Genomic DNA, 144,179 nt, shown 5'->3' with positions numbered 1-144,179 from the left:
CTGTAGTTTAAGCACAGTGACAAATACTTGATTTGTCACAAAATTTTAATTCACATTTTAAAATTTTAGTTATTTCAACTTAAAAATTATCCATCACGAATATTTAACTGCTCTGTTAAGCTGATAAAATTTGGAAAGAATATTTTTTTCTTTATAAAACTTTCTATCACATACTCAGCACCACCTTAAATAACTATATGTTAGATTCCATTATTTTTTAAGGTATGACCAGGCTTTGCCTCAGCATCTCCAAACTGATAATGAAACTACTCTCCACTGCTTTTATGTTATTGTGATTTTTAAGTCAGAGTATAGAGTGATAATGCAGGAAAAAGAATCAAAACATGTAAGGGCAAAAAAGGTAAAGAATTTAAATTATCTAGAAGATGTATTGATTTGACATAAGATATAATGTATCCTTGCTTGCACTACATTCTATGAAATGTTATTATCCAGCCATGACATTCTTGGAAAATCTTAGAAATATTCACTGGAGCTGAGATTATGTGAATTATACTCACATAAACCAGGCCAGACTTCCATTAAGGGGGAACTGTTCAGTCTTTCTAACCTGGTGAAGAGCTGTGGAGGTGACAATTTTAAACACACACACCCTCTTTTTGTTTTCCTCAGCTTTATAATATCTTGCTTATAAAATGCAATGAGTCTTGACAACAAAAATTATCTGTATAAGATGCTCACATGAAGCAGAGAAGCAGCATTAATTTTGAAATTTGAGGATACAGGACTTTGCTAGATCTCTACATTCAGATCCTATATCCAATTGGAAGCTCATTTTGATATTTCCAGGACAGAATTTCAAAAATAGTTTTGAAGCATATGTAATTTCCTTCAGAAGCACAATAAAAACGAAACAAAAACACCCTGAGTACCACAGATCACTCTTTGGCCATCTCTAACCTTGTGCATAGACAAATTTTCTTGAAAAAATTGGAGTGGCACAAAATGAATTCAAACACCCATCAAAGGGCATTTAGGATCAATTGTCTGCTTTTGAACAATATACTGAATAATATACCTCATTTATATGAGATTGTCACATTAAATTTCAGTTGTCACCAGCCAAAAAAAGGTAATATAATGTGGGGCTTGTGCAATTACCTTGATTTGACAGATTTCTATGCTTGGACATTTTTACGGTCTCAAAGAATTCCTGTTCAGTTATTGGTTTCCATCTGAAGGAAAGAAATAACAATGAAGGCACTGTTGTGAGGGGTTTTTTTCCCTTCTTTTATGTGCAACAAATACATTTCCACAAATAAATATCTTAAAAGCACCATTCACAACTGGTTTTCAGAATGAAATAGCACAACATACAGAACATGTTGGAACATTAGTCTGGTTTCATACAGTGCTTTTCAAATGCTGTGGTAGGTGGTCTTTTCAAAACCAAAGACTGAATGATGGAAGCATATTGACTTGAAGGAGAGATCTGCCTTTTTTGTTATTCCATGTGTCATTACAAGTTTTAGACATTAGAACAAGTTTTATATAAATGATGCACTCTGCAAAAACTGCCTTCACTCTACAAAAAATGTCAGAAGCCAGACAAGATAGCTAGGCAAAAAGCAATCTTATTTAAAATCTGTCAGAAATAAAGAGCCCCCATGTGGAGATACTCTGTGAAAAGGTCTTAGATATGCGATCACATCCAAACCCCAACTTCTGTGTACAAGTAACAGCTTCAACTCAATTGCTTTAATAGCCCCTCATTTACACCAGAATTCAGTTATATCTACTAAAGAGCAAAAACTTTATCACGGGCTGTGGCTGAAGAAGCAAGTGCTGCTGGGTTGTACAGAGACTTAACCAAGACAGTAACCAGGGTAATTCACCTTTAAAGCATTCACTTGGCAAAGGCAGCAAAATACTGTAATCAAAGTCAATAGGATTACATCAGCAATCAGGACTAGAGTTAGATTCTCTGCTATACTATGCCAAACAGATTTGTGCATCTACAGAACGTCCACATGGGGAATTTTAAGCAAGATCTGAATGGTGGCATTTTATTTTGTGGTGTAAGGCATAAGAAGCATAGCAGTTGTAGAAATGGTATTCACTTCTTTATAGCCTTCCTGGATGATAAATCTTGTCCCCTGGTTGAACATTTTGCATCACAGAGTCCAGTTCCCTGTTAACACAGGCACCTATCACTCTCACTCGTGTGTGTAGCACCATCTGCAAAACAGCTCATCTCTTTGCTCTGGTGCTGTGATCAGAGACAGCTGCAGAACATCACAGCCATTGCAAATCCAAGCTTTTTCATGGCCAGTCTACACCTAACATTAAGTAAGATAACACAAAAAAAAGCAAAGCCCTTCATGGTTATTATTATACTTTAAAAATATTTATTATAAACAAAAATCATTTTTGAAATGATCACATAAAAGTCCAGGTTTTATTTGTTACATAACCTCCAAAACATTTGAGGTTCGTTAATGGCTGTTAGGAGTCTTTCTGTTCTTTCATATTGGTATCTTATTAAGTGGATACCAAAGCCCAGAAGCTTCCTCTTCTATTCCTATTATAGTAGGACAGAAGTATTTTCCCTCTGTCATGGAGAGAGGCAATCATTTCAATGATAGACTGGAGAACACATGCTGATGCAACAGCAAAGAAAAGGTGAGCTCTCTAGTATTCCCAGCCATTCCTGTTTGACTGTAAACTCTGGAAATCTTCACCAGAGTACAAATTCATCATAAACACTAACCTATGGTGATATCTAGGGTGCTGGAGAATGACATCTTGTTCTTTCAAGATCACCAGAATTCTCTCACAAAATGTGAATGTACCTTTAATCATAAAACCTGCCCTACCTCGGATTTCTCATCCATCCTCAGATTTCTCATCTCATTTTCTGCTGAATTCTGAAAGGGAATGAAAATTATTTGCATAGCTGCCCGGTTAGAACTGGGCTGAGATCTCAGAATTATCCTTACACAAAGAACAATCTCTCAATGTATAAACTTATATTTTAAAACTGAAAAAAATCTGTAAGTACAGAAAATTCAAATCTTCTTCACTTGTGAAGACAGAAGTCTTTATGAAATTCCACTCTGGTTTCTTTTCAAGGAAGCTAAAGTTTTATATATTAAATGAAAGTGATGACAAGTTTCATGACAATTTAATTAATATACTTAGACTGGTACGCATTCAAAGTCATTTGACCTGTTTTTGGAGTTGAAATGGCCTGTAAATACACTTTTTTCTTTATCTTGATTTCCTTCAGAAGGAGCTAATAAAGTAATCTCAGACTTAGACATTCAGGTTTTAAATGTCTAAGCTCTAAGATGTGACTCATGTTCAAGATACTGACACTCAGAGGAAGGGCCTGCAATGATAAAAATCAACTTATCCATTTGCCTTCTTCCCAGGTGCCCCTCCAAGGCTAATAGTAACAGTGCCTCAAATGTTTGAAGCCAACTATCAAAAGGCACATCAGTGAAATGATGAAAAAATTGTGAAAATAAACACCAAATCCAGTATTAAACTAGATTTATTTATTTCTTCAGCTGATTCTGTGCATACTCCACTTAGTCTGCAGACTTCTTGGTTCTGCTGTCCCCAAGACTTTTACAGGTCTGAGGATTTTACTTCAGATGTTTCTCCCAGGTTTCACCACTATTCAAGTGACAAAAATCCATGTTAACTCTGAGCCTGAAATTCAAGTATCTGGAGACCACAGAATTCTGTGCTAAGTTTTACAGAGATCCCACATTGTCATCACTGTCAATGCTGGACAGTGGGGAAAACAAGACCCTACTGTCCCCAATACTGTGATTCCATCCTCAAACCTAATGGCCTTGGTACTGTCATTTAGTTATTTTAAGAAACAGAATAAGCCATAAACCAGGATCATGACACTGGAAAGTGAAGTCAAAGGAGACCACAGATCTTATTACCCTCTTTCCCCATCTGGACAAGAATGTGCCATGTCCCTGTATTTTCCCCACGTCAATCACTGTGAATTTATTCCATCAGAGCAAAGGAAAACAAGGAAGGAGAAGTCTAACCCCACTGTAATCAGACAACACCTTTTCACTTTCTTTTCACCAAATTTCTAAGACAATCCAGATCCCAGCATCCAAATCCAAGAAATTCCATAGATGTTGAGAAGGCTCAAGCAACATGCACAGCCATGTAATAGTCCCAGTGTGCTTCGAATTAATTATAAACCCAGCAGGAACTCATAAAGCATTGCACAGAACAGCAACAACAATTATTCTTAACCGTAGGCCCAGCTGGCTCCCAATCTTAAACCAGCACGAGTTTTGCTAATAACCATGGCAATACCAGCAAAATAAATACCTTTGCTTAACACAATCATTATTTACTTGCTTCCACCCCACTGATGTAATTTAACTTGGACTCTATTCTATCTGCTCTCCTCGTGTCTCCCAACCAGGGTATCCAGAACTAAAGGATGTGCTGAATAACTGCATTGCTCCAAAACTGCAGAAAATCCACCAGCTAGAGCTGGGAGCACTGAGTTGAAAAGGAACATGGGAAAATCTGTATAGGTCTCTATTATTTAATTAGTTTACCTCACAGACTGAACATAAACTTGTGTATAATCTAAGGAATGTCATCAGTGATGAAGCATTGGGGATTATGATTTGTGTCAGGACAGATGATCTCATAGCAGGTTTCTAGAATTTAATTTTTATAAAATGAATAAAAAATACAGTTTTCCACTCATAACAGTAAAGTTTTCAAGGAATGGGAGAAAAAAAGAATACCAAAATCCAAGTGCAACTGAGTCAGATTATAAAATTTTCATGTCTCCAGGCTGTTAATTCAAAAGAAGGTGTAGACTGGAAATTACTAGAAATCAAATGGAAAGTTAGTTGTGACATTCTGTCAAATTTCATCTGCAAGTGCAAAATACTGATAAAAATAAACTCAGCTCAACCCTTCTGCTTCCACAATGCATCAAGAATAGAAGATTGAGGTTCTTTTCTCAGTGTAATAAAAATTAATCTCTTTAATAGGTTCAAACCGAAAGACATGTTTTGCAATTCTAACTAGAGCATTAATCACACTTCCTATACTCAGGAATGCAGAGTAACATTTCAAAAAGCGTCCAAGATTTTTCACTGGCCAGACATTAAGTTCTCTTTAAAAGTTTGGGTTCAGATCAAATGAAATGTGCAGAACAGCAGTTCCCAAACATCACTGGTCCTTAAGTAACAATTCTGTGAGTGCAGCATTTTTGTAGCAGCCCTGCATTGTGTCCATCCAACTGTGTTCAGTTTTAAGCTTTCATTTGCCTCTGAATGTGAGCAATATCACAGGATCATACACAGCATTTCCCCTCAATGTGCAAACTGGCTTTGAAACAACTTCAAGAGAAACAAATGAATTTAGATATGTCAGTTTTACTAAAGGTATCTTAGACTATTAGAGCTTTCCTTTTAAGTATGTGCATTCATTGGCCAAACCCAGTCATCCAAGGTGATACATGAAGATGGGTTCTAATTCTTCCATGGAACCCCACCAATTTCTGTGAAGCTTTTTTCAAGCATCTAGTCATATGACTAACACAGCTCTTTGCACCTCCTTCTTTCTGAAACAAAAACAGATAGGAAAGGACCACTTTTCTGTATAGCTATCTTTTATTGGCTCTAATATAGCAACATTACTCTTAAGATTCATTGCACTACCTTCTGTTTGTTTACACACAAAATATGTATGCAATATAATGGAATTCTTTAAGATAAACAGCAACATGTTTCTATTCATATAACACTTATTTAACTCACTCTTGATCATCCTTTGTGCTTTTTTCTTTAAAGTTTTGCAATTACATATTTAGATTTTTTTGTAGAATTATTTGGCAGAATGCCATTGCAGTGACTTCTGCAATCTGTGCAAGATCTTTGGTAAGTATTATTAGTTCTCAAAAAAAAAAAGGACTTTTTGTGACCCAGAGGAGTGAAGATCTCTTACTCATTTAAAAGTAAAAAAGATTTTTTTTGGAAAAAAAAATCTTTACACTTTGTGTCCCACCCAGAAAACAGGGAAAGGGGGCAGAAAACACCCAGAAGACAGGGAAAGCGAAAGGAGGTTTTTAATGTTTCCATCAGATGGTATACACCTTGCAGGCATTTCTGGTGAGATGCTAGCACACAAATCAATTCTTTTTAGATAATTTATGACTCTCCCCTCTCTACTTGAGATTTACTGCTGCAATCTATCTGTTGTAAGTATAATGCTTTACTGGACAGAATATGGGCACGTCATTGCATGTATCTCATGTTCTTATATGCTTATAGCAGGGGAAGAGGAAACGAGGGAGTGGATTAGTTTACTTACTGCACCAGCTTAAAAATCAGTATAAATTCCCAGTGTAGGTAACACCTTTCATAGCACAGTAAGAGCCAGACTGCTCTAGACTCTTGCAAGCTCTGAGAAGGCATTGGGAAAACTGGGAAAACACAACAATGAGCAACACTGGAGCTATGTGAGCAACCAGAAAACTCCTGAGTGCAGAACACCAGTTAGTGGAAGTAGACTACACAGTTAAAATGCCTAGAAGGACTTTGATTTTGTGTGTAATAAGAGTAAAATCTATTACCATATACTAAAAAAAAAAAGTAAATGTATTAAAGTGGGTTATATCCAAAACCAGAGAGATCTATTTTTCCTTTACAACACAAGATCAGTGCTTCAGCTGACCTATATTCCTAAAGGACGATTAGATCAAATGTCAGATTTAAGTGACCTAAATCTCCATGGACGATGCAGACAGTCAGAACTGCACCATTGAGCAAGGAACATACCCTGATCTTGCTAAATTGATGTGAAATTAGGCTGACAAACATTCAATGCTATTCTATTTCTTTCCAATAGTCCATTAAATCACTTGTAAATAGCAAACCACCTACCTTCAGGAGGAAAATTGAGAATTAAAAAGTACATTAAAACACTCTAAAATAAGTAAGAAATGATAGAATTAAGATTGCCCATAAAATCTTGATAGGCTTCCCTGTGAATGGTGATGACCCCTTGGTCCTCAGGACATCTGTCTCATTAGTTCCTAAAGAGGACTACTAATTAATTGAAAGAGCATATATACCATGCCTTATTTTGCCATAATTTAATTTTTTTCTAGTAATTTTTAATTCAATAGCTGTAAGGACTTAAAAATCACAGTTGCCTGTCTCACACACTTAAAACCACAGAAGAACTTTGCAGAATGGAGCAGCAGGGTGGCACTGCTTCCAGACAAGGGTTCCCTCTATGGCAAACTGGGTGGAAAAGCAGCTCCCTTGTACTCATATCACTGGTATCACCCCAAGTTATGGGACTAGTGGCATCTGTGACCACCAAAGCCCCCTCCCCACACACACTCACTCCCGCTCCCAAATATGCCTCTGTGGATTCCTGGAACCTGGACTGTAAGTTAAGCCTCCTGACAGGGACATGAGATAAGATTAAGGTGGTTCTATTGACCAAAGATGCTGTGGTTTAACCCCAGCCAGTAGCCAAGCCCCAGGCAGCCATCTGTGGGGAACTGTTGCCAGTGGGATGGACTCACACTGGAGAAGCTCATGGAGAACCATCTCCCATGAGAGTGACCCTGCATTGGAACAGGCCAAAGACTCCTCTCCCTGAGCAGCAGCAGAAAAGCAAGTGATGAACTGACCATAACCCCCATTCCCTCTGTCCTTGCACTGCTACTGGGGAGCAGATAGAGCTGACAATGACCAAGGATAATTCCCATTTTACAAATAGAGAGGGCAATGAGATGTCCAAGCCAAATCTCACCAACTCTGTACTCTTGGTTTGAGGTCCTAAATACTTGACTCCTCTCCTAGGGGTTTCACTGAGCACTTCCCCACACAAAGCACAGATGTCAGAGGGTGGCAACCATTGCAAACTACAATTCAAGGCCTCCAGTTAGGGCCCAAGAGACAAAATACGAGACATTTGGGGGTCAAAAAAGACTGGCTTTAGTGGCTTGCCTACTATCAAAAGGAGCTCTATGAGCAAGGCAGAATCAACAGTCACTTCTTCAAGGTGAATGTACATCATTTGAAAGAAGGCTTGACTTGAAATGTCATCCTGTTCCATGGATCCTTATAACTGAGCTGGGGAAACCATAAACTGCACGGTCCTTGACCTGGACATGTAGACACCACAGACCTGAATCATGATTACCCTGGTCACAACCCAAGACTACATACTGAATAATTAAAAAGCAAACTTAATCCTAACCTATTCTGATTTACAACTGTGTAGCATTATAATTTCCAAATTTAAGAGTTCAAGCATGAATAAAAGAAAATTTCAAAATAATAATAAAAAAAAAGCCAGAACAGACAAATCACCATACCGCAAACTGCCTTTTTTGCAGTGTTTTGGAGTGGTATTAGAACTTTCACAAAGTCCTGCATTAAAACACTATTTGTTTCCAATCAGCCTAGTATATTATTCAGGATCTTTCATTATACAGGAACCATTTTTCTAAAATATATGTAGAGATATTATATATAAGTTTTTAATTGATATGGAATTGCCTAGCTGAGGAAATGTGAGCATTTTTAGTTGCTTTAAGCAGGCTTGGATTTAAGACTTTAAGGATTCCTAGTCTAAAGAAACACATCTCCCAACTTTTCTGGTCATTTCTGAGATCTATTTTGAGACAAGTTACAGAGAGAATCACTTGAGACAGTCTCACCACAGCCTCAAGTTACTCCCCTGAAATTTCCCTCAAGTATTTTTTCCAAAGCTGGCCTCTAGCCCTCTGACCATAAGAATGCCTTTGAAGCTCCATAGCAGAGCTGTGGAGTCTCTTGCTGGTGTTACTCAGAAATCCAGTAATTTGAGGAGCAGACCCTGAAAACAACTCGATAAAGCTGCTTTGTTTTCACCCAGTGCAGTTTCATCGGGTTTGCCTGTTGCTTATGGATTTTGCATTTTCTGTCCTGGTTTTAGGACTAGATGAAAGACTTTGGGACAATTAATGATTTCAGGTGGTCCACAGAGATGCAGGAATACTTTCTTTAACACAGTAGAGCCGTTGTCATTATAAAGATTTCCCAGATCCCCTGTGCAATATTGGATGGCAAATAAGTTGCACCCACACGGCCTTCTGCCTGAAGATACCAACACACTGTAGGGATGGTTAAATTTCTTCTCAGAATGTTCTTCATCAACCTTTTAAGATAATATCTGAAAGCAGTGGTAGAAAGCTATATAGTCACGCAAAAGAGCAGATATCTTGCCCAAAAGTCAAATTAGTATGAGTCACTGAGTCAAGAGTAGCTCCGTACCAATAAATGTAATTTGCTTTATGTATTGGTGCATGGTGTTGGTTTGGTACCATGCAGGATCATGTCTATTCTTTAGTTTATAGATGTATGTCCTGCTCATCATGACATCCCTTGATAAAAAAACATGTCCCACACCAGGCTGATGATAATCTAAAGTGGCAATAGAAAATGAATCGATAAAATGTTATTTCTGATTCTTTTTGGGGAATCAAATCTGTCTCAAATCATGCTAATGTAAATTACTGTGGCAAATGTGACATCTCTGTCTGAGAGCATGCTAATGTAATTTACTACAGTGAATATCACATCTCCATCTGCTAAAGCAATCTGTTAAAATTCACTAAGATTATTATCTTCAAGAGGAAGAGGGTTTTAATCTTTCAGGTTGTTGTTTTTAAGTTTCTTCTGATGGAAATATTATCTAACATGTGATGCTGACTGACAGAATTTGATTAAATTAAAAATGGAGTATGCAAATTCCTAGCTCTTACCAGATCACTGTAAAACAGCAGATGATGGAAAGTTAAGGCCAAAATTTCAGTAGTCCAAAACATTTAATTTCAGACAGGATTTCTTCATGAGTGGTAGATAGGCACCTGAGCTATGAGAGTGATATGATAAATTTTACTTTTGCCTGAATTGCATGAACTTTTGACGAGTCTTTGCTTGCTATGAGAGACCAGAAAAACTCCAAGGCAAAATGTTCTACCTCAATCGGCTACACAAAAATAAAAATAAAATTAGTGAAACAATGTAAAGGAATTGACTATTTAATTATTAGAATTATGCAGTGTTTAAAACATAAAAATAAATCTTTCAGGTACTGCCACTGTGGAAATCAGGAAAAAAAGTCTGAAATATGTCAAGGAATCACATATCTTTCCTATGAGCTAACTGAACTGTGCCCATTATGCCTAATCTATAATAATGGGGAAAGAAAGATGTTTTTCTACTAACTGAAGAGATTTCAAAGCTGAATCTAGGAGGATATCATGTAACTTCCCAAAGTATTACAAGATTCTATTTCACAAAGGCCTAAAATGGGTAAAAATAAAGTGAATACTAACTTAAATGCTGAAATTTTTGTTGAAAACAAATTTTACTTCAGTTTTTTTTTTATTTTTTTATTTTAGCAACTAACAGGTATCACAGAAAACATCCAACAGTATTGATTAGAATAGCTCTTTTAGGAGAAAAATATATAGGATGCTATAGCACATCAACAGCTTTGATCAAAGTCCATTGCACTGATCAAAATAGCCAAGTATCCCACTTTTTCCAATGTTTGGCTCTGGATTTGGCCAGAATGGACAGGGAGCACAGTGGAGCTTAAAGACTGAAGTCAGAGACCACAAAGCTTTGCAGTTCTGAGGATGGAGAATAAAAATGCTAGGATCGGTAGGAAAAGAAACTGAGGAGATGCATACTGTGGTAATGGAGGGTCCGCTTAATTTCCCTCTCCTCTTCCCCCTCAGAAGATGGTTTCCTTTCTGCTGGTGACAAAGCACTTCACAAAGTCAACTTTCAAAGTGAGACACCCAAAATACTTACACTCGCTGTTCCAGCCTCTTTCTAACTGGATCTGGCTGCTGGGCAGCTTCTTCACTTTGGGGTATTGACACCTGCTGGCCGACATAAAAATAGCAAACTGTTTTCTCAGGAACACAGTCCCAGGGCTGTGTGCATATGGTTTCATGTTCTCTCTCTGCCATATGTTAGAAACTTTCTGATTCAAACTGGTTGCAAGTAAAAATCATAATTCTAAAACTATCTTTAAAAAGATATCTGGTCTGGATTTTGTTTTGCTACAAATGCCAAGACACCCTGAACAATAGAAACATTACCAAGTCCCTACAAATTCTCCAGTATGAGAGAATTTACATTAAAGAAAAAATAAACAAAATTATTCCTTAAATTCTGATTTTCACGGATTCCAATAAATCCAAAGAACCACATACCCCAGATTTTGCTGGAAGATAATTTGAAATGAAAGAAAAGGTCCATATACTGACTTTTATATTTCTGCTCTTCCTATGTTTATGAAAACCTTCAGCTCTTCAACTGTTCTATATTTATTTAATTTTAGAATCTAAATGAAGGACAACATCCTTTTAAGCACTTATACAAGTTAATTTTTTTCAGTGAAAGACTGGAGAGATTCATGAGGGAAAAACTACCAAGGGTCAGTAATTGCACAAGAATTACATTTAGCTAAATTTTAAAAAGTTTAGAATCTGAGATATCATCTGAAGAAAAACTGATGTTATTTCTGCTTTCACTCTTTGTACAAGTTTTCTGGGCATCCTCCTCTGGTTATCCTCAGTGGCAGAAAACTGGGTTAAATTGCCTTTTGGTATGATCCCATATGAACATTCTTTACTACTGAAAAATGTCTATTAACAAATACATGAAAAATGTCATGACCAGTGTCCTACCTCTTGCAAGTCTGGGCTTACTGACAAATTTATTTGTGTTCCTCTGTAATCCTGTTGAAATCTGAATTTCACAAGAATTTTCTCCTTAGCTCCATGTCTAATAATCTCCTAGTAAGTGATATTCCAAATTCTAAAAATAAAGCTTTATACTAGATATCCTACTATTGATAGTCACTTGCTTCTGTTTAACAGACAATGTTAAAAATTCTAAAGAGTAAGACAAACACATAAAGGGACTAAATTCTGTTCTCATCTTTAATGTACATTAAATCCCTACACAAACATCTTCATTTAAGCAATTGGAGAGCAAAATAGTTTTAACTAAATGCAGAATAATCCTTAGAACATTGACATTGCCTTCATGATTTTCATAAATTTTCTTCAACATTTCTAAATGCTCCTTTTTAACCAAAAAAAAAAAAAAAAAAAGGAAACCTAAGAAGTGTTACCTTTGTTTTCCTCAATTTTTATTTTGGATAAACTATTGCATTCAGTGAGTATAAAAATTAATTATCCATGTTACTGAGAAAGACTGTAAGATGATTTTCATCATGTTTTCTCTGCAGGCAAGATGGAACTACTCATTTTCACCATTTCAGTTCACTTTATCTCATCCAAACATTCTGAGTTACTGCAAACTGAAATGTCATGATGCATGACTGAAGGGACATTGCAGTGAAGTACTTTTTAATGCCAGCTTTTTTACATTTCAATTTATACAGAAGTTTCTCTATCTTCTCTAGATTTAGCAGACCATTTTTGTTCTCTCCTTCATGAGAAGAAAGAGGAGGAATTATAGCCATTGCTAGACAGTGAGAGGCAGGAATTGAAACATTAATCAGAATGGGGCAAAAGGGGAAATGAAAGTCAAAGAAAATTTCTTTGCAACCTTCATAAGTGATAATAAAATGTTTAAATATTCAAACAATGTAAATCCAGACTGTGAACAAATGGAAGTGTCATGTTTCTCACTGTTAAAAACTCATAGCCTAAAACAAGGCAGGACAAGTAAAAATCAGTAGTATCTATGGAATATTAATGAGGTGAAAGACAGAAGAATCCTAAGGAAGAGTTGGGTGGTCAGGACTGATACACTGGCCATCAGCAACCTGAACAATGAACCACTGTGTATTTTGGCAGACCTTAGTAGACGGATCCTTTTAATACTCCACAGGGGTTGAATAAGTTTATTCATCATCATCAAGAAGATCTGTCCATAAAGATGCTCTTAAAAATAAATGAATAAATAAAGCCCAGAAACAAATGGATTCCTTGCAACACAAAACACTGGTTAGTAACTTAGCAAAAAAACAAACATGTAGAGATGGCTGACTTTGAAAAATAAGCACAAATATGGCACGTATGATAAAAATTATTGCAAACCACTGTGACTGGAAAGATAAGTTGTAACTGATATGAATGATTCTGATGTTCACAATGTTCTCACTTGTCATATTTTAATTTGCAATTCTTTTATTTCATGGTTCAAAATATAGCACTGTTTCACCCTCATCAATGGTTTCAGGTTCCAGGTCTTGCTGTAACCTACCAGAATTGTCAGAAGGGAGCTAAGTGGAAGCAAATGCATAACCATGACATCTGGGGAGTTAGCTGAATTCTCAGTCTGGTGTTAGAAACTCTCTGAACAGCCAAATGCTCTTGGTTATCTTTCCCTGTTTCTTAGCTGAACTGTTCTTGCAATAAATGGAAAGGAATGGCATTTGGTTGCGTGTCATAGCTGGAACAATCCCAGATGACACTTAAATATTCATTGCTTAGAAGAAAAGAGTTCTGGTAACACTGTTGATTTGCTAATATTTTTATCACTCCTGATACCCTCACTGAGACAAAGAAACAAGGAGTGAGAAGACATGAATTTAATACATTTATCTAATTCAAACTTGACATACCACTTGAAAAGTGGTAGTTTTCCACCTCAGTCTGCCGCTTGTATTTCCACAAAACCCTTTCACAACTGGACAATAGTATTCTTTACATTATTATTCATATTCCTAATGACGAAAGAAAGGAGCTGCACTGTTTGTAACTAAGAAATCCTCAATATATTAAAATTCTCTGGTGTGGAAGCACCTACATGAAAAATGCAAACTACTAATATCATACCTTGGGAAAATTCTGAATATATCAAGTTTTGCTAATGTTTATGGTCCACAGCTTTGGTTTCCTATCTTTTGACAGATGTGCTCCTTCTCTCACATGCAGGCTCTTTTGGTCTTCAAAAGCTACGTACCCCAGCCCTACAGCCCTAAATTTCAGTTTAAATCAAATTAAATACATTCCCCATTAAATACATAGATGTAAGAGAAAAAAGTGCTGCCAACATGATATCCTAGCCCAAAACTTTCCTCTAGAGAGCAGGACACCTGAACTTTCCAGATATCAGAGACCTGTCACCAGGCAAGTAAGCCTAGGGTACTCCCACTGCCCCCAAAAGAACAATGTGGTTACCAAACTCTGTTCTCATGAGTACATGGGGACTTTTTTCTGGTTGGTTTAAAATGCATAAAATATCCTTAGGAGCAAGGAATTTGGAGTGGCTATAGCCCTTTCCCCATTACTCACCCTAACATTTATGAAAAGGCATGCTCCCTCATGCATGTCATCTTACACTGTCCCTTGAATCTTGTTTTGCCAGCTGCATAATGGTTCAGATTTTCCAAAAGATGGGAAAATTACCATTTCTGCCTACCCTGTCTGTACTGATGCTCTTCCATAACACAGTAGATGTGCCTAAAACACACAGTACCAAGGAGTGCACAGCCCTTAAAATGACTGCTCTGCTGGGTCCCAATGAACCTCTTACATGACAAGAATAATATCACTTTGGTTTGCATTAAAGGAGCCAGGGATGTTCCAGACAGTCCTGCCCAAATGGATTTCCTCAGTAATGAAGCTCAAGTAAGGCAGAATCTCAGGAAGGTGCTACTGTGACACAAGCTGTTGCCCTATTTAGGCACCTGGCCTTTGGCTTGTGCTTGTGAGTCTCAGTGTAGGCCCTGTGAAGGCATGTGCATCACAGTACTTAAATCTCCTTTTCTATCCAGAACTTCTGGAACATTAACCAATATCTACTTAACTGTATCATCAAGCTAATTTAAAAATATTAATTTTAACTTTTCTATCCCATAATAGACTCTGAAATATCTTATTTCAGCAGTTCAGAATTTTACAACTTGTTTTTAATTACTATTGGATTATAATTTTCATATCTTCTCTAATGTTAATAATTTGAAGAGATACAATACTGCCAGAGGAGAGAAAACAATGTATTTACAAATGCTGTAATATGATAGTTTATAAATCAAGAAAGATCTTGTGTTTAATTTGTAATTTTTGTTGGATTGCTCATCTGTCTGCATGCAGGCTTTGCCTTTTAACTTTCTGAATTTCCAGGAGGATTTTGTTAATATACACACTGACCTTTAGAAAATAATGTAGGGAGAGAGGGGGAAACATTTAATCAGTTCAATATAAATTTCAATCACTTTAAAGGTTTCATGCGACCCACAAAATATATAGCTTAAAATGAAGGTTGCTAGTCTATATTGGCGATGTGAGGTGTAATACAATAGCCATCTATATACCTAATTTACGGAATGTGGTTTTATAAGCACTATTTCTCTTTTCCCTGATAAAATACACTACTTCGTGAAAGAGAAGATTTTCCTATTCATTTGGAGTTTCAGCTTTTTGAAGCATGCAATAAGGGAGTGAAGAGGAACCTGAAGTTTACTTCTGAAGTTTTCATGGGTTAAAACAACTAACCTATTTTGGAAAACAGTATGAAGAATTTCTGACAGCTTTTTTCATGTGGCACTTGGCTACAAGAGTATCATAGGAGGCAAAGATCAGTAGCCACAATATGGCTCCATGTACCTCTATCTAAAAGTCACTGAAAAAATCCACAAAAGCTGTGTGTGAAGATTTAGGATATTTTTTTCTATTACAAGGAACTTTTATTTAGTGTAACCTTACCATTTTTGTGTTCCAATATCACACAAAACCTTAGACTTCTAGCTATGACATTTTAGTGTTTTTGAACTCTGGTTAAATTAAGTGGTTTAACCAGTATATTTGATCTTTGCAAATTAAGTAGGGCAGAATTATTATTATGTAAGTTTTTTGGATAAGTATTTCATACTCTTACACAGCTGGATCTAAATTCATTCCTCCCTCTGAACTCCCTGGATAAACAACATTTGGCTTCCTAGCAACCTCATTTATCCTCAGTCATTCAGACAAATTACTGTAACTCAGTTTTAAAACAGTTTGATTTGAAATTATAAAAAATACCTGTGTTGCAGATGTACAATTTCTGTGACTGCAAAATTCTTGCTCTATGCAGTAGGAACAGGCAGGAGGAGATGCTTTATGTACCCTACTCTGTTAATTTTTCTCCTGCTCCTCACCTTCAGTAAGAGGAAGCATACCCAGAAAAAAAGAAAAAAAAAAAAAAAGCAAGCAATATCCCTTGTCCTTTGTGGTTAACAGAAACTTTAGGAGGGATACAGAGATGTAACAGTGAAGTGAGCTCGCCAGAGGCCCGACAGATGGACAATGGGCTGAAGTTCATGGCATGCAGAGTGAAGCCAGGTTTATTCCGTTTTCAGGAGAAAGCACATGGTGACCTAGCTGGAGATGCTGCCTAACAAAGCAGCAGGATGATGGAGTCAGACAGTCCTTGGTGTTGCACAGCAATAAGGTGATGGGTGATAGATACAGGTATTAAGTAAAAATCACAGTGTAGGTGATCAGCCACAAGAACAGCTTACCCAGCTGATTAACATTCCTTCTTGAAGGTATTCAAAACTTGACAAAATCATGAGCAAATGCCTTAGACCATCCCAGATTTGAGTAGGGATTGGATGAGCACCTAAAGAAACCTAAAGAAACCCCTTAGCTACTCTATAATTCAGCTTTTGAACATCCTACTTTATCTGAAACAGCTGTGTTTTAACTATATGGATGTGCTAGACGATGCCTACTGTACAGAGCAGCTCCCTCATCCTGAACATTAGTCAATTTGGGGTTCTGCAAGTCACTTCAGCAGAAGAAGACCCTAGTTTCTGTTTCAAATATTTGCATTTATTCATTGACACAAGTTTGCAACTTTTGATGCTCATGAAGAAATGCTTGAAGTTGTTTACTAACTCTTCTACTTGATTTAAGGCATGTGCAAGAGCAAAGTAATCCAAATTCAAGTGACATGAAACTGCTGTTAATCTCTTTCCATGATGAAATAGTTTATTTCTTCCCAAAACTCATTTAATAGCTGTGCTTTTCTGTCCTGCATTTGCCTCCATCCCTACACTTCATTTTTTCCATGGTTTTTCTCTGACACTTCAAAGAAAAATAGAGCATGCAGTATAAATCAGAATAAGTTTTGCCTTGGTACCTACATTTAAAAAAAAACAACTAGTACAGAATTTCACAATTTCCATGGCTGCTACGATCCTCCTGAGGTCAATACCTCAAGAGAACTCCAATAGAAACTCCAAGAAATAGTCAAACACAGTCTTGTCTGTGCACTTCTAACTCTAGGTTTATAACATTTGCTATTGCAATACTTGGGTTATGTGTTGCCATTGTTTTATGCAGATATGCCTCAAACCTCACTCAGACTTAAAATGACTTTTGGCAAGATTTAGAGAATTTAGAATCTCAAGTTTTTATATCATTCTTTGTATCTTTTTGAAGTCCTTCACTCCACTGAGCTGTAAAAAGGAGCAAATAACTCAGATTGTGATGACACAAAAAGACCAGAATTTCTCCCAATAAATATACACCAGGCAGGGAAGGAGAAGAACAAAAATATGTGCAGAACCAGCACAGAAGCATTCCCCAGGCATGTTGTCTGATGATAGAAGCAGTATCAGTTTAGATGGAGTCAGTAGTTGTTACAGCTCCTGTAAGTCAATGTAAATATGACCAATTGCTTTAGGAAGAGGAAAAAGTGGTATGGTTACACTGGTGGCACTGCATTCTCCTGTAAGGAGCATCCAATTTGTTCCAATAGATTTCCAAAGTAATGTGTACATAAAGGTCATCCCTCTCCAGGGTAGGCTGCCAATCTGAGAGACTGAAGAAAATCTGTGTTCTCCCTGTTTTTCAGGGTAAAATATGAACATACTAAGTCTGCAAGAATTTATAAAATCAAGCAGTATTTCATGCATGTATTTGGACAGTGTAATTCAAAATCCGCTTTTGCTTCAGTATAGTACTATTTTATATCTGAAGATGTTAGTAAATAAGGCATTTCTGAGTGTGTTAATGACATTTTTAAGTGGCAGCTAATTTATCTCTGGTTCACCGAATCCCATTTTTTATGAAATTTGCATTTCACAATTTCATATTAGTTCCCTAAAAATGATGCTTCAAGAATATCTTCATAAACATTTTCTCACTACTCCTAAACATCATAATTTCTTGACATTTATAGGCAAACATCACTGGTGTAACCATAAGTAGAGTTCTGACTAGGAAATTACCGTAGTGCTGCTAAGGACAAGGATATAGTGGAAACCAAATGAGATGAAGTTTTTTGACACCAGGTGAACAAGTGTGCCTTACGGGTGCACATCCAGAAGAACATCCAAGGTAGAAGATTGCAGTTGTCTATGCATCCATATTTCCTGCAGCAAAAACTGCTAAATTTTACTGCTTTTAGTAATTTACCTAGCCTATTTCCACCACAGATATTCTGAATATTTCTACATTGCTGTGGACAGACCCCAGCTTACTAGGTTTTGTGCTACTGGACCACATGCTACTGGGGTATGAACTAGAAAATTTAGTTGTAAGGCTGGAAGTTTTACTACTATTTCTACTCACCCAAATCTATTCTTGCCTTATGCAGAGCTTAGATAGAAAAGAGAACCTGTCAGAAAATAGAACATTAAATATTTTTCCAGTGATAACTGAATTTTTAATGGTGACAAATCAGAAATACACAGATTTTTTTAGATGAGGAAGCAGAGCAATTACCCTATTCACATAGCATAAGGAATATTGACAAACCTACCTCAAACCCTGAATGCTGAGGTACACAATTTAAATGCAAGACTACTACTCTTCTCACATTAAAAAATGGTGATAATCATCTTTCAAAGTTGAGAGACCAAGGGAAAGCTGTTTCCAATCTTAGCAGGACTGGTTTTTTACTGGTCTTACATTCTCTCACTAAAATAAGTGAGAAAACTTTTTATGTCTATTTGCCTTCCTTTGAATCTCAGTATGCAGGACTGCAGATCTCACCTTTAAATGCTCCAAACACTAAAAACTCAAACCACTAATAACTTCCTATTGTGTCATTTTCAGGATGTGACCAAGGTATTTATTCTATTGACTGCACTCTTTGAAGTGCATAGAGAGATATCCTGCAGAGATTAAAGCAACTATATGTACTTCCCACGGGTAAAACTGCTGTCATCTTTCTCATATTGCCACTAAAGGGCCTGATTACCCTTACAATGGAGCCAATTTTGCACTGGAACTATTCCACTATCTTCAAAAAAGGTTGTCTTCATTTAAATTTAATCTGAGAAGGAGTGTCAGGCTCCAAACATTATTTAATCCACAGAAAATCATAAGAAAGTTGAAGTGAGTCTGTTTAAATCTCAAGCTATTTGATTCCATCTCTTTTAAAAGGAAAAAGTCTAGCACTGAAGAAGCAAAGTCAAGAGATTTATTCATCATAATCATTTGAGTTACATAGGCTGTTTTCTCCACTCTATACTCCTATGTTACTAAGCTTCTCCAGTTTTCTGCTTTTTTACTCTTCTTCAAGGAAATGAAGTTAGCACTGAACAAAATTTGTAATTTTCAGGCTTGAGGTCTCAAACACAAAGCATTTTGAATGCTCAGCAGAAATCCTCTAAAGCTATAACAGTATTACAGAAGTTCATCAAGGCAGAACTAACAAACAACTGTTGAGGATCATTCAAAATGAATTAATGAAACACGAACTATAGTACTGGAGGTACCTCATATTAGATGCATTTATTAGTCTTTCAGGGCTTCCTTTTCTCTTTCTAAAATGTTAGCATGATTTTGTAAGTAGAATCAGTATGGTTCTGAGCATTGACGACACAGCATCTCAAAGCCCCAATTACAAAAATAACATTACAAAAAGATAGTAGACTCATGATGAAAATCCTAAAGATATTTCTAAATAGAAAAATATCTAATTTTTTGTGAGGGTGAGGAGGGAGGGAAGGAGAGCATGTGATGTGTTAAAGAAGAGTGTGGCCATCACTTCCATCCAGAGTTATTTTCTAAGGAGAAACAGCAAACCTCAGTGATCACTGAGTGTGCAACACAGCAACACTCCCAAGGAACAAAAAAACATATTTTGCTTTCATCCTCTCCAGACCTGTCCTGCCTCCTGCCCCACCACTTTGACAAAGCACAATCCACCATGCAGCTGGTTGATTCAGAGCTGTGGATGTAATAATAACTATTCACAGATTTCTTGTGTGGCTGATTTCTGTTTGGTCAGCTCAGTTAACATCTGCCTGCAGCATCAGCAAGAACAAAAATTCATACCTGTCTCTAATATCTTGAGAGGTTTATACCTTTAAGTTTTTCTCAGATTTGTCTACGCAGGCCAACATAAAAAAATTACTGTGGTGAACTGAAGACAGGCAACATGTCCATACAAGCCTGATACTATTAAAATGTTAGGCTAAAAGCACTATCACTTTGCTGTTGCAATCAATGCTGTTCTGTTACACTTTGTCTCATTTGTGTTGGGTTGCTGAAAAACTGCAAAATTACAGAAATTCTGAATGAGTATATCCTGTAAATCCCAACAAAACACTGTTTATCATACTCTTGAACTATTTTCCTCTTCTGACTCTGGGAAAATTTTTCATGATGTTCTAACAGCTTAATGCAATGGTCCATGTAACTTAAGCCTTAAATTAAAGCAGAACAATGGAAATGCTATGTTTGCAGTATTATTTATTTGACCTGAGATTGCCTTGGGGTTTTATTGTAAGTTTGAAGGCTGCAGAGCCCTGAAAGAAGCTTTTAGCAATTAGCTAATTTACTGTCTTTGGACATATCCTGAAAGGTACAGATACACAATTCATTTTTATTTCTTAGCTCAGACTTGGACTCTTATGTGCTTACATTGGCAAACACAAAATCATTTATAAGCAGAATAAATAAAAACTTTCCAAGAAAGTAGTGAGGCTCAAAAATGAAAGGACTACAGCAGTTATCTAGAAAAGATTACATTTAGGACTATTATTACTTAATTTCACAGTGAGCGACATCTTCAGAAAGAAAAAACAAACAAGAAACACTATTGTTTCAGTATTAGAAAATAGAATAGAACACATCAAGAATTTCTACACCTGTGGAGTAAAAGCTACTCTTACCTAAAGTATGATCCACCTGAACATGTCTAATGTACACCTGGCATGTATTTCCCACAGAAATAGCTTCCATAATCTCTTAATCAATTCAAGTTCTACGGTTGAAGCTACTTCGGTTAAAATTCCATGTCATAACTCAAGGAGATGAACCCATTTGAAAGAAAATATGAAGCTGATGATCCCAACATAACCTCTTTGCCATTCAGGTCTCCCTCTTACTCTTTTTTTGATTAAAATAGTCCAGCCTTGATTAAATAATATTTCCCATCAGATTCTGCATGTGCTTTTTCAGGAAAAGTCCAGTTTTGTTGAAGTAACACATTCTCATGTAAAAAGCCTTTCCTGTGGGAAGTTCCACACCAACACTAATCCAATTCTCTTCCTTGAGTCCCAACAAGATTCATTCCTGCAATGCTTTTACCATAAATTCAAACTGGCCATGGCTGCTGTCCTAGAAGCCCTGAGTCCCATAAATGGCTGCCCCAGATTTCTTTAGCCTATCTAAAAGCCAGATAAAGCTGAAGCTTTCACCCTCCCTGTATTAAAATGCCTGTTCTCAAGGCTGATGTGAGCAGCAGCCACGTGGCAGAAGTTTTAAAGCACTCAGAATTCTCAGACATCCTTCGTGCCACCTCTTGCCCTGCAGCACACGAACAGCTCTGCAGAACTGCACAGGGTCTCCCAGCAGCTTCCCCTGCTCTCCCCAGCCCTGAGACTGCAGTCTCAGCACCAGTGGGGCTGATCAGACAAAACACAGCTTCTTGCCATCTATCCTCAGATGTGGTGCCTCCTCCAATCTAGCTCAGCCTTCCTACGAAGTTGCAGCCATGAATTCCTCCTCACCACCACTGGCAAGGCAGGTGTTCTTACAGTAGAAGCTGCTGCAAGGCAATTCTTTTAAAAGGCATGGGGTTTTTTTTCTTCAGAGCCTTATTTCCCTCCTACACTGCTTCATTACAGCTTAATTCTGATTTTATGCCATTGCAAGTTCCAACAGGTTTGTGCTGCCCATATAAACTAGGACGTCTACAAGCTCCTAGCAGTGCACCAAAGATGGAAGATGACTAGGCTTGTCTCTTCAAATTTGTGGCATAGCTATAAGGAAGAGTTCTATAAAGTATTTCGTCAAATTAATATCTTTTCATTGTTTCTTATTGGAAAAGAAAGCCACAAAATCTACTGTGAGACTGAATTGAGACATGCCACCATCCAAGTTCAGTCAAAAAGAAAAGAAATTCAACACTCAATGAGTAGCGTTCTAACATTTACTTTTTTGGGAGATATAAACCTCTGAAACCATAGTATTCAATATATATGGCATAGGCAATACAATGCCATGTGAAAGCTTATTTATCTGACAGTGGCCTTAACGATAAATAAAATGGACTTGACAAGGACAGACTTAATGATGTGGCACTTCATTCAAACGACTCTTCTGTCTCAGGACAATGGATAAGAATTCATCCATTCCTAAATGGGTCCTTCTACGAAGGACTCCTATTAACCTCCTGTGAACCTTTTTTAAACTGAAGAGTATTGAAAATGTTCTAAACCAGTAAATGGTGAAAATGTGAGATAAATGTTGCAGAAACACAAATCCACTAGGATTTGTTCTTTGAAATTTTTCACTTTGCACGGATTTGAAGCCAAGGACTTTGTTTCCTTCACAATAGGTATAATTTTAGTCATTGGTCTTGTGACTGAATTGAATTTAGTATTCTTGAAATATGCTTTGTTTAAGACCCTAATATATTTGAACCTACTTCTGTTTATAGCTCAGTAACTGCTCCACTATCTTGCTTTCAAAAATGCAACAATTTTTTTCCTCTGCTTATCATCCATTTCTCTAGAAAACTATGTATCTTGTTTAATGATTTTCTTCTCAAAATTTCTTTCAAGTAATTTAAAACTTTTTTTCTTGAATAAAAAATATGTATATTAAGAAATGCAATAAAAATTCTTATCCCAAGGGATTGCAAGTCTTACATTCCTATCCAAATAAAAATTCTCATCACAGGCACAGCACAGTCCTTGATTCACAAATCCAATGGGATTATTGGAAAGCATAAAAATATATACACATGGTCATACTTCTAGTCAGTAAAAACACACGAGAGAAATTATATAGCGCAGAGAAAGGACACAACTCCTGAGTTTATGGCTTCATAGAATGAAACATAATCCACAGAGAAATAAAATGTTTTATTTGTTTAATTTGTTTTTATTCCCTGGAAGACATTTACTGAACAATTAAACAAACTCCAAAACAGCGTGAGAGCCGACTCACCATGGGTCTAAACCACAGCAGAAATGGAAGGATGGTCTTTAAATTTTAGATGTATTCCAGGATTAAGATGACACTGTAAACAAGTAAGATGAAGAAATTTATTCCCCTCTTTCTCACCAGCTGACTTTGTAACATCTCTAGCCATCACGACTCTGACATGAAGACACGTTTACCTATTTGTCCTAAAGTGCAGCCATGTATAATTATGTTTTCTATAGAACATTCTCTCTTCACAATATATAAATGTCACATTATTTTTACCTTCAAAATTCTGTGGAAATTGCTCTTTTATCTTGGATAGTTTTTATACTGAACATCCAAATAGCCTCTTGGCTCTTCCAGTCTTTGCAGTCTCATTTTCAATAGCTTATTTAATTGCTACTTCTATTCCCCTTTTAATCATTCATACTGCGTTCAACTCAGGCATGGAACATAACATATTCTCTTCAACTAAGTCTCTGTTAAATTCAAGTGAGAACACCTTATTAATTTTTCCACATATGCGCATATTTCTTGAATTTATAAAAATACTCTGCCTCTTTGACTACTTTTTATACCATTAACTCTTTTTAGTGGACACCATGTTAATTTATATCAGAAGCTGAATTAATATTTGTACATCCTGTAAAATCACAATAAATGTCCTTCATATATGTTGGATCATAAACTGAGTTCTGCATTTTCTGATCACGAGGATTTCAGGTATTTTTGAGTTTCCAGTACATATTTGGCACATTTGGTGTTAGGCAGTGCTGGTCTGTTAAGAGATGTGGTGGCTTTTGATTAGCTGGTCAAATGAGAAGACAAGTGGCATAACATTCACAGCCTGAATATTTTAGGGATGTTTTTAGCTCATGTCACAGACAATCATATTTTGGGAGTCTAAGGCAGGCAGCCAATTGAGAGCCACATAAGCAAAAGAGTCAGGCATCTCAGATGGCATGGCACTGCCAGTTACCCTTCCCACACTAAGCTGTCCTGACTTCTGCACCCGGGGAAGAAGGACGTATGTCAGTTCCTAACAGGAGCAAGGAGACACTATGTCCCAAAAACAACTTCAACCCTTCCATATGTCCACAGTACAAGACCAGCAAACTCAATCATCTAATGTGCTCTCAATCTTACCCCACAGCCTTGCCATGATAAAATGGAATGCATCCACTTCCTTGAAGCACTAAAATGCAATTTTAACAGCTTTTCTGATAGATCATAATCCAACAATCTCCCCACATTTGTATTGCATATATCCAGTAACCATGCCTGGTATCCAGAGTATAATAATAATTTAGATTAATCTAACATCCAAAGCTAGCAGTGATTTTTGGATTTTTTTTCTGTCTACATTAGGAAAGGAAGACCCAGGGAACTACAGGCTGGTCAGTCTCACCTTCATGCCAGTTTATAACTCCATAAACTCCAGCAAGTTTATGGAGCAGACTGTCCTTGAAACTGTGCTAAGGCAGATGGGAAATAAGGAGGTGACTGGTGACAGCACTTCTAAGGGTAAATTGTTACTGAAAAATTTAGTGCCATTCTATGGTAGGGTTGTGGATTTGGTGGATAAGGGAAAAGCAATGGATGTTATCTACCTGGACTAGTGCAAAGAATTTCCCACAGTGTCAATTTTTCTTTTCTCTAAACTGCAAAAAACGTGAATTTACATTTGATGAATTGACCAACTGGTGGATTAGGAACTGACTGGATGATCACTTTCAAAGAGTTGTGGTCAACAGCCAAACGTCCAAGTAAGGGTCAGTGATGGCTATGTGAGTTGACAAGCAGGAAGCCACAACAACCACAAAACCACAGCTGAAATGTGGTTTCAAAGAGTAGATTCATTTCCTTACCTTGTTAACCAGAGGCTCCTTAAGCAACACCCAGGCAGACACGCTCAAGAGGGAACGTAGGCCCCACCAGGCTTAGTCCATCCTAGCAAAAGGCGGGGCTGCTCTTTGCACCAGTTTATCAAGGGCCCATGCACGCATAATTTGCCAACATGCTGTGACCTCCCCTATGCTTTTTATGATCTCTGAGCTTTATTTTTCTTTCTCTCAGAACAGGGAGCTCATGCATGTCCATGAGAGTCCCTCCAAGTCTCTCAGAACACCTACATTATCTCTACGCAGATATTCTACTTCTCAAAACAGAGCAGGAAGAGCAATAGGCATAAAATATGGGCTTTCCCACACCCTTATTCTCCATTCTTTGGCATTCCTAGCTGCAAGGCAACTTAAGAAAATCTAGCATATTCTACACCATTCTTCCACTTTTAACCCTTTCCAGCCAAAAGTGGCATTCCTCAAAGGTTACTGTTGGGACCTTTGTTGGGTAAATGGTCAGTGGGATTGAGTGCTCCCTCAGCAAGTTTGCCAAAAACACCAAATTGAGAGGTGAGGTCAACACCCTGAAAAGAAAGGGATGCATCCAGAGGACTTTGACAGGCTTGAGATGTGGGCCTGTGAGAATCCAATGAAGTTTAACAAGGCCAAATGCAAGGTCTTGTGCCCAGGTTGGGGCAGGAATAGATTGAGGTCTGACCTGGGCAAAAGGACTGAGAGATGTTGGTTGAGTAGAAGCTTGACATATCTTGGCATCACATGCTTGAGCCCAGAAATCCAGCTGTACTCTGCACCAAAAGAAAGGTGACCAGCAGGATGTGGAGCGGCTGCAGCAAGTCCAGATGAGGGTCACAAAACTGGTCAGAGGGATGGAACCCTGGAACAAGTTGACCAGAGATGCTGCAGATGCTCCATTCCTGATAATGTTTAAGACCAAGTTGGAGGAATCTTTGATCGAGCTGGCCTAGTGGAAGATGTCCCTGTCCATGGCAGAGAATTGGAACAATATTATTGTTATGTTTCCTTCCAACCCAGGCCATTCTGTGATTCTATGATTAACAGTCTGTCTTTTCCCAAATGAAAGTACAAGAAAAACACAGACACCTCACCCTGACCACCCCTCCAAGATATTCTTTGAATTACCTTTGCAAAGATAGCTAAATATTGAAGAGCAGCTGTGGTCTTCCATTTTACAGAAAGGAAAAGACATAAAAAGAGAAGAACTCTACACTGCAAATTATTCCAGGAGCAGGACTTGGTGACTAAGTCCAGAACACAGAAAATCTGTGCATCTTCCAAGATGAGAAGGAAATAGAGAAGGGCACTCTCATCCCTGAGTGCTACTGTAGTATCATGCCTTCTGTGCTATGACATTATAGAGTTAACAAGCATCACTGAACAAAATTTGTCCATCTTTTAGAGAAGAAAGCTCTGTACTCAAATTATTGTGGCTTTGCTGCAAGACCTCAAAGAGACCATGTCAGACACTTATGTGCATTGTCCAGCTCAAGAATTCATTTGTCCTAATGCCTTTCATAATGTTTTGAGAAGAAACACATAAACGAACCTAATCTCCCTTCAGGAGGCCTACTGCTCCCCCTTCAGATAGTTGGGAAGAATCTCAGTCTGCACTGCTTTAAGACAAAGAAAAGACATGAGAACAAACATGTTGCATTTAGATGACCATATAGAGTCTTTTTAATACAGTGTTTATTTTCAAATAAAATTATTTTCCACATTTTCATTCTTGAATTCATTGGGCAGGTGTGTGACAGAGTAAATCAACATAAACAGAACAAATAAAATATAAAACAAGATTAAGAAACAATTAATAAAACAAAAACAGTTGGCGAGAAAATGACAGATTATTTGGGGCCTGATATTTTTCAAAGGCTAAAGCATAGTAGGTGGCTGAGGTTATTGTATTTTTCTATTAAGGAAGAAGAGTTTCTTGTCAGATTCTGTAGGCAGTAAGCATCTCAAAGGCATTTTTAGCTTTGCATGCAATTAGGCTGCAGAATTTAATGGGAATGTATAAACTCCCCTGTGTAGCTCATCCTGCAGGGACATATTTATCTCACGTTTTTGTGTTATGCAGCAGTACAGCAAAACCTGCTTGTTCCTATTAAAAAAAACCAAAACCTTAGGAAACATCTATATTGAAACATTCGTATATTCACTATGAAATACTTATTTCCCTTAGAAACTGCAAAATGTGATTTTCTGTCTATGTTAAAGAAACTGCAAAGACATTACATTATCTTAACAAACAGGCTGCTTCTCCCATGAGTTCAGGATCATACTCACACACTTTGAAGGTATTTGGGGTTTTTTTTTTTACCTCTTTTTGTCTCTCAAAATACAGACAGCTGAGAGTATATGAAGAAAGTACACACTTGTCCAGCTAGCAGTGGTGCAATTATCTGACAATTTTCCCATCACTTGTGCTTGAGGGCACCACTAAAAGCAGGAGCAGTGCTGAAAGCAGAGATTGGTTATTTGTAAAAAAATAACAGGTCAAATCAGTAATTTAACTACAGGCTACACAGCTCTTCAGAAAAACCTTGAGATGGGCAAGTATAAACCTAAAGTTTTAATAATGCCTAAGATGAAGTTTGATTAATTTCCAGAAGACTGAAATACATACCCATAAACTTTAATAAGGAAGCAAGACCTTAATGACACAAGAGGTGCCTTCTCATACATTATCTACTAGAATAAATTAATACATGAAGGGTTTTAAGTAGTATTCAGCAGGAGAGTAAAGGCTGCAGCAGCAGGAAGCTCTAAATCTATACCATTTGGTTGTAAATTCACCAGACCTGGCCCCTAAGCATTCAGGATTACAATCACGAGAGGTATTTCTGTGTGCCATGTACTGTAACAGCCATTCAGTATTTATTGACTTAAAAGGGAGGTAAGCAATGAAACCTCTTTGCAGATCTAACACTTAGCTCTTATCAAAGAATAGAGCACTCTAAATTACTGACATGGAAAGGATGCACTCAGTCTTTTGCTCAGGCTGTAGCACCATCTTCAAAACTGCTCAGTGTGTATATCATTAAATAGCAGCACATCTCAACTTGTGGTCTACAAACCAGTTTTGCTTAATTATCAGAAAAAACATATCTGTGCACAAGACCATTGTCATCCTTTGCAAGGTCTAAATAAATTTCTTATCCAAAAACCTAGCTGAAGAGCTCTGACTGTGGTTTGCTTTGTGCTTTAGTGTTGCAAGAAGCTCCACTTACTATCAGAATTTGATGCTGCTTTTTCTAATAGAGCACCAGTTGATATCCCAGAAAAGCACAACCATCACCTTGTACAGGCTGCTTTCTCTCTGACAGATTTGACAGACCAAAAGTAAAAAGATTATAGAAGATAAACAGAAAATAAATTAGAGTTAGGAGGCTGGTGAAGAAGACCTTCTGTAACATCTGGTCTGATTTTTAAACAGGACACAGCACTGGAGCTCTGACTGGAGAAACAGGTCTAGTGGTCTCAGAACAAAGTGATCCTGGATCTCAGGATTCTCTGGCACTGGCATGGTAGGAACCAACATGAAATACCCAAGGAATAATACAATGTTTAGTGACTTTAAAGAAGCTGAAGAGGGAAATCAGAAGATTTAGGAGACATTTTGCAAAACTGAAACAAGAAAGAGGGAAAGGAAGAAATTTCAGATCATTATGTGTCTTGGTTTGAAAAGACAGATGTCTGCTAAGAAAGACAGAAACTTCTTTTGAAATGGAAAAACGTAACTCACCCCCCCTTCTGAATTATAATCTTGAAAATTAAGGACTCTAAGGGAAAGATATGGGAATAGGAATAACAGTCTTTTACTAGGAAAATTAAAATAAAACTGCAGTAGTACAGAAAAAATACAAACCGCTGACAGAGTCAGAATACAACCTGACACCCTGGTGGTCAGGGTGTTGGCAGCAGTCTGATTAAATGGTGGCTGCAGTCCTGGAGTGACAGATGTGGTTCTGTTGAAGCAGTGATCCTGTAGAAGGGTGCAGTTTTCCTCTGAAGGTTCAGTGGTGGTGTAGAGGGGTCCTGTCTCTCCTCTGGGAATCCAGTGGAGAAGGGCTACTGTGGTGTTATAAGTCTCAGATTATATCCAGGTAGGAATGCTTGGTTCCTCCCCCTGGGTGGAGCATCTCCCAATGGGATGATGTCATTTTATCAGTCATGCAGTGAGACTCAGTGGCCCATTAATAGAAGATTTCCCCCTGGATGGAGGATGGGTCATGGAGGAGATAAAGAACACTGACACACCTGTTTTTAACAGATGGTAATAGAGTACATACTCCTGGTTACATCTTGTACTGCAATGCAAAGACATTACACAAGTAAAAATTAATAACTATATAGTCAATAGCACGACTCATGAATTCTCTGGGTTGACACTAAGTTGGAGGTTAAAGGGGGGTAAATTTTGGTAATCTAGTGAAGAAATATGTTTCTCACAACACAAAGGGATTGAGGATGCAAAAGTCATGGGTAACTGGAGGTATGAGTAGATGCCATCCTCCTTGTTCTTCTTATACATGCACATAGAAGGAAGCAGAAGAATGGGATTACCCTGGAGCTCACAGTTTCTAGTCCCTCTCTATCAGTCAGGTGCCCTTAAAAATACAAGGTCTTTCCTAAAGACCAAACAGAGATGTATAAACAAGCAGGAGAGTTATAACTAAGAACTTTTTCAGGATTTCATCTGAAGGAAAAGCGACTGCTGATCTGCTGCTCTATAACTGGAAAAACTATAATTTTAAAGAGAAATATAAATCTTCTCTCTCCCTGATAAAATTTACTGCTCTTCATAAACTGCTTAATCATGAACTTACTAGTGCTTTTGATTAATGGCTGGGGAGAGAAAAAAAGTCATATTTTATCTGAATAAGAAATGGCAGTTTTGTAGCAGTGAGAACCATAACAAAGCTAAATCTATAACAGAAAGGAAATGGCTTCTTTCCAGCTTGTACAGCACTGATTGAGCTTTTAAATACTAAATAAATCTATTTTTCTAAACTGCAAGAACTGCCATTTTTCCAAGAACAAGCTTAAACCTGATATCAAATATATTAGCAAAGTCTAATGCAAGAGGGGAAAAAAGAAGTGCTCTATTTTAACCATCCTTTTAAATTCTTCAGGTGTTCTATAAAAGGTTTTTTTCCTCCTTGAATATAAATACTAGTGACTTAGAAAAGCAACCATTTTACTGTATTTTACCACCAAACATGTCATATCACCATTAGAATCTCTTTGTCTAGATTTCTGTCCAGCACACTCTACTGCAGTCTGAGAACATTAACAGATAACTCCTAAGACACAGTATTTCAAAGACTTATGGACATGGTGAACTTAAAACTAATTACATCACTTTTTTTTTTTTCATTTACAAATTCAGTGAAGGAATTCACCTTTTTTGAAAGCTATCCATATGCACCTATTCCAGGAAAACAGAATCAAAAAGCATGAAAAATAGAAAAATCACTAGCGCAAGTAACTGTCTTTCTCAACAGTTCTATGCCTCCAAGAGCCATTCCAGTGGTACTTAGGGACACAGGAGACAGACTGATGCTTCAAATGGGTGCAAGCTTACTTCAGACCATTGAGTTAAAGAAAGTTAAACTACCCTTCTCCTAAAATTAACTAGCAGCTGTGTAGAGGTAACCTTAAAACTAATGAAATACACTTTTGTGGAGAGCTGGGAATATTGAGGTAAAAGAGATAATGAACTAAAATGAAGAGAAATCAGGTAAGCTTTAAAATACTGTTGTTCTTAGCAGTCTCCAATAGATGTAGGATTTTCTTATCTGTAGGATGGAAATGTCACAATTGGATGCATTATTTTTCATTAGGAGAGGGTAACAATCTCAAGTAACAACTTATCAATTTAAAATTTGCAAACAAAGAACACCTTTTCCTTCACATTGCCCCCCAAAAATATTAGCAAAATGGGAATATGAATCCTTCATAGCATTACCCAAACATAAGTAAACCACTTCCTGCAAACATAAAGTGAATAGAATATGACAATAAGGGACTTTTTTTTGCCATGAAATATCCTTCTTTTAAAATCTATCTCATTGTATAATGGGAGTGTCTCTAGCAACACCAGCCTCTACTCCCTTGGAGCTGATCACATTTTAGCAGAAGTATAATCAATGTTATACTTGCAAAAGGGAGGTCCAGGAGAAACTAGAAATGGAGCCTGGCTTGCTTATAGAGTGATTGCTCTTCTGCTTTTTATTACTGAATTAAATGAACTGCTAAATCAAGTCCATCATTAACACCAGACCCTCTTGAACTGCAGGCCAGTCAGGTCATGACTACTCTTGAGTCAAGGCATATTCAAAGAATTTTCCATTTGACTTTCACTCCTACAAGTTTTATGTATTTTCTCCAGTAAGTGGAAATGAAATTATTTATATAAAATTTCCCATCTTTACAAGGGAATTTACCAGTCTGCTCTATGCTTCCCAAATGATGGAAGTGCAGGTCTAACACTTGCTCTGGCTCTCCTTCTAATCTTTTAGTTATAATAGATACAGCTATACTTATTCAACGGCAGATGTTGAGGATAGTTCTTTTCATCTTTACTAAAGGTCAGCCTTGTGTTGCAGAAGAATGGGAACTGTGAATATGAATCCCTTTTTGTCAGAGGTCAGAACCAAAGACAGGTCCTGGATTTAAGCTTATGCTAGAATTCACTAGATAATTGCTCCCTTTTAAAAGAAGATGAAAAGAAAAAGTAGAAGCCAGTACAGGGCTTGGAACAGTTTAATTATGTTAGACACTACTTTTCTGAGACAAACTACTTCCACAAAGAGTTAATATTTCCTAATGTGAATGTTTCCATGATGCACTGCCTCATCAGAGTGAACTGGAGGGTTAAGTACAATTAATAATGAATTCAAAATAAGAACTTCTGTTCTTTCCACCAGAGGTTCCCCCATCCAAACAACTTATTTGTCAGTTATGACAACTCTAAAAGTTACAAAAAAAGAGCTAGAATTTAAAAAAAATATACACTGGTCTTGATATCTGCATGACAGGAAAAGCCTCTTCAGACAGTAATTACTTTTAAGGAGAGAAAAGTACACAAAGAAAAAATTTAAATGTTTGATGGACTGGCTGAAGCTGGGGTAAGTCCCAGTTCAATGCTTAATCGATTATATCAAACTACCTCCATGTTTAAGGTGCTGGTTTTTTCCTCTGCTAAGGCACTGTTTTTGCAGTACTCAGTTTGCAGTTTGTTGCCATGTTGTTGACTAGATGAGGTAGCTTGTGTTGGTGGCATGCTTTAAATATTTATGTTAGCAGAAACATAAGGCTTAGCACCACTGCAGTGGGAATAGGATGCTCTGAGGGTACAGAGAAAATATGATGTGTTTAGAAGAATGCATTACACACTTCTGAGAGTTTTCCTTCTTTTGATAGCACAATGAATTTCAGTTTTCCAGAAGAGATGCAATTTATAACCAAATTCCTATTTCCATTTCTCTCAGATAGAAACGCTAACATACACAAGTGTTAACATCGCTTGCATAAAAGACCCTAAATGTAAAACCCACTCTTCCTCCCCCTCCCCACAGTGATCATTTGCTTGTGAGGGAGTACAGTGGCCAAAGATGTTTTTCCTTCACACTTATTTCTGCTCTTCCCCACAGGTACCTGTCTTGCACCTCTGTGTCCTTTTCCATCTAAATTAAGCCATGTCATAATCTCCATAGTCCCTCTTCAAGAAAGTATGTCAAGCTCTTATAACTAAAGCAATTGAGAAGTAGTCTTAAGGAAAAAAAAAAACAAACAACAAAACTAGGGGGATTGCACCAGTTAAGTCATCACATTTGCTTCTGTTTCTTAAACTTCTCATCTTTATTGGAAAGGGAATCTTCAATAGCCTACAAATACTGAACTTGAAATTTCAATTCTATCCTGATCACCTTCAGGTATTTTTTAGTGCAAGAAACTATTTTCTCTCTCTTCCTCCCCACCCCCACTTTACTTCTATAAGAGAATAAAATTGCAGACTGTTGAGATGATATTGGACAGAAACCTGGCACCAAGAATGAATGAGATTATATATTGCAAATGTTCTGAGTAAAAAACATTTATTTCATTGGTTTGTTTTTTGTGTTTGGTTGGTTGGTTGGTTGGTTGGTTGTGGATTTTTTGCTTTTCTGTTGTGATTTTTTAAAGAAAGAATTCTTGAAAGAAAATTTCTTTAAAGAAAAAATGGGGGCTCCTTTTCACCTCCTATTAGATGATTTTGAGTTACAAATTAAGGATTTCTACTTAAACCTTATCAAAAATATGAGACACAGTTGTGGTTCAAGAATATATCTTCTTCTTATGTACAATGAAGTTTCCTTCCCCTGATGCACTCACACATGTGAAAAACAAACTCACCCAATGTTTTTTTAGTTTTATTTAAGGGAATGAAATTGATTTTTACCGCTCTACCATCCTTGCTATTCTGCATAAGAGAAGCAACGATCAGTGGTTAAGTAAGTAAATGATAACCCTCTAGTCTGGTGTGAAAACACATAAAAATAGTTACTAGAGAATAACACTTTCATTTTTATTTTGAGTATAAAGATACATGTAAAGCAGTGGTTCTGAAATCAACACCACAATAGCAAAATTTTTAACAACAAGAAGCATTCCAGATTAATGTTATTTTATAAGGCTTGAAAACAAAGCAGCAGAACCACATTTTTTGGGAGTCTTGACATTTTACTGAAATTTTCAACAGCCTACTATTTTAGTGTGCTTACACAGTTCAGAGGTCTTACTGTTCCTACTAGCATTTGAGGGAAAATAATTTTACCAAAGTGACTTAGTTTTCTTAGTCTTGATGTAAATGCCCTTCAGGCAGAAAAAAATTACCTGTCCAGTAGTTTTCACTGAAAGTTTTTTAATTTGGTGCAAAGGCAGGTCCACACTGAAATGCAGGCTCCAGTCCAGGAGTCAGACTTTTCAAAGGAAATGGTTGTCTCCCCTCCCTATTTTCCTCTTGGGGCTTCCTACTGAAGACATTCAGCAAAGGAGCCCTTGTCGACTTTCCTACTGTAAACAAGTGCAGTGTGTATTCACCAAAAAAATTTACCAGTACAGAATGATGTTTGGGCTCATCTCACATTCATCATTGTTAGAGAGACAAGGGTTTCTTGTACAGCTTCTAATACTGTTTAATTCCATACCTCTAACATCATGGCATGGTTTCAGCAGAGGTCAGTCTTCATTCTTGGCTTTGGGAAAACCACACCAGAAGTATTTTTGGTTGTTCAGTGGTAAATAACCTTTTGTGGTTAAAACACTCTCTCTTTTGTACACTCTTTTATTCATATTGTTGTGGTTATTACCATTTTTTAGCAAATTGTGATTACATCTTCTACTTTCTCAAAGTGCTTCATCCACTATTGAAAAGGAGGAAAGGGGGCAGCTTGAGTAGGTCTAATGCTCCCACTGGGTTTTAAACCAGCACCAGCATATTTTGAGAAACTAGAATTTGAACTTCATATTTTGAACTACTTCAGTCTCCCTTGAAGTGCCTTACACACAGAGTGTTTCCCCTGGGAAATATCCAGCAGACCACATACAGACAATTTCCCATCTAAATGCTGTGGCAGAGAATTTATTTCCTTTTATAGCAATCTATTCTTCTTCATGGAGATGAAAAATAGGAAAAGAAAGGGGACTATGACCTCAGCAGTATAAGGTTACTAAATGGCTGAATGTAGCATGACACCATTGGCTTTTAGGTTTTGTTTCTGACACAAGAGTGACCTCTTACACCTTCCAAACAAGCACTGCTTACCCATGAAGGTGCTTGAAAAGACCCTAACTCGCTGGTTCGAGATTATGTGATCTTCCTAGCGGGGCTGCAGGACATCTAATTCTTTCAGTGATGTAGCCTTGGCTGAGAATCCGCCAAGCAGGTTTTGCCACTGCCTTTCTGAAGGGTCCAGACCCAGAGACTAATTTTGGATACTTAAGTGAAATATATACTTTTGGATATTTAAGTGAAAGAGACACTTTTGAGCACTACCTTAGCACATAAAGCTTTCTCATGTGATGAGTCACATTTTAGGCAGTGACAATGATGTTACTAAAGAAATTCTGCCCATAAGGACATGTAAGAAATACAGGCATAAATATCTATCGGTGGTGCCTTTTCTTTTCTGCTCTGAGGTGAAAAAAATATGCCAAAAGAAAAGAAATTAGAAAAAAAACCAGACACGCTAAGGGAAATGTACCTTCTACTAGTAGACAAGAACCTCTCCTCAGTATTTATTATGCTTGCAGGTGAATGTCATAACTAAACATAAGGAGGTTTTCATTTTTCTTCTCTCTTAAATCCCACTCCTTTGATTCACATGTCACTTTCATCAAAAGAGGTCACTAGAAAAAAGTGGCATCAGCCATTATAATTTTGGCAGGCTGACAGTCAATTTTGTCACCTCCTACGACCCACACATCACATTACAGCACGATTCTATGACCATATTCAAAGCTAGCCAGGATCTGGTGCAGGCTCTGAAAAATGAGTCCTTGGGATACGGCTCTCAAGTTAACTGAGCAATTTTATACAGAGGAATATGAAAAGGAATAGGAAATAACATTCTGTCTTTTTTCAGCATATTTCCAAAGAAGCATTCTGATCTCTTTTTTGTTGTAAGCTGAATAAATCCTATGATCAGATTTTACAAATAAAACTGATTTTGAAAGGAAAGTCTGCATCCCTTGAAGGCCAAAACAATCAAGATTGTTATGTATTTTCAGATTCCTCCAGACCATAAGATCTATTACTGCCTCAAACTTAGGATGCAGAGGATTTGTGCCAGCATATAAACTGCAACATATGAGAAGCCTTATGAATCAGTGTAAAAATTAGATAGAGTAAAATGGTGAAGGAATCATCCTGTAAGTAATCTTTGTAATTTCTAGAGATACCTCACTGAAAGCTAAAGCTGTAGTGCATGCATCTGGCCATGACTGTGATAATATGCCTAAGGAGACATAATTCCAAAGAAAGCATGAATTAATTTTCTTTATTAAGGTATAGTTAGTTAGAAGATATTATCACCTCTGTTTAAGAAAGAAGACAATAAATAGATATGAACAGCCTGAGCTCCAAGCACAATTTTTATCTGAGGAAAAAATAAAGTCTTTTGACAAAAACCTCATCATTAAGGAAGACAGGTAAAGTAGTTATAATTTTAATTAATCCACAAAAATAGTGAAAATTGTCAAAACGTACACTGTAGAAAACCAAAAATTATGAAAAGTGCTAGATTCAGCTTTTGTCTGACTACTATCAGAGCTCTAAAGAAAGATGTGCTACGCTTAGCTGTCCAGATCTTTGAATCACAAATATATACTGAAGAAAGATACCTACAAAAAACATCTGCACACTACATTTTGCATCATGGGAATATCTGAATAGAAATGAAACCCAGGCATTGATCTTTTTAAAATGTTACACATGACTTAATACAAAATAAAAATTCCAAGTGATATCTATTGATCTGTACATTCAAACAAATGGAGCAACTGACACTGCCTTTGGAAGAATGAAAATCAGTCCTTGGAATTCACTCTATGCCTATTAACTACATTGGGAGTTTAATCTGCACACACAGTGCTTTCAAACATTTTATTAGAAGTTCCAGGTAAAAAAAAAAGATCAACAAAAACCAAACCACCTTGAAAAATAGTCCTGAAAAAAATCTCTTCCTATTTAGAATGCTCCTAATTATTCAGAAAGTCATGCTTTTTGTATATTCTTATGATTTAAGTACTGCACTGTTTAAGAATAAAAATAAAATCCTTTAAATAAACATCTTATCAAAAGTTTGAAAAACCAATGCATATGTCACATTGTTTTACTGGAAGAAAAATATTTCCCTGAAGAAAAAAAAAAGAGATAGGAGGTAAGACAGGATATACTTTCCTTTTAGCTAGAGAATATATGAGACAGGCTTGAAATCTCTGTACCCTCTGGGGTTTACCATAAATACAGCACCTAGTAAGCCCTGGCCAAAGCCCATGTAGCTAAGCTAACTGCACACAGTCTATCTTCTTTTCTGCTGCTCTCTTAATCTTCTTAACAGTGCATCACGGTATTCAGTTCCCTGAAGTGCTTTTAGCATGTTCAAAATGTAGTAAAAATACCTCGATTGCCATTGCACATAGAAGTAAAAAGATGCATTGAAGCACAGTAGTCATTTTACCAGGGTCAGACAAGATTTTCTACCTCTACTGGTATCAAAATACAAGTTTTGGTGTAATCTGCTTATTATTTACAAAATCAGATCATATGAAGGGGTTTTAACAGTCATTTAATTAGTCACCGACTAAGCAAACATTCATTAACTGTGGATGTTAATAGTATGGATATTTCCACAATGGCACTTTCCTTTTAATGTTTGCTACATTCCTATTTCATGCCTCTTAATTATAAATTATATACCAGCATAAACATTAAATTTACAAAAAGCATTTAAACATATTGCTTCACGTTTCTGAAAGATGACTGGGCATAGTTTTGCAGAAATTCTTGCAAGAGATACGTATTTTCTTAAGAGAGATTACATATAAATATGTAATATTTCTATTAAAAAAGATACACATTTTCATTGCATTATGGTTTTCTTATGCAGAACTTTGCCATTTTTAATAAAGAAAAAACAAAACTACCTATTCTAAAATATTTTGGTAATCAAGATTTTTTTTTTAATGAGAAAGCAGTTGCCCTCCAAAAGGCTGAATATTCATATTTGGTTTGTATGTGGCTATTGTTTAAAATTTCCTGAACTGGTCAATTGAATCCACTAAAATTTCACATAGTAAAAGAAAAAGTAACTTTTATTCTAAGATTCTGCTGTTATGAGGAGATGTAAAAACTCACATCCAGAAGAAAAGAAGCTACCTATTGTCCAGACCTGCATAAACAGTGAAAATACTTTAGATATTAATTTATAATTTACTCATTCAAACACTAATTTTAAAAACAGAGTGAAAGATTAGCATGAATTGCATTTCTTTTAATCAGGTCATTGAGGCTAATAAAAGGGGGAGGTTCTAAACTCTTGCTGTATCTAATAACTGTGGAATAATCATGCCCAGGGGGAGGTTCTCAGTTACAGAACTAAGTCTGACCAACTATTATAAGGTTTGCTTCATAAGTGTCATTGAAGGGAAAAAACTTGTAAACTAATGAATAGTGTTGGTTCCTTCTTACAGTTACTACTATGATAGGATTAAAATAATGCCAAATTATAAACCCCAAGGAGGGACATTTTCAATACTTTGACATAATTGCTAAATATATCATTTAAGGAATAACTCAGAGGAGTAGGTTTCTGTATTTCTTGGTGCCTTGGTGATCAGCATAAGTAAATTGTAAGCTTTTAGCTCAAATTCAAAGCTCAAAGAGAAGACAGACTAGTAATACATAAAGTGAAATTAAGGGTAGAAAGAGACAATTAATTTGTAAAGATCCTTGGTAACAGGAGCTTAATCTACATTGCATTAAAGATGCTTAAAACTAAATTTACCTATAAACTAAACCATACCTGATTTATATAGGATGACCTAAAACCTACAGAACTTCAATATCAGATCCCAGTTATTAACTTTATTTTACTAATTTATAGAATTACCACTCACCTAACACTTATTCTCATCCAAATTCTAGCTAAGCAAAAAGCTGTATTGCCTGTAAACACATTAGAAAATGAAAGGAATATTTGTCCATGTTTTAAAATAAGAAGAATGAGACAAGGTAGAAAGTTGCTAAAAAAAACACCAAGAGAAGACCTTTTTGTCATTCACTTAAAAATAAGTTCTGGACTGAAAAGAAATTAAACTTTTTGTGACATCAGGTATTGTATTTTTGGTTATTTATTAATTAAATATTTTCAATTCCTGGTTAAACTACAGATATGCTAACAACATAAAACCTTATCTCTGAACATGAATTAAATGCTTAATATCCAATACATAAAAGATTAGACACTTGCTTATCCTAAAAAGACAAAAATCACTCTCCTCTGACATTTTGCATGAAAAGTGGAACTGTATATGATGCACCTGTCAAGACTAAAAATAACTTACAAATAACTTATTCTAAAAGATAAAAAGAAAAGAGGCTAATGATGACCAAAAAAGGTCACTGAAGTAGACCGTACAAGAAATTTCTTTAAGGCACTAATCAGACCTAAACCTGATTAACTGTCTAATTGGCTTGATTACTGATGGCAAGAAAACATGTGCTATAAACCTGTTCATGGTAAAAGACTTATTGAAGCTTCAGGGCAGCTGAAGGGGCAAGATGTTCAGAAAACTAAAATCAGTATTTTCTAGACCAAAATTAGCACCTGAGATAACAGATTGCAAGAATGAAGGTGCCCCTCCACCACCAAAGGCATCAACAGGCCAGGTATGGTTTTACTTGTCTATTATAGACTCACTAATAGTATATTTTTGTTTGTAGTAGGTATCTATGTAAGTAAATGCCAAAGGTTAGAATTTAAAATATACTTACTGAATATGCTATCAATCTTTATTTAGATAAATGAAATAAATGTCTTTATTCTCCTACACCCTACCATCTTTTTTTTATGGAGAAAATATAATTTTCTCCTTTTGAAAGCTGCTTTCAGCTAGGGCTAACCTGAAATAGTACAGGCTTATGAGAGGTCGTGATCAACATTGCAAATGGAGAATTAGAGATACAGGTACTGCTGCTGCTTTTCATATGATGATATATTTTTATGCATTTTGTTTCCTTCTGGCAAGAAATGTCAGTGTGTCCTTTCTGAATATTAGAATGTCATGCAGGTATATATCAGCCTGCTTCCTGATAATCACTGGAAAGACAAAGTTATTTAGTAGCTTTTTAAGGAGGTCTTTTTTTTCAGCTTGGTTTTGATAATGTAAATCCTCTTGGAAAAATAAAGTCCTATAAGTTTACAGTCTCTATTTTTATATAGTATTTCTTCACTGTAAAAGTTAATTCATTCTTTTCTATTTAATAAATGAAATATTTTAAACTGAAGCAAAAGGATAAGTACTCTTTCTCTCATTGCCTTTGAATTTTTATTTTTTCCCAATAATTTCCCAAGAAGTGTTTGTTTTTTCCAGCTTGACATTATCAGAACTTTACAAGACAAAATGGCAATGATTTATGGTTTCAGCAAATAATTAGGGAAGTGAAAAGGGTTCTTTAGTATCAGCCTGAGCTACTAATCATTCATGCTTATTGAAACAATCAAAATTCCTCCATTATAAAGATAATTTTAAGTAAGCGGGTGTATCCATACTGCCATCCACAAAAAATGGCAAAAATATCTATGTTCAATAATCTTTATATACTGCATTGTTCATGCTTCTTTCACAGTTCAGTATTCTTGTGTCAATAAAATGCTGTTTTAAAAGAAGAAAGCTCCTGAATATTGACAGGTTAGTTCTGTGCAGGCTGATACCTCACTTGGCAAAACTCTCTAGCAAAACAGATATATTTAGATTTCTCTGGGGACAAGGATTACTCTTTTGGCAAGAATAATATCGTACATCAGGGCAACATTCAGGTTGTATCACCATCAGCCTACACTCTTCAAAACACTGCTAAAATGGAGGCACAAGAATGGATTAAGGATTAAGACATTTCCTGCCTGCAGGGAGATACCATCTAAAGAGTAAAGAATAAAGAGAAGTACATAATATCTGGTAACTTATTACTATACTAATTAATGCACTGATTTATGTATTTATGTATTAGGAAAGAGCTTGAAACAAAGAAAACAACCCTTACAACAAAACATCATGCAAGAACCTTGAGTATGCACATACTTTGATTGGAATTTTAATATACATACATATAAATATATATATAAAATTTATAATTCAGTACTCTATACATATGTACATTAGAACTTCCGTGCATGGTTCTCCAAATAAAAACAGACAGGAAAACACAAATATTTTCATAGGAAAAAAACAAGTCCAAATTTAGTCTCAGAAACACAAACAGAAGGATGGTCACTGACCTAGGAAAGGAAAAAATAAAAAGTGCATGAAGACCTGAAACCTCCTGATGCCAAATAATTTTTCCATATGCTGATACAACCAATCATCCTTCCATATTCATAAGTAAGCTGCACAGCAGGAAAACTCATCCTATATGGGACAGCAAATGCTCATGGGCTTGATTAGCACAATGCTGTTATGTAGGATTGTGAACGCCTAGGACTCCCCATGCATATCTCACTCCTTCCTCCAAAGGCCACCCTGTTAAAACTGAGATGAATCAAGGTACAGGCACACAAGATTTAGTTAATGTATCTAAGTCAGCAAGTGTGGGAGGAAGTTAATTTTTTGCAGTGAAAGTTGATACCACCTCAGTATTTTGTAGAGATTGAAACCTGTCGCTGTGGTAAGGCAGCTCAAAGTACACCAGGTGTGCTGGCCCAACAGAAGGTTTAGGCAGAATCATGTCTAACTCAGAGATAACACAGTGGCTTGTGAGAGGCAGAGCTGAACAAGTCAGCTCTGCCAACAGGCAGCAGCAGAACTCCAAGCTAAGAAACTGGGTTTGCACTGAGGATGTGAAGATATCAGTTTTTAATTTCAATATCCATCACAAGTCCTTTGGCAAATCCATCTGGAAACACGCAGAACACCCAGGAACAATGGTCAGTGTTTGGCAGCTCAATCAAATTCCTACAAAAACGTTGCAGACATCAAACCACCCTTATTATTCTCAACAATGACAATCTATGGTTTCTAATCTTGTGTATTTTTTTAAGGATGAAAATAAAACAACAAATGAACCACAGAAAGCAGAGGCCAACAATAAAGCAGAGCCTGTACCAAAGCAACAAGGTCAGTAATAAGCTATTTATGAGTTTTCAATGACTACTGGGACACAGTGTATGTATAGTCTATAGGATTGTAAATAAAACTCTTGCTCTTCCTAGTGCTCTGCCAGGAGCTCTTATTTTTTATTTGTAGAAGAAACTAAGATTTCTGAATTGTCATTGACCCCAGGCGAATGATTTGGTACAAGTACAGGAACAGTATCCAACAGTAACAAAAGGCAACAACCTTTCAAGCACAGTCCCCCACCAAAATGAGCTTTCCCCCTCTGATCAGTTAGTTTAGGAAGCTCTGTTTTTCCTTACTGCAATTTGACATCTTAGAAATGTTAAAATAAAGGTATTTAGCAGCTTAAGAAGAAAAAAGCATATTTTTAATGGTTCTTTAAGTGATACTTCTCACATGTACCGGAAAAAACAAGACAGACTTGAAACTACCTGACATTCAAATATTTCACTGAACAGCCATTCCAAACCAAAAAACAAACAAACAAACAAACAAAAAGCAATGCTGCTAAAAATATTTGCAGCAAAGCAAAGACTGAGGAATCTTCAGCTTTCTGTGATTAAAATAATCTAAGCAGAGTGGAGCAAGTGGAAAAAGATTATAAGGAAACTTTCATATTCCTTACTTGTGTTTATGCAATCATGGCAAGTGTCATAATTTCTTTCCTCATATAATGAAATTTCAAACAAAGTCAATTTAATGCAATTATCCTGTTATATAATGGCTGTAGCACAAAATCAAGGGAAAACAAAGTCTGACATGAATTAACTGTAGTAACAATGGAAAAAACCAAATTTTATATTAGACTTTTTAGCGAAACTAAGTCACAGATACTATCCTATCACAGAATGGAGTATCACTGTAGAAATTATTTTTATTTCTATTAAAAACTTAATGTAATTTTACAAATCAGTATAACTCATTAAGATATATTTTGGAGTTTTAAACTACTTTTTTTTTCTTTTAAAATGTAAGTGTTGGTATAGTAGCAACTACACCATTAATTACTTCAGGAAATTATAATATCACAGGCTCCATGTTTTTTGGGGGCATTAATTAATTTAATTAATTAATTAATTTTGGAAAGCACTTCAAGTCTCATTTTCAAACAGCTGCAAGACACTGAGGGTATTAATGAGTTAGACAATGGCTAAACAAGCCAGAAAATTTACACAGGAACCACACCTAAAGAGAACCTTAGGAATTTCACCACCCTGAATGTAAGTCTCTGTCATCTGAGCCAAATAAGGAACTTCTTTATCTCTGGACAGAAAATGGAGGTAGGTCTAAAGCAGTTCACAGGAGGGTCTAGATAAAACTTCTGCAAAATTCTGTGACCTGATGTCAGACGTAAAATCATGTGGTTATCTTCTGAAAGAAGAAAATGAGAATTTGTGCGGGTAAGTAGAGGATGAGAGACTAGAGAAAGCATTTTATTCTGTATGTAGAAATTTGGAGACAATTATTAAAAGCACAGCCGGGGCTCAAACAACATTAGTTAAGGCAGATCAGCTAAATGGAGAACTTCAAATGTGTTAGAGAAAAGTCTTTCCAAGGTCTTTCATTACTTTCTCTGTTATAATCAAAATAAAATATACTAGTAAAACCCTTAATCATAGTATCAGTTTGCAGCACCATCGTGCTAAGTACAAATCAACATTCTGAGTAGAGCTTATCTTCACCCCCACTTCTTTTCACATGACCAAAACCAGTCATTACCTTCTCCCTTTCTCCATGTACTTCACAAAACAGCACGTTTCCAGAACACATGATAATCCAGCAGGAAGTACCACTGGAGCCTGTTTGATTAAAACTTGGCCACTTAGGTCAGTGAGGAACATCTGGTACTTTTGGCTTCTTTGTTGGCTAACCCTATCTCCACCTCTTCAGTTGCCCTCTCTCTCACTAGCTTGCTTTGCATAATTAGTTCACTATGTAATTAATTCTTTGTGCTTAGTCAGTTTGTTCCATAATGGATTAATTTTTTTAATTTATTCCCTGAATTTTTTTTTGTGTTCTTAACAAAGTGTGATTCACCTAATTACAGGTTCTCTGTGATATTGAATCCAATTGCTATAATTTCTTTGCATGTTTATCACCTCCCATAATTGACTGGCTGTACAAATGCTTCCCTTGTTTTACCCACTGCTGTTCAATAGCTCTCTTGGTGGTTATGCTCTTTAAAAGGACACATCCAGCCTCCACCTGCTAGCTGGTGACTGCATTATCATTCTCTGGTTTATAATTTCCTTCATCCTCCTGATGGATAATTCCAGTTTGATTCTTTCCAATTACATTTTCATATTTTTTAAGTCTGTCCTCATCTTTACATTTTTCCCGCACTAGAAATTAATCTGCTTCCAATATTCTGGGTTTTGATCTTCTACTAAATCACAAAGTTATTAAGTAGAGACATGTGTCACTTGAAACAAGTGTCTCAAATATGTTTTCCAGAATCACAATCACATTTGTTCAGCTTTTACTAAAGTGCATATTGACACTGCTTTTTTCTTGGTAGGACTTGAGAAAGCTAAAATAAAACCACCATAGGTATTTCTACACATGCTGCAATTGCACCTCTGGATCATAAAGCAGACAGGACCTCCCTTCTGGGAAATTACCATGTTAATCTTCAGTGATATTTAGTATCTTCAGAGCCTATATGCTTTGGAAAGTATCTCAAGTAAGCAGCGCAGCGCTGCAGAGGAAGGGCTGCTCAAAAGGAATTTCAATCCTCTCCAGACCCTCTTCTGTTCAGGTACGTGAGGAACAGTCACTCTTCCACTAAGATAAAAAGTAAAATCAGAAGCTGCTGATAGATGCTCCCTCTCATATATTAGCCTACCTGTTACACCTTGCCTCTTTCATAATAAGAGTTCAAACCCATCTCTCACACTCCTGTAGAGCTGCCTAACTACCTGTGTAAAACCTAGAGAGGTGTGGGAGGAGGTTCCCTGCCCTTGCCAGCCTCTGGGCCATCATGCAGAAACCTATGCAAAACCCTGTGAAATCCAAGAAGTCAGAATGTGACATGGAGCATGGAACTCACCTAAACATGCATCATGGAATGAACCTAGAAGTTAATCAAAACAGTAATCATGCAGGAAGAATGAAGGGCTGTTATTTCAGTATGTATTTATATAACAATTGTTAAATAATTTAAAAAGGTGGGGGGGAAATCCTCCTAACAAGTATTTGACCCTATTGCAAATAAATGAGGCCCAGAGCCAAGATCTTCTCAGAGAAGAGTCTAGATCACTAGCTGTTACACAGAATATGGTTGCTCTCTCTTCCTGGAAATAGAAATAAAGCAGATGTATTTATTGAGCGTACCAAAATCCTGTGCTGTAAAACCTTGGCTAATTCTGGTTAATTAGGTACCCACTCACTCTGCATGGACTACAACTGAGTTAAACCTCTGAGAAGGGCAATTTGAATTAAATGGGAAATTTTGCCGCTAAAAGCCTCTGTTTGGCCTGTTATGAATTTGACTCTTAAGTTGTTCCAAAGCAGCTTTACAAAGCCTGTCCCTTAGCACCAGGAAATCCACAGTTAAATAAGCGGTTTTTATTTAAAAAAACACAAATGAAGTATGTGATTTTATAAGCTGCAGCCCAATGAACTAAACCTGCCAATCCAAAGCAACTTTGAAATAATCTTATTCCTTGTTGCCTTATCCTTTATGCTTGTCACTGGCACTCAGAAAACAGGCAGCTATTATTCCCATAAAATGTTTTTTTTTTTTTAGAGATTATCAAGGACTTGAATATGTTTAATCAGCTTGCTTCCACTCCTGCTGATGTGAAGTCTTTTAATTCCTCTCAGATCTTCATTTTTCACATGAGCGACAGATCTAAATGCTAGGAAAATAAACTAAACTTTTTCATACAATCTTTCTTTCTTTATAGAAAATAAATACTTTTGTTATACACTGAAGATGCTGGTTGAGTTATGATAGACCTACTTGCTGATTGTTTTATTTCACTTCTGCTGATTTCTGGACCTTTTCTTCCCTGCACATAGCATTTGTTCAAAAAATGTTGCTTTTAAATTCACAAAGGTGTGCATTTTTTAATTTCAGAGCTGAAGTCTTTTCTGTCTTTCATCCATAGGTTTCTTGGTTTTTTAATTTTTTTCTTGAGATCTTTGTGAGCCTAAAGACATTTTTTTTTATTTTTTTGGATTGCTCAAGAACATCTCTATGAGGCAAGGACAATCAGGCAAGTGGCTAACTATGTCAGAAGTATCACAGGGAGTTTTAGACTGGCTCTCTTATTCCCATTCAATTTCTCCAAATGCAAAGTCAGTCTTTACTCCAGCTATTCAAGAAAACCTGCTCTCTATTACTTTGCAGGCAATACCAATTAAAAGACAATTTGAGACTTCTAGAATATTTTGAAATACTTAACACTTTGCAAAAAGAGGAAATGTCCCCAAAAAATCACTGATTTTAAGGGCTTAAAATTATGTTTCTAAGGCATATACATCACTTCTAGAAAGAACAAACTACTCAAACATTAATCACTCTTCCTCCTACTAGCAGACTCTACCCATGTCTTTATATAATGTTTCCTGTTTCAAACAATGCTGTCTACCCTCCAGTGTTTCCATGAACCATTAAAATTGCCACTGCTGTTTGTATATTGACTAAATTAATTTCATCATGTAAGCATGTTGTAGTTTAGCCCCAGCCAGCAACCAAGCCCTACACAGCCTCTTACTAACTCCCCAACTGGCAGAACTGGGGGGAGATTGGAAGAGTAAAAGCTATAAAACTTGTGGGTTGGGACATTTCATCGGTTTTTTAGGGAAGGCAAAATCCATGCACACAAGAACAGCAAAACAAGGAATTAATTCACTTCCCATTGCCAGGGATGTCCAGGAAAGCAGGGTTCTAATCCTGTGCAACTTGGGTAGATGGATACTGTTCACTCCAAACTTCCGTCCTACTTCTTTCCCCCACTCCATTTACTGAGCAGTATAAAAAGTGTAATATGGCCTGGAATATCCCCCTTTGGTGAGATTGGGTCAGCTGTGTCTTTCCCAGCCCCAGTCTCTTCTCCAGCATGGCAGTATAAACAGCAGGAAAGGCCTAAGCCCTGCTTAGCAACAATAAAAAACATCTCGATGTTATCAACCCTGCTCAGCACAAGTCCAAACGTGGCCCCAGCACCAGCCACTGTGAAGAAAATTAACTACCCCAGCTGAAACTAGCACAGAGCACAAACATCAAGCTACACAAAGTCTTCAAGCAACCAGCCATGTATTCAGCAGAAGAAATATGAAGTATTCCTTTATCTTTGTCTTTTTGTCTACCATGACTAATTCTCTTCTGTGTTTCTGCCATGTATTGGAAAACAGGTCAAGATAGTTCAGGCCAATCAGATTTGCGGGATTATTTTTCATTGCTGAAGGAACAAAAAGAACAACATAAATGTTCTTTAAATCAACTTTGCTTACATTAATCCTGTTAATAAACATCAGAAATGAGTGGAAACATTTACAACTGTATTACATACATAGCAACTCTATAATTAGTACTGCGCTATCATTGTGCAATCATATAGTAGTTTTTAAGTATCAGCGTATTTTAAAATAACATTTTTGCAAAAGTCACTAAGTTAGCAGTAGAAAGAAGTATTTGACCATATATATTTAATTAATATAAAATAGACATTATGCATGGGTGTTCTGATGGAAAGACTGCTTCCACCAAAGAAAAAGAAGATAAATGTGAGTCAATGTTTTATGAATCACCCTGTAAAACAATATATTGTGGATTCAAAATTAAATAAGATTATGTCAGCTGATGATTAATTTGAACTAAAATGTGCTTTTGAACAGACAAAAGAAGAAGCCCAGGAAACTCTTTATTTTTCTATTAGTAACTGCGAGCCATGACAAGTTCTACTTTTACATACATCCAACCAGGGGAAGCATAGATGTGATACTGGTCAGATTGGTAGTGAAGGCAGTGGAGCTGGCTGGGAATTCTAGGAAAGAAATTCTTCCCTTCCTGAAGTATAGCAAAGCAAAAGCACTTTTTCTGTTCTGCACTCAGAGTGCTACTATCCAGCTGCTGACGTTTATTCATATCTTAATATCTAAAAATTTATCTAAGAGAGGTAAACAATAGGTCTAATAAATTGCATCTTGTTCCTTGTTCCTTGGGCTCCTAGGCAGATCACTGGTATGATTTCAGTAGACCTCTAAATTTAATCAGATTTATTTGGAGGGATTCCATTAAGCAGTGTTTTTCCCACAAAATAATACTTCCACAACTGTCGCTTTCCCCTTCAATCTTAAATGAATCAAATTTATCCCAAGACAGTTTTAAACTATATTATCCTTATGGGAAGGCCAAGTACCTAAAATGTGTGGACACCAGTGGGCTGCATTCCTCAGCTCCCACTACTAATGCATTGGGAACTTCATCCACCTACATGCCAGTACAATGAGAATGCAAATAATTCAGAGAAACTCAAACCCTTTATTTTGTTGAGTAAGCATGGATCTGTATGTTTTGAAAATTGCATTCATTGTTGGTGTCTTGGCATGGATTTGCCTTTTTTCTCACTCATGATTTTACCACCTTGACCAAAGTTATGCAAAGCTGTCCTGCAAGCCCACCACCTACCCAATGGATCATTATTTATTCTGGAAACCAACAGTTGTATTCTAATTTTTCCCTTAAATTACTGCCACACTGTTCTTAAGGGAATTTCTTTTGGCCTGGTTTCATAAGTTAGAAGACTACAAGCTAGATTCAAGTGAAGAGCAACGGGTTTGGTTTTTTTTGAAATGTGACTATGCAGATAGACCTTTCAATTTCACACAGAAAGAGAAAACTAAAATTTGACACACAACTAGTAGTGGTGCTAGACCCTGATATCCTAATATGGACACAAATAATCCCTGCTAGAAATTTATGAATCCTCATATGTGAAAATTTGGAATATTCGTGGGATTCCAAGGTTTTCCTTCAGTCTGAATGCAGTCAGCATTTAATGGTCAGTGTGGGTTCAGACATCAGACTGAATACTTTGAGAATATCTATCAAACTTAGAAGTTATTATCCTCTGCACTGGAATGTTTATGTGCAAGCACCATATATTTTTTACTTGGTGATTTTTGCTTCTCACACATGTCACTCCACAGTCTTATTCAGGAGCCTGTTACGCTTAACAGTGTGACTATGCTGGTATTTTGTTACAATGAAGAATGCCCTTCTAACAAAACCCTCTTCCTTGTCCCTTGATTTTCTTTTTTTTACCACCAAAAAGAAACCCCAAACACTTTAGGAACTCATTATTGGATTCCTTTAGAATAAAACCAAACCAGGAGAATAACTCCACAAGTCAAACTACTTTACTCAAGCTGCTGATTGTCACTAATTTCAGTGGATCTCAATACACCTCATTTGAAATTTATCTGCCAGATATGCTGGATATTTATATCTGACAGATAACAATTCAATGCCATGCTTTCAGCACCATTTCACTGCTCTAATTGTTCATATCAGATTGTGTCCCATGTTAGTATAGACACAGTAGAAGTAACTACTATAACAAAGAAAATTCCCAAAATGAGGTGATTACAGAAATGTTGAGATTAGCTTAGCTGTCACTCTTCACTGAGTACTTGGCTTTTTGGATTGTGGAGTCAAGGCAGGGAGAACTGTGATACTACAAACCATGAATTCAAAAGGGAAAATAAACTGCAACAAGTGCTGGAATTTTTAAATCCTTTTAAAGGAATGACTCTCTAAATACGGAGTTTAGCTATCAGAAAAGCAATTTTACACTATCCATCTAAAATATTCAAGGTTTGATTTTCTTTGAACTGTCTCAAAATACAGCACATGCAACAGGCTTCTGATTTATTTGCTGTCATGCTTTGCTGTCAAGCTTTTTCCTCTATCATATTAAGATATTTGTGAAGGCTGAGTCTGTTCCTCCATTATGCAAAGTGTCAGACTGATGAGAGCTATCAAATTATTTTTCAATGTGAAAGTTTGAAAAAAAAGACATGGGACTAATTATAAGAAAGCATTGCTTAAGGCCACTTAAATGTCAAGAGGTCATGCCATTTACTTCAAACTCTTCAGACTTCCCACTTAGATGACTTTCAAAAAACTGATAGTAACAGAAGTTAAGAAATATGCTAGACAAAGTACAACATACATCCTTAATGCTGTATTTCAGTCATAATTTACTCAACAATGAACAGTACTGTTCTGGCAACTGAAGCAACATCTTAGATGCAGTTCAAACACTGAAGTACAGATAATTTTATTAGCATTTCTATTCATAATAAAATTAGCTACTCTTCATGTTGCCTTCTTTATTTAATAAGGGTTCCTGGACAGATGTATCTGTCCTCTACCTTTCTGGATGACTTCTTGTCCCTCATAAATACAGAATTGTCTAAATTGACCATTGTTGAGCTGGCTACTGATGAATCTAGTTAAAAACTATGAGTAAATTACATATTTGAAAATGTGTACTTATCATAAACATGCTGTGAACAGATAGCACTGAAATAGATTTATGCAGGATATTGTTCAAAGGTCATGTCCCAGAAGCTGGGTTTTTTGTACTTATCTACTGAAGAAATAATGTCAGACAGGCTGTGATTTCTTCAAAAGTATTATTATAATTCTTTAAAAATTAATTTTCAAAATTTAAAACCTTTTTTCTAGATACAGAATCAGCGAAAGCACCTGAGCCTTCAAAACCTGGAAATTCAACTGAACCAGCTAAGACAACTCAACAGGAAGAGCATGAACTCAAAGATGGGAAAGAGAATGCTAAGTGAGTAAATTAAAAAAATGTGAAGATTCTACCTGATATCCTGACTTAACATTTCTGTGTGCCATATTTCAGTTCTTTAAAAGTCCCTCCTCTAAGGTTCTAATGAAGTTTATTTCAATTTCAAGGTAGCATATATATGAGGCATTCATTTATTATGTGCTTTTGATTGTTGTGTATATCATCCTAAATTGCTGGAATGAGGAAAAGAATTTGCTCAACTACAGTTATATGCTAACTTTAGCAGTGCTGCTGCTGAATTATGACTATATCTTAGCAAAACAGAAAATCTCAGAATTCTGCCCCAAACCTAGAATGTTTGTCACATCATTCTGACTTGAAACTTTTTACCCTGTACTTTTGTTGTTTTTTTTTTTTGTTATACCATTAAATCAGCATTAGCCTCAACAATAAGAAGATTAGTACTATCTCTGCCTGAGAAAAGACAAATAAATGAAGCAGTAGTATTCCTTCAGGGGAAAATCTAGGGTCAATGAACCTTTGTAAAAAGCTGCAGTGACTGTTTTGTGAAAATAGAAATACATATGAAGCCTAGAAGAAAATAAACTTGGAATAGTCAACAGTAATTTCAGAAGCAGAGATTCATAATTTCATGGAACCATAGAATTCTTTGGGCTGGAAGGGACCTTTAAAGATCATCAAGTCCAACCCCTCTGCAATGAGCAGGGACAGCTATAAGTGGATTGGGTTGCTCAAAGCCCCATCCCAGCTGAACTTGAATATTTCCAGGGATGAGGCATCCAACACCTCTGGTAACAGGTGCCAGCGTTCCACCACTCACATTGTAAAAAATTTTTTCCTTATATTTAATCTAAATCTGCCTTCTCTAAATTTAAAACCATTAAACCTTGCCATGTCACAACCCCTGATAAAATTTTTGCTCACATCTTTCTCACAGGGCCCTTTTAAATACTAAAAGGCTACCAATGAGATCTTCTGAAGCCTTCTCTTCCCCAGGCTGAAGAACCTCAACTCTCTCAGCCTTTTCTCATAGGAGAGGTGCTCCAGACTTCGGATCATGTTTTTGGCTCTCCTTTGGGCCTGCAGATGACACCACCCAGCTTGGTGTCATCTGCAGATTTGCTGAATGTGCACCTGATGCCTCTGTCATGGAGGTTCCATAGTTTCTCTGGGCAATCTGGCCCACCTTTGACCACCTTTATTACAAAAACTAAATGGAATTAAATTTTCCTTTGCTTTAACTTTCTTCTTTTGCCTCTCATCCTCTTGCTCCGTACCTCTGGCGCTCTTTCTAAATCAGAGTGTGTAGTTAGACTTCATTGCTGCAAGAACACACTGTGGATTTGTGTTCAATTTGTCATCCACCAAGACCCTCAGATCCTTTTACACAAAGCTATTATCTAGTCAGTCAGCTCCAAGTCTTTACTCTCACATGGCCTATTTCTATGCATCATGAAGTTTCTGCCTTTTGAGATCACTTTGAGTGGAGAAAAACACGTACACTCAATAAAAAACAGGGTAGAAACTCCTGCTTGTCTTTGCCTTCTATTGTTTTGATTATTCTAATGGAACAATGAAAAAGTCTTTCCCTGACATGGAGTTAATTTATAGAGATGATTACCTGTTTCCTCCCCTTTACTAAGACAAACTTTGTGCCTGGAATTAATCAAGCAAAATGCTAGTGCACATGCCTCGATAAAATAATAGATGCAATTAAAAATAACTCTGACTAGAAAGAATGGAAAACTTATAAATAACTTAGTCACTTCAATGTGAACCACTAGGTCAAAAATTAAAACTTAGATAAGAATCTCCTTTTTTTTTAATCATACAATATGTTATTCAATGCTTACAGTTCCACTGGTAAATCTTGTAACCATGGTTAACATAATTGCTATGTGCTTATGAAACAAAAGGGTATGTTGCTTATTAGTAGAAACAAAATCTGTCTTTTAAAAGGAAATTAAAAATATTTACATTAAACTTTGCTTTCTCAGAGGTGTTCTGACTCAGAAGTATCTATCCAGATATACCTAGCCAGTCTGATTTGAGCAAAAGCTTCTAAAAATACAGTAAATATTTGGTAAATTCTACTGCTAAAACAGCCACTAAATTCTGCAATAGGGTCTGGAAGTCACGGCACTGGTGTCATTGCACTGGCATGAAGCTGAACTAATTAGATTTGTTTGACTGTCAGAGCTGAAGGGAGAATTATTTTTAAATGTACATTTGAGAGAATTTAATTCATTGCTTCTTCAGGTTCATGGCAGTCTAGACACTGCTTCTGATCAAGATTACTGCCTTATTGAGTCTATGTATTCAAATTTGCTAACTAGAATATTTTTAGGGAAGTCAACTGCCTTTATCAGGTTGAGAAAAGCTGAGAATTTGAGTCAAATAGATACATGTGAGCTACAAAAGTAAATGAAACATGCTCAAACCACTGTCTAGCACTGAGGCCAACCAATACAAAATGCCACCTGAAGAGTTTGGTTATTGCTAATTTCTAGTTATTTCCATACCTGGGAGTTATTAGGAAAAGTGCTAGTTATATTAGTCAAAGCCATATCAAGGCCTGTTAGGACAGTCAGGATAGTCAGCTAAGAGTCCCAATGTCCAGGAGTTTTCTCTTCTGTCACTGTTTAATCCATATTTGGATACTGCTCAAACAAAGATCAGTAACAAGTGCTACCCCTTGGGCAACACCATGCTGTGTGGTGCAGCCTACAAACTGGAGGGAATGGATGTCATCCAGAGGGACCTTGACAGGCGTGAGAGGTGGCACAAACCTCATGGAGTTCAGAAGGACCAAGTGCAATGTCCTGCACAGGGGTCACCCTAACCACCAGTATCTATACAGCCTGCATGATGAACAGATTGAGAGCAAACCTGCAGAGAAGGACTTGGAGATATACTGGTGAATGAAAAATTAGCCATGGGATGGCAATATGTGCTCTGAAGTCAAGATCCACCTGTATCCTAGGCTGCATCAAAAAAAGTGTGGCCAGCATGTCGAGGGAGGTGATTCACCCTCATCTACTCCACCCTGCTGAGATTCTACCAGAAGTGCTGCATCCAGCTCTGGAGTCCTCAGTACAAGACATGGACCTGGTCTAGAGAGAGCCACAAAAATAATCAGAGAGGAAAGGCTGAGAGAATTGTGATTGTTCTTGCAATTCTACAAGGACTAATGATTTTAAAGAGGGCAGATTGAGACTAGATATGAGGATGAAATTGTTTTGTGAAGAGAGTGGTGAGACACTGGTTTGTCAGAGAAGCTGTGAGAATTTCCCCATTGTTGGAAGTTGTTCAAGGTCAGATTGGACCTGACACGGCTCTGTGCAACTTGATCTAGTGGGAAATGTGTCTGTCCAAATGGCATAGACTAAATTATCTTTAAAGGTCTCTTGGAAATCAAACAATTCTATGACTCTGTGATATTGTTATGGAAATCAAGATTGGCAAAATAGTGGTAGAATTTTCTTACCTGGAATTTCAGACTTTGGCAAGCAGAGCAAGATCCTAGCAACAGACTCCATCAACAATGCAAAGTGGTGGACCAGGTTTAGTGTCCATCCAGGGAATCCAGTCGGGAGCAAAAAAGACAGGGTCAGTGACAGGGCTGGAAACAAGGCTGCAAGAGAGGTCCAGAGTCTGTCTAGGAGACAGAACCAGAGACAGAACGGGAGGTAGACACACCTGGACATAGCTCAGGCAGTGGCCAAGGCCTGACCTGAAGCGGACAGCAAAGACCCATGGGCATAGAGTGTGGGTGGAAGTTCCACTGGGAGTCCCAGTGCAATTAATTTATGTAGACTATTCTCCTATGCTAATTATCATTCAAGAGTCAAAGTTTAATCAAAAGTCACCTGATTTGCAAGAAATCATACATATGGCCATTAACTCTGAGCAATATACTTAATGAAATAAGGTTAATGAATATATATTTTTTTCACAATCATATATATCCAGAGCTCATCAACTTCCATGGAAACATTAATAGAAAAGTTTTCACCTTATCTGCTGTTACTGTGACATTTAACTTTTTAAAATGCATCTGTGCAGGCCCAGATACATAGAATAAGGAAGAGGGAAAGAAGACAATTTTACTGTTTAGAACAGCACATTTTTTCGTTTCCTGTTAAAGAGCAATTTATTGTTTTGCTTGCTAAGTGAATGAAAATTTCGACAAATACTGCATTTGGGGAACTATAAAAATAATAATAAATAAACTAATATGGGAACTAAAAATTCCCACATAAATTATTTGTCTGCAAAACAAACAAACAAACAAACAAAAATCTGTCTTCCCCTCTCAGCACATCCTTGTTTTTAAAACACTCCAGTACATGGTGATGGACATCAATAAGGAGTAGAGACACACAGCTCTGGTTTCAGCCACTTGAACACTGAAAGAAGAAACCCACAGGAATGGATGATGTACCAAGCACTGAATTATGGCTTAGTGACTGAAACATTTAATATCTGCTTCCTAATGACTTGGATAGAATTGCACACAAATTGGCTCTGTCTGCCAATATATTTTTTCTCCCCTCTATCGATAATGTAATAGAGCGACAGGTAATTTTCATTAATAGCTCTTTGCAGAGCAATAATAACCTCTGGAAGGGTGGGCTAAGACTACCCTGTCTCTTCACAGCAAGAAATAAGGGAGCAGAAGTGCTCATTTGCACTCTAATAGAAGACAGGGAGTCTTATTAACAAGAAACTAGCACAAAGGTTCAAGGTATGAGACAAGTTGCATCAAGTCAGAAGAGACAGAGTATGGAAGAAGGTAAACAAAGCATCTGACAATATAGAACAGAGAAAATGAAGGAGCACAAAGAGCTTTTATGACCTCCTCTCCGTGTCTTTTAAAAGCCTTTAAGCCCTGTTGAATTTGTAAGAGTATTTCATCTTCCCAGATTACCAAAGAGATTACAATGTACTATTTATATTAAGGCACTGAAACCCCAGTCAAAGATCATGAACCCCTCTGTGCAAAATACTGCATAAAATAATAATCCACATTTGAAGACTAAATGTTCAAGACCACACAAAGGAAAAAAATTGCAGTAGGTACCTGGGACTTTCTGTGCTTTTAGATTTTATCTTTTAGATTTCACTGCATTCTCTGTTATGTTTAGAGAAGAACAAAACATTTTATCTGATATGCCCCCTTCAGAATCTAGCAATTACAAATAAAATATAAAAATAAAATATAAAATATGAAATACATTAAATAAATTTAAATGAAATACTAAATTTATAAGAAAAAATAGCATTCCCACACAGAAAGCATACTTGCCTGATTCTGCTTTTTCAAATGCAGAAACACAGCTTTCAACATTTCCAAAGAAAAGTGAACTCCAGTGCTGCAAACTTCCATATGACCATGGCTGGTTCAGGCAAACTGAACTTCATGCTTGTGGTTTGCCTTTCTCATAGCCACATCCTATTACTTAATAGACTCTACCAGTCCTTCTATAAAGATTTTTTTTCCCTCTTTAATTTGGCTAATAGCAAGAAAAGAGAACAAAACAAAGATTAAGATGCAATTTGCTATGTGGTGCATAGCCAGGTTAATAAAGAGAACTCCTGCTGGTAGCATGTTCCTAGTGAGTAATGCACTTCATTTACCTCAATAACCTCGAACAGGAAAATTACTGTGCTTATTAGTGCTTGCCATCCACTGGTTACATCAATTCACCAAGCAGATGCACCTTACAGAAGCTATGTCCTATCACAAGTACAGAATCTCAGCACATCAGTGAAACAGACCCAGTATCAACCCTCTGCAGAGTCTCTAGAAATCCTTGATTGGTGTAGGAACACCAGGGATGTAAGAAAATGATGCTCCTGGCAATAAACTCCAGTCTCTGAAGTCAAGATCCACCTGTATCCTAGACTGCATCAAAAAAAGTGTGGCCAGCATGTCGAGGGAGGTGATTCATGATGAAGTAAAACAAGGCCAATGCTGGGCCTTACGAAAAATCCCAGTTTAAACACAGTCACAAGTGCGTTTTATGGAGAGTTAATACATTTCCTTAGTTGTCTCCAGCTAATCACTGCAGTACTTGAAATTGTAAACAGATATAATGCATCTAGTATATTTATTACACCTGACTGAAAAGACATTAATGTGTTAAAAAGAAAAATACTTTTCTTAGCACTTATATTCCCTCTGCTTAGGCCTTTTTTCTTTTGCAGAGCCTGTCACTTTACTTCTTGGACATCAGTTTCTGAAATTACTACATTGAGAACCTACAAATTAAATAGAAAGGTGATGGTGTGCTGTCTGTACCAAAATGGATTAAACTTGCTGTAATCTTTGCTGAATTGCATTTTCCCAGAGCCTTTAAATTCTATCCGATCTGCAGGATGCAGTTACCCTTGCTATTTAATTTCACTCACTCTGCATGGCAATCAAGTAGGTAGCCTGAAATTAAAAAGTAGAAGATTCAGAAGTTTTCCATTGAAGAATAAATGAAGCGAGGAAAGGATAGGAATGTCATTATACAGACTGAAATGCTGGGGGTTTTTACCCTTGCATTATTTCAAATCATATACTCATAATATTAATATATATTTATTGTTAACCATATCAATGGAAGAAATTGGGATTTTTGGAATATTTAAAAAAGGATGGATATAGTTTGTCTTAATTTTCCGCTGATTGATTTCTTTGATTAAAAGCAATTTCTGTGCATTTTGTGTAAATCTCCCATTCACTTAATAGTTTTCAAAGTAAGAAGAAACCTTTTTGTAAATGGAGAAATTAGAATTTATTCAAAATATTATCCCTGCTATTATATGTTGAGTCATTTTCAGAGAAAAAAGCAAAACAATGAGCATTGTGACAGGAACACAATGTGTATTACTATGTGTAATATAAAACTTTATATTTAAATTGCACTTGTATTTAAATCACATTTTTACCAAATATTTGTAAATATATCAGGGCCTTTCTTGACAAGTCTAAGAGGTATGTAGATCTAAGACATAATGCTTATCATTTAGTAAAGGAAACTGATTATTACTTCCTGACAAGTGTAAGTATTCATGCCTATGTTTAATCTCGTCCAACATATTTTATTAAAACACCCTGTCCCTAGTTATTTACTCTTTTTCCAAATCCTAGCAATTTAGGATGAAAACATCCCATGCTGTACAGCCCAGGAGAGGAAGAGATGAAACAGTGACAGGAGAGATATGAGGGTCAGATGAGAAGTCAAACACATCTGGCAGCCCGGTTTTATTCAGAACCCTGGGTAAATGATACTCAGGAGGAGAAGAGCAGTGTCTGCAGGGAACACACCTCCTTTGGTGCTGCTTTTGGAAAGGAGTGTGCCAGGGTCCTGCAGAAGGGGAAAGGATGGTCATAAATAGCGGGAATTGGAAGTCACCTCAGAGGAATAGGTTCTTTATCTCTGAGTTTCTTTGGGATCCTGGGAAAGGTAATCAGTTTCTACACAGGCTGCTGCATAACAGTTCACCCTAATGAAAGTAGATTTGCAACACAGATGGTCACACCAAGGTAATTTTATATAATTAGCACAGGCAACAATGGCCCATGGCATGAAGTTTTGGAACAAACACTGAAAATTATAGAATTATCTGACATTCCTAGTAATCATACAATTATTATCCTTGCAGCAAATCCTTTCCATTTGGAAAAAAAAAAAAATAGAAAACTGAAATGTGCAAATGGCCAAAAAAGTGAGATAAAAGAGAAGGGACAATTACTTTTACCCCATGTTCAAAATGCATAGGACAAATTGTACCAAAAGAGGAATTGTACCATTGAGGAAGAAGAAATTGCAAAATGAAGCTAGTGAAGCACAGAAATAAATTCTTTGGGAAGATTATGGAATAGCCATGACTAGACATATTTCAGAAAAGGTTAGATAAGAATCTTTCAGGTGTACCTCATTCTGCTTTGAGCTGTGAGGACGGGATATCCCAAACTTTTCTACAGCCTTATGGTTGTATGATTATTTTAGGGACTCTATGAAAACAGATAACAAATGAAGACATCCATTGGAAATTAAGTTTTTCAAATCTGAGACTTTTTTCCAGCCTTTGAAAACATTCACAATGGGAAATTTTATAGAATTTTTATTTTAGTTTTTAATTCCCTGCACATTAAGAAAAACTGAAAGATAGAAAATAGGAAGAAGGGTTTGTGCAGTGCTTATGAACTCTGTACAGCACTGTATCATACTCTGATTAAATTATTTTACATAGCCATAAATTAAAGGCTTATGTAAATAAGGTATGTGTTTGTATTTAAATATTAAAATGTTAAAAATTCCTGATAAGTGGCAGATGCCCAGACAGATTTAATTACTTACAGATAAGAAAGCCCCAATGGCACAATAGCAACAGATAAGGAAATAAATTAGAATTATATCCTTAGACTATTATACTTTTGTTCTAAAGCAATTAGTATTAGAAATTATTCTGTCCTTATTTTTCATGCCATAGTAAATACTGCAATTAAACAACTTGATATTACCACTTACCTTAAGGAAAGGTGACTTTTTCATAGGTAATTGATATTTTCAACATTCATACTACTTTCTTTCTGCTACTTTTACAGTTCCTACTGCAGAATTTTTAATTAAAATAAAATCTTATTCACATTTTAATATGGTACCTCAGTGAGAGTTCCATGTGTTCAGCATTGAGTCAGACTTCTCCTTAGAGAGTACTGTAAAGAAGATTAGAGGATTCACAGATTGTTGTGATTGAATAACTAGGAGGATTGTCAAAGAAGCTGCTGTTAAAAAAATTTGAGTTAAAAAGCAGGAATCTCTGCAGCCTGGATAATTAGATTTCAGTCTGCATTGCATCAAGAAGTTTATTCTGAGTTCAATACCAATGGATAAATCTGAAAGATAGTGCCTTTCTTGAACACTGTTGCTTCCATATCTCTTTTTCTTTATGAATACAACATGAGATTTGGGAAATTATTTATCTATGCATTTTTTTTTTCAAGAACATTTTCTTAGGGCCCAAAAAAGCATGATCTCTGTACAAAGATTCTGAGCTACAGGAGAGTCATGAATTCCAATGGAAAGATTTTTTTATATGTTGCCTTTATGAAGCTCATAAATGCTTATGGCCCATTCTTGCATATACATGCATAAAACCAAAACCAACACTAATATTGTGGTATCACTATGTTTAAATTAATGAAACAGGTAATAAAATATATAGTAAGACAAAGGAAAATCAGTTTAAAATAAAATTGAATGGTGAAGAACAACTTAATCCTAAAATGAAATTAAATAAAAATGCGATTTGTTCTGTTTTATTGCAAAGAAAGGTCAATATAATGCCAGTATTTAAAAAAATGCAGCAAATAGAAAAGGACATAATCTTCTATATCAGTAAAGATGGGTCTTTATCAGACACTTTCCCTTGCTAGGCGTGGTTCAGATTAGCTTTTAGGAAAAAAAGTTATCACTGAAAGAGTGGAAAGGCATTAGAATAAACTGCCCAGGCAAGTATCTCAATGTGGCACTTCGTTTAGGGATAATTATGATGGTGCTGGGTTGGCTGCTGGACTAGATGATCTTGAAGTTCTCTTCCAAATTTGATGATTCTGTGATTAAAGGAAAAGATGATGGGTCGGAGGAAGACACTTTTTTCAAGACTGTTAAGGAAAATTAAAATTTAATTAAGAGCTTTTTGAAAGTCCATGGAATCTAATGTGTGAAGAGCTTGTTCCAAGACTTTAAGATAATATATTTATCTTAGAAACTTCTTAACACTGGAGCTGTTAAGATTTTTGAAAGAAGAGTCAGGTGGTAAATATACAGGTTAAGTCACTTATCCACATTTATATATAAATATTTATATATTTCAAAGTTTTTTGCTAAAAAGGATTTCCTGTCATGTGGCATACATTCTTATGCTTTCTTGGGAATCACAGCCTACAACAGTCTTCATGATCTTAGCTAATATAATCTTGAAGTCTGTCACACTTGTTTCAACTGCCCCCACTCATAGTAAAATCAGCCTAGAGTTCTGGTCATTAAAGGCTTGGAAACTTTCTTCAGACATTTAACTCATGATAATTCACTGTGCCTCTGTTCACATTTATTCTTCTCACAATAATTCTTCTCAGCTCAAATACCTATTTTCCCATGGTTCTCCACCCAAATTAGATCTTATAGACAATGATCTTATTACGTCTAAATTTGTTTATTTGTCCTTTTCAAAGTCATGTTCCCAGCAGTCTTGGCCATCCCAAGAGACTTTCTTGAGTCTCCTGTGGGAATACACCCTTTGAGTTTGGCTGGTCAGAATAATTCTCACATTGGCCTCTATCCCAAAATTAATGCTAATTTCCCTGGCATTCTACAGTTACTTTTACACCAGCATTTTTCATAGCCAGATTGTGTATGGCTCATAAGCAGCTTCCCTTTGACTAAACACTTGGACATTTATCCTTTTGTCACCTGCAACTGATGATCCCAGCATTTACAAAAGAAATTCTTACAATACAGTTCTAAGTAGGTGCCTGCAGTATGGGACATTAGATTTGTCCTCATTTCTATTACTTGGACTAAATAATTACAATTTTCCTGCATAGAAATCATTCCTACTTTTTAATCTTCCAAATTCAAGGTCCTATTAAACCTCATTAGTACACTACTACATTTTGTACCAAAATCATGAAGAAGAACATTAAAGCTCACTCATAAAACCCTGTCGGCACCCTGTGTGGATAAAGGAGAAGAATAGTCCCTCTTCACAATCAATTCAGAGCAGAAACTTATCTCAGTCATTCTGAACCTCTCCTCAGGGAAGCCTTTTTTTTGGACTATAAAGACAGTATAATAAAAATAGTGAGTTATCTTTTTGGAATACCTCTCTTGCTGTACCAAGCAAGTGACTAACATGTTTGATTACTTCTCTTACAAGTTTTCCTAGTAATTTAGGATGACTGATCTTAGGCTTGGAACTCAGGGCTTCTTTGGCATTACTTACACTGGGATTGTCAGCAAAAATTGAGGATGTGTTTTTGAATCAATACATTTCATGATGCCTTGAATTATATTTTTCTGTCTCTCCAAAATCTTTCTCATCTGTGCCATCATGTTTTGTGTATTATCATATCCATCTGAAAATTTATTATCCGAATTAGAGGGCCTCCATAATTTATTCAGAAAAGACAATTTATTTTTTCAAGACACAGATTGCAAATGCAATCATAAATCACAACATCAGAGCTCAATAAAAACATTGAAAGTTCTATTGCAAGACCAAGGACTCTATTTCCATGTAATCAGAAAAAAGTTCCTTAATTGCTGCAAAAAAATATTGGGTTATAACTGAAATGAGAAAAATGACTTATGGATATTTTCCAGGAAGCATACATTTATGATATACATGTTTTCAGGGGTCATTTGGTAGATAAAACTGAATTGAACCCAGGAATTTGGTATTTGTGGCCAGAAAAGGAGAGGAATTAAAAACCCAGCTTGTAATTTAGTAAAGGGCAGACCTTCTGAAATAACTATTGCATTTCTTATCAGTGTTTGTTTGAACTCTTAACACAGAAAACTTCCAAGCCACATTACTTAACAGCTGTTGCATACATTGGTATTCTAATGTACTAAATACTGTACTAAAGTACAGTATTTCCATAGCCTATTTCAAGGTTATATTCTTTTACTATGCTATAGGTGTCTAAATATCTTGTGGCTTGGGGAGAATAAAGGCACTGCAATTTTATCACTAAACAAACAATATAAATCTAAAAGTTACAAAAATAAAATCTAAAAATGAAAAATATCAGAAAACTACATTGTTATACTTCTCATGTTACATATATTGCTATCATTAAACAAAATATGTCTAAGGTAGTAACAAGACTGTGTGTGCATAGTACATGAGTTGCCATCCTGATTTTCATTCCTTACTTGCACAGGGAGTAGGCATTTCCACTCTGTAAAGGACTACATGGAGAGTAAGTAATATAGACCTGGACCTATTGTAACATACTGCACAAAAGTCAAAGATAAATTGCTTAAAGAAAAAACATCCTTCAAGAATAACAGCTTAGAATAAAATCCAAGCAGCACATGAAGCGAGAGAAACAGTCAAGTTTAATTAAAAGTGATTTAGTGAAGTTTAAATGGGCTTCATTAGCCCAGTCAATTTAAAGTGCACCCCCCCCTACAAAGTACATATACAATAAACATCCTCAAATTAGCTGTGTTCAACATGAGGCTTCTTCCATCTGTATTAGCCAAAGAAAATTTAAAGTAAGCATTTCATTACAAGAAAATAATGGAGTAGGAGTTAATGCAAGCCAAATGAGAAGTAGGGCAAGGAAAATCAATTTCTCATCAACTGCGGGGCAAATAACTTTAAACTAAGTCACACAGATTCCAATCAGTACCAAACGGAAACATGGTTCCTCTTGCTACATTGCACCAAATCCATGATAGAGGAGATTTTAACTTTTGTTCGAAAATCTGAAATAAGAGGAAAATCTTAAGCTTATTTAAATTTGTAGCTTATTCCTAGAAAGAAGATAGAAGGGGCCTTTGGCACGACACGTGTAAGTGGCACCTAACTATAAGATAGCTAATGACCTGAGCAAAAATACAGCAACCTCAAAGACTAAGAACTATTTTAAATTCTTTGCACAGAAGAAAAAAAACTAATTGTGAAATGTTAGCTCAAAACAAGAAAGGATGTCATTACATTGCAGATAGCCTGAGCAAAGGGACAACGTGACACAAAAGGAACTGTGATAAGATTACAAAATGCATCAGAACTGTTTTGATTAATCTCCTGTCTGAGGAGTTTTAAGAAATAGACAGTATACAAGACTTCAATTAGAGGAATGACAAGCATATACTTCCAAGCTTTTGCTTCTGTTGTTACTTCTAGCAGCATATCTCCACTTTATCCAATGGTTTAGTTGCTGAAGGATTTTTACATGCTTAAATTATACTTCCTTGGGGACTGTGATTTGTGTTGAGTCTCCAGAACACTGCTTCTCAAAAAGCTACACACATCCCACTCTGACACTTTCCTTTTTTAGCTACAGCTCCTTCTGTTAGAAATTTCAAAATAGGTTTAGGTCTTGAGCAGACATGGTGTTTATTCAAAGATCACTTTGCAGTGGTGTTTTCTTCCCTATTTCTTCTATGCCATTTCTTCTCTACCCAAGGTACTGTTATACCACTTTCCCCCCTACTCACATTTGGGAAGATTTTCTCACAAATTGGACATTTCAAGCATACGTCACTTTTGGTCTGCTGCTATTCTTGCTGAAGCCACATTGCTGTGGTACTTGGGACAGAATTGAAAGACTGCTGAGAAGGAAAGAACAATTTCCTGCTGTAGCCCCTATATATATTCCTATCCTGTATGCCCCTATTGGGCATAGCTTTCAGGATTTCAGTACAGGGGTGGTAATTGTGACCTGGCTGGGAGGAGACCTTGAGCTGCCCCGTGCCAGTCACAGCCATTTCCAGCCATCTCTGACATCCCTGTGTCACATCAGCTGAGAAGGGTGGAGTCAAGGATACAGAAAAAAAAAAATCCCATGTCCAGGTCTCTACATAGAGGAAGTCCATATGTGTGGCCCAGCTGCCAGCTGAGTTGCATCCAAAAACAACCCCAGTCTGCAAAATCAGACAGTAGCAAGTAATCAAGGATGAAATTTCAAGTAAGAATAAGCACAGAAGAGTTGATCAAGAATCACTTTCACCTAGATTTTCTATTTGACTGTCAGCATGCATAAAACCTAATGAAAGCATTAGTTACAGTGCTGAGTATGAGTTTGCAGGTGTTTGAAAATCAATAGTTCTCAGGTTTGAACAAATGCTGTGGGTGCTGGAATATCAGCTTAGTGTTACTATGAGCAAACTCTTAGCAGAAAAAGAAGAAACCTCAGCAAGAAGGGTTTTGCTTCCACTGAAAACAGATGCATTTTTTTCTACCTCATGTTACCCATAATAAACCATAAAAAACACAGATTAAATCAATTTTCCAAACATTAGGAAGTGTAAAGCAAGCATAAGTCCCTCCTCTTCTACCTGCATTTCCTGTCATCATTAGGATATTTCCATGTAACAATGAGCACATTTTTATGCACAGATGTGAAGAGGATGCCTTGTAACTTAGTGAAGACATCAGGTAAGCTCTGGGCCTTGCACAGCCACAGTGGGACTGGGTGAAAAGCAGCAGTGCAATAGGCTAAACAGGGTACCCTGACCTTCTCTACTTGAAATAACACACAGACTGCTGCTGACATGAGCAGCAGGCAAGAGCAGGTAACAAGCCTTTTTTCTCCTTTTGTTTTAATTAGCACACAGAAGCCAGCACCTCCAGGTTTCCAAACAAATGAGTATGCTGATGCCCAGCTTCAAGAGATTGTCAAAAAATTGCGTGAAAGGGCAAATGTGTATAAGGAAAAGCTGAATGACCCAGTGATATCTTCACCTGAAGCAAGTCCTCCAGTTTGTAAGTCCAGTTTGTATTCCTAAGTAAGCCTCTAGAAATAACTGTGCATTTGTTCAGCTTAAAACTGAAAATAATTTTGTGGTAACAATGCGTTAATTATTTTTTTTTAAATGTTTTTTATCCACTGGAAAGCATCCCTTTGGGCCCTATGAAGTCAAGTTGTTCCTATTTCTCTACAGTAAGCCAGAGTCCTTAGGTACAACCTCCCTTTGAATGATATCACTGAAGAATTTGGGGGAAAACCTTATAAAGGCAGTATCTAGAATCATTTGTGTCAAGAAGTTTTCTGGATTTTGAAATAGCTCCCAGAGATGTTTACTCATGGAGATGAATCGGAAACATATGAAGAAACATATATATATCTTATGAGTGGATGTTAGTCACTTTGATAAGGGATCTTGTGTGTAAATAAAGTAAATAAAATTTTAGCCTTGACAGAAATCTGGACATACTGAAGACTTTAAGTCCATGCTTTAGGTAGAGCTAACTCATCTGACATAAATGAATCATTTACTTTTGACAAAATATTAAACATAAATCAATTTTTCTCCTCTTCAGAGGAAAGCTTGACTTTCCTTTTCGCTTCCACAAAGATTTGAGTGTGGTGGTTTTATGTTCTGGCGTTTTTTAGAAGCTGTTCATTGAGTGTGTGTTTTTTAAAAAGCTCTAAAAATGGTGCCTGAAGGAAAATAAAATACACCAACTGATAATTTATTTTTTTTTTAAATTGTTTCTTTGCTGATCTACCTCATTTCCAGGGAAATTCAGTAATATAGATATTGCACTCTGTAACATAACTGCCCTTTTTATGAAAGCAGTTGCACATGTTTATACCAGTGGTGGTTTTACTCTTCAAGTGTTTTTCTATGTATTTAATATAGTGAATTTAGCCACTGTCCAGTGTTTTTAGAAGATATTTTAATGTTATGAGGCTTTTGTTCATGTTAAAACAGAATGTATTAATTGAGCCATTATTAAAATACCAATATTTTTGGTATTTTTGTCTAGCACCAAAGAAGGCTCCACCCCCACCAAAAGAAGAAAAAAAAGATGAAAAAAAAGAAGAAAAGAAAGAGGAGGCAGAAGCAAAGCCAGAGGAGGATCATTACTGTGATATGCTGTGCTGTAAATTCAAAAAACCTCCAATGAAAAAATACATGGAGTACATGAAGCTACCAGAAACCATTGACTCATACACAGGTACATTTAAAGCTGTGTAATAGAATGGGGTAAGGTCATATTGAAGTGACCTGGTATTGCATGGCACCTGTGTGCTACCATAAGATACATATTCCAGTTTGCAGCTCCCAGGGACACAAAGGTCCTGTCCTAAACAACATTTATTCCAAACAGGGATCATCAAACATGAGTTGCAAAGATGGTATTCACAAAGGTGTACTGACCAGGATTAGAACCCAAGTCTTCTATTTCTTGATGTGGAATTTGTACCATCCATTAGGGGCAAACAGTTCTTTTGTCAGTTATAATACAGATGAGCACCATGCAAAGTGATCACATAAGTTTCTTCAGATGCACTGAATTCTATACGCTCTCATTTTTGCATGTTCCTTCTGTGACTTCTGTTTCCAAGCTATGTCACTTTAGCAGCATTCCAGCTGCAAAAGGGAGAATGGGAGGTTGGTCCCAATCCTGGGAGACCCATTCTTCCCAGAGACTGCAGCAGAATGAATGTGTCTGTACAAATGACAATAGGCTCCAGGTTCACGCCTCGACACTCAATGCTTTTATCTTTCAGATCGCCGTTACGTGGCGTGGCTCATGCTTGTGACAATTGCCTATAACTGGAACTGCTGGTTCATTCCCCTGCGCTATGTGTTCCCATACCAAACCCCCAGTAACACAATATACTGGCTTGTCATTGATGTAATGTGTGACATCTGCTACCTGTGCGACTTAATCATTTTCCAGCCCCGAGTGCGGTTTATCAGAGGGGGAGATATAATAGTAAGTATTGGAAGTGGGACTTCCATGGGCAGTAGTTGTGTGTTAGAGTATAGAAATTCATCCAATCTGACAATTCTTTTTTATCCCTATGTCAAATCTATGTAACTTTTTTTATTTATTAAAGGATACATATATTTTTCATCACTGACCTTCCATTCTACACTGACATTCCATTATCCCCTGTAGGAAGAAACATATCCATTACCTGAATTTTTAAAAATCAAAAAAAAATATTTGAAAGTAACAGATGAGAGCAGCTGAAACAGGCATGCAGCTCTAAAATTCCTCACGGGAATCAGTGATCATAAGTAGTCATATAAATATATATGTCTGTTTGTATGTTTGTGTAAAATTTTCACCTATTTGCCTTGTACCAGAATCACAACTGAAGATAGGGCATATTCTTCTAGGATTGGACAAGATATGTGTGCTTTGTAACAGATTGTGAGATGGTGGGGTTTAAAATCCCTGTAATTTTAGGGTATTTAGGGTATTTAGGAAATAATTCATTTGAGATAATCTCTTTTGGGGAAATAAGTATGTTAAATTTTTATTGCTACAATTTTTGTGTTATCTTTTTATAGAAAAATGTAAAATAAAGTTTTAAACAAAAATCTGAAAGCTTGCCCTTATCCTACCAAAGGGTATCTAGAACATTAACTTTTCTTTAAGTCTTTCCTGCTTTTGATTCTTTGACATCTTATAGAAAAAAGATAATAATTCAGAAAAAAAAAAATTGATATCTTCAGCATGACATTACTGTGCCCAACAGACAGAAAATTAAAAATTATATATCTTCAAATCTAATTTTGAACTAGCTTTAGTTCAGTGCTTTAACAAAAAAAATTATACATTATACATACATGATATTACTGATACCTTTACAGACCAAGCTGTGCAAATATCATTTCAATAGGTATTAAATGCAGTGCAGTGGAATGTATTTTTCCACACCAAGACATTCAGTAACTGGATCTTGCCTAAATCCCACAAAACTCAATTTTTATGAACAAAGTTAAAACTCTAACACACATAGCTCAGCTTGTATTTCCCTTGAAGCTGTTTCTACAATTCACAGATTTTAGTGCACAGAAACCATTTCCTGCCTGATCTCCTGCATTTAGCTTAATGTTTAAACTGATAATAGTGAAAGTTGGAATGGAAATATGATTAAGAACTTAAAGCTATTTTTAAAGTTTTCCTGATATAAATACAGAAAGTATAATAATAGATGAATTTCTTTATATACTCGTGATTACCCTTTCTTATTATATTAGCATCAGTTTCCGTGAAGAACAATTTAAAAATAAAAAGCTAATCATTACTAATGAATGCAGTGTTGATTATTGTAATGCTAGTAATGCTAGCATGTTAATGTTAGCATTCAAAGAGCTAATTTTGTACAGCACCATTAAAAACACTCTGAATTTTTTATTGGAATCACTGCAGATAAATGCATTTTTTGCCATGAAATTGAAGGGGAGTTGGGTTGAGCATGAAGTAGTACAGATGTCTTGAGAGGGAAGTTTTGTGGAAAAAATGTAATGTGCTTTTCTAAACCAACATCCAGATTGGAAAAAATCAGACAAACCCCGACTCTCATTTTTTTCAAGTAGTTCTAATAAAATCTGATCTAATGTAAGCTAGACTAATACTGTTTCTCAGAAATATCTACAGATATTTCTCCATTCATGCTTTTAGGCCATCATTAATTTGTCATTGCCCCTACTATACTGTGGAGTAGCAGAGGCTCATCCTTGACATTCTGATCTTGACTATGTCTTTTTCTCCTTTCGCTATCACTTTAGTCAGACAGAGCAGAAACGGAAAAATTCTACCGGAGCACTGTGAAGTTTAGGGTAAGTAAATCCTGTGTTACTGATATCAATATGAAGTTCTGGCTCTACTATTTCACAGGACTTTTTTTCAATCACTGAAAATCACTGTTGGTTTAAGAATATCACCAGAAAGCATTGGATCAATGGCATATCAGTGCTCACCAGCTGAAGACTGCCATCTTCATAAACAGTCTTTAAATGCAATTCTAAATATTATTTTGGAATTATAATAAATTAATAAAATAGAATTTGATTAGTTTTTGTGAAGTCATCCCAGCACACACTAAAGACAATAGCCCCATTTGCTAGAGATTCATTAAAAAATGTTAAAACTCCTGAAGAGAGATGATAACTCTATTCTGTAAACTCTTTTGAAGTACCTCATTCTACTGAACAGTTCATCACTCACAGGAGCAGTCAAAAATTCAGAGATGCTCATGGCACTTCATAAAAACAAAGATGTGTTTGATTTAGGAAAATTGTTAATGTTGCTCCTAAATGTTTGGATTATTTTGCCAGTGGAAGATAGGTAGTTTTTTAAATTCCTGATGAACGTAGAGCTCTGTGACACTAGGCACACATCTCAATTATTGCCCTCTCCACTTCTGCACCTGCCTTCTTCAGAGTTAATTTTTTCTCAGTGACTGTGGTATCATTACTTAAATATTTGATATTAAGCTATGCAAAAGTGCAGGATATACACCATAGAGTCAAATGAGTTCGACGGAGTGAAACCTAAAGCAAGAGACTGAAATGGATTGGTATGGTTTTATTTTAAGTTCACACTCGCTGTATGTTTAGGGCTCTTGATTTCTGGAGAAACTAAGGGGAGTTGAGGGTCTAACCACATGCAAGATATAGATATAATGTGGGAATTTGTCATATGACTAATTACTAATTAGCAGTTACTGATATTAATGCACTTTAGACTAAATTTTCCCTCTTAGACATGTGTCTGAGAGCAGGAGAGAGAGAGACCATAAGAGGCTGTTTGTCTCAATCAATTTTTTGGTTTGCTTTGCACACTGTTCAGGTATTAATTGCTCCTTACTTGCATAGAATAAAAGGTCAGTGCTGCAGGCTGGTTGCTGCCAACACAATTTTCACCCCTCATTGCAAAGAGATTTCAGATTACAGAGAGATGAAGCCCAGAGTTCCACATCCCTCTATTACTCCCAAGCAAAAACAGCAACAAAGTAAGGCATCCCAGGATCTTTAAAAAGGAAAAGATAAATGTTCCCCAGCTTTCCTACTTTATCTTAGGAAAGAATAAAGCATGCAGATAAGAGTAATCACTTAGCTGATGGACTGCAGGGAGATGTTGGAAACCTTAGTGTAACGGGAGGAAGCAGTATACAAATATAATGGAAGAAAAGAATCTATTAAAAAAAAATTAAAAACCCAACCCAGCCAAACAAAGAAACAAAAAAACCAGCCAAATTTATCGTCCTATGATGAATCTGATGTTTGGAACACATACCTTCTGCAGGTTGCAAGCAAGAAATCTAACTCACTGTGGTCCCTCAAATTGCTTTAGGTAGCCTTGTTCTAAAAGCTGAATGGCTTTTAAGAAGTGCTTGTGTAGTGGCCTCCCCACCTCCACTCACCAGCCACATGCCAAACATTTTAGTCTGGTCAGAGCTACAACTGAAAAAACAGAATGTAATATCAAATTATAATCAAATTATAATTATAAAAATAATAATCAAATATATAAGATACTGTTAATAATCCACACAAAACAGATTAAAATCTCAGGCACAGGGGACTCAAAAGCAGGGCAGAGCCAAGCTCTTGGTGTTTTCAAGGAGATAATCTTATATGCCAGTACTTAGGAAGCTACATGCTTAGCATGCTGACTCTTCAAATATTATTGCAGTCATGAATCAGTCTAAGCAGGTTTTTGACAGCAAATAAATACATTATGATTACTGTGAAGTTTAAATTGACCTCTCTGCTCTTCAACAGCTTGATGTGTTATCAGTGATTCCATTTGACATTTTATACTTCTTCTTTGGATTTAATCCAGCACTTCGAGCAAACAGGATGCTAAAGGTAAGATCTGTGTTAGTGATGGATGGCTCACCATGCCTAGATGTTTTTGCAATGCAACACATTGTTTTCTAATATTTATGAATATGAAATTTAGAAACTGTAAATACCTTCAGACTGAGGTACAAAATAACTAAATAAAGAAACAAAAAAATACCAGTCATAGTCTAGCAAAATTAAGCCCTAATTTTCTTATTTTTTTTCTGACTTTGTTATTTCCTAATTTCAATAAGTAATTTTTGACTAAAGCTAGGTTTTTCACATTATTTAAATTAGGTTAATCTCAAATTACCTGCTTATTTTTCAAAGATTAAAAAAATACAAATTAATGCCAAAGTACTTTCCCCTTCTATTGTTTATGTCAGGTGTTTAAAAGCAAAGGAGGTAATTTAAAGGACAAAAATTATACACAGAATACCTATAAAGCACGAAGTTACTTTTGTTGTTGAGTCCAAAGACACTTAGAGTTGTGTAATGAAAGGTCTGAGAAGGAATTAGAACACAGCAGAACCTAGCAGGCCACTCCTGGTTAAATACATTTCTCTGCACACAATCAACATTGACAAAGAATTGATTTTCATTTAAAGCTGGAGGGGAACACAAGAACTCTAACAATACAATGAAGATGCTCTTCACTTTGATATTCAATAAAACTTCAAAATTCCTTCAATAAGAACCAAAATAATATGAAAGAATGAAAAGTTAAATAGTACTTTGCATTAGAAAACAGCTGTGTACTGAACAAAAACAAATTAAAAAGCTACATTCGGTCACTAAACATCAGCTGCAAATACTAAATAGGAAGAATTCAATACAGCTGCCATTGGTACCACAAAGTATCCTCTAGTATGTGGCTGTTGATACATATGATCGCTCACTAAAAATTACTGGAATTTCAGGAAGAGAAAAAATGCCTGCAATTCTTTGTGATCATGTTGCCCAAGCAATTATTTATGTCTGAAGAAGAAGAAGTTGTTCACCTGCAGTACTCTGACCAAAATAGCAAGGTTATTTCTGTAATCAGATTAAGGGGATACTCAACACCCAGAAAAACACTTGACTGAAATTTATCTTTGCTTTTCAGTTCACATTTTGGTTAAATGTTTGTCATGGTTTAGGAATAGCATTCTCCAATTTAGTACTCCCAATAAAACTGTATGCTGGTCCCTCTCCCCCTTCAACTAGAGGCACAAAAGGCAATGATCTCAGCTTGAGATAAGAACAATTTACTGGAAACAAGGAGACAAGAAAATGAACACTTACAACAACATTGCTAATGACAGAGGGTATAAGAAAAGAAATTATTCACATGGAAAAACTCCCCAGTAATAAACAATACCAGACAGCTCCCTCTGCTAGATTTTCTCAACAGGAAGAAACACCTTTCTTCCTTGGATGAGACAGCCCCTTTATCCCACCCCCAGCAATGCCCAGAGGTGGTATGGAATAACATCCAGTCCTAGCCATGCCCCTCCCAGCTGCTGCAAAAATTAACCCTGTCCTGGCCAGAACCAATATTTATAGAAAGTTTGATCACTGAAAAATCCATTTGCAAAATGTGCATGTGAATTGATGCCAGTACTATTATAAAAACAATGTGTACTGAAAAATAGTGATTGGATTACTTTCATTTGTTTTCCATTCAGCATAACACATTCTTTGAGTTTAATGATCGTTTGGAAGCCATTATGGAAAAAGCATACATCTACAGGTATGTGCTGATAAAACTCAAGTAGCATGCAAAGCTTGGCACAGAGTGCATTTCAAGTGACTTCACGAGTTGTCATTTAAGCATTGGGTGGAATATGATACAGCTTTAACTGTTCATTTTAAAGGCTTTTTTAAAATATCTGTCTTTATGGTAATCATTAAAGTAATATATATAAGGCCTCACTTATGTATGAAATCTAGCTCACTTCAGCTGGCCTAGTTCAGGCAAAATGTTCACCAAACAGAGGCTTCTGAGAAAATTTAATTGATCAGAAGTTTCAGAAAGCTTCTTTGCTGAAAGAGCTAAAGGACACTTTCTTTAGGTTGCTAATAGCTGTTCCAAATCCTCAGTAGCTGTTTATTTGTACGTAATAGGAGTTATGAGCCTGAGCCTGTGTCAACATTTTTCTTCAAACATGCTCTCTCCATGAACCTGGCATATACAGAAACTTGATCCTTCACTGCACTGACTACAGTTGGAAGGAGAATCAATTCCACACAGTTCTCAAATAGTGATTGTAACTGTAGACTGCTGAACTGTGTTCTCACCTTCTCTACTGACAGAAAGAATTTTGGATACAGCTCAAGTAGACCATGGACATCACTATGGCAAGTTTCATAGGCCCCTCAGCTGTCAGTGATGCTGCCAAGGTGCTATGAACCCATCTGCTTTGTCACCATCATCATTATTGTCAATGTCATTAGGCCTAGTTTATCTTGGGTAATACCTACACCAACAGTTCCTTTTCCCTGTCCCAGTTTTGGGGCATGTATTGCTCCGGTCTGCTGGTGCTGCAGAAATATGTTGGTTACCATCTTACTCTATTTCGGAGATTATTGCACTTAAACAGTACACTTGATATTAATACATTCAAATGAGATATTTTATGGTATTATCATAATAATAAGTATATTATTATGGGATTTTAAAACAAGATAAATTTCAAAAAGAGGTTCAAATCTCTTTCATTTTTTTTCATGTACCTGTGAAATAAAGCAAAACTTAAAAGTTTGAAAATTCTACTGAAATATTTTTGAGATGCTGACCTTCACAAAACTTATTCTTATACTGCCCTCTCTTTTCACTCATGGAAGATTCCTTTTTGGTTTGATTTGGGTTTTCTGTTTTGTTGTAATTTTTTTTTAATTTTTTTTATTTTTCAATTCTTTCTGTTCAAGAGAGGAGTGAATTTCCACAAGATGAAGAAATTTCTTGTCAGTTTCTGAATCTCTCCCTTCTCTGGTTTCTAATTTCATTTTAAAAAATGGGCCTTCATCTGTTTATCATGTTTAACTTTTTCTACTATTGATGAGATTCAAAATTAATTGTTTTAAAATTAATTATTTTCCATATTATATCCTTTGCTTTTTGGATTCATAATTCAATGATTTTTCTGTATGTCCTATAATACTTGCTGTGAGTATTGGGAGATACAGTATATATAATATAGATAGTATATAATAATATAGACCATTCTGAATCAAGTAGTTTGTATGTAACAATACTGCTGTGTGTATGTGGATTTCAAAGAAATGGGAACAAATTTAAAACTCATTTTCACCCAAATAAAGTTTTCCAAGGGACAGATTCCCACTATTATCAAAATACGGAATGGGAGATGAATGTCCAAAGGACAAGTTGTAAAGGGGATGTGTATTCCTTCAAGCTAGATCGACTTTGAATGATATGATGTTCATTTACATGTCAAAAAACAGGAAAAGTGCTCATTCAGAAAGGCTGACACACAGAGCAAGATCTCACTGGTCCTGTAAAATGTATGCAGTGGAAAGACAGAGCCAGCTACTCTGCCCTGCCACAGAGGTTTTACCATCATATTGGTTAAGAACCACCACTGTGTGTTGTTGCTTGTGTCTTTGCTTCCTGGTCAAAGGCCCACTCATATTTCCAATTTAAATCACTTGCAGAATGTAAACTTCAGAATTTAAATATTACAAAGCTAATCTATTTTCTAATTCGCACTTCAGAAAGCACTGACTCCTGGTTTTGGTCATTGACAAATGGAGAACAGAGGTAGTTATACAGAAGGGTAATGGAGGAGCTAAAAAATCTTAAAAACCTCAGTCTTCTTGTGCAAACTACTGCATTTTATTTTAATGTGGCAATCTTGTTTTGGTCTGAGATTGGTATAGCCACACCTTCAGCAATAAGGCACCAATTAACTAGATCATATCAAACTAAGCTTCTACACAGCAATTACACAAAAGTGGGAGGATTTTCTTCTCAAATTAATTAGTTTGAGTTTGTATGAATAGAACTAGCATGAGTTACTTACATCTTCTCATTGTGATATATTCAACATGTGTCTGGAGAAATATAACAAAGCAAAGGTTTTCTGAATCTTCACTCAGACCTCAGGAGTCCATTTTCATGGATTCAAACTTGAACAGAAGACCTAGCACGGGCAATATTGCAACATTACTAGCTTACAACAGCTCTCTGCTGTTGTCTACAGCTTGCAATACTAAACAGAGCTGTCCTGGAAGCACACCAACTTTTAAACAGAGAAACAGCATTCATTTGTGAGCATCATAAAGAAGTAGAGTACATTTAGGTAGATTTATCTAATGGCATTGAGAGGCCAACGAGGGCACACAAAGGCACCTGAAGAAGCAGCAAAGGAGTGCTTAATGAAGTAACCACAGAGATATTAGCTCCCTTTAACTTTGTTTATAGACCAAACTTAGTTAGATCTTATTAAATTCCCATAAAACCACTTTCTCAGTTACTCTGCACTGCATGCTGCATTGAATTCTAGCTGTAGCAGATAAACTCATTAACTACCAGCCTGTGTTTAGGCAAGTCCTGCACTTTTCCTGCTTATTTATCCCCTGCTTGCATGAATATTTCAATAGAGATCTAAATCCAGGAGATCTTTCTTTTGATCCCCATGCACTGAACAGGGGATATACAATGAGATCATTATTGTATTAAACAGAAAGCTGCTTGGTGCTTAAGCAGTTCATCATTGGTATTCTTCAAAGAATTGGCCATAAGCATAAGAACTGGGATTAGGAATGATATAACTCCTGCTGTAGCAACTAAATCATACTATTTAGAGGGTCTACTGCAGGTTTATACTCTAGGTCTTGTAAAGCGGTTAATTTCTGACCTCAGACATTTCTTGGCTTTGGTTCACAAGTTTAGAGTCTATCTTGGATAGGATTTGGGAAACACATTATTTTTTACCCTATATCCTCATTAATATAGCTTCAAATTTCTGGAAATATTCATAGGCATTTAAAGAAGTGGACTATAAACTCCTCAGGGAACCATAATTTAAATATTACCCCTTGTCAAATAGGCTAGTGAAGATATTTATTTGACCTTGGACAGAAGTGAGAGATGGGAAACTGCCAGCTATTTTTTCATAAAATCAATACAGGTGGGGAACAACTTAGTGTGTGCTTAACATTAACACTGTTAATCCAAAAAAGTAATGGTTCTATATTTTTTTTAAAAAGGAAAAATTTAAGTTGTTTAACAGGAATCTGTTGACTTTTATAGGGTCATTCGAACAACTGGATACTTGCTGTTCATCTTGCACATTAATGCATGCCTGTATTATTGGGCTTCAGACTATGAAGGAATTGGCAGCACTAGATGGGTCTATGATGGCGAAGGAAACATGTAAGTCTTTTTCTTTTGCAAGAGATTTTTTTTTTTATTTTGTTCATTCCTGCCTCCCCATCCTTCTCCCATGCCACTACTTGCAGGGTATGCCCTTACTTTTTAAGTGCTTGAATAGCAAAGTTTTATCATCATGACTGCTGATCAGCAGCTTTCAATACTAACATATATTTGGAGGGCAGGTGCAGTGAATAATCAGTTCACCACTTCCAGCTTTTATAGGTTTATGAGTCAGTGCTAAGTGCTAACTTAATTAAACATTTAGAAAGCAACAAGGGTCATAAATTAAACTTGCTGGTTGTATATGCATATGGGAACTGTTAAAAGGATTGTATAGCAATCCCTCACAGGAAACACAGGGAGAATTTGGGAGATTTTTTGCTGCCACACAGCACCATGTCATTAAAAGTGCAACATTTTAGTCTCTCTACACCATGGTGATTGGTATGAAAAAATTCCACCAGCTCTCTCTGATCTTTTGAGAAGGTCATGCTTAAACATGTATCAGAGTGTCTTCAGCTGAAACAACTGGATTTTAGCACAATTTTCCACAAACTCCTTGTGACAGCACTGGTCAGGTGCCAGGTAAGGACCATTTACTAAGATGATGAAGTAAGATAAAAAAGCAAAGTCATAATATATTCTGTGTAGTTTTGTAAAGATGTATCCAGTAGGTTCAGCTGTATGAAAATTTATTTCTTCCAAAGGCCATAATATAGTTAAAGCCATAGAAGCTCAATTTGCTCTTTGATTACATTCCTTTCAAAAACACATATAGTATCCTACTCTGTCATAAATTGCCTTCTAAACAAATTTTCACCTTTCTCTTGGAGATGTGCTCCTCTTATTTGTAGTTTTGTCAAACTTCACAAGTTTGGTGTCAAGTCACTACCTTGAAGGATAAGAAAATAGGCTTTGAGAGCAACACACACTTTGTGCAAACCAGCACTGATATTTTATAAGTACGGTTATATTTTTTAATATCGGTTATGTCTTGAAAGAAAGACGTGTCAGAAGTTTCCACACACCGTTAAAATACACACCTTGAGTACTGCAGTCAGACATGTGCAAGCAGGGTCATGGTGCTTAGTGGACCACTAATGTAAGTAAAGTTACAGATGGGTGTTCATTTGCAGGATTGAGGTTTCCAGAAATCTGACAAGAAAAATGCAGAAGCAATTTCCATTATAGTTATTTTCTGTTAATGTGATTCTTGGAAATACTTGCCTCATACCCCAAAAAAATAAGGTATGTAAGAATAAGAAACCTGAAAACTCTGAACTAGAGAGTTTACTCAGTGTTCAGAAGAGGCAAGAAAGAATTGCCTGCGTTTCACAGAGAAAAATATTTCACACTTTTCTCAGAAAAACAATTGGTAGAAATTTACTGGCTTTACCACAGACAATGCAGTTGTACCCTAGCAGTGGCCAGGATTTTTAATATTTTGTGATACCTTTCCATGAGGAGACAGGAAAAAGTTCTCAAATGAAGTCGCACTGCAATCACATGGAATGTAGAGAAGATTTGTTTTATAAACATGATAATAAAATGATAATTCAAGTTCTGCATTAAACTGAGATTCTTAAATAAAATGCATGTTTTGATATCCAAATAGCCAAATACAAGAAAAACATTATCTGTTGGAATGAGTCCAGAGAAGGCCACTAAGTTGATCACAGGACTGGAGAACCTTTCCTACCTACCTTGGGATCGTACAGCCCAAAGTGAAGGCACTGGGGAGAACTTCTAGCACCTTCCAGTACCTAAAGGGGAGCCTACAAGAAGGCAGCACAGGGAATTTTTACAAGGGCATGCAGAGATAGAACAAGGGGGAATGGCTTTAAACTGAAAAAGGACACCTTTAAATTAGATATTAGGAAGAAATTCCTTACTATAAGGGTGGTAAGGCACTGTGACAGGTTGCCCAGAGAGACTGTGAAGACTCCCAATCCATGAAGGTGTTCAAGGCCAGGCTGGATGGGGCTCTGAGCAATCTGGTCTAGTGGAAGGTGTCCCTCCCCATTGTAGAGGTGTTGGAACTGAATAATCTTTAAGGTCTCTACCAACCCAAACCATTCAATGGTTCTATGATATATCCATCTAAACCTCATTAAGCCATTAATCCACTTCATCCTGACAATTGTTTAGTGAGTGTATGACTTTATTCTTTTGCCTGTATCTAACTCATACTGGAATATATAGTGCCATGAACATGGAACCCCAAAGAGTATTCTGCAATGAGCTGCATTTCATAAAGTACAGCTTTGTATCCCACTAACAGCAAATGCTGACTGTGTGGAACACTCGTGGCCTTTGAGAATTAGGCATGACAAATGTTTGAGGATTTTTTCACACACAGAGGCATCGTGTGAACATTAGTTATAACTGGAGATGTAAGTGAATTTAACCTTATCAGACAACATACTTCTAGGTATATTGACTCATTAAGAAAGCAGATATAAGAACAATTGATCAGGAAAGGTGGCTAGTACTGCAGCATATATTATGGCACAGCAGTGAATTTACAATCTGCTTTCACATAGCATTCGGGGTTGATAATATTTGAAGAAAAATCTGCCAGTAGTCTCACAAAGAATGGAAACATATTCAGAAGGAAGATTAGGGAAACATAGATACTTAGCTAATTTTAAAAAATGACTGTAAGTAGCTTGACAAGTAAACCAAAATTCTAGCTGTCTCAGATTACACCGACGCACAGAAAATGATCTGGCACTGATTTAGTGGCGTTATGTATTATTAATGCTTTATGTAGAATCCCTACCGTGTCCATAAAAGATTGCTAGTTATGGCCAAAACCAGTTCTTAAGAATGTCAGCACTCCTAGTTGTTTTTTTTTTAATTCTCAGGCTAAAAAGAATTAACAGACAGCAGTTTCCACTACAAGTTTGATTACATACATGCTCCTGAGCAGGCACACTAGCTGGTGAACTAAATCTATAGCTAACAGCTATACACAACACTCAAATCACAAGCAAAATTATCAAAATAGATCTTCTGCAAATTTCTGCAAGCTCTATTCTTTTCTGGCTCTTGTCCAGACTCTAAAGTGTTAGTGTCAGTCTATGATTTGAGTACTTTTGTACAGCAGCCTTCAGTCAAAGCCTTTGACTTGAGATGCAAAAGGCAGTCAACTTTACCTCCCTGCAACACACCCAAATTAGCTACACACAGTGTTTCCAGCATTAAAAGTGCACTCATGAGCTTGGGTTAGGTAAGACCTCAGTCTCTCCTGATGCAGAAGCACAGCATCACTAATGCAACACCAGAGTGTAGAGTTTATGCAGGGACAGTAGCAGATATTCAAAAAGGTTTCTTAAGTGGACAGTTTCAACTGTATGTGTTTATTTACAATGTAATTTAACTACCTAAGTAAAAGATCAATCTCCCTAATTACTGAGGAAAGTGGACAAATCTTTTTTCAGGGATTCAGTGTAATGTCATTGCTCTGAATTGTTCCAAAGAAGTACCTCTTTCATCACTGCTCACAGAGAAACTAAAACTAGGGAGCTGATATTCTCATGCAAACCCTCCAGGTCAGCAGTAAATTTAGGCAAAACGAATCATTTCATTTTGCTCACGGTATGCTTCTGCTGTTTACAAGTCATCCACAGGCAGTCTGCAAAATTATTTGGCAAATTTAAGACATCTATTTGCATCCCAATTATGTTTCTCTGTAGTCTGCCTTCCTGTTCTGGGCACAGACTTAGTGGATATCTGCAAGTCCCAGAAAACGGTTGCTGTACGTGTCTAGAACAAATCAACTCCTTTGGTATGCATTGCCCAATGCACAGTGAGACTGGCAAATCTTGAAATGTGTCCCATGGGTATCAGCTGTGCATTGCTCTTGCAATAGGTCTGATGTGTCACGATCACAGTGCTTGCTATGCAAAGACAGTTTTGTGCCTCCAGACAAGCTGTGAAAGCACAGCCCAACTCATATGTCAGACTTTCAGACCTGCTACCCACAGCCATACTTTTTTAAGTAAAAGTTTTATCGTTCGCTCCACTGTGTCTGAGATCATCAGACCCACAGACACCTGATGAACACGTCACTCTAGAGGAGGGACCAAGAAGGAAGTCATTGGTTTACAAAGACTGCAGCTTTACTCTGCTTAAACCCATCCTGGCTGTAAACTAAGAGTCAAACGTGATAGTCCTGAAACCATGCTTCCCTGAGCTGAAATGAATATGTAAATACCACCTCAAGAGCTGAGAGACACATGCACAAAGACTTGATTTACCTGTACTAACCAAAACCATGAAAGATTAGCGTATTCTGAAGTGGACTTTCCTTCAAAAGATATTTCTACTGATGGAATATTACATCTTATTTGCATTCTAAATGTTTTCATACTTAGTATTTTTTTTTAAGGAAAAATCTAGTAGTTTGATTGCCTGAAGGATAAACATACTGTCATGATGTGCAGAGGAAAAAATCCCTTTCTTGTCTCATGACTGTTGTTTACTCTAACAGTAATTTTATAGCAGGCTGGTAAACTGTATAGTGAACAGTGATAGTTCCCAGACACATGCTGGTAGGAAGCAGAGCTGCTAATACTTTTGAAATACAAGTTCTTTTTTCCTGGCTTTCCTTAAACATAATTTACAATCTCATTTCCCCCCTTCTTAGGGAAGAAGAAAGCTACTCTGTATTTCAACTGTGCAACTTTCATTTCAGATTAAAATAAAAACAAAAATGCATAAATGTAGAAAACCTGTTCCAAGGAGATAGAGAACATCATGTGCCTTGCCAATAGAAACTTTCTTTTGAAGTATGAAAGTATGAAGTTTGAAATCACAGTATATTAACTAAACCTTAATAAATGGTTCGAAGAGACTAAAAAAACCCAAAAAAACTCACATTTTGGACATACAACACTGCAAAGAAGAATGTGACCCCTAAATTCCTCTGAGGAGCTGCTTTCATTCTTTGTAGACATTCCCAGAATAAAGATTATAATGTCTATTATGGTGGAGTTTACAGACTTGGCACACAGAGCCATTGGGGGTGAGGGAATCACTTAATTACTTTTTGTTTCCTAAAGTAAGTATCACAAAAGTAATGTTAATTTCTTTACTTTTATATTACCCAATTATATATGTTTCAAGCACCACAGCATTCTCAGTTATGGCAAACCAATATGATATCATGATATTAATATGCTTTACATAATTCCCCTCAGCCAAGCTAAAAGCATCCTTTAATGCTTAAATCTGTAATTCTTCCAAAACAGACCTGAATCCTTTTCATATCATTTGTTTATGCTACAGAAGTCTAAGTAAAAGCTGCCTCTTATGTACACTTTGCTGGAAATACGCATATGTGATTTTTTTTATCCCAAGTGAAAATATTATTGTGGCATAATACAGCAGTTCATTTTGCATCCCTAACAAGGAAAAACGGTAAGATGGAAAACATGCCATGAATTTTTTATTTAAGGACTGAATGAAAATGGCCAGTTCTGATTGTTAACATCTAAAACTAGAAAACTATCAGAAAGTGATCATTGCATTTTATTAATCTGAAACCAAGAAAAAAGGGACTTTGTAATGAAAAGTAGATATCAATTGCTTGGTAAAGCCTTACATTTTGGGTGAAAACTTGAAAACACTTTCAAATGATTTAAGAAAAAACAAACCTCTGGAATTGGTTGTTTTTGTGAGTTTATTTTCTCATCTTTACACAAAACCAACCCTCCAGTTGTATTATTACGTGAACCTCTTATTAGAGCGGAGTTCATGTCTTAAAAAGAGAGGAGTCTGAAATACCTCATGTCTGCAAGCAGACCAGGTGGCCTCAGGTTCAGAGCAGGCATGAGAAGACTCATGCAAGACTTTCTACTTCAAAACAAACTTCTCTCCAAAAATATTTCTTCTGTGTCTTATGTTTGGGGGCAGGAGTTGTCTGGGTTTTTTTTAATTATTATTTAAAATGCAATAAAATTCAACACACATAAGGAATAATCATTGCTTCAGAAGCAGTAGTCACAGCTGAAGTAATAGAAAATCCCACTTTATAATTAAGGGAGATGAAGTTCCACTCCCAGTCTTCAGCAAAGCTGAAGTCTGATTGTATAGAAATTTAGGAAGTCACATTGTAATTAATAGCAGGCTTTTAAAAATATACCTAAACCAATTACTTGTTTGCTCAGAAAAGAAGGAAATTATAGCATTTTCACAACAATGATTTGAACTACTTATTCCTCACCACAATGCTGCATTGCTTGTGGTACCATGTTCTAGAATGAAAATTAAACCAGAATTTTTGAGATGCCAAGGCACTTTTTTAAAAGCATTCTGTTCAGGTTCTTTATTGCTTTCATGAGCTTGTGTTATCATACTAGTAGAAATACACTACTTGAACACAAAAGGCTCTGTAGTGAAAAAGGCAAGAAAGAGCTTGTTAAGGTGACAGAAGGAGTTGTGGAGACTAGCAGCTAGGAGATGTTAATAGAGGAGTCAACCTTTCAGTGCTGAATTAGTGAAGTGGTTTGGAGGAACTGGATTATCACACACATTGTGGAAATATGTCATTTTTTTGACATAAACCAGTACAGCCAATGAAGGATGCTCAGAAGCAGAGTGGGGGGAAAGACCAGCACAGCAAAAGGAATAAAAGTGAACAAAAGAAGAACAATATTACATTTTTCATTCCCACTATAAGGCTTTGCACTGGTGTCATCAAATGAAAGTCATGAAGGGGACCTTCAAGTGTTTGAGCATCTATTATGCTGCTACAGAGAGACTCTGGAAAGCCTCTAACACTTTTACACTGCTTTTGACCATCTTCACTAGTAGTATTCTAACATGGTAATGTCCATCTTGGCAATTTTGTACACAAGCCTTCTTTAATGCTACCTAGAGCTACTAGAGAATAGTAAATTGGAGCTGAATTTCCCATACATTCTTATTTTGCTATCCATGAAAACACTCAGCTCAACTTGACCAATGTAACTTTGAATTTAACTATAACTATACGAATTTATCAATTCATAAACTTCTCATAACCATTTATAAAATGCTGAAAGTCTTTTGGACTGAAAAGCATCACTGAAAGGCCCAGTTCAGGTAGGCATATGCTTAACTTCAAACCTATAAGAAGCTGCATTCTAACAAAAATGCTGTTTGTATTCACAGGTACCTGAGGTGTTACTACTGGGCAGTTCGTAGTTTAATCACCATCGGTGGCCTTGCAGAACCACAAACACTGTTTGAGATAGTGTTTCAACTGCTGAATTATTTCATGGGCGTCTTTGTCTTCTCCAGCTTAATTGGCCAGGTACATAAAAAAATCAGTAACAAGTTATATTCAAATTATTGTAATGTAGTGGTGATACATTCATTTTAATGGAGTTTAGTTCTAGGAAAAATGTTAGTTTCTGTCCTTTATTTCAATGTCAAATATACTTATTTTTCTGATAAATACACATATTTAATCAGTTGCCTGTCTTGCAGCTCTTTTGCACACAAGCTGTTTAAAAGCCAAGACTGTGCAGGACATCGATGACTTTTGAAACTATGTATAGTTCCTTTTTTTCCTTACAGCAAGGAGACAAATCATTCACATTATACTGTTAAATCTGAAATAAAAATTGTAACTGTTGAATAAGTCATGCTTAGTACTACTACCAATAGGATTCTGTTAATGGAAATCCCATTATTTTTGTCAAACTAGAACTGATCTATTCTCACAAATTACAATATATTTGTCAATCTGAAAACTGGTTTCTATTTATCTTGGTTCCCATTTGGCAAGAGGGAAAAAAAAAGCCCATAGCACAGCAAATAAGTTATATTTTCAAATGAATATTATTTAAATATTTCTAGTTTGTAACTATTAAACTGGGCTTTAGATCACAGGTTTTAAAACACATTGCCTACAGAAAAAAAAATTCTGAGGTTTCTGAGTGAGGCTGTGTCTTATCAATTTCTGTAGAAACCATTCCAGACTTTTTGATTTGTCCATCCCTGTTATAAATTATTTTTTTAAAAAAGAAACAAAATTAAAACTGAAATTTAATTCTTATTTTGAATACAACGTTTGAAAAGTTCAATCAAGCAGTTAGATATTGCATATGTCTCTTGTTCTTTGGAACTGCAAGAAGGGGCAACCATCACACGACTCTTCCTTATAGGAATTAAATTCCCTCCATAAACCAGAAGTACCAAAAATAAAACAAAGCATACATAAAAAGTATTTCTTCTGGAAAACTATTCAAGTCAAGTATATATAATTAAACTTCAGAGTTTGTGTATTTATAATTTTTGCCTAAATTTTATGACTATTAAAGAAAGCCTCATTTCCCCAAGAAGATTCTGCAGATCACTTTTTGTAACCAGCGTAGTCATTTGCAGTCTCAAACTTTAAATCTTAGCACACAAACTGCTTCATTGCATTTTGTTTGTTATAACTCCTGTTTACAAAGTTAACTTAAAATTACTGAGTTATTCCCACATCAGGACACCTGCCTAAAAATTGTTATTCCCATTGCAATCAATTACAACTCCGCAATAAAGAGCAAAATTCAGCCCATGGCACACTAATCCCTGGAAGCTGCCATATGAAGCCATTTCACTAAAATCACATCTGAATACTTACTCTTTTGAAGAAGCAATATCTATGAACATTAACTCATCCACTTCCTAAAGAACTGAATCACATTTGAGTAGAAATGTTAAATGATGTTCCTGTGCTAATAGCTTTAAGGTCACATTTCAGCTCTCAGAGGTTAGAACTGATCTCTTAACTACTTAAAAAGTGGCACAATCTTTGTTCCAGTGGTGTCAGATGATGTAATTACTGCAATTCAGCCCTGTTTGCTTCGCTTCTGATTTTCATTCTGTGCCAAATGCAGAGTAGCCTTACTATGGATTTTTAAGAAAAGTAGTATTTATAATTTTCATCCATGTCCAGAAATACAAGAGAGAAGAATAAGGTAAAACCCAGAAACAATTCCTCTAAAATCATGTTTCACTTTCCAAGATAATCAGATTAAAACTGCAATGTTTCTGAAAAAGCAGATGAAACACCTATTTAAAACATGCAGCCAAATGCACAATTAGTCCATGATTTTGCAAAAAGTATTTCATTATTTTTATATGTTGCTGACAAGATACTAAAATCAAGACTATTTTTTTCTGAAATGTGTAGTAACAACAGTTGATGTTTGCAGATGAGAGACGTAATCGGAGCAGCAACAGCAGGACAGAACTACTTTCGGTCCTGTGTGGACAACACTGTCTCCTATATGAACACTTATTCTATTCCAAAATTGGTGCAAAATCGTGTTCGAACTTGGTATGAATACACATGGGACTCTCAAGGAATGCTGGGTGAGGATTTTCAGTTCCAGTTGCTTAGCATGTCTGAGTGAGAGTGGTTGTAGAGATACAGATAGAGGGTGAAATTCACATTTCTCCTTTTCTGAATTGCATGTGGGAAGTGAGAGGAGGCCGCTCAACTTACTTTGGAAAAGAAAGACACTACAAAGCGATATGATTCTTACTACTTTACAAATTATATTCATTAATATTTTTGTTTTTATATGTATAATGTTTTGATAATAATTTTAGACAAGATTTATTAAGCACCTTAGTAAAAGCATATTAGCTGACTCCTCACTTGAACTCATAAGTGTTAGAATAACTCCATTAAGTTATTTATACTAATTTTTGTGGACATTCTTTAAATTGTCTTTTTTTTTTCTTTTTTTCAGATGAATCAGAATTATTGGAGCAGATGCCAACCAAAATGCAATTAGCTGTTGCAATTGATGTGAACTTTGCCATTGTCAACAAAGTGGACTTATTCAAAGCAAGTAGTTTTACAGGAGAATGCAGAAATATGTGGTATTCCATACAGAAACCTTGTTCAGTGCATCTTGCACTTAAGTGAATGTTTTGTAGTATGAAAGGCAAAACAAGTCAAAGAAATGTCTCAGTGAATGGAGACATCAGAACAAACCCAAGTGCCTGCATTTGGATTTTTTTTGTGTCAAGGCAGTGATCTTTAAAGAAAGCAAATGAGATTAAAACCAAGTCCTGTTATGATGACATCCTGTAGCTGATGGTATGGTCAGACTGTGAGTGACTTCAGAGTATAACTAATCTCAAGGGTCAGACAGAGAATAATCTAATTTTTGACACAGTCCACTCTGCTGTAGCCACGCAGGTCTGCCTGAGAGATCACCCATGGTATGTGTTCTGTCAATGTAACATTGGTGTAGAGAAAGCTGCATCATAGCTTTTGTGCAAAGGAGCTTTCTCTTTACTTGCCCTGGTAGTTTTACAGAGCTACAATTTCAATGTATACTTAAAATTAGATTTCTGGAACAAAAGCAAGGAGACCTTGAGTTTTTAGAAGTACTCATAGAAAATCTTGTTAGGATATTTGCAAGAAATCACATGATATACCTGTATAAAAATTACATGGCTGTACATTTTCTTCTACATGTGCTGAAGACATGAAATTACAGATTCCTATGAGAATTTGACAGGATCTGTTGTTTTCACCTCGATCAGTTAAAAAAAAAAAAATCCATAAAATGCCCATAAAAGACAGATAAAGCTCTGAACATAACACTAACTGAGCTTCCTCAGAAAATCTAGATCTACAGAAACTCACTTTATAAAAAAATGAAAATATGTTTAACCCACAGAGGACTTCATAAGTATTTGAAATAACAACTCTTTCAGTCCTTTCTTAGCTTTAATAGCTGATCTTTATGATGTTTGCATTCCACTTATGGAATTCCCATGTCATTCCTGTATTGTTGGATTTTGAGGCACTAATAATCACTTTTAATACTGAATTAGCAGAGTGATCAACTCTATTTTTACAGGGCTGTGATACCCAGATGATATATGACATGCTGCTAAGGTTGAAATCCATTGTATATTTACCTGGTGACTTTGTCTGCAAAAAGGTGAGCATTCTTGTCTAATTCAAATAAGAATTATATTATGTATTTTAGAAAAAGAGTTCAAATATCGGTCAATAATGTCCTTTAAATAAAATTAATCCTGACTGAATTAGAAACATAAAAGTAATTAAGCTACTCTGTGGAATAACAACAAATATGCTCTCAAATTTCAATCTAGAACAAGGCAATATGGATTTTATTACTTATATTACCAACCATGAAATTATAGTAATATGGGAAAGTATTTAATGTAAATATGGCTTATCTAATGATATCTCATGCAATTTTAATACTTAAAATGGATCAAACCTAATGTTTCTATATTTCTACACATACAAACCCAGCCTACAGATCTCAGTCTATCATGCTTTGTCTGTGCTTTATTTGTGTACTTAGACACGCTTAGGCAGAATTATCTAAGAATGTAGAAAATACACTGCATCCCATAAAGCTCTTTCCACCAGGAACTGGAACCTTCACTCACAGCTCTGAGCCATCTCTAGGTTTCCAGCTGAATGCTGTCACACTGTCTCTCAGCAAAGATGTCTATCTCATCACAGCATTTTGGCTTAAACCTGGCCAGACAAGTAGTTCACAGGTAAATAGCTCAGCTTCTGACCAGCGAGCCCAAGTCTCTTTCCAGAAGGCATGTAAACACAGGACAAAGTTACAATTAAAGCTTGGAGAGAAGAATAGTAATTATACTACTATATATACTATAATTTATACTACTACTGTTCTGGCAAGAGACCCACAGGTCCCACCACTGACACAAGTAACCATCAGAACCCCTTAACTTGTCTTTAGCAGTCCTGGTCCAACATGTTCACTAAGGTCCTGCTCCCTCCAAGGGTTAAGCATACAATCCTCCTCCAGAGTGCTGGGCTAGCTCCACTGACTCCACTGTGTAGAAGTTAAACATTTGTGAATACACCAAAGGATCAAGAGTGTCCCTTCAAAACCAATCCCAAAATTGCTGTTGGCTAAGAAGGGTAGAAGAGTAGTTTGGTGTGTTTGCTTATACAATACACAGCATAAAGGGATCTTAGACTAAAGCTGGGACTCTGACACAACAAAGAACAGCAAGATTTAATGTCCTGACACTGCAGTCTGAAGCAAACAGGTATTAATAAAGACAGGTTATAAGAAATTGAAATATCAACATTTTATAGCTTGATTCAGAGTTAAAATGCCTCTCATTTGTATAAGTCTGCTACCAACAGCCATAGCAATCTTTTTAATGCTGCAACATGTAGTGTGGAATGTTGGAACCACCTTCCCCTGGATGTATGTTGGTCTCACCCTACTTCACCAAGGAGGTGCTGCATGCAAGCTTGGAGGAACAAGTGAAGAGATGGGAAGTGAAAGTCCCTAAATTTTCAGTCCTGGCTCTGTTGCTGCTGCTTTTTCACTTTTAAAAATAAATTGCTGCTTTGCCTCATAATAGTGGTACACCCTCTGATCATGAGAGAGTAGAAATGTAGTTAAAGAAGAACATGTAATATTATTCTAGCAACAAAAAACACTGCTAAAACATGGGTTCTTTATGTGTTCCTATGCCCAGGGAGAGATTGGCAGAGAAATGTACATCATCAAACAGGGTGAAGTTCAAGTCCTTGGAGGCCCTGATGGTACCAAAGTCCTGGTTACACTAAGAGCAGGAGCTGTATTTGGGGAGATCAGGTAGGTCCATCACTATTTTTAATACTTTTCTTTAGAACTTGTCAAATAATCAGTTGTTGTTTAACTTCTCTGTGGTAAGCATGACAGCTATCAGGAGGTGACAGGCTAGAAAGTGGGTAGGATCAACAAAGAGAACACTGAGCAAGAAGATGCATGTAAGTGAAGGAAAATCTAAGTGAAGCATCAGTGATTAATAGGGTAAGATCTGCGACCAGTGTTTTGATCAATGCACATAGAGATATAGAGACAAATTTCTTCTTTAGCATTTTAAAGATTTACCACATCTCCCTGTTATGCTGTCTGCAATACAGGAGGACCAAAGGCAATTTATTGTCTGTATAATAAGACTAGGTGCCCTTAAACAGCAGCTAGAAAATATGAAAATTAATTTCCAACAGAATAGATACAAAAATCTAAAATAGCAACTAAAAATAGTTCATTTAAGAGCTGATTAAATTGCTGAAAAATCAGACAGCCCGGTTTGAAAAAGTATTAGCATACAAGACAAGAAAAAAGTGGATAGACCAGATTTTTTTGTCTGAATTTATCTGGATGAGAATTTTTTTCTGGTGGCTACAAATGGTTTTTATATTCTGCATGTACTTTCTATGCAAAATCCATTAACTCTTATGTGCTATGTTCCCTGGTTAGCCAATCAAGAGCTAGTTTTTAGGCACTTCACTCCCCTGCTGGGGCTGGTCCAAGGAAAAGTAATAAAATAAATGTGCTGCTCCAAGTGATAAACTGAATCCTTGATTTCTTCCAGCTTCCTTCCTGTTATTGTTAATGCCCTTGCTGGTAGCTTTAATCTGCCTTTTGAAAAACAATAATCAGCTCTGTGCCAGGTTTGCGTTCATCCTCTTGTTGTGTCTCCCTTTGTAGCAGGAGAAACATTCCTGTTTATCCAGAGATGTGCATACAGAACTTGCTTAGACCTCAAGCATCTGATATATCTCATAGTTACAGAACTTGTTCATTAAGTGGGAAAGTGAAATTATATCAGCTCTTTGAGAAGGTTATTTGGAAGGTATTTCTCTGAGTGACAATATAATTACCTGAGCAAAGCCTTCAACCAAAAGACTATATTATGAGTTATGCAGAAAGACTGAGAATGAACTCACCAATAAGGGCTGAATAATGAGAAGGCAGAAGGAAAAGATAAAGTAGGCCCCATATGTAACACACACATGGTTTTCAATTATTTATTAGTCTGGTATTTGAAGTGAGAACTTTGTATTTTAAACTGAGAAATGATAACTGTTAGTTTCAAAACAAGGAAGGGAATTTTTCACTTTTGATCTAACACAGGTAAGTGCTTGTTTCCATGTGAGAACCACACAATGACCTTTAAGGATTCATTTCCCAGTACGTGTTACTCTTTACATAATTGCCAATATGACCAGCAAAACCCTCAGCAATGCTATAACACTAACACTTCTAGTCTTGTTTTATTCATAACTGACCTACTGCAGCAGCAAACCCATTCAGACACGTGTAATTTGCATATAAAATGTCAGGCAGTGGATAAACTCAAGGAGAAAAACCACAGCAACTAGCAGACATGACACATCAAGTGCATCAGTGGAGATATGCTCTTCCTAGTGGCAAGGTGCTAGAAAATAATGAGTTTGTATTGTGCCTTTATATATAAATTTTGTCAAGGTCTTCTGAATAGAGTTTATCAGAGGAAAATGGAAAAAATACTCTTTAATGGATTACATACTACTTTTTTTTAGGACATCCAAGTTTTCCTCTTACTTCATAATGGTTATAACCTGACCTCAGGCTGATTTCCTTCTGATTTCCAATCCAAGATTTGTTTGGAGAAATATGTCAGCTTCCTTCTGAGTGTTTTAGGTACATGATTTATAAGATGCTTGCTATTTAATCTCACTCTGTTCAAAATGCTCGTCAATGATGCTTAAAAGTCTCCAGGAGCAAAGGAATTCAAGAAAATAAAAACTGTTTATTTCTAAAAAATTCCCTGGATTATATTAGAAAGCCAATGCAAGAGTAACAATCAAACATGTCCCTTGCCAATTTCATCCTTGAAAATTATTACAGAAAGAGATTAAGTAATAGGAGTTCCAATTAACATTTTATCCTCATTGCAACTTTCCTGTATAAATAATATCAGTTTGGGGAAGTAAAATAATTTCAGAACCAGAAGTGAACAGATTGTTGCCTTAATGAGAGCCCGTCAGCAAAGACAATTCAGAGCAAGGGAAATTCAGTTATAACAATATTTCAGTAGCCCAGAGAAAGTTATACTTGAAGCCAGATGTCCTCATTCATCCATTTACTGATATTTCACTAGAGCTATTTCCTATCAGAAAATGTTAATTATGGAAAAACTAAAACATTTCTCCATTTTATGTAAATTTTTGACAGGAAGACCTCTAAATGCGTGATCTTGGCTTCAGCTTTCAGCTGTTTTGTAATTTTAAACTTTATATAAAAAAATCCAAACTACAGGGACTATTTAGTTTTGTGAAAGATGACATTTTCCAGTACTTTGGTCTAGGATTTCCCTCAGAGTAGTAGCTGCTGCTTTTCCATGGGCTCTGCCCTTTGGAGTTTGACATCCTTCTCAAACAAGATGCAGACCAATTTCCCATTCCTGACTTACCAGTTCTCCTCATATGCACATAGGTGCCCAGCTGAGCCACCACAACCTTGCATGTTCATCTGATAACACAGGCCATTCCCCAATTTCTATTTATAGCAACTTCCTACAGAGTTCAGCTACAAAAACAGAAGATAAGCTGAGTCATTACTTTGACAAATTTATAGCTTGAAATTGAATTTGCTAGCATAAGAATTCTAAGGTTATCGACTTCTACTAATATTACAGCATTTCAGGCTCACAACTGGAGTAAAAAATATTAGGTAAAAAGCAAATTTTGTGATTAATATAGATGTTACATTACAAGAACTGCAAGGGAAATGTATGTTTTAAAAAAATTGGTCATATAACACTTCATACACTAACCAAACCAGACTGAATGCTGAAATACATAACACTGTCCTTAGTCAAATACGATTCTGTTCAAGCAAAGACTGCCTTACTTGTAAAATTCACCTCACATCATCACCATAATGAAAAATCTGATCTCTTTAGTCCTCATCTACCTTGATAAAATGAGCTTTCTGTTAGGAAGGCCTAAAAATGATTGTTCAATGACTTGTTGAGAAGTGATTCATCAGAGCTCAAAAGGTGTTTGCAATTTTCTTTAGCAGCTTTTCCTATTGCACAAAGAGTTTTATTCTACCTGACGAATCGTATAGAATTGTTTAAAAAGAAGGCAATAAACTGCATTTTCAGCTTCAGTTCATGTATTGATTGCTGTCTTGAGTTGCAGAAAAACACTCTGTGGGCAAGTAAAACTAGCCTTGCACACACATTTACAGAGGTCTCCTACTGTCCTTTATAAATTAAATATATTATCTATATTATTCAATATTTAGAAATATGTTTTATAAATATATTTAATATTAAAACAAATATTTATATATTCTGGATTATTACCTCAGATGGGTATTACTTCCTATTTACTGGAGCCCCAAACATATTTTATTAATAACTTTTAAATTTAGCTAATACTAAATGTTCTCTAAAAATGTTAATTCACTGGGAAATCTTGAAAGGACAAATTTTGGGGTAGATATTGAACACAGTGACAGAGCCATTTTAGTACTAAGAGCAAAATGCAAATTCTCTTACCAGCAGAGCTGAGAAGTGAAGTATCTTCAATTGCTTAGTGCAAGATGAACAATTTATTTTTATTTGTACATCTAATTTTTTCTTAGATATCCTCCCTCTGGCCAACTGCTGCTAGCTAAACTGGTCTAATGCCTTACCTTCAAAACAAAATAGCCTTCTTTTTCTGGCAGACACATTTGTAACTGCCAGCCTGAAAGACCTTCCTAAACGGTATCATTCAACTTGCCAACATTTAAACATGAGATGTGCTATGTGACAAAACTGAAAACTAGAACCCCACAGAAGTTATTCACTCAGAAAGAAAATCCTTGGGGGAGAATAATTCATTCACTGTAAATAATTCTGCTCTACTACTGATACAAATAATTTCCAGCAATAAAACAGAGGAAATGCCAAGTTCACATGAGAAGTAAAATAAGTGCAGTCTGAGCTGTGGATATCTCTGTCTCTATGCAGAAAAACTTTTCACAGTCCTTAGCATCTACACATGCCTGACCAAGAGCGGCAGTTTGCCTTCCTGAGAAGGAATTTCTAATCCCATCTGCAGAGGGCCTTCACAGAACTTTGGATAGGACAGCCAGCTCCCTAAGTGAGATTTACAATGATTGAAATGGAGAGCCACCAGCAAAGAGGTTCCTCAGTAAGGCAAGTAACGCTCTGATTTATGGTGTTTATTTTCATTCCAGCCTACTAGCTGCAGGTGGAGGAAATCGAAGGACTGCCAATGTGGTGGCTCATGGTTTTGCCAACCTTTTCATTCTGGACAAGAAAACACTCAATGAAATCTTGGTGAACTATCCTGACTCAGAAAAACTTCTCATGAAGAAAGCAAAGTATGTCCTAATAACAGTTTTTAAATCATATAATTTAGCTGCAGGATGGACAGTTATGACTTCTAGACGATTTGCATTTCTTTCTTGGAATGGTATCAGTTGTAAACACATTTGGTGTTAGAGGTCAGATTTGCCTGGTAGTTTCTAGTTGAAAGCATGAGGTCCTGGAAGGAATCCCAAGGGTTGTGAAAAAGTGGTAAGTAGAATGAAATCCTGAATGTAGTTGCCCTTAGCATTATTTTTAAGGTAGGAAAAAAAAAAAAAAAGAAAAAAAGAAAAAAGAGATAAGGCTACATATCAGGACACACATCATCAAGAAAGAAACTGCAGGACAGATATCAGTTAAGGAATAGGTTTTCAAAGATGCAAGAAAACACTTGCAATTAATTCTACCGAGAAATGCTTCAATGCATCCGCAGACTTATATGCATTTCCAAAATCTTAAGCAGAAGGTAGGTGTCACTAAAGGACACAAAAATTATTCACACAAACACTTTTCAATGTTAGAACAGGAAAGAACCAACATTTATTCTCTGACTCCAATATTTATAGATTCTCAACAATGACCAGGGATTGGATAATTAAGCCACCACCTTCCCAAACACACTGGTCATGCGAAACGTCAATGAAAAGACATTTCTTAGAAGGAATGTGATAAACAACCTATGTTTATAGAACTTTCATGGGAAAGTAACTAAAACTATGAAAACATTATCAGAAGGCTTTAGTTTTCAGGGTGACAGGTAGGAATAGATTTAAAGTAAGGCCTAACAAGATGGAGCTACACAGATTAGATACCCATGCATTTTGTTCAAAAGCATTCCGAAATGGGATTTCAAACCAATACTGCTTTTCACCTTCCTTTGGTTGTAGCTTGCTAGGATCACCACTTTCACAGCTTTCAAAGGGCAAAGTATTGTCAGATTTTGTCATAAAATTATGACAAAATTAGTACCTTGCTGCCTTGTAAAAGGTCCAAATATTTGAAACAGTTTGTCATTAGTAGTATACTTCAGCACCCCTATTGATCTCAACTGTTGACTTGAACTGCTCTCAAAGGTTGGAAGGCTGGTCCCAGACTTGAAATTCCCCCAGAGAAGACTAAGCATAGCACAGGAGAGACATTTTGTTTCTTGGAAGTGCTAGCAAATGGCTGCCTTCATAGTGTTGTAACAGCCCTAGTAGTCAAATAACAATATCTTGAGAATCATGATGCCCCTGAGGAACAAGGAAACCAGACACAGAATGGCTGACTGCTCAATTTTCAAAACCAGCATTAACAGATAGAAAAGGGGAACAAATGCAAAGACCAATTATCCCCAGCATCAGTCATTACTGACTTTTCTCCAGCTTCTATCTAAACAGTAGTATGACCCTGTTATTCCTGTCTCTCTGTCCCAGGCTGCCTCTCCCACTTTCTTGCCTGTATTAGGCATATTCTGCCCATCCATTAAATTCTGCTTCCTCCAGACAGCCTTTCTCAGCCATGGAGCTTAATCATCCACCTTTTGTATCTGCACTCTCATTTGAATTCAAAGGCCTCTCTAGATACCAGAGTGAAAACGGGATATCCTGTTTAATTTTAAAGATATACAGTACCTGCCCTGTGCAGGAGGCTGTGTATTTTGCTTACCAGTCTAGGCATCCACAAATTCTGCCAAAACTAGGCACAAAGAGGAAATCTGTGCACTGTTTTCATAAAGTTTATGGTTCTGTTCAGTTTTGGAATCAAGTTACCAGTTGCTCTGCCCTGGAAGGTTTACGTTAGAGTTCTTTGTGATCATCTGACACCTTTAAAGGGCTCCTTGAAATAAACTGGATTTATTCAAACAAGAAATTTGTTCTATTATCACCTGCCCAACAACAACCCCCATATGTCTTTTGCATAATAAAGCCATGCAAACTGCTGAAGTATACTTTTTTAATTTATGGCAATGAAATTAAAAAAAAAAAAAAACCAAAAAAAAACCAACTTCACTTCTGAAATTCCCAAAGTACAAGATGCTGGAGAAAATTATAGTATTATGAGATTTACTGTACTTCAGACTAAGAATATAGTCCTCACTCATAACAAGCCTTAAGTCAGGGCTTTTGTAAGGAGAGAAAAGCAGCCTTGAAAACTGCACAGTAATCTAACAGTAATCTAGCATGGGAACTCTTTGCTTTTTTTGGTCCCATCTATCTCAGATCTTTCATCTGATCTTTACCCTTGTTATTCATTCTCAGTTCTTGTCATTATGGCTGCAAATCAGTACAGCTACAGAACAGTGTGAAAATCTAGTCTGCCACAAGATTGGCAGTAGTGTTTACATTATCAAGGTTTCTTCCTCTACTGCAGAGGACCAGAAATAAGCACCACTATCTAACCTGACCTATGAGAGATGAGCCATGCTGAAAGTTGGTTTGGTAAAGTATTTCCTCCACAAGTGCCAACTGGAGTCCCAGTGGAGCACTAAATGCTCTCTGAATTTGCATTCAAAAGGCCACATAAGAGATTTCCACCTCAGGCATGGGGCACCCATCCCCCTCCACACCTCTTCTTTCCTAATAAAACTCTTTAATCTGTTTTGTGACACCTTAATTTGAGCCAGTCCTTGTTTATACTCCAGGATATAGGTAAGCAACTCCAAATTTGAAGTTTCCTCCATCTCTACCAGAGCCTAGGGCAAAACCTTTATTGTTTCAAATTTTGCTCTTGTCATTTCACCTGGGAACCAAGTAAGAGCCACCAGATTTTCATGCATACATGTGGTAGTTCAGCTTTGCAGGAACTTTGCTCAGTTTCCCAGCACTGCAGTGTGTTCTTATCCCCTTCTTTCCAGGGTGCTGCTGAAGCAGAAAGGGAAGCCTGCTCCAGGACCACCAGTGCCACAACCACGGGGCTTGGCCAGTCTCTTTGGGCAGAAACAGGAAACTCCAAAATTGTTTAAAGCAATGCTTGGAGGAAAAGGGAAAGAAGGCCTTGCTAAGCTGCTGCAGCTGAAGAAACAACAAGAAACTCAGGTAAAGCCACAGAAAATAGAGTAGAATCTACTGAGAGGGCTTGGGCAAACAGAGTAGATGAAAATCTAGCCTTGCTGCAATCAACAGCAAAAACTCCCAGTAGCTGAGACTTTTCCTAATCTCTGTAAACACTAATTCTAAAATTTGGCTCAATCTTTCTAAGCCTGGACTTTAAGCAGACCAGAGAAAACAAAAGCAAGGAAAAAAAGCAAGCAAACAAAAAACCTCTAAAAAGTAAGGATAAATGGATTTTACAAAGGCCTCAAGGGCATCTGATCTTCTAATTTTATGTAAACAACAGTAAATACAGAAATACCCAAACACAGTAATCTGATCCAGCTGACTCGGGCACATGGCGAACTTTCCAATTCAGTGTCAGCTCTCAGGTTGTTAAAAATCCAGAAGACAAAATATAAAGTGCAGCCCACACAGCTAAAACTGATTAAATCTCAAATATCTTGCACTTATGAGAAAACCATTGAAACTGATGAAAAATAATTCCCACATTATACTCTGTTCTGAGAAATGTCAATGTTAATAAGAACCTGGTCACTGCTACGTATTTACCAAAAGTTGGCAGAATTCTTTTCTTTATAGCTGAAATAGCTGTAATTATGTTTATGTTAAATAAAGAACTTTGCACTTTGCTCAAGCAAATGACTGCAACAATTAGATTGGAGCAGAAATACAGTTCATTTTAGTGTGTACTTGTGAACTTATTAGCAAATAGGCTTGGCCAAGGAATGGGGGCAGTGTGAAGTATGTCAAGGTTTATGTAGCACTCTTTCTTTCTCCACTAGCATAAGTACATAAAGGCAAGATGTAAGGAAGGGTTCCATGCCCCACACTGGGTCTGTTTCATCCTTCTGTATTAGTAAGAAGCAGATATTATGAGTATCCACAAGTGTTTCCTAGATTTTATACTGATATTCTGATTCTGCAATTGCATTTTTCATTTAGAAACCAATTTTCAGCATCTGAATAGAAATTTACATGGGTTGCATATCATTAATACAGTTGTCATGCTGTGCCTTTCCATGGCATGTACAGAATAGAACTATTTCCTGAATTTATTCTGCAGTATTGAAAAACATTAAACTTCTTGTTTCTAGGAAACTAAAGCTGAAACAGAGACCAAGCCTAAAGAAGAGGAGAAGAAACCTGTGGAACCTGCAGCCCCTTCTGCACCCCCTGCTCAAAAGGAAAAGCCCAAGACAGATGCTAAGCCTGCAGCTATACAGAGAGCAACCAGTAAGGAGTCTCTGATCATCAGTATGACACCATCCCCCAGAGCAGGAGAAGGAGAGATCCTTAAAGTTGAAATTAAAGAGAAAGAGAAGAAATAGAGGGTGCTTTGGGGTGTTGTTCCATCTATTTGTCTTGCTATATTCAGAGGACTGGCCAGACTTTGCTTTTGGGTATAGAATATAAAAGTAGAGACAACGCATGAGAAAAATCTACTCCAGCTCCTCGTCTTCTTGCCCTCCTCTCCTGACACAACTGCATAAATTATTTATATTCTTAACGTTGACACTGAAGAGAGAACTTTTGGTGTATTAGAAATTACGGCTCAGACTGTATTTCACGACCACTTGTTTCTTGTTTTTATCCATGCTCTCCCTTTTTCCTTACTCTGTCTTGTTTCTACTTGTCCTCTTCCCTCTCCTCTTCATCCTTGCTTTCTTACTGCTGTTCCTGTTGCTCAGTCTGCTCTCAACTTTTGTATGTAGTCTTTTCTGTTTTCTCCTCTGCCTTCCTATAGTTATCCTTTTCCTTGCTACTGCCCTACTGTTGTTGAGATTCCTTATGTTCCTCTCTATCCATCTGTCTCCTCCCCTTATATTTCTAATCGGTGACCTGGGTTTGTGACCAGCGTGGCACAGAGCAGACAGCAGGTGCTGTGTGTTGGGATGTTTTACCTTGGGATAGAGGGCAACAAAACAAAACCATTGTCAAAAAATAAATCCCAAAATCCACCAGAGGGAAGCAGATTACAGAATTACTGCCAGCCCTCTGAAAGCATAAACATCTGCTCCAGCTGTCTTTGACTCTGGCAAATTAACATGGGAAAGACTTAGATAGTTCACCCTTCAGAGGTGACCCGTAACTTTGGGCTGCTGATTCACTTGCTTGGTCTTGTCAAGGGGTTGGGCTCTTCATCTTCTTCATCTCTGAAAAATAAGCACTTGATACAGCTGTCTAAAGAATCTTGGTATCTAAACCAGCTACTTCAAAAATAAAGGCTATTTTATAAAAATAAATAAAAAATATTTTTTTATTTTGTAAAAAGCAGGATTTACACTTTCTGGTTCTGCATTGCGAAGTTGCAACCAATGCTCCAGCTGTTCATCTGCATCATAGACTTTGACTAATGGTGCAAAGAGAAACCTGTGTGTTCCATGTCTTAGCTACATCACACTTGTGAACTACAGTAAATCCTTTATGAGTCCCTCATCTGGGGGATACAGCATCCCATGCAGGAGCTCCCACACTGCCAACCTTCTGCACCAACTCATCAGTCTCAGATGCAATATTACACAAAAGCTTGAAGTTGTGTTTTAAGGTTAACTCCCAGCTACTTTATTTTCTTCCAAGGGTTTGCATCTCCTCTCTCTCCCAATCCCCTTTCAGATACCATTGGATGAACAGTTTTGTAAACAAAAAACATTATGCAGAGGCCAAACCAAGAAGTGGCAAGGGCAGATTTCACAGCTCCTTGTCTGACCAATCAAACAACCAAAGGCAGCACCACGCCAAAATGAAACACTCACTTTCAGGCTATATATGACCCTTCAGGCTATGCATTCTGTAGGCCTGTTCTTTAAAGCCTTTCAACTTCTGTAATCACAGGCAAAACTGGAAGCCTAACCAGAATCAGTGGGAAGTTTGCCCAAGTAAAAGCTGGATGACTGAATTCTGTATGTTGCATATTTCACAATCCTTTGACGTGACCAAAATTGTAATCTCTTTGAAAGTTCTCTTTCAAACAAAGTTCTGCTGCATTAGCAGTGAGGTGAAGGTTCAACTGCTTTGAGGAGAAAACCATCTCTACTTTTATCTACTTGTTATTTGATATGTACAAAAAAAGGACATCATAACAGAGGGAGAAAATTTTAAATTGTTTCATAAATATTAATCTATTGCACATCCAGGACTGTCTCAATAAAATCTCAAGATTAGAAATACTGTGGAACTGTTTCATGAATGGGACCTTCTATGAATAATAATAATCTATGAATTACAATATATAGTTTCACATCCTTTCTTTTTGAGAAAGAGTTGTCAAAGCATTATGGAAGGGGGGAAAATACTCCCCATATTTTAACATTTTTATGTGAACGAGTAAAGCTCACTCTCACTGAAAAGAACTGATTCCCTTCTGCCTACACAAACGCTACCAGGTAATTTCCAACGTTTTCTCTGTGGGCATATTTAAGTTCATCAATCAGACACTGACATAAATTACAAAGTAAAGGCTGAGACTGCAGCACCAAGTGCTTCGCTGCAGTGACAGAGCTTCCCACAAACTGCTGCTTTGCTACAGCTCATAAAAGCCCAGGTTTGCAGAAAAGTTTGACAGTTCTGTCTGCAAGATTACTGTTATGCACAGCCCTTGAGTTCCTTAAACCCAAAACCAAACAGGGGAAGTATCAGTGCAGAAGACAGTGGCCACATATAAATAACATCCATCTGGTTTTCTGTGATGTCCTACTTTTCCATTGTTGTGGTATTTACCTCTTCCCACAATTCCTCCATTATTAGGGTTGGCAGGTACAAGAAGGCTCCACAAATCCAAGTTGCAATTATTTGTATGGTTTTCACCAGATGGAATGATACAAGAAAGGTAAAGATGGAAGATGTAATAAATTCTTTTGGGAACTAATTCTACCCTGTAGATTCTTGACTAGTGAAGAAGCAGAATTAATTCCTCTGGCGCACTTAGAAGATGCAGTTTCCAGTATCACAGTTGTCTCTGTGTCGCATTACATTCGACTGCAACACTGCCTCCTCTATCTCTTAGTGTCCTTATCAAGTCCCTAAGACTTGGCTACACTTGAATGTAAAGAAACTGAAGGGTAGAGTAGAATAATGTATTTGAAAACTAAAAATAACCATCCCTCTATGCCTCTTTAATGATGTGAATATCATTCTGGGAAAAAAGTTTTGGAAAACCTGATACTAATTGTATGAAATAGCATGCATGGGAGAACTCTAATGTGGCACAAGGCATGAAACAGTCACAGTTAAAGCTGTCCAACTTCAGAATATCTTCTTGCTAGAAGACAGTATAAGATGCTTTATGAAGAATAAACTGCAGAGTCATAACCACTAAGTGGAAAGGCATTTTTCCTCTCCCTTTAATACTTGTTATAAATCCGTGGCATACTCACTTTAGGAAGCACAAAAGCAGCATTTAGCATTGCACATGGCATGCTGAATACAAAAGCACCACAGAACAGTATACTGAAATGATCATTTTAATGCACAGGCATCATAAATCAGCTAACTTCATCAGAACTGAAATACATATAAAAGTACAAAATTCTGGTTACAGGTGAGCTCTCTGCTGTACATATGTATATATTATGACCAATACATGGCAAAAAGCATCTTATGACAAAGACTGCCATACATCACTTTTATCACAAGGTGGTGCCAGTGACCTATGAGCACATTCACTTTACAAAACTTGGACAATATTTTGCTTTGTCACCCTATTAATGCATTTTTTACAAGTAAAAATAAACAAAAAAAATATCAAAACGACACAGTAACTCCCCTTCTCCTTTACTCACCATCTGCTGCATTTCTTCACTCAGAATATCACTTCAGCCAACCCTGGAAGTTTTCAACAGCCATTAGCTGCACACCTCTAAGTTATACCAGCTCTTGCCACGGTCCTGTTTGAAACATTTAATTTGCAAAGAAGAGGGCACATTGAGAATGAGGTGTTGTTGATATGCTATTTAACTCCCTAATCTTGAGGAACATGGGAGCAATTCTCTAATAAGAGATAATGTAGAAATTCAGAATTAATGTATAGAATACAGACAAAACAACAGGTTTTCTTTTACATGCAGCAGATACTCAGTATAATACATACTAACACATTTAAATGCACTTCCATGGCAACTAAAAACAGAATTGGTAACACAACTCAGGTGCAGCATTATCTTTTTGGCAGACAGCTCAGAGAAACTTCAGTAGTATCCCTTACTCCTATCAGTAGTACTCATCCACTACAATTAACGTAGACAAAGCATTAATACTGCATCCAGTTCTCCCCATAAGTGAAGAAGGTAGCTGTGAAACAGTTTACTCTTCCAAAATCATACACTCTCAATTTGCAGCAGTGTGATTTAGGTTTATTATAGTAACTCCCTTGTTCTCAATATTTTGAATTGCATAACTGACATGATATGACACTTCATTGTGATTTATACATTAAGTAGTTACAGATTTTCACTACACTGATAAAAAGATGAGTACAGATTTTTTTACATAAATATATGAATTACATTTTAAAAAACGAATGAACTTGGCTTAACGTGAAGCAAACTCTCTTCCTTAGCATTCCACTACTTGATAGCATTTAGGATCCCCTTCCACCAGGAAAAATGGAGTGGAGATATTATATCCATTAATGATTGATTGATAAATGTCAACTGTCTACAAAGCATTTAGTATGTTTTGTGTAAGATAACCTCAATTATTTTATCTATCATCCATCAACCTTGACGTGAATTCAGACTTTCGACAGGATTATACAGTAAAAAAAAAATCAACAAAAACAAATAAACAAACAAACAAAAAAAAACAAACCCCAAAAAACCCCACCCCAAAAACCAAACAAACTAAAAGCACACTAAGCAGCAAATACACTATGACCTGGTGAAATCTTGAGTGTCCAAGTGTGCTAAACTTAGCATTAGCCCATTCTGTTCTTACATACTACAGCCAGACCATCCACATGAGGTAAGTTGCATGTCTGACTCTAAACCACTTCAAATGTGAAGCTGCAAAATTAATGTTCAAGACTGGCATTCCAGAAGTGACAAATGTGACCTTTCAGTCCACTTATGTTACACACAGTGACAAGATCAGAAGAGATCCTCAGCAAGCAGTATGCAGCTGGGGGTCAAGAAACCTTCATTTGTCCACTCAGCAAACACATGATTTATACTTGGTATAAAAAGTGAAGGGAAAACTCAACCCAAGTAAATAAACCAGAAATTGTTGAAATGAGAAATGAGAAATTGAGAAATGCAGTATGATTACAGGATTAGGGCTTGAGACACTTGACTTTCTTTCTTCCTCTTTGAGAAAGAGGGATTAGTTTTTTTGCAGGCACTTTTCATTAGTGGGCTCTTGGAAAAGCAGCATGATTCAAACTATGAGAAAAGTAAATACAGGTAGCACTTTGAAGAACTCCCTTTACCTCAAAATATGCAGTTGTAAATCAGGGAAAACTTTTAAACTAAAAACCGAATTCCTACTTCACAAAAAGCCCTTTAAAGATCAATAGTCATGACTGTTTTACGTGCAGGAAACCCCAAAACAAAACCCCTACCAAAATAAATCTGGAATTTCCATTTTCCAGAACACTGCACATTGGAACACATCTTACAGCCCCTTACAGTAGTAGCCTCAAAGGCCAGTAGCATTCTTCTGAGATGATAGAGGTTTACCTTGAGTCACTCTCGTTATTCCCATACTACCTTAAGAGAAGGCATACTATAAAAGAATGTATACTTTAATGACTTCTTTGGCTTGTGTTCACACAGCCCTGAATCCCAGGCATTGCCCAAAGGCACTGAAGTGGCAAACAAGAAGCAGCTGTGCAAGGAGAGCCTTTATACTCTGTGGCACTTGTCTGAATATGAAACACCAGTGTCAAAATTTTGTTACAGTGGCTTAATAGAAACTCTTTTTTCCACTCTTTTCAAAATCAAATGCATCCATGTAAGCACTATCTCTCAAATCAAGATCAAACCTAAACACCATTACAATTTTGGCCCTTAAAAGGCACACTTGGCAAAGTGATTTGTAGGCAAAAGCTAACAGACATTACAGAGGCACGTGTACATGTATACAGAAGTATTTCGAGAACCAAACTCTGTAGATACAGCAAGTAAAGCAAGCACAAAGTCTCTCCTCTCCTCAGCCCATTCATTTTGCAGCTGGATTCTTAGGAGGTTGAAGTTTGTAGGTGCTGAAGTAGTTCACCACTTGCTGAGGGACTTCTGCCAGGACACACTGAGCCAGAGCTTCTTTGGGAGACTTATAAAAAAAGAACACCAAGCTTCAGTTTCCAACAGCTACTAACAAAGTTTCTAAGGCAAGTAATAAGCACCTCCACTAGAAGGCCAACTTAAAGTCTGACATTTTACAGAGGACTTTACACAGTGCCCTTGTGTGACAGACAGATGGAAGCTTCCCTGACAGGTTTAGCTTCCCACTCCTGTCACCACAGATCAGATGGTTGTGGTGTGCCACTGAAGTAATGGGCTGAGAGCACAAAGGGCTGCCATGTCTGAAGACCCCTTTTGTCACACAAAATACACAGCACAGATATGGGACTTTAGCCATATAAACATACTTCCACTATCTGCTTAAGATGACCCTTCATGGACTTGTCTAAATCATGTCCATGAGATGAGACTTTTGCACCAAGTGTCATCCACAATAACTGTATTTCTATGGAGTGGCTCTTCTGCAGATACTGTTTTTACTCTAACTATCCATAAGAAAACAAAAAATCTCCTTTTCTAGAAACTGAAAGCATTTGAATATATAATATTATACTAAGCATTAACCCATCCAATTAATTGGATGTAGTTAATCTACATCCAAGTGCATTACTTGATAAGCATGTTCTGATGTTCTCATGTATTGATTTTGATCTTTCTCATTTCTGTCTGCCTGATTACTCTGAGATTAAACAAAGAATTTGTATCAGAAGTAAAAATATAAAAGCAAAATAAGAAGTGTAAGGAGTATTATTAACAAGTTAATATTAGGACATGAAACAAAATTAGAATATATTAGGATGGAATAAATATATTGATCTTATTTGCCCATCCTGAAGAAATTTTGGTGGCTTTTATTTAAGACAACTCTTTCCAAAATTACAATGCTTAAAAGTTGATTTCTAGTAGCTACACACACATTACTGGGTTTTACAGAAATGAAAAAAATATCAGGACTTCATTCTTTCACCACCGTTTTTTTTTTTACTATTTACTTTTATGAAAATGAAAACTATCACCACTACTGTGGCCACACAGTTTCTACTGATTATGACCTCCCTGATTGGGACTTAGCCTTGAATTTTAATACTGCACTAATCCACATTCACAAACAGGCATCCACAATAAAAAGAAAAATTACTAAATTACTATAAGAACAAAGCCACAGTTTGTCCTCACAAATTAAAAACACATCCATTTGTTTCATAAAGTGTGAGAGTTTTACAAAGATCATTCAACTGCAGCAACTGGCCCAAAATGCAGTGCTGGAACTAGAAACTGAGGGATTTGGGGCTTTTTTTTAGCATTTGATACAAGACTTGTCTTAGAGTACGTACTGGATACACCACAAAAGCCTAGGACTAGATATAGGACATCCTAGCAAGCCCAGCATACCTCTACAATATTTATTAAGCATATCAGTAAGATAACTTACATTTTGGAACTTCCTGAATGGCACAAATTGGACAATGTCTCTGACAGCTGGTTCTCCTGATGAGGACCTAAGAACTCCATCATCACCATCAAGAAACTCCATGGCATCAAAGTCTGCTCCTCCAACACCAACAATTATAATGGACATGGGCAATTTTGAAGCATTAACTATGGCACTTCGAGTTTGATCAAGGTCTGTTATCACACCATCCGTTATGATCAGAAGTATAAAGTATTGCTGTCAAATCAATAAACCCCATGTTATGACAAAGAAATAGCAAACATTTAGGTATGCACACTTAGAAAAACCCACAAAAAGACTACATAGTGTTGTCACTTTGGTATGCTCAGTGTGCTCACTGAGTTTTACAATCAAACATCCAATTTGTAGTCAAGCTTCATCTGTAGAGTCTGAAAAATTTCATAAGGACAACATAATCTTTTAAAAGAAGTCACATATAAACAGCCACCATCCAAAACCCCAATGGTATCACACTTCTTTTCTTCAAAATCCCCAGACAAAACAACAGTTAACCTATTTTCCCATTATTTGTTCTGCGATAGAAGACAATCTATGAGGTTTTGAAAAGGTAACACCTGTGAAATTGGTATTTGTTTCCTTTCTGGCCTATCAATACCTTTATGAAACAGTACCCTTCATTCCCTGTATCCTGAAAATCCTAAATCACATCTTTTAGTGCTGAAAAACACAGCCATTTTCAAATTCCTTTAATCACATTTTCTAGGTGCTTCATAAAGTTAATTACCAAGGTGTTTGAGATTACTTTGTTGTACATCAGTGATTTAATTAAGTACCACCTGAGTTGCTTCCACTATTCTGTCAGGCCTTCTAAAAGTTGACATCAGCTTCTGTTCTGGATTGCAGCACTAAAAGTGAGCTAGAAGTAGAAAGTCTGGAAATTATCAAATACTTTTTGAATTTCCAGTTTTCCCTCACTTCATTTCAGATGATTACTGACTAGCACAAATTCAAGTCCCAAAGATACTCCCAGTATTCTTAGAAGTCTCTCTTCACTACTTTCCTTCCCATCTGCTTTTATCTACCTCCAAATAACTGTTCTTCCTTTATCTTGTATGTTTAGGTATCACCTTTTCCCCCTGCCTTCTGATAGTCCATTCCCCCACTCCAGAAAGAACATCTATAAAGCAGTTATGACTACAGAAAGCTATAAGCGACAGCAGCAGGATAACACATCACATTGGATTTATTTTTCTTCTCATACTTCATGCTAGGAAAAAAACAGCATCAGAATCAAAAGCCAATCCAAAATTACTATGATATGTATTAAAAGTCAAGGTAGTAAATTGTCTTCAATACATCCAATCACGCAGGAAAAATAAATTTCTTGCTAGGCATACTACATGAAGTAAGTTAAAAAAACCAACAAAAGCAAAACCAACAGGAGGTTTGTCCCTTTCCTAAGATACAAACATGTATACATATAGATATATGCATGCATACAGACATGCATATACATATATGCATACATATGTAAGTATATGAGAGCTACTAGTGGGAGACTACCAAAACAAAACCTCACCAGCATCATGGCATATGAAAATCCATAGCTCTTTTTCAAATTGGTTTCTACAGATAATTATACATGCAAAAATAGCTAGTTTTATTTTCTGATTTTACATGACATCAAATACACCAGTATTTGATGTCATCAATGATTTAGGATTTTCTGAACTTCCATGCATTATTATTGACATGATTGAATACTCAAGACTCAGTTTTCAGACCATTTTTAATATGGTCAACAACTCATGCATACAATACGGAGGAAGGAACAGCCCATACAGTACCTTAACCTTTATAATACAGTTAACTATTTGTGTTGGTGTCAGGAGCTTTACCATCCACTTCTACACTATCTTATTTAATCCTCTTTCCCAGCTACCTGATGTGAAACAAGGTCTAGTTAATGTTTTTCTTAGCTGAGGTTAAATCACTTTTTTAGATATAAAGGCTTAAATTAGACTTTAATACCCGTATAGTACTGCAAGAGCTTTGAACAGAAGATACTATAAAGGTGTTGTGTATTTTTAAGATTCTATTTCAAATCTGAAGAGTATATTTAGTTAATTGATGAGAGGACTTTTATGTACAATCTGCAAAAAAAAAATTAGTTTTTATCTTTTTTTAAGGGTAACAAGTTACTCACATGGTAAAGAGGCAACTGTCAAATGAATACACTAGTATGTTTACAAGAGAAAAAAAGTATTTATAAACTAGAAGGAAAATAAAAAAGTAAGAAAAAAATTGCAGAGTACCATAAAGAACTTACAGATGCTGTTTGCTGTTGAGTAGCTGCAGCAGCAAATCTGGCCACATGATTTATAATTGGAGAAAAATTTGTTGGTCCATATAACTTCACTTGAGGAAGACAGGCTCGATATGCATCAACAATGCCTTGGATCCCTAGAGCACAGAAATAGATTATTTTTTAATTATATTTTTTTCATGTTAGAATTAGAATTTTGAAGCAGTTGATTTTCCTAAAGCTATATAAATCAGTTACTTGATGATGCAAAGATTTAATACTAACCACAGTGGGAAAAAAAAAAAATTTTCATGAGCAATGGAGGCTTTCAGCTTGACCGGTGCTTAAGGCACATGCATAACATGACTGGCTTTGTGTGAACAGAAAGGCCAAATACTCTATGCTCAAGGATGAAACTGAATTACAGCAGTTCTCTTCACCTGGCAGCTCGTGTGGTTGGTAATGTGATTCAAGAGGCCACACTGAACAGGCATTAGCAGCACCCCACTCAAACCAGACAACTCCACACCAGCAGCAAAGTAGAATAAAGAGGCATGACAACGCCAGAGAACTGTTCCCAGCCCTGTGCCCTGGCTGCTTAAACCACAAATCATTACAGAATACAGATGCAATGCTATTTCTCCTAGTATGAGAAACTGGTTATAAAATTGTTTCCTGCTACAGGACTAAAGTAATCATTTAATTAGATTAATTTAATTAGAACAGCATGCTTCAGATCACTTTTCAAGTGTTTTTATGCCTTCACGTTAGGCATTTTACTCTCTAGGTCTGATGTTACTTTCTCAGACTTACCATTACAGAATGGGTTTGATGGGTTAAAATTTATTGGGAACTCATGAGACACCTGTGAAGATACAGAAGACATAGTCAGAACGAGATATACAATCTCCTCCTGAAGCAAGTGCTTTCAGCTTAGGTAGTGCATTTACACATTCCATTACCTGAAAAGAAGGAGGAATTTGTGCACCAAATCCAAAGGCTGGAAACATCTTATCTCTAAAAAAGCAATTTTAAAGAAAACAAAGTCAGTGCCTTACATTAAAAGCTGCCATAGTTCAGTAATTTTAGTTATCAGAGATGCTTTTCATTATTAAAAAAGCTATTTGAGAGGCAAAATTAAATGGAAGTTCCCCACTGTAATTGTTTCTGGGACCAAAACTAGTTTTAACACCAAACTGGCAAGAATGCAAGCATATATTTAAATCAATGCTGCTCTTTTATCGCATATGAAGAGCCCTGCCTGTCTGCAGTAAACACAAGCTTGTACTTGTAATTACAAGATGGTGTTTTAGTTCTGTAACTTAGCTCAGAAGTTTCATTCCAGTGTATCTGCAGGCATCTTCAACACTGGTTTAAAAAGCTACCACAAGTGTCTATACACATCTAAAAAAAATGATCCAAATAAAAATCCAACACTTACGTATCATAATCCTGAACAACCATCCCGACAGACCAAATGGCTGTTAGGTACTCATTAACTCCATTAGGGCTGAGGTAATGCAGAGAGTCCGGAGAGCGAGGGTCTCCATTGGAGCCTGTAAAATCTATCCCCACCTGTCAAATGCAGTGTTTATATCTGATTACTCTTAAAGGTTAAATTAGGCTTCTTATCTCTGGCAAAACCAAAGTGAAAACCATGGAAGAGTAGTAAACAGGACATCTACGAATCTAACAAGCACAGTGTTTGGATGCAGGTTTCTTGGAATATTAACACTCTTAAAACAATGCCACTACAAAACCCTCAAAAGCTCTGCATCTCTCCAGAAGGGCTGAAATTACTTTCATCTGAATCACAGAATGGTTTGGCTTGGAAGAGGCCCTGAATATCACTCAGTTCCATCCCCCCTGCCATGGGCAGGAACAGCTTTCACAAGACCAGTTTGTTCAAAGCTCCATCCAACCTGGCCTTGAACACTTCCAGAGATGGGGCAGCTATAGCTTCTCTGGGCATCCTGTCAGGTTTTCACTGTGTTTACTTTCAGTTACTATTCACACCAGCTCTTCAAAATCTGGTAAATTAATTTCATTCTGTATCTTGCCACACATACCTGTCTTCTCGGAAGTACAACTAGCCAGGCTCCACAGAAGCCTAGACAGTTCTTTCTCTGACTTCAACAGGTCTTTGCTTTGGTGATGAAGCATCTTACTAAGATGAAGACACCTTACTGTTATTGGGATTGCATTTGGTTCACAAATTACATAATTCTAACCCATATGACCTCTGCATGCTGCTTTCAAAGAACTGTAAATTTCTCCTTGGTCTCCATCTGCACAACTTTGCTAGTTCCTAATGAACATAACCAGAGGTTCAGAATCTTTTGCCAAGAGTAAAGACTACTTTTTTCTAAACAGACAAAAAGCACTCTGGCAAAATAGCTTCATGGTCCATGCTACAGAACAAAAATGAAGTCAACTAGGGAAAAAACACAATAATCAAATAAAGCACACAGCCAATCAACTCTATACTTCAATTTGTTCCAAAACTCAAGAAGTATTCATATAAATAGTTTAACTTACGGTGAAATTCAGCTGACACCCACCCATGATGTAATCAAGGAATGTGCATTCTATAATGATCTAAAAATAAGAGACAGAATTTTTTTTTTTTTCAGTGGGAAAATACCAAGTTAGTATTATTGTAGCAGCTTCTGAGGTTCCAGATACGTTGTCTTTACCCACAATAAGCACTAGTTTTGCCCTATAGCTATCCCACCCACCCACTGCAAGGAGGATATTTGCAACATATGCCAACATACACTCAGTGCATCAGAATCAGACCTTTAAACTACAGACACCAAAGCAGCTCTGAAACAACTTTCATTTATAAAAATAACACATTATAACAGAGTTTTTTACTTTGCCATAAAACAGTGAGTTGGGAAATGCAGGGGCTCAGAACTGACTTAAACTGGTAAAGGACTTTTCAAGAGAAAGCAAAGGGACAGAGGAGGATAGATATGTGATTCAGCTCTCAATTTGCCTTCTTATATGAATCAGAGTCCCTTAAATATTTAGTGTGTCTGTAACTTTCAGACATTTTGAAGTTTCTTACAGTTTGAAGATGAAGATAAGTCATAGCAACTCTCATTTAGTTTAACACTTAAAACCCGGAAGCATACCAGAATATGTTACTGACCTCACAATGCTTAACGCTCACAATGCCCGAGTTTTTATAGTTCTTTTTCTTCTGTCTTTTCTTTTCATTGATGCACTCAAATTCAACCTGCATGAATGCAAACAAATACAACAAAAATATGTAATATAATTTATGCAACAAGTTTAATAATCCTTTATTTCAGGACTGATATTTTGTATTTATATTAAAAATGAAGTTAATTTCATAATCCAGAAAAATTAAACCCTGCCTGCCCAATATCAGCATGAAAAAAACACATTCTCAAGACAGAAATCCTCTCTTACCCAAAAGGCTATAAACACATTTGTTTTGACAACTGTATTTCAAACAAAGAAAGAAATTCTGTAACATTCTCCCTCTGAGGAGTTGCTAACAACTTTCTTTTTGGTAAAGACATAGCAATTCAAACAAAGCATCAGTGTTTTCAGCAGCTGTGGCTGGAATTATTATTATTTTTATCATTTAGTACAAATACAACAGTCAAAATATTAGAAAAGTACAAGCATGCACTCTTGTATATAAATTCCAGCATTTTTAAATGCAAAAGTAGTTCTGGAGGTTTTACTGGACTAAAGAAAAATATGGTAAAACTTATTGATAACACACATATCGATTAAACAAATACTTTCATGTTATGTTTGCTATACCAACTTCTGTCTTCTACATGTAAACCCTGCCTACTAAAAGGTTTGGAAACTATTATAGTATATAAGATGTGGAAGGGTAATATCACTTTAGAGAAAAGCCACCTACTGTAACACAGCTGCATTTTTGTGCAGTGGCATAAATACTGAATTTTCCCATATTCACTGAAGTATACATAGTAACTAATAAGTGCCACATTTTAAAATAAAGGACTAAATAATATTTGAGAAACTACTAAAAGCTTTAGTCTTTTATCTGTAGTTAAATTTGTGCTGCATTCTGTCTTTTGACAATCCAGGGTGTTTTTATTTCTGTATTTTTATGATTAGTGAATTTTTTTGTGCTGATGGTGGGAGACATAATAATAAAAATTGCAACCAAGACATTAATCCCAGGAAAATGGATGCACAATGTAAATGCTGTTTCAGCCACAACTACAATAGCAATGTCAAGGTGTATCCTAACACAACCTGGAGATTGCCTGAGGCCAGGTGACCTAGGTTTTGCTCCAATATGAATAAAACAGCTTATCAAGAACACACAGGCAGCTTAGACAGTTTAACACTTACAGGTGATGACCGAGATGCTTCCTTCAGTTTTGACATTGTGGTTTGAAAACTTCCTATGAGATCATGAGACCCATCACCATCATAGTCATAGCACTCAACCTAAAATGCAGCATTACTTAGTGTTAGCAACAGAAACAGCCCCACAAAAACAATAAACACTGAAATGGCAAACCTGAACATCCCAAACATTCCTGTATCTTTTATATCACAGAGTTTTTTTCACACTGAAGTCTTAGAACTGCATAGGGTTGCACTTAAAAGAGATTAAGGTTGAGTAGAAGCCAATACACTCAGTTTCAAATCTAATCTTCCACTCAAGTGAAGGAGAGACAGGAATACTAAGTAGTGTCAGGTCTTACATGAGCAAGTAACATCAATTATATTGAACTATGTTTTGAGAGTGATGGCGTGTTGGGAAGAATAGGAAAACAATGTAGGGTTTTTTACATTCATCATGAATCTGAGCATTCAGCTAAAACTTTAGAAAATCATCTATGTAAGCAACCACAAGAGTTTTAGAAACACTTTTATATTACTTCATTAATCTTCAAGATGACATAGAATTCATAAGCATATGAAGGTTCAGCCCTAAAGCTAGAAACAGTACTTGAATTTTTGTTTGTTAAGATGAGCAAATTTAAACAGCAGATCTCTTAAACTATGACCCACACTTTGTGGATCTGAATGTCAACTAAAAATCTCTTTTCCTATAGTGAGAGTTTAATGATACGCTCTATTATTTAATCAATGCACCCTTTTAACAGCCTGATCTACCAAAGAAGGCAGGAGTGAAAAACACTTTTTTTCCTCTTTGAAAACATGCCCAAAATGCCTTTCTATATTAAAAAATTGGTTATTTATCTATAAAACCTTGTGTTAATTTCATCCACTTCTGGTACTTCATTTCAGTTCAGCAACACAGACATGATAGCTAATTTAATCAAGTCACATAAAAACATACTAAAATAATTTAATAATGATGATGATAAATAGAAACAATAATAAATCAAGAGTCAAGCAGGTATCCCACATTACTTGGAATCAAAATGCAAACTTCAAGAAAAATGTTCAGAGTATGTATGGCTTAAACTGAACAGCTATTTGCATGTCCATCTTTCAAGTCTAAAAATATTGTACCTTATATTCAAGAATCAATTTAACTGATTACTTGAGCATTTCAGTTAGAAATAAAAAAGCAAAACAAACAACCTAAACATACACTTGAGCTTCTGAAAAAAATTAGGTTTCAGAAAACAAACAGGAATGTTGAAGTACAAATCTTGCATTTTGCACTACTTCATTTTGAATTCATTAATAAATAAAAAAATGCATGCACATGCACTGAACACCCCCTTAAACCATGCAAGCACCCAAAGAGCCAACAGGTTAATTAATGTTCATGGCAGATGCTATGTCAAGTCTTCTGAATGCCATAAATTATGCCAATCAAATATTCAGCTAAATGCTTCAGTAGCTGAAATTTAAAACTTAACATATTTCCTGACCCAATAATTCTGATACCTGTTAACACAGTTAGTAGATGATTTTCCTTTTTATTTCAAAGAGATCAAAATTTGTCTTGCTTGACATGTATGACCCATTTAAGACAATTTTTAATCTTTATTCCAGACAAGAGAGAAGCATTTCCTTTTATTCCATAAATGCCCTCTTGGACATGCAATAGCAGTTGGGAACAATGTGATTCAACATATTTTTCCCAGCAGAACTAGGCATCCCTGCTCCAGGTGAAAAGCTCACATTTGTGACACAGAAAAACTTCACTGACTGCAGACACACTCACATGGAACATAACCATGAATCCAGAAGATAAAGAATCAACTTGGTTTGTGCACTGCTGGGTGTACACAAACTAAGCCATTAAAGAGGTGAAAAGCCACTCATAGAAAAATTGCTGGTTTTACTTACTATGACAAACAGCCCATTACACATGCAACTGTGTGCATAAAAGTGTTAAAGGCATTGTTTAATCCTTCAGTAACATTCCATAATACAATTCTGCCTACATTTTAACATTTGAAGTGACAGGTCCTGCATTTCTAAGTTAAGATATAATCAAACTGCCTGTCTGCAAGTCTATAACTATTACAAGTAAAATCTATTTTCTCTGGATATAAACCTACACTTCTGAGGTATGATTTCAAACAACCAACTTTATTATGATGATAGAGCTGAGAATAACTCTTCATAGATGCATTTAGATCAATGGTCTACAGCTTTAGTATGCTGTTTACTGAAAAGGAGAAATACATTTATAGTATATGGAGATATAAGAGCTGTCACAGCAGTTTTGGGGAAAAGGGAAGCAGAAAGGAATTAGATGAAAAAAAACATAGAAGCAGTAAGGGAAGGTTGTTCTGGGCTTGTAAAGTTGTTCATTAGTCTCCTCTGTAAATATGTATTTAAATCCATCCAGGTGCTGTTAACACCCAGATCCCTGTGGCTGTTAAGGATTTTCCAGGACTGCCTCAAGTCATATGACTAATACACATTACATGCAAATCATGTTTTAAGTTCTCCTTCCCAGAGGAAGAACATCAAATGTAACAGTTTGTTGCATTCAGATTTTCAGGTTTCTTTTTCAAATGCTAAAAACACCAGGTTTCTAATATGATCATAATAGCTTATAAATGGCATTTTGATTGGCTGTTTAGCCTCAGTTCCACCCCTAAAGGGAATTCCTTAAGAAAAATATTCAGAAAACACAATTTATTCAAGATAAAATTGGAAAATAGAAAATATTAAAGCCTTCACAGATTTAGTTAGCTTTCTAACAGAAAATTCCGTTTCATATGAAGAGAAAAAGTTGCTGAAACTGGTATTCACAAGCTGTATCTGACTCTAATCTGTTAGCTAGTATATTAAGTCTAATTTATTTTATCTGGCAGTATAATAAAAATTTCATTAATGTTACCTGTTGCACCAATAACAAAGTATTACAAGATCCATCACATAGAACAAAGCCAGTTCTAGCCTTTAATATGCTTCTTTCACTGTAGAGTATCTTTAACACCACCAGTATTGGCTGATGCCATGCTAGAACTGTACAATCAAAATAAGAAACTGCACTGGACATTTCAAAGATATTTGTGTTCAGTTGGTTTCCCAGACTTTCAAATGCATCACAAATGTGCAGTGTTTTCCTTTTTTGCCCTCTAAAACATGCATGTGTATCTGTGCCTCTCAAATAAGAAACCTAATACTTTCAGTTAAATTTGAGACAAAAAACCTGCAGTAACTAGAATAATACATATTTCCCTCGTTACATATTTTAACTTTTAATGCATTAATTTATAGACAAATTTAATACACATTACCTTGATTGACTTATCCATGTCACTGTAACACAGAGAATTGAGAGAGATTTTAAAGGGCCTCCAAACAGGATTCAGGTTGTTTTTAATAACCTGTTTAAAAAAAAAAAAAAAAGGCAGAACACCATTGTTCACAAGGGTGGAAAGTAGTCATCAAAATGGGTCATACCTTCATGCCATGATTTTTGTGTGCAAAAAACCAATTGATTAATGCTGCTGTCAATGTACTCCAAATCCTAATACACAGGATATAAATCAAACTACTCTTAACATGCCATTGTTCAAAAAGAGATGATCTCCTTCAACTCCATATTTCGCTAGATTTCACTGTCACCTACTATATCCTTCAGCTATTGCAGTGCCAAAATTTAAATTTATCATTACTTAAACAAGATACTGGTTGCTTTCTTTTAATAAGCACACATATATACATACACACACATATAAAGGCATGAGTTACCAAAAATGTATGGAAAAATATTACACTGAAATTTCTGAATACATCAGTGCTCCAGAGATTACAATTCACTCCTACATATTATTTATTCTGAAATGTCATTTATGGAAATATGCCCTCAAGAAATTCACAGTAAAAAGTATTTTTTTATAAAAAAAACCCCAAGTAATGCACTGTAAAAAACAGTGCATGAGGATAAAAGGCCACTCCAGCTGAACACTAAAGTGTTATTTACAAACACTTGTAGAAACACTTTGAAAGATCTTCAGAATTTGTCAACAGTTACCTGTAAATATACCCAATACACGAAATAACAATCTTACAAAAGTACAAGAAACTACACATAACATGCACTACTTAATTAATAACACCTAACAATAGTAATACTTCCAACATTGTAGGAGTGCTGAGAAAGAAATCTCTCTTGAAAATTAAATCAATAAAAACAGTAGATAGGAAAAAAAGAGAGTTTTTTTGAACCTATAACATAAAGAACTAATCCACCAGACATTTCTAGGCTGAAACAACAAATTCTGGATTTATTACTGAAGTTGATGACTGAAAGCATCATAGAAAAGATGCACTTTAAGTAGAAGAACCACCTTACAAGAGAAGCTATAGGTCTGACAAAAAGGATTTATAGTTCTTCAATATCCATACTTCAAAATTAATACAGTCACCACTTCCTATGGGCACAGAACTTCAGCTGTATGTATGTATATATATATATTTATATGTATGGGCCCTGAGCTGCCACTACAGTGAGACATTTTGAAATTACTCTTAGCATGACAGTTGCTGTCACAGGACCCCTACATCTCCTCCTGGGTGAAAGGCTGCTGCTGCTCAAGCACATTTTCCCTCACTCTGCATTCTCCTTGGCTTGCCCTTGCTATGCAAGCATTCAGCACCATTACTTTCCTTAGTAAAGGGTACATCCAGGTGACACTTTCCTAAGAACAGCAAAGTCAGAAATGCCCAAGTCCTACCCCAGCACTGGGTAGAACTGAGCAAATGCCCCTGTGTGAGTATGCAGTTCTTTTTAAAAATTCTTGTTTTCTCCTACATTGCTGAAAGTTAAAGGGGAAAAAAAAGTGTTTTCTTTTCAAATAGAACGGCATGTATCAACATCAGCATAAAAAGAATAAACTAGATTTCCCAGAGAAGTCAGTGGAAGAGATGATGCAATTTCTAACTAGTCTGCAGGTCAATTCCAGGCTAGTCAATTCTTTGTAAGGCATTGTATCTCTAATGCTGTGATACATTGGAAACTAAATAACCTTAACCTCTTTGTTGTTAACCAAAAATATCCTACCTCAGTTCTGTGAACCATCACCCAGTTTCCATCTCCAGTCTGTTTGTGGAATTCCAGATAAGGATCTGACTTTCCAAAAAAGTCCTGTATTTAAATAACATGCAATTATCTTAGAACAGCCTGTAGCATGAATACCATTAAATTCCAGTTAACACACTCTTAGATTAACAAAAACTAAATACAGGGAACAAAAGCTATAGATGATGAAATGCAAGTCTGATTATATTACCACCTGTGAAAAAAAAATTGAGGGATGCCCTTAGATTTAGGAGAAAATTGTCCATGTATTACACACCTGACAGTTCAAACTAAAGAATAGTTATACCAGTAAGTATTACAATGGATAGACAGGAAACTAAGGATTTCATCCTGTTCAAAAAAAGTATCATCAAATCAAAAGGTAAAAATAAAAACATTTTTCTATTATTTTTTTGATTTTGTTTCTAGAAGTCTCTAAACTATGCCCTATACTCAACATAACAAATTTATACACACCAAGTACACTTTTTACCATTTATTTCAGATAGGTAATGGACAACCATTTATATAGCCATTGATATCAATGGATACACCAGAACTCTCTTTTATTTATGAATATATGTAAGATTTTACATTTAAATGAGAGCATGTTGCTCATGGACTACCCCTGAAATGCATTTATCTTGCTTAGAAATACATTATAATTCATTTCAAAACAGTCAATGACGTTATTCTGCAGCAATCTTACTTTGATTTCTTTTTTAGTATAAGTAAAATCTTAATGGATTTTATTTTTAAGCAAAAATGAGAATGAATACTCAAATGTTTCCTGCTTTGACAAGACTCTAATTTTACTACTTTATCAAAGAAACAGCAATCACTTAAATACCTTATTGTCCAGTTTCCTTGCTTCTAATTCCAATATAACGACCCTGTTATCCTTAACTTCTTCTGCTGTAATCTAGGTAGACAAACAAAATTTTTATTCAAGAAATATGCATTTTCTCATATTCACAGCATTCCTATGACAGGTCAATTAAAAAAGCCCCCATGTTTTCTCACAAGTGAAACATTAAAAAGTGGCGGGGAGGAGAGGAGCAATTTGATTTGACATTGGGATTCCATTCCATCCGTTTACCATAAATGATGACACTGACAAAGATATGCCCCAAACAGTAGCCCATTGGATGCCCTAATGATGTATGCAATGGGACTTATAATAAAGAAGGTGGGCTGCCATTGGATGACAAAGATAGATTAGTGGAGACAAAAAAATATGCTTTACAGCACTATAGAATAGACTCGCTGCATTCAAGTCATTAACTACAACTCAGAAACAATTAAATATGAACTCTGAAGACATTTATTTCTTAAGTGTCTTACCGTAATGCTTCCTCTTCCAGCAGGTTTGCCATTTTTAAGTACTAATGGTTTTGTTAGAGTCCTGCTAGAAACTATCTGCCAAGACAAAATTTGAATATCAAGCATTATTAACATATTATTAACAAAATTTAATAGGTTTTCAAAGGACTTAAACAAGTTAGTGAGGTATTTTCACTTTAGTTTTTTTCCTTTTTTGTGAAGATGACAGCATTACATTTACTTCCCATCATCGTCTATAAATAAATAGGTACTTCAAAATTCTAAAATACATATGCAGATGAACATATGCAGAGCTTCAGGAGTACTAAGAATTAAAATGTCTTCTAGTAACATGATACACATTCACAGACAAAGATAACATCTTAGGTTCCAATTTCAAATTGTTAAGTTTTCCATACATACCTTTTAACTGCATGCAAGGCATACTTCATAAATGGATTCAGCAAATAGATTTATAAACACAATATCTCTCACTCAAAAAAATCATCAGCCTTCTCCTGCACAGTTCCCAGCTGATTTTTTTTTTACCCTATTCAGGCAATGCTTCCTCAGAAGTGTGTCTATTAATTCTACTAGTCCCTCTTTACCTTAAGAATGAATGATTAATTTTGAATTGACACTGAATTTCAGTTCACAATGCCTCTATCCTTATAATGCACTTATAATAAAACTACTTAAGACACAGGGCAGGAAAAATCCCAAGACAACTCTTCTGATCCTTTGAAGGATCTATTTGAACAAATAAGTTAAAAAGAAGCTGTCCAGTTGTGACAGCATCAATAGCAGAATATGAGTGGGAAAGAGAAGTAAATCTACAGCTGGCAGAACCAGAATCATGGCTTGCATTGAGTGGAAAGCATATTACAAGGATAACATGGCTCTTGTGAACATTCATATGTTGGTGTTCTACACTGATTCTCTTTTTTGGGAGCATAAAAATAGGAAGTTGAGTATTAGAGTGAATAAACAGCAATTACTACAACTTTGTGCTCGTTGACAGCCCACTTATTTTTAGATAGCAATCCAACAGTTACCATCCTAGAGCACATTTCAGGCCATCATCTCAATACCTTTTGCAAATAAAATGTATATACACTGAACTGAGGCTTGAAAAAACAAATGAAGGGCAATCTATTCAACTTAAGAGAACTCCAACTGTACAAGAACATAGTGATAAATTCAAGGTAAAAGCTAATGATTTTCAGTAACTTAATTCTAAGGGAAATCATCTGCATGCTTACCTGCCCCAGTGTACATTCTAATTCTCCTAAGAAGTCATCATCACTCAGATCATAGGTTTTGTTATCAATGTCATATATTCCAAATTTAAGTTTCTGAACAAGCTCAAAATAATAATCAATTAAGAATTTCTTGGCAAACCTTGGGTTCAAGGAATTCTTAATTCTTTCTGTGCGATCAACCTGAAATTAGAAAGATACCACTTTATTTCACAAACTAAACAAGCAAGCAAGCAAATACTGTATTAACAAATATATTCAAAAGTTCTTAAAGTACAAAGGAGTATCTTCCTATAAACCTTTCACCAAATATAAGTTATATTACAAAATATTATATTATATATACACATTATATTTCAAAATCCACTGGTCTAAGTTAGGGATACTGGACCTATTTTTCACCACTCCCTCTAAGGTGAGATCTATTCCCTGCACAGGAAGGACATAAAATCCTGTATTGTCAAATCCAGGATGAGACCCTAGTTTTGGAATACTGTATTTATAAAAGCACATTTAAACACTCAGAAGCTTCTTCTGTTGGTCCACAAATGGCTGGGGAACAGTGCTAAAAATCAGACAGTTGTAAGTATTTAATAGCAAATGATTATTAGCATGCTGCCCATGTAATTATTTGTTGTGGCTTGACATAGCTTGGTTTTTAGTTAAAGGAAAAATCCAAACCCACTACACTATTAGAGATATAATCAAACAAAAACTATTCAAAAGTGTTGGTACAAAATTAAAATATTTTAATGAAACCATATGCCATAGTGTTTTAAAAGGTCCAACAAGTCAGAATGTGTTTTTAGCAGATTTGTGAAAAGCATCAGGCTGTACCTCATACCACTGCTGACCACTTGTGTTCTGGAGAAGCACACACAGAGGGTCTGACTTGGAACCAACATCTTTATCCAAGAGATTGGTGCAGGCAATAGTCAGCTCCACCTTTGTCACACACTGTGCTGCCATCTGTTACACTAGAAAACAGCAACAGAAATCATAATTAAAATGGACTACAAAGCAAACAATAGGATTGTCACAATGCATTTACTGTCTAAATAATCACAAGAAGTGTTAGCTTGTCAAAAGTGATGATTTGAGGTTACAAATGCAAATTTTAAAATTTATGATGTACCAACATTATAGCATTATTACTGTCACACTATTTTCTTTTTCACACAGATATAAAAATTAATTTCAAAATCCACATATAAAAAACAAGATTAAGTTTCTGAGAATGTTTGAGGATCAAAATGAAAAATGGGATATACCTCAAAGAAGGCACAGTGTTTTGAATTGCTGACAACAAAACTTCACTTTAAATGAAATCCAAATGAATGCCAGTATCTTATAATGCAGGTATTATTAATTCCATGAATAAGGAAATCAAACTGTATTATATACTCCTCTACCAAACCTTTGTAACAAAATGCTGAAACCATAAGCATGGCAGAATTGGAAAAGGCGTTTAAGCAAGTAGCAGGTGATCTTGCTTTAGTAAATCTACAAAAATAACGACAAATTATAATAATAAGGATAAACACTGTGAAGTCAAGTAACCACTTAGAAATTGGGGGAACTGTTCTTTCTGAATGAATCTGCAAGGCCAAGAAGGTCTGAGCACCAGATAATTTTCTATATATAAATTTAAAAAAAAAAAATCTCCATCATTAAGCACTTCAAGGATAGACTTGATCATTTCCAACAACCCTTGCAGAAGTAAACCTCTACAGTACAATTGTCCTTGATTCAAAGACTAAAACTTCCAAATCTTTCCAGAAGCAGCCTACCCTGGAAGCTCCCAAGCCTCTTTTAGTTTCAGGTTTGCCTTCCCTCCAGTAAACCCACAGTCTAGACTAAGTTTCCCTCTGGATTAATTTATCTTAAAAGTGCATGAGACACCAAAGAGAACAAGGCAGAAGGAAAGGTAACTGCTTCAATCTGGTCAGTTCAGTAGCAACATACACATTCCTATTTGCATATGAAACTATACTTAGCCCAACCCAGCTCTCTTCTTTTCACTGTATTCGTAAGATTTTTCATGAAAAGGAATGATTTTTTTAGAGGCAAAAAGGGAAAGGAACAAAGAATGGAAAAGACAAAGAACAAACTGAAAATAGAAGAAAACATTGTGGGGTCAGAGGAATTTTCCTGAGGCTTCTTGTATTCCACTAGGGCATAATTCATATATTGTCTCATCTCCATTTTGCTATCTCAGTGATGGACCTTTTGGAGGCTGAAGTACATGTAAATTAACTGTCAGAAGCATGTCAGATTCACAGAAATCCCCATGCACCTCCCAAACACCTAAATGTGTTCTTCTTTGAGTATCTTTTTGTTCCGATGGCTTTATAACATTTAATTCATTGTCTTTGATGGGAAAAGAGTGAAGGTCTAAGCACTAAAATAGTTTCTAAACCAATGTTTTTTCGGCTTAGAAAGCATACCTCTTAAAAAAACTCTACCCCTTTTCTCCCGGTTCTCTTTTTATACTGGTATTTTCCATTCCCTGTTGCTTTCCTGGCTACCAGACAGAGCTCATTAACAGTCAGTGCCTCTCCCACAGAATCCAGTGCAGACCAGTACACGACTCCTTAATGACCGTTTCCAGAAAAACAACTTTCTGCTGACAAAATGATGCTCTAACTCCCACTGATGCTGCAACAGCAATTAGAAAGGGTTTGCATGAAACTCAACATAATTTAAACTTGAGTTGAAATGCATTTTCAAACCAGTCAAAATTTTCTACCTTTGACTTGTCTGAAACCCCTCATTATTAAGAGTCCTTGAAAGCACTTACTCTTTTTAAGTTAGTATTTCCAAAACCACTGGTAAATGGATAGCATTCAGTCAACCTAAAAATATGGTCAGCTTTTTCCTCTTTTTGTCCATGTGTGTACTCACACTTCTTGTACATTTCAAGTACTTTCTCACACGAACACATCAATTCTGTTACTGCCTCTCCTCCTCCATGCCAACAACTCTCCCTCTATGCATCTCATGCAGGAAAAAAACAGATTAACAAACAGGTGCCATGCAAAAAGCATCCTTTAGCATAGAGAAGGGAAGAATAAAAAGGCTGATTCCTTTCCCTGAAAAGCAAATGTTCATTTGAGATGCAACAACTGTGTCCATATTAGATAAAAGACAACTTGTAACAAGAACATGCATTTATCTAAGTAGATGACACTCAAAATCCAGATAAAGAGCAAAATTCTGCAAAACACAAGATGGTGATTTAATCTTTATCATTTCCAGTTTTGAAAAATCCAAGATGAAAAATAATGCAAGGCATTTTTCTCAGAAGTTTTGAGAATACTAGGAATCAATATTTGTATAATAGGTTGAAGAGGTCTGTAATACTAATACATTTCAAGAAATAATTTTGCTATTTTACTCAAAAAAATATGTTTCTCCATAAGACTGATACATTTTACTGCAAATAGTTATATTGATTTTCAGCAGAATTATAAATGTTAAAAGTTAGTAAAATATTTATTAGCAAGAAAAAGTTACGTCTCATTAATCCAAAGCAGTATTTAAGGTAGTGAAACTTCGTAAATAAACAAGAGATACTTTGACAACCTTGCACACCCTACAGAATTTGCAAGGGGCACACATGCTTCACATGTGTGAAGTCAGGAGTCTTTCAAACAGCACTATCTGCAGGAGCTCTGCTCATGCTGCACAAATCCTCGTCATCCCAAATGCATGAAAGGAAGAATTACTCCAACTCCACCCAATTCTCCTCACTTCTAATAGCCTGTGTAAGCTGAAAAGTTTCCAAGGTTTGAGAGGTGGATGGTAGGGTTTCTAAAGATGATAAACGTCCTCAAGGATCAGTCACTGCCAGGTAAGCAAGAAACATCTTCTTGAGGACTTGATGCAAAAGACCCTGGCAAATTGCCATCTTTCCAGGATGGTGAAAATAAATCATGGCTGCACTAGTGCATTACCTCTTGAAATACCATTCTACAACACACCTAGTAGGCAAACCAAATGTAAACTATTCTAGATACATGACTGGATTACTTGAACATTTGGAATTCTGGAATCATTTTACATGGACAGATTATATTCTTCAGGCTGTGGTAGGATAAGCCTCAACTGCCAGTAAGTTACGACACACAACGAGAGATTTAGTTATTTAACTAGTTAGTGTTATTAAAGTAGCTGTACTCCCCATTGGTCACATTTAATGGAAACCTTTGCTTTTCTCAAGCTATCAACTTTCCCTCCATGTAGGGTACCATAAGAGAGTCAAAACATACCAGAACGTGTGCAGGTGGTAGCTCAGTTGTTCTTTTTATTGAAATAGCTTTTATGATTGTAGAATCATATCAGACTTTAAAAAAAAAAATCTGGACAGGAACAGATTGAAAATTAGTATATATAATGTACATCTGAACTGCAGTGATGTACAGTCACAAGGGATCCCCTGCCATGTCTAGGCAGCTCAAGAGCATGATTAGGTCAACTAAGACTACGACAAGTCTTTCTGCTTGAGCTGCAATAATCAAAGCAAAAAATCTAAGTCAAGGACTAGTCTTGTCTTGCAGTTTTATAGATCAGAATGTTCTTTGAACTCGAGTGATGATGCTAATGAAGATAAATGGTACCCATCAAACAACAGAGTCATTGTCTGTTTTCCAATAGAAACTGCAAACATGGCACTCCACCTGGAAAGGAACAGATGTATTATCAGAATCATCTAACACTGCAGTTGGGAACTGCTAGACTGTAGCAATCCTCTCCATGCTGCAATGTCAGAGGACAGTATTGGCTTGCCTAGATAACCTTGCAGAGCATTACAATGACATGTTCCCAGTTACAGGTGCATCCAGTCTGACAAGCAGAAATACCCAACTAAAAGACAAAAATACTAAGGAAGTGGGTTTGGCATCGGTGTCTTTAGTCACAAGTCTCAAACCTGTTCTGATGGAAATTTTTGCTGCCATTGAACATTTCCTATTTCCTATGAACTGCTAATGGAAATAGACCAAAAAATCCATAATTTTTAGATATCTTGGGGCCCAAATGAACACACAAAGGCCACGAGAAACTTGCAAATAAAGTCTATTCCTGATCAGCTAATCTTCTTGCCATAATGCTACACTTAAGCATTTTATGTCAACTGGGTGCCAGACAGAAAAGGCCATGTCTGCTGCAAGAAGCTGACAATGAAATTATGACAAATATATGCTTCTCCTCACTGATAGGGCTGGTAGCAACACAATTGCTAGTGATCTTGGGCTACATGCATATAAATGCGTATAAATCTCAAGATAACTCTTCAGTTCTCAAAGAAACAGACCACCTCACAGGAAACAGACATTTCATATGAGGTTACAAAAGCTGAGACTGTTTCACAACCTAATTTCATCACTGCATTTGAAAAGAAAATCCCAAAAAAACCAGCTTCTCTAAAAATCCTACTTCCAGATCGAAATTCTGGCTCCTCTTTTTAGTCTGTTTACAGGCAATACAGCTGGAAAAATTGTCCAGCTGATGTGCTGACAAGCTAAGTACCAGACACAGCTTGAATCATTCTGTTTTTGAAGAATCAAAAAAAAAGCCGTGAGTGTAATCTTTATTTTCTAATAGTACAGCTACAGCTATCACTTCCTGGGCCATAGCTGTGTCTGTCTGGGAGGGTAGGAAGGCTCTGCAGAGGGATCAGGCTGGATCAATGGGCCAAGGCCAGTTGTATGGGGTTCACTAATGCCAGTACTGCCTCCTGCACTTGGTTCACAATAGCCCCATGCAGCACCACAGGCTTGGGAAAGACTGGCTGAAAATCTGTCCAGTGGAAAAGGACTTGGGAGTGCTGGTCAACAGCTGGCTGAACATGAGCCAGTGTGTGTTCAGATGGCCAAGAAGGCCAAAGGTATCCTAGGTTGTGACAAAAAGAGACACTGGCCAGCAGGACAAGGGCAGTGATTGTCCCACTGCACTCGGCACCGGTGAGGCCACACCTCAAATCTTGTGTCCATTTCTGGCCCCCTCAATTCAGGAAGGACAATGAGGTGCTGGAGCATGTCCAGAGAAGGGCAACAGAGCTGGTGAAGTATCTAAAGAATAAGTCATATGTCAAATGGCTGTGGGAGCTGGGGGTGTTAAGCCTGGAGAGAAGGCTCAGGGATGACCCTACTGCTATGTACAACTCCCAGGTGGGGGCTGGCTTCCTCCCACACAACACAAACAGGACAAGAGGACATAACCTCAAGCTGTGGCAGGGAAGGTTCAGGCTGGACATCAGGCAGAATTTCTTCATGGAAAGTGTTGATAAGCATTGGAATGGAGTGCCCAGTGAGGTGGCGCAGTCATCACACTCAGAGATGTTCAAGAAGTGTCTCATTGTGGCACTTAGTGCTAAGGTCTGGTTCACAATATAGTGATAGGTCAAAGGTTGGATGTGATTATCTTGGAAGTCTTCTTCAGCCTAAATGACTCCATGATTCTCATATCCACTATTTATCATGCAGGAAAGAATTAGAGTATTTTGAACTAAACCAGTAAGATCAGGCTGATGAAACCCTAGTGACCACACTGCTCATTTTAATGAGGATTATGCCAATCAAAAACAAAAGCTAATATTTAAGAAATCTGAAGTATATGCATACATAAGAATGGAAGCATAGTTTCCTGTTTGGGAAATGAATCATCTATTTATACAAGCTTTATGATACTCCATTAGATTTGTAGCACACTGGTACTACACAAAGAAAATATTAATTTGACTTCTAGGACACCTGCTCACAAAATTACTTCAAAACAGTTATTTCTAAATATCTTTCCAATGGTTTTTTTTTTTTTTATTGTTTTGGGATTTTTTTGTTAGTTTTTTGGGGTTTTTTTAAATCCTGTATTTTTCATGTGTGTTTGCCCTTTCAGCACATCTTTAATTCTTGGTTCTTCCCAGCATCTTCCTCACACAAAAGTATTTTACATGATGTTTCAAGTGAGCTAAACTGTAAAAGGTAATATTGTGCCTTGAACAAGAAAGTTAAGAAATACAGATACCCTGACTTAAAAATGCAATTATTTTAAGCATACAGCAGTAAACCAGAGGAACACACTTCTTGCATATATGTTTATATTCTTTATCAGAGTATCTTTATTCCATGTAAAACCATCTATCAACTAAACAATGTGAACGGTATCTTAAATTGTATGCTCTTCATTGTAATTTCTCTGTGTAGAGCCACTGACTGACTACATAATTAAGATTATTCACAAGAAAGAAAAACTTATCTCACTAAAACTTGCTGTAGTTTATTGTAGAAACAAGACGTAGGTGAACACACACTTTAGACAAATCCTTTTTACAATTCCTTTCAAAGGATGTTGTGACTCTTCACTGTTACAAATATTAGTTCTTAAAAATGAGTTACAGTAACTTACCAAAGAGGTGTGCCTCCGGGCCTCTCTGCAAAAGGCTAAGGCTTCAACCAACAGTAGCACTAAAATGTGAAATGAAATGAAAACCAAGAATTGTTATTCCCATAGATCAATCAAAGAGGTTTGAAAGCGTATGGTTTGAGGAACTACAGTTCCTCTCAAAATAAATAAACTGTCCCACAGTTTTATGTGTCCATGAAAGCAGCACTGTAAAGATTACTCAGAGCCTTTGTTAGAGAATAATATTTACTAAGTACTATACAAGTCCATCAAGAAAATCCTTTAAGATTTTAAGAACAAAGACCTGATTACTGTTTTTGTCCTATTCTTTAGTTTATTTTTTTTAATAAGGTGACAGTGGATTAGAGTAAGTAAATTAAAATCAGTGGCTCCCGATGTTGTTTATGCTCTAACAAGCCTGTGCATCCTTACACAGCTAAAGGATGACTAAGGAAAGTCCGTGAAATCAGTATTCCACAATGATCCAGGACATCTCAGTATAAACAATAACAATACTTTGAAACCAACAACCACAAAATTGCACTTTATTGTAGCCCAGAGGTACTTCAAACCTTCCTGTATGCAAACCAAGCACTCTCCAGTCAGCTGCCCCTCAGTTCTGAATCACAGCAGCTACTTGAACTCAGCATTCTCTGTGTCTGGAAGGCATCATTCATGCTCTGCATATCCACAGGCAGTGGCTCCAAAGACAGGCACACAGCAATCATGCTAGTTCCTGGAACCATCAGATAATTGCACATATGCTAATCACCTGCCATGAGGAATTTATAACAACCCTTCTGGGCAGGAGAAGTACCAGAAGCAAACTGCCATTACTATAACTAACTCAGCTGCCTCCTAACTGTGCCTTTGATAAAGGACTGAATGAAACTGCACTTGATCCATGCAGTTTCATTCCAGATGGAATGGATCTAGAGGATATAGTCTTCCTTCAACCAGAGAACAAAGTACAAAGCAAGTGATCCAAATTCGTAAAGACTATTCCTTAAACAGAAGCTTAGATCCAGCAGCCAAGCCCTAAAATTCCTCTATTCATAAATCTTTCAGACACTTAATAATGCCCTTTCTAAATGTCTCAGCAAAAGCATCTCATCTAAAGCAATATTAAAGATAAGCCAAAGAAATGAAACAGAATCACAGAGTCGATGGAAAAGACCTTTAAGATTATGAGAAAACCCACACCACAATTATACTTCCTGCCTACTTGCTTGCACAAGCCATACCACACCTTCAAATGTCATGCTAGGAGGGGCCAGTATTAACCTTCACCTAACTGATCTACAAATAGAAGTAATTTCCTTGGGTTTAACAAGAACTAATATCTACCAATACTAAGCTGATAGTATATTACTTATTTGACTGACTTTCACAGGAAAATAAACAGGAAAGAATACAAAGTATCTTATTCCTTAACTTTGTCCCTGAAGGTATTTCCTTTAGGAAGCCATGTAATGACAGCATTTGTTCCTAAATCAAATGAAGGCAAAAAAAAAAAAAATTTAATTACATCCCTGGAGGTGTTTAAGGGAAGAGTGGACGTGGCGCTTAGTTGAGATTTTAGTTTTATTACCCCTAACACTATGGCTTCCCTTTAGCATTCAATTCTGGAGAAACATTTGGCATAAAAGAAGGCTGTACAAACACTGTGGTACCAATTCTGCTACTTTAGAATTCCTGCAGATGACATTTAACAATAGCTTAGTTATTCAGCCTACCAGAAATAGATTATTGTTTACAACAGCTGAACCAAAATTAGTCTAACAGTTACCTATGAATCTGCATAGATTAATTTTATGACATTTAGCACAGACATATTTGTTGCAAAAAACACTGCATTCTTCCCAACACCACAACGGATAAACAAAAGGACCTCTGTCTCTTACTTCCTGGATATCTTTCCTGATTTTTTTTCTTCTACTGCTTATGGTACTCTGCATGCACCTCAAAACATCTTTCCTCTGTGTCTATGGACATATAAAGTTAAAATATAAAACTCCAACTGAAAAAAATAGAATAGCTGGGATTCATTTTGATTGTATTTACTTTTACTAAACAAACTTTTTGCACCACCACAGAACTATATTTTATTCGAACTTTCAGGGACATAACACTCCAGGAAAATAAATGTAAGTGCTGGAGGCAGGGCAGTACATATTATTTTGAGATACTTAATGTGTTTTGAAGATGTAAGCAAAACTGAAGAGGTTTCACATTTTAAAACTTCCCTAGTGGAAGAGTAAATTATGGCAACATGAACATTATCTAAGGTTTGTCTTGTATATATTACGCAACTACAGTGAAGAAAGAAAACAACCACCCACTCAACTAGCAGCTCAGAAAGAAGAGCATGTGGTTTTCAGGAACGATGCTGACTCTCGACAGCCTCCTCTCCCAGAGGAAAGAGTGCTTTTCAGAGTGGCGTTTACACCGCCACAAAGATCGGCACAGCGGACTCAAACCTTCAGGCCTACAGCTCTAACTTCATAAAGTTCCACTCCCTGCGGGACGGCGGCTGGGCCAGCGATTCCTCGATCCCCGCGGCACCAGCAGCACCAGCAGCAGCAGCTGGCAGCGCGCTCCGTGCCCCGGCGCAGGAAGCGGGGCCGCACCTGCGGGGACGTTTCACGCGAGGAACGGCTAGGATAGCAGCCGCCCGGAGCCCTGTCCTGCCGCCCCAGCCCCGCACGGCTCCCACAGGACGAGGTAGAGGGTCCAAGAGCTTAAACCCCAGGGAACACGGCGAACCCCCACCCTCACCTGCAGCGCGGCGCCTCCGGACCCCCGACCCGCGGCGGCCACACCCGCGCAGCCGGGCCCGCCCCGCCCCGGGGCGCAGGCGCAGAACCGCTGTGCGCCCCCCGCCGCGGCCGGGCCAGGCCGGGCGGCCGCTTGGGCCTGGTGTGGCTCTGGGCCCGGCTGCGCAATGTCCGGTCCTCGGCACGGCGGGCTGGCTGGCCGAACGGATGGCCCTTGGCCTTGTGTGCCCCCAAGCCCGGGCAGGGCCGCGGGGCGGAGCGGCTCCTCCGCAGGCGGGGGGCGGTGCCGGCGGCGGCGATGGCGGTGCTCATGGCGGCGTTGGTGCGGCCCTTCAGCCGCGGCCCTGCCGGCCTGGGGACAGCGCTCCGGCGGGAGGCCATGGGCGGCCCCTGCGGCCGGGGGCGGCCGGGGACTCAGGTAGCCAAGGTGCCGCTCGGTGCGGGGCAGCGCGGCCGCTTCCAGGGTCTACTTGGAGTGCGCTGCCCCGGGAGGCTGGGGAGTCACCGACCCTGGAGGTGTTTAAGGGAAGACTGGACGTGGCGCTTAGTGTCACGCTGTATTTGACGTGGTGGGGTTCGGTCGTGGGTTGGACTCGGTGATCTCAGAGGCCTTTTCCAACCTAGTTCACTGTGATTCCCACGGGGTGTGGCTGCCTCCGCGGAGCCGCTCCGCCGGCATGAGGGAGGGAGGGAGGCGGCTGGAGGCTCCGGCATCGCGGGCCGTAGCAGAGGACTGGATTGTGCGAAATCTGAGCCCTGGACCCTTTAAAGCAGTACGGATTTGATTTGTTCTTCTAACCTTGTAATGTGCTCCGTTCTTACGGTTTATGTTCAGCCTGGTGCTCTGTTCGTGCTTTCAGGCGTAATCCTGAGCTTCTGTTGAATATACTTCACATACTCGCTGGTGAAGTGGCGTTTTGTCTTATGAGGGATTTTTAACATTTTAAAGTCTTTTTTTTTGCTCAGAATCTGAAATATAACTGGTGGCACAGACGAGAAAAAACTTAACGCGGAGTGATAATGTTCATTAATACCTATCTTATAATCCTACACAGGTGCTTAGAAAAAGCCTTCAGAGGGGGGTTGTGCTTTCAACAGGGTCCTTTTTGGTTTATGAAGCCCATAAGCTGATTTCTGGCTTTGCTGAGGTTCATGCAAGCTTCAAAGGTAATATTTTCAAATTTCGAAGTGTTTTGGTTATTCTGATGTGTAATTTAAAATTTTAGTGCCAGAATTATAGAGGAAAATGGTGTAATGCTTTTGATTTTTTTCCATTAAGACTGCATGCAGGTCGTTTCAAGATAGGATCCTTTTGGATTGGTTATGGGTGGTGTGGTAGCACTTCAACAAGTGATTATTTCAGGTGTAACCGAAAGCAGATTAGTATCTCCTTCTGTGAGGGAAAGGACACGTGAACAAGGTTGATAACAAATAATTTGTTGCTCAATCTTTAACTCTTATTGAAAAGATATGGTCTGTTAGGAATGCAGACCAAAACTTAATCTATTTTTAGAAATTCTAGCTAGTTCAGGTTTTCAATATTAAGACACTGTGATTTCTGTTTAATCTAGTTGAGCAGCACCAAGATAACACTTCATATGAAATTGAGAAATGTTTTCTATTTCTATAACACTAAAAAGGAGGAAGCAAAGCCTTGCTTTACCTACTAGAAAGCAATTTAACAAGTGGTAAAATGTTTTTTCTTATCCTTTGAATAAGAATAATCTCACTGTGAGAAGGACAGTCACAATATCCTAAAAGGGGATATTGCTGCAGACTTAAAACTTGTCTGTCTAAATAAGGATTTTCAGAGTAAGCCTAACTGAAAGGAGAACAAGAACTGGATGCATGCTCACTGTGTAGCTGAGGTAGTAGCCAGTTCAGGTAGCCTGTTTCTCTGTGTCTCAAAAAGAGGAACATCTTAGATGTTTATGCAGATAGAAATAAAAATTTGGATAATAAACTTTTGAATGGATTAGGAGATGTTTCATGTGCTATAACAGAAGGAGCATCAGTGAGTAGATTTGAAATAGCTACTCAGTACACAATTAAGAAATAAGAATAATGAGGAATAAAGAATTCATCATTTCTCATGAGGAACATAACACTGCTTAGTTTCCTTTGTTGTTTTCAGTGCTCCCACATGAATCTGACATTTACATTGCCAAAAAAAGCAATGCTAACGGGCTTCCTATACAACACTTGTAATAAATATGGTAAAAAAAAGGGTAAACTAGAAATACCTGTAAAATATTCTAAAGTAATCAAAGTATAACAATTTGCATTAAGCACATTGTGGGAAATGCATTCAGAAATGTTGAGTTCTGAGCATTTAGTCATTTGATATGTTAGTAGTGTTCGAATCAGCAAGCAAACATAACTGTTTAGTGAAGATCATACTGAAGATGTACCATGAAGCTCATTTTAGACACTAAAATCCAAAGTCCACATAGATTGTTATCTTATTTTTGAAAGGGTTGAAAGAAGACATTTAGAGACAGCAAGGTTAAAAATTATCCAGGATATATTGATTTATATTCTAGGATCCTTTTAGGCTGAAGAGGAGGCTTTTGTGTTCAGTAGCCTTCAATGTTTTGCTTGTACTGTAAAGGAAACTGTGCTGACTTTAAATGGGGCTACCATATATAGTAGGTAATTTAAAAAGGAAAAAACTTATAAACATGATTAATTTTTATGAAAGGGATTAGAGCTTATATTTTGACTTGTAAGTTTGATCATGTACACAGGAGTAATACCAAAGAGACAATAAGCATAGGTAAGAGGTCTGTAAAAAATCAGAGAAGGCTTTTGACTTAAAAGATAATTTTTTGATGCTTTTAATGTTGGCAGAAGAGTAAACTTGAAGTTTGTTCTTCTCCTGTGCAATTACATATATCAACAAAATTACCCATCTGCTTCCCTTTGGGTATTTTTCCTTCTAATTCCATCTTTTGTCATGCTATAATCCTCTATAGTGTGGTGTTTGATAGTTCTGTTCCCTGTATACTGTTCCAAGTACTATATTTATATATTATTATATTTGTATATTATTATATTTATCCAGTTGTGGAAATTATATTCCCCAACCACTGTTGCGTTTCAGACTATTTTCTAGAAAATGAAAGTGTCATAAAAATAATGGTACTTAATTCAGAAATTCATATTTTAGAAAGCAAATTCTGATTTTCAAAATTACTTTTGCTATTAGTATCTTGAAGGAATACAGGAATTTCAGTATATTAATTGTATTTTTTGGGTTTGTATTTGGGAAAATCCTAAGGACTTCAGTCAGGAAGCCTTTAGGCAACATTTTGTTTTGGCTTGTGAGTAAATAATGGGACCCATTCAAGCTGCAGTCATGTTCTGGCAAAACTCTGAAGCCATATTGAGAATGAAGAATATTTTTAAAAGTTGGGGGTTTTTTTTCATTGTTATTGTAAGATTTAAATTCTCTGCATATACTAATGAAGGGGCTTTGTTACTCTTAATTCTACTGTACTTGCTCTCCTGGTCCATTTTCTGTACATTTTTTTTTTCATTTCTGCCATTTTCACAAGTTTAAAAATAACTTACTTCTAGTAGTCTGATGCACTGAGAAAGACACTTTGGAATGTTAAATCTGTCCAGCAATCAAAACTGTCTTGCTGAAAGCTGTTGTAGTTTCACTGGAGAGACACCAGTTGTCATCCTTGTTCATCGTTAGTGTTGCTTACTCAGTCCTTTTGTGCTTGTAAGTTTGAAATGATGGCCTAAAAATGAGTTACATCATTTTCAACTAGGTTATCTTGCTCTAAAATGTTTTGGCGATAATGTCTTAATTAACCATAATTTGTTCTTCTGTTTCCACAATTTTAATTCCTTCAAAAGTGGAAGATGTAATAGAACAAGCAGACTACCTGTATGGGAGTGGAGAAACTGAAAAGCTGTATCGGTTGCTGGTTCAGCATAAAAATAGGTACTTCAATGCCTTGGGACATTACTGTGGCCTCTTTATTGTGCTCTTCTGTATCAGTTTTTCAGCTAATATTCTCACTGTGGAATGCTGGAGAACCTATTTTTCACCCTTATGTAAGTAGGAAGGAAGGACTTGTGTTCTTTTTTCTCCCAATGGAAAAATGAAGAAAAAACTGATAGTTGTAGAAGGTGGGGGTTAACCCTGAAGTTTTTCAGTTATGTTGTTTGTTTTGTTACTCTAAGAATCCCTTAAAATACACCACAACATTCTGAAAGACTGAAGTCTCTATTAAATTAGTAAGCCAGTGGTAATTATCTGAAGTATAATAAAGTATAAGTAGTGTTCCATAGCAGGATGTTAACAAAATAAAACTTAAGATCCTTAAGCTTGAACTGTAACCTACAATACACCATTCGATAAAGTGATATAAATAAATACATAACTCTACAGGTGTATGTGCTGGGGGTACAGCTAATCTCTGGGATTGTTTCATCGTTTTTCTAGGAAGAATTTAATAATTTAAGTACAATTAGAGGAAAAAAAAGATGCATAATGATTTAAGTATTCCAAGTAAACATCAATACAAAGCAGTGGAGTGCCAGAAAAAATGCCATCTAGCTAAGAACAGAGTAACCCTTTTCCTTCTGGTGTTTTGAGTGGTACCATTAGGGTTTCTTAAATCTGTTTCTCTTTTGAGAAACCAAAAACCTTTCCTGCAGATGTATTTGCTCTGCAGACCAGAATGGCAGAACGAAGTTCTTGTCAGACAGTCAACAGTAGTGGGTTTTCATTTGCTGTTTGTTACCTTGGGTTTGTACATAGCATAGCATGACAGATGGATTCACTGTTGTCCTATCACCCACTTGAGATATATTTTAAAATACTCCTTTTTGCTTTATTTCCCTAATTGCTTTAAAACATCAGTGTTTCTGTTCCTAACCAGCGATGATGCAGAGTTGTTATGGCGGCTGGCACGGTCATCACGAGATCTGGCTCAGCTTGGGAGTACTTCTGCAGAGGAGAAGAAACAACTGACATATGACTCCCTTGAGTATGCAAAAAAGGCACTTGAAAAAAATGAATCAAATTCTGCAGCACACAAGGTGAGCCATGCAAAACAACTGAAATCTTGTTTGTTGATTTCTGCTTACAGAAAACAGAACAAATGTCATTGTGCTGTTTTAGGAAACTTCAGCATAATTTAATTTTTCAGTTGAAAATGAATGAGACTTTTAGTTCTTCCTAACATTTTTGGATGATCTGAGGTCAGACTTTTCCAGGTGAACTTCCTTTATGGAAACAGAAACATTCAGTGTGTGCAGGACCATGGAAAGAAGTGACTGATCAGGGTGATAACAGCTGATGCAATCAACTCCTCCAATGTAGCCTTAAAAATGTACGTCCCACATATAGTATGCCTTTTCTGGGCCCTGTAGAGTTTCATTGGAAATATTTCAGGTCCTGGCTGCATTCTGCCCTTTTTTTTTTGGTGCTGCTTTCATCACAGAAAAGAGGTAGCAAAATGCAGTCACTTGCCTTGGTATCTTGGATCAGAAGAGGACATTGATTCCCTTTACACATGCAGACCAGCAGCTTGCTCTGATGTTGATTGAGCTGTTCACAAAAAATACTTAAGGCATGTTATTATTTGTACTAGTGGCAGCTGTTCTGGTTTCTAGTTTGTTAAAATGGACTATTAATACAGTGCTGTATGAAATGTTTTATTTTTGTTATTTGAATTACAGTGGTATGGAATTTGCCTCAGTGATGTTGGAGACTATGAAGGAATCAAGACTAAAATTGGAAATGCTGTTATCATCAAAGAGCATTTCCAGGTAATGCAGTTTTTTGCATATGATAAGATTAATGTGTCCAGTATGTAGATTATTTGACAGCTGGTAACTAATTTTTGGTGAAATATTACAAGCATACTTCTGTTCAGACTTCCTAGTGGCACTTTGTTTTTTGGATTAGTGTGACATATGGTCCAGAAATGCCCCAGAAACAAGGAGTACAAATTCTCTCCTGCAGTAAACCAAGTCACTTTAGACGGGAGTCTTGAAATAGCTGAAATGCTTTAGACACCTCTCAGGACTAGATCAATTGTAGCTGTGATATTGAGAAATGGCAGTGTGGCTGTCCTTTTAACTGTGGATTATGTAACAGTAAAGGACAAATGCTGTAGAAGATGAAGAACTCTACTAATTTTATATCACCAGAGATTATATCAAAATCTGAACATGCCAAGTCTCAAATGCAACTTTTAATAGCCTACTAAAGAGAAGTGCTTAGACATCTGTTACTGTCATCAGAATTCTGGAGGTGAGCTGATTAAGTTGTGCACTGAATAAATAGTGTGTTGCCTTGAAATTCTACACACCACCGTCTGGTTTAATTAATAGTAGGGTAACAAATCTCTTTTTAAATGTATTTTAATCAGTGTGTCAAAACAACTTCTTTACATATTGTATTGCTTTTTTTCTCCACGCGCCAGAGAGCCATTGAGCTGAATCCAAAGGATGCTACAACAATTCATCTTATAGGGATTTGGTAAGATGTATTTTCAAACTAAAGTTAGCATATGGCACAGAAAAATGCAAGAGTATAAAATATCTTGCTTGAATTGCAGAACTGCTTGGACTAATTTAGAATGTACTTGGAATTGATGCAAGCAGGAAAACATATTGAACAGATATATAGTACATCATGTCTTAAAAAAGTCTAGCTATTCATTCTTATGCAGTTGAAAAAGGTGAAAAATAATTGTTAATTTATTTATATGGAACTATTAAAAACTCCTTTTGCAGATGTTAAGTTTGCTTCATAGAGTTCATAGTGGGCATCAGTGACAGCAAGTAGTAGCTCATTTTGTTCTGGAGTATGAATGGAGTATTTTGAAAGTTATATTAAATAAAGGAAGCTTATAAATGCATATGTATTAATCAAAAATTATTGAAATTGAATTTATTGCTCAGTGAAAATGGTACTAATGATTACATAGCAGGCAAATGGACTGGAAATAGAACTTCCCATAGTAACCAGGGTATTCTATGCAAGTGATGTGATGGAAAATAATATAATTTATGTGTTAGAGACTCCAGGCAGCACTTCCGGTTATTTGTCAGAAAAAGACCAAAGGTGTTACACTGTTTTACTGGAGATCTCTGTTTTAGGATTGAGAAAAGAAAGGTAATTTATTTTCAGCTTAAAAATGTACTAAAACCCACAGCCAGTTTTTCTGGATTTTTTGGATCCTGAGTATCAAAGAAAATGATAATCTATTGCTCCAGAGTTTTTTACTAGTACAGAAACTTCGTTTTTTCAGCATCTACCATTCATTCCCACATTACCTAACAATTGCAATTGTCCAGATTTTTAAGCAGAAGTATATGCTACTAGCTGACTAAGCCTCCAAGTCCATTTTGGGATAGGAAGCATGTTCTGGAAAGCACTTAAGACATTGTTCCTGTGGAAAATTAGAAAAGATTGAAATGTTAGATTAATACTGTTTTTGGCTCTAAAATATTTCCATCTTGTATATTTAAATGTACTCATTACTGAATTCCAGAGCCATGTTGATCTGAAACTGGCATTTAGTATCAGCCACTTCTTGAGTGTTTTTTCTCTTTTCTCATTCTAATCTGTCCTGCACTGAATCTCTTTCTGATAAGGCACATCTCATGACAGAATTTCAACTCTGGCTATGTATTCCATGTCTTGCCCCCCTCTCCTCCAAACCTTTACAGTTACTCATTTTTCCCCTTCTCTAGAATGCTTTATTTTACACAGTGAATAACAATGGTAATATTGTGGGAGGCTGCTGAAGTGAATAGCATTGTTTAATGTTTGCACCCAGAATGTTCTGTGCGCTTGAAATGCTTCAACAAAAATGTTTAATCCTTCCAGCACCAATAAGATAGGTGACTGATTGATTACTGTGTTATTTAGTAGATAGAAAAACAGCATAGCATGGCTTAGCCTAGAGCACAGTGGTTTGATTCTTGAATTTATTTTCATTCTTATAGATCAGAGTCAAAGGAATGTACTACAGATCTACTTTATATTAATAATTGAGAAAAGCAAAGTAGTGTTGAGGTAAGGCAATGACATTACTCAGTTGTGCTGTTTTTGCAAATACATTAGAATGAAACACACATAAATCATTAAAATCATTCAAGTTCAAAATCTGTCTTATGCTTAGCAATTGCCCCAGTTTTAGCTAATGTAGTTAGTTCCCAGTAAGACACACACCAAAACATCTTTAGTAGCATCTTCAGACATCTTGCTATTTTCTTTTACAGATGTAAGAACATGCTTATTAAACTTGCAGTGTGTCTGCAGTTTTGACTCTTGGAATCAACAATTATGACATCCAGTTTTTATGCTCAACAACAGTTATGAGACTGTTGCTTGAAAACAAGAGAAATGGAAGGGTAGATATAAATGTTTCTTTTTGCTTCAGGTGTTACTCCTTTGCTGAAATGCCATGGTACCAAAGAAAAATAGCTGCAACACTGTTTGCCACACCACCAACCTCGACGTTTCAAGAGGTACAGTATGAAAATATTTTACAGATTATTATTCTCCCCCCAAAGCTGATGATACACTTCTCGCTTATTTTTTCTGATAAAGCTGACCTCATTCTGGAATGAGCATGGAATTGTGAGTTTATAACTGTCAATAATAAAATAAGATTATAACAGGAGAGTAAGTGGTATCTAAAAAAAAAGCCTTTCATTTCCTTCAGTTATAGCACACACAGAATAGTATAAATTATTTTGTGAAGTTTTTGCCTGAGTAACTTATAACAAACTATATGTATTTCCTGTTGTGCTCTGTTGCAGATAACTGTCTGTACTAGTCCAGTGCTGATGATTTATATGATGGTGTTATGCCATGTACTTATTTGCTAGTTCTAATGGCATTTGTCCCCTTACATTAAATGCAGAAAGCAACAGCTTGCTTTGTTACTTAAGATGAACAAATACCCTTTCATTCTCTGACCACATATGGTATGGGGGTTTTTTTCAGTTGAAAGTACTTTTGTTCCTCTTTTGTGTGAAGATTCCTGCTGTCATATACCCTAAAACATACTATCCAGATGTTTATCCTTTAAAATAGTGTGTCTAAAACTGTGTGTGTCTAAACCAGTGTGCATTTTATTTAAACACCCCCATACATATGTAGAAGCTTGACAATTAAATTTGCAATAGAAAACTTTAGTGCAGCTGTTTTAATCTTTGTTTGTTTAGAGCAACTGATAACTGCTTTGTTCTCTTGAAGTGGGGGGGGCAGGCGTCACTAGAAAGTAATTGTAGCAGGCTGCTTGCTGTTACACAGAAAGCAATTTAAGAGCTGATTGAAAAAGAAATAAAACTGTTTAATGGAATGTCAAGCTTGTAAGTTTTGCTGAAAGGCCACTCTCAGAAGAATACGAACTGTCAGCCAGGATTTCAAATACTGCCAGAATGCAGTCCCAGCATTCAGTTCTGTAGCACTTAAACTCACTGAAGAAGCAAACTTGTACTGCTAAGATTTCTGCTGTTTCAGTACAAAATCTGTTTCGTAGATACATCCACACTTTCAAGTTCTGTGAGAGCTTTTTCCCTCCAGCTACTATCATTAGAAAAAGGTAGGGATGGACTGAAATTTTGTATGTGCTGGATGGGAAAATTGTTGAAAATGTATGGATACCACAGATGTTTATCCTCATGTAAGAGGTTACTAACTGGTGCTGTGTGGGAGTCAGTTCTGTCTCAAATATTTATTAATGACTCAAATAATAAGATTTGTTTCATCTATTAAATTTATACATGAGAAGTGGATGGGGAAAACTGCAGATGTGTTGGATAGTACAAACAAAATTCAGAATTTATCTTGACAGGTTGAATTGGAAACACAATCTAGTTTGGTAGGAACAAATAGGAGGTACTACACTCAAGGAAAAAGTGGTAGAGGGATAGTTGGGTAAGTACTAGTTCTTTTAGGATAATGTCAAATCTAATTGTACATTGAATGAGAACTCAATAGCATGCTGAATTAATAAAAATAAGATCATGGACAGGAACTCGTTTCTCAGGTATGTGTATAAGGCTGTAGTTTGACAGTTGCATCGAGTTTATTCTGCACTTTAAGGACTACAACTTTGTCTTTTACAGGCTCTTCGTTACTTCCACATGGCAGAAGAAGGTAAGTCTTGTGGCTTGTTTTTACTGAAAAAAAACCTTTCAGGATTGAAGACTTGCAGTAAACTCTAGCAATCAGTGTATCAGTATTAATAACTGTAGGCACCAAACCCAAAACAGTGGCATTTGATCAGCTGATAAATGTGGTGTGCCAGTTCACCGTGCTGTTACATTGGGAACATTTTACCAGAGATACTTAAAAGTATGTTACACACTTACTAAAGTACGTTACACACCTGGTATACATCACTTACAGTGTAACAGGAAGATTTTTGCAGAGTAAATACTAAAGTGAAATTTGTACCTTCCTGAGACTAAATTATTCTTCCCTAAGGAATTCAGCAGGAGCACAGGGAGGCAGAAGAAATAAAAAAAGGGAATTCTGTGTTACTTTTCCAGAATTTTCTTAGAGTTCAAAAGTCCTCTGTATTCTAAATAGAAAACAGAAAAAGCAGACTTTCTATTATTTCAGAAGTAATTATGATCAGAGTGCCAATCTGACAGTTAAACTGTCCACATGATATAAAATAAAATAATAAAATAAAATATGAACGTGTTATTTCTCCAGGAGTTAAGCCATAAGCAAAACTCACTAGCTGAAAGATAAAGGAAGACAAGGGAAGGCAGTGTTCTATGCAAGATTTGTACATATTTAAATTATTGAAGATTAGAGGAAAGGCTCATGCTGTGTCTTCCCCTGAGTGTCAAGTAATGCAACTGTGAATAGGGACAGTGAACTTCATCTCAGAATTTGCCTCCAAAACACCTCCATATGTTTTGAAACCTGACCTTAAATCCAGCAGTAGAGAAAGCCTGTGCTGTAAGTAGGAACAGCAGGCAAGATTAGTCTTTAATAATGAATGATGCTTTATAAAAGCAAGGTTTAAATCTCTCCTTAAAAAATGTTCAGTGTGGATGCAAATAGTTTTGTTTTCTTCTGTGCAGCAAAACCTAAGCTGGTATCTGTATGTGCTAGGAAATGTGCCCTATTTTCCCTTGCCTATACCTGCTAAGCTGGCTGCATTGTGTGTTGTACCTACCCTAGTAGTAACAATGTTGTACCCTTTTTTTCCGGAAAAGCCCAAAACCTGCAGAGCATTATGCAAATCTGTTATGCATTAAGATCACTGCTTTGCTCTTTGTGAGGAATCTAGTGTCAGTTTATTAACTAACAATCTCCTAGTTAATATAATTGTTTATGAGACAAAAATTAGCAAGTGGAAGTTTTACATTGGCTTCCTTCTGACCCAAAGCCAAACTATATTTTCTGAAACCAATATCAAAGTTTAGTACCTAAGTTTGGTACGATGTTAATTCTCATCTAGAACTTTTCTCCTGTCTCTATGCAGCTGATCCAAATTTCTACAGCAAGAATTTGCTCTTTTTGGGGAAAACATACTTGAAGTTGAACAATAAGAAGATGGCTCTTCTGTGGTTAAGCAAAGCAAAAGAGTATCCTGCACAGACAGAGGAGGACAAACAGGTAGGAAGTTAAAAGCTGTAATCGTACAATCATATATTGTATCCGACGTGTATGACATCATGGCAGTGGAATGTTTTATAAAATTAACTCAGGGGAAGTTAGAGTTCAGCACCTTTAATTCAAAATCACATCAACACCAAAAAATTCTAGTATGTTACTAGCTACCTCTGAAAATAGTGGTTGGAAATACTATTTTATTCATAGCAGAGAACTGTTACCCTTTCCTTATGGTAGTTGCATAGTGCTGACAACGACCTGGCCTTAGCTGTGTTGCTGAAGTTCAGGCAGGCACCTCACTAGCCTGTTCCTATGTGAACACAGATTCACCTTTCATATGCCTGAAATGGGTAAGGTAGGAATTACATTTTGAAATAGCTCACAATCATGTGAACACAAGGAAGGAAAAAACCCAGATGTACCAAAAACCTAACATTTCTAGGCCCCTTAGGAGAGATTCAGGTGATCTGAGTAAGACAGATTAAGAAAATGTATCTTCAACAGCAAATCGCCAGTGCTACATGCCATGAGGCACTTAATTACCTCTGAAACTCTGCAGAAGGATTCTGGTTTGGAGGGTAGGTATCTGCTTCCTACCTAAACATTCAAAGTACTTCCAGGAGAGGTAATCCATTAGACTTCTTCATACCTGATAATGCATTCAGTATAAACCAAAGCAGTTGCAATTACCTTTCAGAAACAATCCTGTTAGCATCAGAACTAACGAAACCTCATTTCCATTTGATTTTTCTTATGGCTGATAGACCTCTATTTCATTTAGCATTAAGCTGCAGTTGAGATGCACATTCTGAATGTCCATACAACACTCTGAATGTCCAAAGTAAGAAATACTTTGGTAGGATTTTGTATTTCACACATCAGAAAAAACACTACTGAGGTAGTATTTCAGAATCCACCTGCAGATTTGCTAGTAAGCCTCAAACTGTTTCTTCAAAAATTGAGTTCCTTTAGTAACATCTTTCAGTGGAAATAGAAGTGTTACATTCTTCCAGTGCCTTGCACAGTGTTCAGGAATTTAATAGCCTAAAGGAGTAGTGGTCTCAGGTGTGTAAGAAATTGGTCAGTTCTTCTGACAGTTACTAGTAGCTGGAGGCACAGATGAAACCAGTGATCCCAAAAACTTGTCTTTCTTTAGGAACCATACAGGAAGTATAGTCAGGAGTGAATTCTGTGCAGTAGCCAAGTTGTTAAACCACTGATCAATTTCAGCTACTTGGGGCCTCTTGGTACAGTCATCTATTTCCTAATCTCTTAGATGAGTGTAGAGCTGCTGAACTGAGAAAGGTGGCATTCTCCCCATTCTCTGGCTGAATGTATAAAATGCAGAATCCATTGGGAGCTAGGCTTGATAGCTTGATAGCTGGCTAACGCTGTCTGCATGGCTTGCTATGTCATTACCAGAAGTTTGTTGGGTTGGAGGTTTTTCTGTGGTTTGAGAAGGGAGGGAGAGGATGTTGAGATTTTTTTTCTGTTATGTTTTTTATTGGGGGGTGTTTAATATTAAATGTTAGAGATCATATTAAAATTTTATTAGGTTATAACCAGAAACCTTAGACAAACAGAGCCTCAGAAATGGTCTCACACTTCTTAGTCACTTCCTAGGGTGTTGAAAACCCTAGGTTGGTTGGGTGTGGTCAGAAGTAGGACAACTTCCTGCATGCTATTATTGGACTGCAGCAAATCAAGAACTAGTATCTGTATTCAACACAAATAAACTTCATTTATGTAATAAGTGAATTACATGGAAGACACTGCTTAAGTGTTTTATTCCTATTCAAATATTGAGCATCTTAAACTACAGAAGAAAAATTACTTTTTCTAGGACTGTTCTGAATTTACACAACCACAGTGAAACACTTGGGTGCTTGTGAGGGAAGTTTTACTAGAATAGCCTGTAACTACCTGGGGCTGTTATGTTACATTTATTTCTTTCAGGTACAGAAAGAAGCTTTGGAGCTGCTTAATTCCATATAAGAAGAAACAAGATAATGGGAATTCAGTGCCTCAGGTTTGAGCAGCATAGGAAAAAGGCCCCAAATACTATTTTGGTTTACTAAAGTACAGCTCAGACCTTCCATCTCCCTGTCATTTCTATTAAATTCTGAACTGGAAGATCTGTTTCATTATGTGATCCTGTCTGTTCATTTACATGGGAATTTAGGGGACTTCATTCACAAGCAGGGTCTATAGTTAGACAGAAAAGGCTGAGAGAGTGATAGCATGGGTTTTTAATTAAGTTTTTTACACTTTTAAACTACAAGTTATTTATAAGGAATAATAAGAAACATGACTAGCATAAGTTTAAAGAAAGGAGGGACAGGGTCATGACATAATTGTAATCCTGCAGTTTTTTCTATAGTGTTTTCCTGTGAGATTCAATGGTCTTGAAGAGTAACAGATGCTCCTACAGATTTACCATTAAGGCTGCACCATCTTAATTGCAATACTCTTAATTGCAATGCT

The 144,179-nt window shown here is 36.6% G+C and overlaps 3 protein-coding genes across 6 annotated transcripts; 2 read left to right on the top strand and 1 right to left on the bottom strand.

Annotated features, from left to right (window-relative positions):
- The first annotated feature begins 39,610 nt into the window (after nucleotides 1-39,610).
- CNGB3 (cyclic nucleotide gated channel subunit beta 3) lies at nucleotides 39,611-98,196 on the top strand. Its single transcript, XM_033519461.1, has 17 exons — nucleotides 39,611-39,718; nucleotides 42,087-42,162; nucleotides 50,864-50,975; nucleotides 65,296-65,450; nucleotides 67,207-67,415; nucleotides 69,224-69,274; nucleotides 71,222-71,308; nucleotides 72,952-73,016; nucleotides 76,542-76,664; nucleotides 83,823-83,964; nucleotides 85,859-86,018; nucleotides 86,402-86,503; nucleotides 88,072-88,205; nucleotides 89,172-89,290; nucleotides 93,701-93,847; nucleotides 96,670-96,850; nucleotides 97,963-98,196. Exons 1-17 carry the CDS (start codon nucleotides 39,611-39,613, stop codon nucleotides 98,194-98,196), a joined length of 2,205 nt encoding a protein of 734 aa, XP_033375352.1.
- Nucleotides 98,197-101,310: 3,114 nt separating this feature from the next.
- On the bottom strand, nucleotides 101,311-130,141 carry CPNE3 (copine 3). 3 transcript variants are annotated; one of them, XM_015616880.2, is made up of 17 exons: nucleotides 130,077-130,141; nucleotides 127,302-127,360; nucleotides 120,735-120,874; nucleotides 119,901-120,080; nucleotides 118,660-118,734; nucleotides 118,166-118,237; nucleotides 117,298-117,381; nucleotides 115,529-115,618; nucleotides 112,194-112,292; nucleotides 110,980-111,066; nucleotides 110,361-110,420; nucleotides 109,264-109,397; nucleotides 108,785-108,839; nucleotides 108,636-108,687; nucleotides 107,847-107,980; nucleotides 105,536-105,772; nucleotides 101,311-104,131 (listed from the first exon to the last, which is right to left on the bottom strand). In XM_015616880.2, the coding sequence occupies exons 3-17, from the start codon at nucleotides 120,864-120,866 to the stop codon at nucleotides 104,021-104,023; spliced, it is 1,602 nt and encodes a 533-aa protein (XP_015472366.1). In that variant the 5' UTR covers nucleotides 120,867-120,874; nucleotides 127,302-127,360; nucleotides 130,077-130,141; the 3' UTR covers nucleotides 101,311-104,020. The 3 variants fall into 3 exon arrangements, with proteins under 3 accessions (XP_015472366.1, XP_033368215.1, XP_033368216.1); XM_033512324.1 differs by having other exon boundaries at nucleotides 101,311-101,751; XM_033512325.1 differs by lacking the exon at nucleotides 105,536-105,772 and having other exon boundaries at nucleotides 101,311-101,751.
- A 210-nt stretch (nucleotides 130,142-130,351) lies between these two features.
- RMDN1 (regulator of microtubule dynamics 1) lies at nucleotides 130,352-143,839 on the top strand. 2 transcript variants are annotated; one of them, XM_015616925.3, is made up of 10 exons: nucleotides 130,352-130,493; nucleotides 131,131-131,242; nucleotides 133,943-134,030; nucleotides 134,974-135,133; nucleotides 135,776-135,865; nucleotides 136,525-136,580; nucleotides 138,493-138,580; nucleotides 140,189-140,219; nucleotides 141,565-141,698; nucleotides 143,652-143,839. In XM_015616925.3, the coding sequence occupies exons 1-10, from the start codon at nucleotides 130,374-130,376 to the stop codon at nucleotides 143,688-143,690; spliced, it is 918 nt and encodes a 305-aa protein (XP_015472411.1). In that variant the 5' UTR covers nucleotides 130,352-130,373; the 3' UTR covers nucleotides 143,691-143,839. The 2 variants fall into 2 exon arrangements, with proteins under 2 accessions (XP_015472411.1, XP_015472419.1); XM_015616933.3 differs by lacking the exon at nucleotides 130,352-130,493 and adding an exon at nucleotides 130,622-130,848.
- The last annotated feature ends 340 nt before the right edge of the window (nucleotides 143,840-144,179 follow it).

This window comes from Parus major, chromosome 2 (assembly GCF_001522545.3).
Source record: "Parus major isolate Abel chromosome 2, Parus_major1.1, whole genome shotgun sequence".
NCBI classification, from domain to species: domain Eukaryota; kingdom Metazoa; phylum Chordata; class Aves; order Passeriformes; family Paridae; genus Parus; species Parus major.
This window is presented reverse-complemented; position numbering and strand designations above follow the sequence as displayed.

Bases quoted from the DNA above. Each gene is read 5' to 3' on its own strand.
- CPNE3 (XM_015616880.2), bottom strand. From the start codon at position 120,866: ATGGCAGCACAGTGTGTGACAAAGGTGGAGCTGACTATTGCCTGCACC. The intron at 115,619-117,297 runs GTAGGATATTTT...TTTTTTAAACAG, and splicing joins TGATGGTTCACAGAACTGAG to GTTATTAAAAACAACCTGAA. The intron at 109,398-110,360 runs GTAAGTTAAACT...TGCATTTGACAG, and splicing joins GGTGTCAGCTGAATTTCACC to GTGGGGATAGATTTTACAGG.
- RMDN1 (XM_015616925.3), top strand. From the start codon at position 130,374: ATGGCGGTGCTCATGGCGGCGTTGGTGCGGCCCTTCAGCCGCGGCCCT. The intron at 135,134-135,775 runs GTGAGCCATGCA...TTTGAATTACAG, and splicing joins CAAATTCTGCAGCACACAAG to TGGTATGGAATTTGCCTCAG. The intron at 140,220-141,564 runs GTAAGTCTTGTG...GTCTCTATGCAG, and splicing joins CTTCCACATGGCAGAAGAAG to CTGATCCAAATTTCTACAGC.
- CNGB3 (XM_033519461.1), top strand. From the start codon at position 39,611: ATGTTCAGAAAACTAAAATCAGTATTTTCTAGACCAAAATTAGCACCT. The intron at 67,416-69,223 runs GTAAGTATTGGA...CTATCACTTTAG, and splicing joins TCAGAGGGGGAGATATAATA to TCAGACAGAGCAGAAACGGA. The intron at 96,851-97,962 runs GTAAAGCCACAG...TCTTGTTTCTAG, and splicing joins AGAAACAACAAGAAACTCAG to GAAACTAAAGCTGAAACAGA.